Raw genomic sequence first — 134,404 nt, forward strand, 5'->3', positions numbered from 1 at the left:
CAACAAAAGAGAACACAACAGAAGAACACGTCAATAAAATAACAGATGGAGCCTTGAATAAATAAATAAATAAATACATTTTCTGGATATTATTAGGCTACTATGGCCTAAGCATTAAGACAATAGAACAGAACACTACAGAAGAACGCATAAATAAATAACAAATGGAGTCTTGAATAATTAAATAATAAATACATTTTCTGGATATTATTAGCAACAAAACACAACAGAAGAACACATACTGTAGAAGAAGTCCAGAAGCGAGGCCCTTGCCCCGTGCCCCAATTAAATAATAAATACATTTTCTGGATATTATTAGCAACAAAACACAACAGAAGAACACATACTGTAGAAGAAGTCCAGAAGCGAGGCCCTTGCCCCGTGCCCCAAGGATAGCTCGTGGCAAGCTGAAAAAAAATAGAAATGGAATAACATAACTGATATAAATAATTTAATATAAAACTACATTAACCAACTTACTGAAAATGTAACAATTGTCAGAAGAATTAGGCTATTAGGACATGTATACCTATGCATTTAAGTTTACTTCAAATAAATTGTCTACTTGCATAAAGTAGGATTTTCTACATACTATCGTATAGAAACAGGATCCACGGTGGAGGGTTTCAGCATTGTTCTCCTCTGGTCGATGGTCCGGCCTGCCACACTTCCTCTGCACTTAACGTGGCCAGTTGATTCTCCAGTTGTTTCAACAACCAAGTCAAATGACTTCCACACATCTGACTTTTCTTCCCGAGCCACCAGTATACATTCCCCCGTGGCATCCATTTCGCTGTCACATGTGTTATGCTGGTATAATGGAGTTGTTGTAACCAATGTATTGATGTGATATATGATTGGCTATCGTAAGTTCAGACTCTACCCTATTGGTCAGTCACAGGTGCACGCATGTGTCACGTGAAAAAAAGCATTTTTGCAGTCTCAACAAATGAAGGATTTTGGTAACGTAACTTTTCAGTCCGAACCCGGTCCGAATCAATTCTTGAAAACACAGGTCCGCCCGAACCCATCGGGCCCCGTCGGGTTCCACCTGAAATTGAGAATGCTACCGAGAACCACCCGCCAGCTCCAGCTAAATTGCAGTGTGTCTGACAAGGCCCTATTTGACTCCTACTTCAAAAGCTGCACAATGAACAGAAACGTGCACATTAATGTTTACAATGAATAGTGGGTGATTGAAATAAATACATCTGTCCGTCTTATGACTTCAATAATTCCCCTTTATGTAAAATGGTCTGGCAGTAGGATAAAAGTGTAGCATATAGCGTATTTCTGCTTGATGAGCATGATGATTGATGCGCTAAATTAGGACCCATGGACAGTGCTATGACTGTCAGCATCAGCAGAGCCTGCCCTGCATAGCAACCTGCTAATCGAACAGTCGGCTTGGCTGGCAACCCTAGATTTGTGTCGGGACTATATTCTCGTGGGGGGATGAAATAGTACCAATTCATTTATCCCAAAATGTTTTTTTATGACAATATGTCACTCATTGTTTTCATTCGTAACCCCTTGTAGAAAAGTAATTATACACTCAAGGTTGTGTAATATGACTTTTTTAACACTGCTGTGGTGATCTACGGTACCTATGTACAGGGGCACAACTTTCACTGGGGATGGGGGTGGGGGGGGTCAAGTCCCCCCCCAACCCCCACACATTCTGAAAGAATACTGCATTTTTGTCCCCCCCCAGTTTTATAATTGCAATGTGATACAAAAGCACAACTGTGTGTTTTAGGACCATGCAGATGCCTCTGAGCGGTCAGGTAGGCTGTTTTGAGTGTTCAACCGGATTGATTTAGGACAGGGCAGACACCACAGAACGGCTGACAGGCTGTGTGAAGGCAAAGCTTCTGGAAGCAGGGTTGCCATGTCCACGGTTTTCCGTCATTTTCTTTAAAATATATATTTCACTGTGAGCTGCTGCTGCTGACTATCAGGCAGTAAGGCAGCCTGTTTCTGAGTGAGTAAGTGGTGGGGAGGGCCGGAGGGGTATGTGTGTGTTGAGACTGAGCGCTGCAGCAGGCTGCTGAGTCTCATGAGTGAGAGGAGACAGAGCAGCATGCGCGCACGTCTTGACAACTTTTTACCAGTTGTAAGTAGGCTATTTAGATTGTCATTATGGACATTGTAGAATAATAGTGAAGACATCAAAACTATGAAATAACACATATGGAATCATGTAATAACCCAAAAAGTGTTAAACAAATCAAAATATATTTGAGATTTGAGATTCTTCAAAGTAGCCACCCTTTGCCTTGATGACACCTTTGCACAATCTTGGCATTCTCTCAACCAGCTTCATGGGGAATGCTTTTCCAACAGTCTTGAAGGAGTTCCCACATATGCTGAGCACTTGTTGGCTGCTTTTCCTTCACTCTGCGGTCCAACTCATCCAAAACCATCTCAATTGCGCTTTATTTGGATAGTAGGCAAATAGGCCTACATTAGGGTATAATGACTGTATGGGGACATCTTCTGAGGCTGAGGGGTGCTTTTCTGAAGGCGCATGGTGCTGTGATGCTACATGGAGATCACAAGCTCTTCAACTGGGAAGCAGTGTCGCAATGGAGGGAATAGCCTATACGGAAACTACCTAAGACCGCTGCAACAGAGTCATTGTAAAGTGTGGCAATAAGCTTATGCCAGACTTAGCCTACATTTAACCTCTCCCTTGTTCATTTCAAAGTCCATATGTTCATGACCCGATTCATATAAATCATGTCAAATCATTAGAAATTCATATTAACCCCTCCTACAGAATATGCTTTGGCAAGATTTTGAGTGATGAAATAAATATCCAAATATTCGCTAAAAAAATTTTTTGAGTGGCAAAGACTCCAGTAGTCATACATAATTCATAGATTCACCAAACATCTATTATTATTATTCTAGATGTCATTATTCCTGGTAGATATTACTGGTTATGATTGCAGACAGAGATGGGATGGTGCAATATTGAATTAGTTATATTTTGATAATGTACATGCATGGGGATGTCCACGTCACCCAGAGATATGCCCATGCTGTAGAGTTAAACCTAGCTGACTGAAACTTCACTGCAAACAAATCCGTTACATTTGCTACCTAAATGTGAAGTAAACTCAACTGAGGAGTAATAGAGAATGGAGAATTTTAACTTGAAAATGTGCAGTATACCTCTTTCCGGTTTCCCTGACTTCCGTTTTTTTTCATACTGTGTTATGTTTGTTCGCGTAGCACTCCTCACAGGCCGTTTGGTATACGTTTTTTTGTAGGTGAGATGAAAGTGCCAAAACTCTGAAAGGGAAAGGTATTATTGTACATCAGAATTGCAACACAAGATTTGTTCAAGCCTAAAATGTTAGTCCCGTAATCGTAACATGGTGTTTGTATGTTCACAGATGAAATTTTGTGGATGTAGCAGTATGTCTCTGTGTGAATACAGAGCTCTTGTATGCTGATTGTATGACCTTTTGACTGTAGCCTCTTTCCGTAAACCTGACTTTCATGTCATTGGCTTTTACAATGTACTAATTTCTGTCCGAGCACAGTCTTCTGAACTTTCGTTCTATATTTTACTTATGTTGCCTTTATATACCGTCTTGTTAACGTTCTACATATTTTGTATACAGTGCATTCGGAAAGTATTCAGACCACTTGACTTTTTCCACATTTTGTTACGTTACAGTCTTATTCTAAAAATTATTCAATTAATTGTTTTCCTTATCAATCTACACACAATAGCCCATAATAACAAAGTGAAAACAGGTTTTTAGAAATAACCCTTTGCTATGAGACTAGAAATTGAGACTCAGGTGCATCCTGTTTCCATTGATCATCCTTGAGATGTTTCTACAACTTGATTTGAGTCCACCTGTGGTAAATTCAATTGATTGGACAGGATTTGGATAGGCACACACCTGTCTATATAAGGTACCACAGTTGTCAGTGCACGTCAGAGCAAAAACCAAGCCATGAGGTTGAAGGAATTGTCTGTAGAGCGCCGAGACAGGATTGTGTCGAGGCACAGATCTGGGGAAGGGTACCAAAACATTTCTGCAGCATTGAAAGTCCCCAAGAACACAATGGCCTCCATCATTCTTAAATGGAAGTTTGTAACCACCAAGACACTTCCTAGAGCTGGCCGCCCGGCCAAACTGAGCAGTCGGGGGAGAAGGGCCTTGGTCAGGGAGGTGACCAAGAACCTGATGGTCACTCTGACAGAGCTCCAGAGTTCCTCTGTGGAGATGGAAGACCCTTTCAGAAGGACAATCATCTCTGCAGCACTCCACCAATCAGGCCTTTATGGTAGGGTGGCCAGACGGAAGCCACTCCTCAGTAAAAGGTACATGACAGCCCGCTTGGAGTTTGCCAAAAGGCACCTAAAGACTCTCAGACCATGAGAAACAAGATTCTCTGGTCTGATGAAACCAAGATTGAACTCTTTGGCCAGAATGCCAAGCGTCACATCTGGAGTAAACTTGGCACCATCCCTAAGGTGAAGCATGATGGTGGCAGCATCATGCTGTGGGGATGTTTTTCAGCGGCAGGGACTGGGAGACTAGTCAGGATCGAGGGAAAGATGAACGGAGCAAAGTACAGAGAGATACTTGATGAAAACCTGCTCCAGAGCGGACCTCAGACTGGGGCGAAGGTTCACCTTCCAACAGGACAACGACCCTAAGCACACAGCCAAGACAACGCAGGAGTGGCTTCGGGACAAGTCTCTGAATGTCCTCGAACATCTCTGGAGAGACCTGAAAATAGCTGTGCAGCAACGCTCCCCATCATACCTTACAGAGCTTGAGAGGATCTGCAGAGAAGAATGGGAGAAACTCCCCAAATACAGGTGTGCCAAGCTTGTAGCGTCATACCCAAGAAAGTGCTTCAACAAAGTACTGAGTAAAGGGTCTGAATACTTATGTAAACGTGATATTTCTGTTTTATTTCATTTGATAAATTAGCAAAATGTCTTCAATCGTGTTTTGATTTGTCATTATGGGGTATTGTGTGCAGATTGATGAGATTATTTTTTTTAAAAGAATAAGGCTGTAGCGTAACAAAATATGGAAAAAGTCAAGGGGTCTGAATACTTTCCGAATGCACTGTAGATGTTTTTTGTTCCCATTGTAGCGACGTGTGATTTTAATGTCATATGTTGAACAATGTTGAACATTCTTGTACTGTCTGTCTATAATGCTGAACTGTTGTGGACTACTGAGTTCCTCCAAGCTCTCTCTCTCTCTCTCCACGACAAAGGGTCATAAACGTTGCCCTTCACACCTAGGTGTGATACACTACATTACCAAAAGTATGTGGACACCTGCCTGTCGAACATCTTATTCCCAAATCATGGGCATTAATATGGAGTTGGTCCCCCCTTTGCTGCTATTACAGCCACCACTCTTCTGGGAAGGCTTTCCACTAGATGTTGGAACATTGCTGCAGGGACTTGCTTCCATTCAGCCACAAGAGCACTAGTGAGGCCAGGCACTGATGTTGGGCGATTACGCATTTTTTTACATACCTACAGGGGTCCTACAATTCTAAAACAAATGGCTAAATGATACATTTTATACGTTAGCTTAGTAGATATTGCGATCTAACGGCTTACAGCACTGGTGCGTCAATCTAAGTAACATAATAGACAAATCTGTCAGTTTAAGCTAGAGATATCTGCACAGGCTGCATCTCAATCTGCCTATGTCACCCATCCGCCTATGTTGACTTTCTGTTTTGCCATTTATGAATGTGTTATTTAATGCGTTCCTATGGGCTATAGTAGTAAAGGCCAAATTCAATATTTTACCGAATATATTTATTTATTTTATAACTAAAGGGGTCCTAAAATTTTCTTTTTCATTACAGATATGAAATCAGATGAAACACCCCACCAGAGTCAATCAACAACACAGATTCAGTTCCAGAATTGTGTAAAATAAAATATTTACAGAATAATATATAATGCCAAGTTTTTATTTTATGTTACATTTAAATACATTGAACATATATATTTTTTTTTCTCAGGACATATGAGAAATATTTCAAATTGGACATATTAATACATTTCAAATACCCATGGGGCGGCGCACAATTGGCCCAGCGTCATCCAGGGTAGGGGAGGGAATGGTCGGCAGGGATGTAGCTCAGTTGGTAGAGCATGGCATTTGCAACGCCAGGGTTTTGGGTTTGATTCCCACGGGGGGCCAGTATGAAAAATAAAAAAATAAAAAATGTATGCACTCACTAACTGTAAGTCGCTCTGGATAAGAGCGTCTGCTAAATGACTAAAATGTAAATGTAAATGCATTTTAAAATACATATTAAAAGAACATTGACAGCAGTTTTTTGGATTGTGATAAGGCTAGAAAGCATCACTAAGCTATTTCAGGCATTTCTAAGCCGTGTCCTTCATAAACCATGAGGACATTTTATATGTTGATCATATCAGTGTTACTAACAGCCAGCACATTTCCCACCGTTTTCCTACCTTTGCATGACCTTACGGCTGTTTACACAGCCACCCTAAGAAACCAATTCAGATTTTTTTCAATATCCAATAATTTTTTCGGACTTCTCATTGTTTTACACAGCCACCCCATTATGATCTTTTTTTCAGTAATTGGTCTTTTGACCGATTAGATCAGCTCTGAAAAATAAGGTTGGTTTGATTCAGGACGGTCACACTGTGAAGTGAAATGGTTTTAGCTATAGCTTGATTAGAAAATATATGTCTATACTAAAGAGTAGTTCCATTGTTTTTGGGACGACTCGTTTTACAATGTAAGAGTGAATTACTTAGGGTATGACATTTATTTTGTATGATCTTCAAAACTAAATCTCAATACTGTATTATCCTTTTTGTATATCAATAAAAACATGTTTTACCTAAACCAAATTTGACACCTTCACTGCTTACATAATGTTCTTCATCAACACAGGTCTGATGTGATTGGTCAAAAGACCAATTAGTGGAAAATATATCAGAATTGGGTTGCCTGTGTAAACACATCTTATGTGACCATTTTAGATTTGCGCATTCACGCTGATGTAGCCTCTTATGTAGCACACAGATGCAATGCTCATTTCCTGTCACTGTTCCTTTAAATGTTTTGGTGGTTGCGATAACAGCAGGTCATGTTCATTAAAACCACTTCAGATTGTCCAGACTGAGGTCGCATATGAAACATCGGAATTGTATCAGGATTGAGATCCACACATGGATGTGATATAAATCAGAACTCAAAAGATCAGATTCCATGTGGTTTTTGCTGTTTGCACATTATGGAAACGATCAGATAGGTATCAGATATGCCAAATAATTGGCATAAGATCTGAATTGGGCTGCCTGTGTAAACACAGCCTATGTGTATATTTTATGACTACAAATAAAGCCTAGATACCAAGCACACTCCTTTCGCTCTCATTACTTCTAAATTAATTAGCTTTCTAGAGATAATTTAATAAAGAAAGTAGGAGAATGGAAGGTGAGGATTGGCTAATTAAAATAATTAGAGAGAAAGGGTGGTGCTTGTGTTTCAAAATAAACAATGAGTACTACAAAAATATATAATAAAGGAGCAAACCAATGAAAAGTACTACTTCATCAAATTAAAAGTATTTTGAAATGCAAGGAGATTCCTTGTTTTCTCAATATGTTTAATAAATGCAAATGAAAGTCATGTTAATTAGTACATGTTGATGAAGAACATGTGTGTTGATGAAGAACATTATGTAAGCAGTGAAGGTGTCACACTTGGCTTAGGTAAAAAATATTCATTGATATACAAAAAGGATAATACAGTATTGATATTTAGTTTTGAAGAGTCATACCCTAAGGAATTCACTCTTACATTGTAAAACGAGTCGTTCCAAAAACAAAAATCAAGCTATAGCTAAAACCATTTCACTTCACAGTGCGACCATCCTGAATCAAACCAACCTTCATTGAAATACACCTCAAAGATCACACAACCTTTATATCAATAACAGACCGCAAAACCATTTGTAAAATCAGACAGAAAAACACGTGTATAAAAACATGAGAAAAATAATAACATTTGGCATACATCTTTATCACAAAGAAGTGGTGATATTGAAATGGTATATAACCAACTGGAAATTGTAATGGTATAATATTTCTCAATAGCCCATATTCAACTTAAGCTTTTAAAGTTAGCTGGATAACCTGTTGATACTGCTTCGTAATACACCCCTCCGGTAGGTTATCGAGAACACATTCTCTTTTACAATCAACACCAGGGGCTAGCATCCCCTCTGCAGTTAAGGCATGATTCTGCCCTCTCTGAGATCAATTGTGCTACAAGTCCCATGATGTGCTCTGCTCAGAGAGCAGTGTTGTCCAAAGCAGTGCTGTCCAGAGCAGTGCTGTCCACTGTAGTGATACCAGCATCCCTTGCCATGGAATAGAAGTGACCCTGTTTGTTGAAGAGAGTGCTGGGAGAGTCAAACTCTACGATCTTTCCAGCATCCAGCACCATCACCCTGAAAGTGTGAGAGAGAAAGGGATGGAGAAAGAGGGAGTGGGAGAAGAGGGAGGAAAGGATGAGTGAGAGTCAACTATTTCAGAGTTTCAGTTGCTATGCAACAAGTTCTGTGGGAAAACTCTTGTCGTAAAGTTTGTGTGCCAGTCTGTGCATCTAAGTACACAGTAAATCAAGGATAGTTGAAATCACAGTGTTAAAAAATGAGGGTTAAATTGACTCTACTGGGAGTTATCTTAGCCCTCAAGAGAGTGATACACTCCCTGGAGTTAGTGTTGATAACTGGAGTTGATTGGGACGGAGTCCTTTTAACGCCATTTAGTGTCATTTTAACTCCAGAAATGTCAACACCATGACCAGAGTAGTTTTAACACAAAATGGGGGTGGGACCATATAAACCCCAACATAGTGTTACATTTGACTCCATAGGAGTGACTTTACTGTGTATGTGCATGTGTGTTACCTGCTACTGTCCAGGATGCTGTGGAGTCTGTGTGCGATGGTGAGTACAGTGCAATGGGAGAACTCTCGTCGTATGGTTTTCTGGATCAGGTTGTCTGTCTCTAGGTCCACAGCAGCTGTAGCCTCATCCAGAATCAGAATACGAGACTTCCTCAGCAGGGCACGGGCCAGACACAACAACTGTCTCTGACCAATACTGTAATGGAAACATGTGCAACCTGTCAAAATACACTACATGGTCATCTCACTCCATAATCATGGGCAATAATGCATTCGGGCAGGTAGCGTTCACTTGGCATCCGCCAAACCCAGATTTGTCCGTCTGACTACCAGATCGTGAAACGTGATTCATCATTCCAGAGAACGCGTTTCCCATGCTCCAGAGTCCAATGGCGGCAAGCTTTACACCACTCCAGCTGACGCTTGGCATTGCGCATGTTGATCTTAGGCTTGTGTGCGACTACTCGGCCATGAAAACCCATTTCATGAAGCTCCCGACGAACAGTTCTTGTGCTGACGTTGCTTCCAGATGCAGTTTGGAACTCGGTAGTGAGTGTTGCAACCGAGGACAGACGATTTTTAGGCGTTACGCGCTTCAGCACTCAGTGGTCCCGTTCTGTGAGCTTGTGTGGCCTACCACTTCAAATCAAATCAAATCAAATTGTATTGTATTTGTCACATACACGTGTTTAGCAGATGTTATAGCGGGTGTAGTGAAATGCTTGTGCTTCTAGCTCCGACAGTGAGTAATATCTAACAAGTAATATCTAACAATTTCACAACATATACCCAATATACACAAAACTGGTAAGGAATGGGATTTAAGAACATATACATATATGGACAAGCAATGACAGAGCGGCATGGACTAAGATACAGTAGAATATTATAGAATATAATGCAGCATATACATATGAGATGAGTAGTGCAAGATATGTAAACATTATTAAAGTGACTAGTGTTCCATTTCTTAAAGTGGCCAGTGATTTCAATAGGCAGCAGCAGCCTCTAATGTGCTAGTGATGGCTATTTAACAGTCTGATGGCCTTGAGATAGAAGCTGTTTTTCATTCTCTCGGTCCCAGCTTTGATGCACCTGTACTGACCTCGCCTTCTGGATGATAGCGGGGTGAACAGGCAGTGGCTCGGGTGGTTGATGTCCTAGATTATCTTTTTGGCCTTCCTGTGAAATCGGGTGCTGTATGTGACTTGGAGGGCGGGTAGTTTGCCCGTCTGTAGCGAGACCGCACCACCCTATGGAGAGCCCTGCGGTTGCGGGCGGTGCAGTTGCCGTACCAGACGGTGATACAGCCCGACAGGATGCTCTCAATTGTGCATCTGTAAAAGTTTGTGAGGGTTTTAGGTGCTAAGCCGAATTTCTTCAGCCTCCTGAGGTTGAAGAGGCTCTGTTGCGCCTTCTTCACCACACTGTCTGCGTGGGTGGACCATTTCAGTTTGTCGGTGTTGTGTACGCCAAGGAACTTGAAGCTTCCCACCTTCTCCACTGCGGTCCCGTCGATGTGGATAGAGGGGTGCACCCTCTACTTCGCAGCTGAGCAGTTATTGCTCCTAGACATTTCCACTTCACAATAACAGCACTTACAGTTGACCTAGCAGGCCAGAAATCTGACAAACTGACTTGTTGGAAAGGTGGCATCCTATGACAGTGCAAAAGTTCTCTTCAGTACGGGCCATTCTACTGCCAATGTTTTTACTATGGAGATTGCATGGCTGTGTGCTCGATTTTATACACCTGTCAGCAACGGGTGTGGCTGAAATCGCTGAATCCACTAATTTGACGGGGTGTCCACATACTTTTGTCCATGTAGTGTAGCTTCCAGAATGATCAGATTTGCTTAAAGTTTTCTCATATTTGCCTAGGCTAGGCTATATAATTCACCACCTGAGGAAGTGGGAACTCAAAACACATAAGCTAGATTGTTAACTCTAAATATGCTAGATAGCCATGTTATTGATTGAGCTAACATTATATTTAATGTCCTACAAAAACTTTCCATCGGTAGGCCTAGGCTACTTGATGTATTCACTAGGGGTGTGCCGATCTTGTCATACTCGTATTCGTAATCGTATCTGTTTTATCACACTTGATACTCTAATCGGATTTACTCATGATCGAAGCGGACTTTAAATGTTGGTAAAGCCTATACATCAAGTGTGCATTACTGTGCTATCACTCAGAGTGCGTCATTATGTTCCTTCACTCATTCACACACATTGTTAAACGACCCCGACAGATGAAAATGCACATGATTTACTTACTTAGTCCTATTCAGTTATCAACAAAATAGGCTAATAAATATCCTAATGCATGGCTGGTTACTACTGCCTGCATTCATTCCACACAGATTTAGATGAAGGTAGGCTAATTCATTTGACCCATATATTGTTTCGCTTTCGAGAGGAGCAAAACTTTTCTCTCCCGAAACACTTATGCCACATTTGTCATTTTATTTTCTAATGATCTGTCACACGGCAAACATGCCTGGGCGAGAAGAAATAGCAAGCAAGCATGGGCTTGGATCACGACATAATGAGAAACGTCAGTAATGGAATAATTATACGAACAGACAAAATAGGCCTACTAAACAGCGCCAAGTAGACAACCAGTAAACAACCATTTGCAAAGTCGACAGGAAATAACTTGATTGAACAACAATGACTAGCTATGGATTCTGAGTCATACACAATGTTTGGAGAAGGGTAGAGGTGTGCTTGAGACGAGTGACTGTGAGTGAGTGAAACAGCAGCGCGTATGTCTGTCTGGGGAATTGAGAGCAGAGCGGCTTGTTCTAATCCAATCGTTGCAGCAGGCTCAACCGATACCCCGCCCGTTTTCCTTATAGACAGAAGAACTAGCCAATAGTTGTTTACAGCACACAGCACTTCACACTGTTTGAGTGAAAGAGAGATGCATGCTGGCAGCTGAAAATAACTTTTTCCCGATGACGGATAATTGCAAAAAATACTTGTGTCATAATTCTCCATATCCGTTACGATACTCGTTTTGTCGGAGTACTCGTCACACATAGTATTCACAGCGAATGCTGCACTCTGCTCAGCGTCGCATCATCTCAAAACCACATGACATACTCCGGTTGTAAAGTGGTGCCATTTGCTCAAAATTGAGAGTTGAAAATATGTTTTATACTCAGAGAAAGCTGAAACTCATCTTTAACAATAACAACAGTAATTACTTTAAAAACGGTGTTATTCCCACAATTGCATTTTGAAATGTTGTGCAACAGTCATATGCGTGCGTTTATCAGAATGCATCTCTCCCACTGGCGTACCACACACTCCCGCATTCCCCGCAAGGTGGGGAGGCCAACGGACTCTGGGGGCCCCAGACCCAGGTAGGCCCCTCCACAGAGAGCATATGAACAGGTCATAAGCCTTGGCAAAAATGTTTAGAATAGCAGGAAATTAGCTTTGGAAATGCAAAATTCTCTCAGCCTCATTGCAAAATGTGTAGAATAGCATGAGATAAGCTATGAAACTGAAACATGTTCTCTTTGCCCCATGGCAATATCTGTAGAATTGCAGGAAATGTGCTTTAAAAATTCTACATTCTCTCAGCTTCATAACAAAATGTGTAAAATAGCATGAGATTAGTCATAAAACTGCAATTTTTTCTCTTTGCCCCATGGAATTGTAGGAAGTTAGCTTGAGGGGGAGCCTTGCTCAGACCTTGCGGGGGGGCCCCACGAAACTGCGGTACACCACTGATCTCCCCCTCCATATGCTATCATCTGAATGATAATACGATCCCTGTGCGGATGTCTGTTTGAGCAGAGTTGAGTAATGCCTAAAGGCTGCTTTATAGTCTGTCTAACGACATGTCTGTAGACCATTAGAATGCAACAAGTGTCGTTGGCCAAAATAACATTACATTTTTACTCAGGCCGACTGTCTGTAGATCGTCAACGCGGTTGTCGTTTTCCTTGTCGCAGAGACATTAACATTTTTCTACTTTTACCCTGTTGTTTTGATCGTTGTCATGGTAACCTGACTGTGACAGCGTCAATACGTTTTTGATTTCTCCGACAGAATGCCCTGCTTTTATTTCCTCACATTCATGACCGTACGTTTTTTCTTTTCTTTATTTTTCTAGGGGGTAGATCAGCTTTAATATTGTAGATATATTGTAACTTCCATCAATGTAATTGTCTGCATCACTTCCAATCCCCCATATTTTTTTTTCTCTCGCATATATATATATATACTAACCCAAATTGACAGGTATTTACCTTTCCGTGGTAGCAAGATCTTATCTATTTTTGCTAACTTTCTATTAATTTTTTTGGAGTGAGATAATTTTTTATCATTTGGGATATGTATTCTGAGTATATCCACATCACCATAAGACCATTTTATTGGTAAACTACATGGTAATGTAAAAATTATATTTTTTATTGATCCAATACGTAATATAGTACATTTATCATAATTTGGTTGTAATCCAGAGAGGTTAGAAAATGTATCTAGATCCTCTATGAGGCTGTGGAGGGATTCTAGTTGTGGATAAAAAAGAACATGAATCATCAGCATAAAATGACATCTTTGTTTTTAAGCCCTGGATTTCTACTCCCTTGATATTATTGTTGGATCTGATTTTAATAGCTAACATCTCAATGGCAATAATAAATAGATATGCCGATAGTGGACAACCTTGTTTCACTCCTCTTGACAGTTTAAATCTTTCTGAGAAATAGCCATTATTTACTATTTTACACCTAGGGTCACGACCGTAAGTTAGCTATTTTTAGGTTGCCATTAATAATTATCTCGTAATGTGTAAATGTTGCAATTATAATGAATAAAGGTTGCCTACAGTCAAAAATCTGGTCATCATTTGGGCTGGCTAGCCAGCTAACAAGCTAGCAACAAACCAAAACATATATATATTTTTTGCCTGGCTTGCTAGATTGACATATTCTAAATACATTTTTAAATGGATGGGTTTATTGGTGTTAAAATAGAGCAGGTATTGCCTTGTTTGTTGATCTTTATACAACGGGTGGGTCTAATCCTGAATGCTGATTGGTTAAAACCACATTCCAGCCGGTGTCTATTCCACAAGTTACCACCGGCTAAATCTATGACATTAAAATGCCTATTTACTCTGTTCCATCTGACTGCACAATCCACTGTCTCATCAGCCCAGCCATGCACTTTATGAACTTGATCTCCACTATTAAAAGCATCTAGTCCCCTGTAGCTCAGTTGGTAGAGCATGGTGCTTGCAACGCCAGGGTTGTGGGTTTGTTTCCCACAGGGGGCCAGTATGAAAATGTATGCACTCACTAACTGTAAGTCGCTCTGGATAAGAGCGTCTACTAAAATGTAGATACTATCTCACTTTTCTTTTAGACTAACATTTAGTTTTCAATCGTAGAGATTTGTATAACCCTTTCTGTCTGTCTCGCCGACATTTGCTACATTGTTTCAATATTCAAATTTGATCTCCAGCTCTCCCATAGTAATGAACATGTCGGGAGTCGGGACGAGACAGACAGACAGACAGGCAGGCAGGCAGGCAGGCAGGCAGCGTTTCTCAGCCAGTCGAAATCATGAATCAGCTGGCATCATTTTAATGGATATATACACAGAAATGTAAATGGAAAAAAGCTAGTTTGCAGTCTTTCCAGCTTCAGTTTGAAGTGATTGTGTAAGCTGTGTTGTTGGCTAGCTCCTCTAAACAACAGTGTCCTGACGAGTGAGCACATGTTCTATGCCAGGAAAAATCGTGCCTCATTAGCTTATTGTTATGGATGTCTCCAAATAAATGTCACTAGAAAACAGCTTAAACAAATGCAAATGCAGCTACTTTGCTGTTATTCTGCCTGCACTTTTTGACGTGACTGTAAGTTAGCCGTAGTTGGCTAGCTAGCAAGCAAGGGATAAGAACGTTGCCAGCCAGTATGGCAATGGAACAAAAAGACTGAACGACTGGGTCGCGTCTCTAACAACCGAACCGATAGAACGAACGACCAGCCGGCTTGGGTAGCAACCCTAGATTTGTGTCGGGACTATATCTTGTGGAAGGATGAAATAGTATGAATAGTTTAATCAAAATAACGTTTTTAATGAAAATATGTCAATCATTATTTGAATATTACATATTATTTGAGTAACCCATTGTATAAAAGTGATAATGCCCTCGAAACCGGTGTTTGGAGGATATATTGGCACTAACAACACGGGCTTAACACCCGTGCAGATATATCCTCCAAACACCGGCTTCTCAGGTATTATCACTTAAATAATACTAGCTAGCTATGCAGTTCCAACCTACCTGGCTGCCTATTCAACCAACTAGCAATGGGCAGCTAGCTAGCTAGATATTTCTAGTACAAAGGAGACATTCTTCAAATCGAAGGTGACAGCATTTCAATTTCAACGATGTCCTTGTATCTTGTGTGTGCGTGTGTGCATTCATGTGAGTGTAACCCACCTGAGGTTCTCTCCCCCCTCTGACACCTCGTGGGTCAGTCCTTCCTGTAACCCCCCCACGTACTCCTTCAGATGGGACAGCTCTAGGACGCGCCAGAGATCCTCATCACTGAAGGTCTCAAACGGGTCCAGGTTCATACGCAGCGTCCCTGAGAACAGCACTGGGTCCTACACACCCGCACACACCGAATGGAGAAACAAATGTCATCATGTAAAAATATTATAAAGTTTATGCCATTTATAAAGGTGTGGGTGCGTGTGTAAGTGTGCATACATGTGTAAGCGTGCATACATGCATTTCTGTGTGTGCATTACCTGTGGTATAATAGTGAGTCTGCTCCTGAGGTCGTGTAGGCCCAGAGTAGCGATGTCTGTCCCGTCGATCAAGATCCTTCCCTCTGCTGCCTCGATGATTCTAAACAGGCAGTTGGTCAGACTGGACTTCCCAGCGCCTGTTCGACCCACTATACCGATCTGCACAAGATGTGAGGATGTTCAGTAAGACTTTGAGTAATGCTTAATTCTGGTCGCAGATGGGTCGTGACCATAGAGATGTACTAAAGAACAAGTATTGAGCCAAGGTTGGTGGTTTACTGCCACCTGCAGTTATGTTTGCTTAAAAATGGTGCAAGTCCTTAATGGCGCTGCCGATGCTAAAACAGGCTTTGGACCAAGTGTGCCCTCTGTCCAACTCTGTAGCAGTGACTGATCGTGTCCCTGTGTGGGGTGGCAGGTAGCCTAGCAGTTAAGAGCGTTGGGCCAGTAACCGAAAGTTCGCTGGTTCGAATCGCCGAGCCATGCAAGGTGGAAAGATTTGCCGTTCTGCGCTTGAGCAAGACAGTTACCCAACAACAGCTGTTCCCCGGGCGCCGATGCCAAGTGGCATATTCCTTTGCTATGGCCTGCATAACCTATTTCAATAAATATGTTATAAACTAAAAACAGAATGCACAAGAACAATGTAGACAGAGCTGAGTTTCACCAAAACAACGCAAAATGTCCAGTCAGAAAATATGTTTTTGTTTTCTCTCTCCAATGATCTGGGCCTATTTTTATAGCGGACACTCCGATGTCTAATTGTTATAAATTCCTATTTATTTATAAATTTTTCTCCATTTGATATGAATATGACTTGGCCTATTAAGCTACTCTATTAGTTTTATGCATGCTGAATTTCTCCCGCCGCACTTTCATGATTAAACAATTAATTAATCTAACAGAGTGCTAAGCTATCTCAGAAAGTTTGAAGATGTTTTTGAATCATCTAAAAACATAGTAGGCATAAGGTAATAATGATAGAGAGAACAAACAATAGGAAAATAGAAAAATAGAATTAGGAGTTTGAACAAACCTTACAATTGAGCAAAACTTAGGCTATTATAAGAAAGAAATGATCATGCATGCGAGGACTGAAAGAAATCCCTCCTTGTCGTTGTGACCCAAACGGCCAAATACCTAGGCGAATTCTTATTGAAATATCATAAAAGCATTAAGAAAAGTTAGTTATGAAGAACATTTCCCAAATATTAGAATTAAGTGTTTAATGTCCTATTGCAGCTTTCAAAAGTGAATAATTATGAAGAAGTCTATGGCTTCTCAATCACAGCTTTAATTGGAATGACAAATATTTCAGGCCACAATAAGTGAAATTGAGCAAACAATACCAAGATGGAAAATATTATTATTCATAGTAGCCTAATAAGAAAGGAGGATGAGGCAAACATGCAAATCATTTAATAATTATCCAGTTCTGAGGACAGCAGAGTTGCATGCTCTGCAGCCCATTATTATTTACCACCCATACAGCCCATTATCAGCCTCAAAATGTCATCTTGTGACGTTTTTTGCAAAACGCTATGCATCAACCAATTGGTGCTTATGTCAACTGGCCATGCTCCCAGCAGGCTTTGCTGTGCCAATGGGAAGAGATGAGTGTCAACTAACTGAAGCTTATGTCAATACATTGCATTTAATGAGAAAATAAAAGTGTCACATGGTTGAACCTTATGTCAATACATTGCATTCAATGGGAAATGATGAGTGTCAACCAATTGATGCTTATGTCAATACATTTCAGTCATTGGGAAAAGCGGAGTGTAAACCAATTGAAGCTTTTGTCAATACATTTGTAGTCAATGGGAAAAGATTAGTATCACAGGGTAAAAGCTTATGTCAATACACTGCACTCAATGGGAAAAGATGAGTGTCAACCAATTCATGCTTATGTCAATACAGAGCTAGGGTTTCGCCACGGGGTGACTGGGTGGGTGGAGCAGAAAACATTTGAGGGGGGCCCCCATATTATTCAGAATTGTACAGATAGGGCTAGTAACTTCAAAAGCAGCTGGTTTCATAAATGCATTAATGCATTAATGTCTGAATGGCTGTCAATCATAATTAAGTAGGCTATACCTGTACCCGGATTATCGAGCACACAGATTGACAAGGCAAAGTGCAACGAGCAGACAAGTCAGAACCATGGAGAAATGATTAGGCCTAGGCTACAGCTTCTTCTTTAGAATAGTCGGACAGTAAATAAAATAACCTAGTCATGCAAGATCAGGTTGTCATGACTGTCCACGGGAGTCCAAATAGGTCAGATCAGGTTTGCAATGAATAACTTCAATCAGACCACCTTTCAGTATTGGTATATTGGCCATATACCACACCCCTTCGGGCATTATTGCTTAAGTATATTCTGGACTCAAGTTGAACCTATATCGCTGTGCTGTGTTGACCCTGAATAAATGTTGTGACAGTAGTACGGTGCTCTCTCTCTTGCTATTGTTTTCCTAGATAAAGCATGCACATACAGCACAGTGTATATAATAAGGATTCACCCCCTTGGACTTTCATTGTTCTACAAAGTGGGAATACATTTTATTTTATTTTGTCACTTATATACAAAAAAAGCTTTGTAATGTCAAAAGGGGGATTTTTTTTATTTTTTTTTAATCATTAAGAAAAAGTACAACACGAATATACTGTATCTTGATTCGATAGGTATTCACCCCCCTAAGTCAATACGTAATATTAGAAACACCTTTGGCATCTATTACAGCTTGGATTCTTTTTGGGCACAGTCTCTAAGCTTTGCACACCTGCATTGTGCAATATTTGCAGATTATTCTTGGCAAAATTCTTTAAGCTTTGTCAAGTTGTTGGGGATCATTGCTAAACAGCAAATGTTTTAATGTGCTGTGTTGGATTTGCCCCAAACATAACGCTTTGCATTTAGGCCAAACAGTTGATTCCGTTGATGTGTTCTATTTCAGTATTACTTTGGTGCCTTGCTGCAAACAGGATGCATGTTTTTGAATCTCCTTCTTCTGTAGGCTTCCATCTTTTCACTCTGTAATTTAGGTCCTTATTGTGGAGTAACTACAATAACTACAGTTTTTTTCCCCATCACAGCCATTGAACTCTGTAGCTTTTACAAACTATCACACTCGGCGGGTTGACAGAAACCAGATGCATCCAGTTTTCAGGAGAAATGGATCCCTGAACAGTTTCCTTCCTGTCCTGTAGCTCAGTTAGGAAGGACGACTGTATCTTTGTTGTGTTTCGGTAGTTTGAGCCGCAGCCTAATTATTAACTTGACCATGCTTAAAGGGATATTCAGTGTCTGATTTGTTATTTTTACCCAATTGCTGCCCTTCTTTATGAGGCATTGGAAAGCTGCCTGGTATTTGTAGTTTAATTTGTGCTTGAAATTCACTAATCGAACGAGGGACCTTACAGATGTTGTACGTATAGGGTACAGAGGAAGGAATAGGCATTAAAAAAACGTTAACCCCTATTATGTCATACAGAGTGAGACCATTTAACTTATTTTGTGATTGTTGTAAGCCAATTTTTACTCCTGAACTAATTTAGGCTTGCCATAACAAAGGGGGTGAATAATAAATTTTAGTTATTTATTTTTGTATTAATATGAAAACATTTATAAAATGTTATTTTCACTTTGATAGAGTATTTATTGTAGATCAATGACAAAAACAACAACAATTAATCAATTTCAATACCCTTTTGTAACACAACAAAATGTGAAAAAGTCCTGAGGGTGTGGGGGGGTGAATACTTAATATAGGTCCCATTAGTTATTTGCACGTAGACTGTTATATACATTGTTTGTTTGTCGACAAGGTATGTGAAATATGATACCAGACAGTTGGGTAAAAAATGATTGACACCCTTGATTAAGATGAGCAATAATGCCTGTATATAATACAGTTGAAGTCGGAAGTTTACATACACCTTAGCCAAATACATATAAACTCAGTTTTTCACAATTCCTGACATTTAATCCTAGTAAATATTCCCTGTTTTAGGTCAGTTAGGATCGCCACTTTATTTTAAGAATGTGAAATGTCTGAATAATAGTAAAAATAATGATTTATTTAAGCTTTTATTTATTTCATCACATTCCCAGTAGGTCAGAAGTTTACATACACTCAATTTGTATTTGGTAGCATTGCCTTTAAATTGTTTAACTTGGGTCAAACGTTTTGGGTCGCCTTCCACAAGCTTCACACAATAATTTGGGTGAATTTTGGCCCATTCCTCCTGACAGAGCTGGTGTAACTGAGTCAGGTTTGTAGGCCTCCTTGCTCGCACACGCTTTTTCAGTTCTTCCCACACATTTTCTATAGGATTGAGGTCAGGGCTTTGTGATGGCCACTCCAATACCTTGACTTTGTTGTCCTTAAGCCATTTTCCCACAACTTTGGAAGTATGCTTGGGGTCATTGTCCATTTGGAAGACCCATTTGCCACCAAGCTATAACTTCCTGACTGATGTCTTGAGATGTTGCTTCAATATATCCACATAATTTTCAAGTGCACCAGTCCCTCCTGCAGCAAAGCACCCCCACAGCATGATGCTGCCACCCCCGTGCTTCACAGTTGGGATGGTGTTCTTCGGCTTACTAGCAACCCCCTTTTTCCGGCAAACATAACGATGGTCATTATGGCCAAACAGTTCTATTTTTGTTTCATCAGACCAGAGGACATTTCTCCAAAAAGTATGATCTTTGTCCCCATGTGCAGTTGCAAACCATAGTTAGTCTTTTTTTATGGCGGTTTTGGAGCAGTGGCTTCTTCCTTGCTAAGCGGCCTTTCAGGTTATGTCAATATAGGGCTCGTTTTACTGTGGATATAGATACTTTTGTACCTGTTTCCTCCAGCATCTTCACAAGGTCCGTTGCTGTTGTTCTGGGATTGATTTGCACTTTTCGCATCAAAGTACGTTCATCTCTAGGAGTAAACTTCCGACTTCAACTGTAAATCATTCAAATACGGAGCTTTAAGACATACTAACCTCCCCTGTTATTTGTAATGGTGAGAGGGGTATGATTTTTGACCTTCTGTAACTTTCACACTCATCATTATTCACAATTAATTCAGGATTATTCATAATCACGGTAGCATCCACATTCATGTAGAAGTGTTTAGAAACAAGTGACTCCAAAAGCTTGATGTAGTGATTGCGTGCTAGGAAAACTTTTCACTACTTTATTTATTTAAAAAAGATTAATTGTTACATAAAATCTCTTTCTCTGAGCAATTGTATACGGTGTCCCGTATACGGGACGGTTAAACTAACGTGTGCTAATGTGATTAGCATGACTGTTGCCTACAATATAGCTCAGTATTTGAGTTATTAATTTTATACAGTCATTATTGCTCAACTATATCAAGGGTGTAAATAATTTCGGACCCCACTGTATGTGTAGTGTCTGGCCCTGGTCTCTCTGTCTCTCTCACCCACCTTCTCTGTGCTGTCGATGTCGCAGGTGATCCCGTGCAGCACCAAGTCCAGTTCAGGTCGGTAGCGGACCTTGAAGTTTTCGAACCTCAGCCTCCCAGCCTCAGGCCATTTCTCTAGCGGTCGCTTCTCTGACACCCAGTCTGCCTGTTCAAACACACATACAAGTTTTATATACAACTCCACCAAACAAAACACACACGCTTAGCACACACACCTTTACCAAAACTAGCTTTAGAAAGCTGTCACACGGAAATGATCAGCACACGTGTGTTCTAAAACAGTGTGTCTGAAGCGATGGGCCGAAAGCCAGAAGAGATGTGCAGTTCGCAAACTATTTGTTATTTTTGAACAACTATTTTTACTGACTCCAGTCATGATTTGTTTTTCAGAGTGAGTCGTTCATTTTAGTTGTTCGTTTGACCTGCTGGCCGCAATGAATTCTACAGCAGGATTAACGGCATATATCCACCAGATGCACATGTATTGTTATGATTTAACTGGATAGAACCCAAATGCAGACAAGTACACCAAGCCAGAGAAGGTTTAACAGGTTTATTTACAATGTTCAATAGTCCAGGTTTCCAATAATAGGGGAAGAGCAAGTCCAGGTTACAGGGAGGGTAACAGATCCAGGTCAGGGCAGGTGTGGTACCGTAATGGCCTAGTGTCCGTGGTGTGTCCAAAAGGGAGGTCCGGTAGTGGAGAGCAGGATGGTGGTGGCAGGAGTGAAGCGGAGGCAGGAGTCAGGTTCCTAATATATGGTCGTCTTGACTATGATCTGACGATGAGTGGTAAGTTTGACCGGGTCTTAAAGGCTGAGGTGATTATGGTGAATGAGCTGCAGCTGGAACCCTGACTCCCGCACACCAGACTTCACTCCTGCAATCAAGGACAGACAGAGGGGAGGGAGAGAGCAGAGAGAGAGCTACCTAGCAGCAGTAGGCCTAACATGTATGACTAAAACATAATCATTTCAAACCTTGCTTACATTTGTATACGATCACGTGTCTCTCTATTATGCGTGGGAATACTTGGGAACAGATTTCTTAAATAAAAATCAAAGTGCAGTCGCAAAAAACATCAAGCGCTATGATGAAACTGGCTCTCATGACGACCACCACAGGAATGGAAGACACAGAGTTACCTATGCTGCAGAGGATAAGTTCATTAGAGTTAACTGCACCTCAGATTGCAGCCCAAATAAATGCTTCACAATGTTCAAGTAACAGACACATCTCAACATCAACTGTTCAGAGGAGACTGCATGAATCAGGCCTTCGTGGTCGAATTGCTGCAAAGAAACCACTACTAAAGGACATCAATAATAAGAAGAGACTTGCTTGGGCCAAGAAACACGAGCAATGGATATTAGACGGGTTGAAATCTGTCCTTTGATTACATTTGCGATTTTCGGTTCCAACCGCCATGTCTTGGTGAGACGCAGAGTAGGTGAATGGATGATCTCCGCATGTGTGTTTCCCACTGTGAAGCATGGAGGAGGAGGTGTGATGGTGTGGGGGTGCTTTGCTGGTGACACTGTCTGTGATTTATTTAGAATTCAAGGCACACTTAACCAGTATGGCTACCACAGCATTCTGCAGCGATACGCCATCCCATCTGGTTTGGGCTTAATGGGACTATCATTTATTTTTCAACAGGACAATGACCCAACACACCTCCAGGCTGTGTAAGGGCTATTTGACCAAGAAGGAGAGTGATGGAGTGCTGCATCAGATGACCTGGCCTCCACAATCCCCTGACCTCAACCAAATTGAGATGGTTTGGGACGAGTTGTACCGCAGAGTGAAGGAAATGCAGCCAACAAGTGATCAGCATATGTGGGAACTCCTTCAAGACTGTTGAAAAAGCATTCCAGGTGAAGCTGGTTGAGAGAATGCCAAGAGTGTGCAAAGCTGTCATCAAGGCAAAGGGTGGCTATTTGAAGAATTTCAAATATAAAATATATTTTGATTTGTTTAACACTTTTTTGGTTACTACATGATTCCATATGTGTTATTTCATATTTTTGATGTCTTCATTATTATTCTACAATGTAGAAATTGTACAAATAAAGAAAAACCCTTGAATGAGTAGGTGTTCTAAAACTTTTGACCGGTAATGTATATACAGTACCATTCAAAAGTTTGGACACACCTACTCATTCAAGGATTTTTCTTTATTTTTACTATTTTTTACATTGTGTTCCGTAACCTCCCAATTTACAAATTAAGCACTGGTTTAAACCCATCAGTCCGTCATGGATGTGCAGAATGACTTACTATAGATTTATTTTATTCATTTTTATTATTTACACTACTAGTTCTGTTGCTAGGATGCCGTGTTGACAAGAACTAGAGTTCATGGCTTGTTTTGTCATAGAATAAATTAAAACTTTGTTCTGAAGAGTTGAGATACAGAAGAGAGAATATATTACACATATTACCCCTGGGTGAAAAATCTGTTGATGTGCCCTTAAGCAAGACACTTAACCCTAATTGCTCATGTAAGTCGCTCTGGATAAGAGCGTCTGCTAAATGACTAAAATGTAAATATTACACCTAAAATGTTTTCAATATAAATAAGGCTTATTTGGCTTGTAATGATAGGGGAACCTTTTTGGTGTTATATATAACCCTTTTGGAAAGGTTATTTTAAAATCATGCTCATATGGTTCTAAATGGAACCTTTAGGGTGCTATAAGGAACCCTTTCTTCAAGTTCTATAAAGAACCATTAACCTCCACGGGATCTGTGTCCCGTATACGGGACGGTTGAGCTAACGTGCGCTAATGTGATTAGCATGACTGTTGTAAGTAACAGCAAACTTTCCAGGACATAGACATGTCATAAATGGGCAGAAAGCTTACATTCTTGTTAATCTAACTGCACTGTCCAATTTACAGTAGCTATTACAGTGAAAAAATACCATGCTATTGTTTGAGAAGAATGCACAACAACAAAAAACGTATCACTGCAACTGATTTGATACATTCACCTCTGAAGGTAAATAATGTACTTACATTCAGTAATCTTGCTCTGATTTGTCATCCTAAGGATCCCAGAGATAAAATGTAGCATAGTTTTGTTTGATAAAATCAATTTTTATATTCAAATGTAGGATTTGGGTTTCACAGTTTGAACCCCTGCTGACTCTGGCGCCACACCCACCCCGCCCGGCCATCTAGATGTGTGAAAGTTAGTGTATAAACTAATGATCCATCATGTATAACATTCCTGGGAGTGTGTAAACTTACATTTTGTATTACCATATAATTTTTGTATGTTTTCTATAGCTATGTACTTGAAAATGTATCAATTGACCAATTCGGCACATTTGGAGCAGACTTAGTCCAGTATTGCAACGCTTCTCTGGATCAATCTGAAACTTTGCACACACACTGCTGCCGTCTAGTGGCAAACATCTAAATTGCGCCTAAACTGCAATATTATATTGTGGCCTTTGTCTTTTTTTTATTTTTTTTGAAAATGCATGTTTTTTTATTTGTATAATCTTTTACCATATCTAATGTGTTATATTCTCCTATATTAATTTCACATTTCCACAAACTTCAAAGTGTTTCCTTTCAAATGGTATCAAGAATATGCATATCCTTGCTTCAGGTCCTGAGCTACAGGCAGTTAGATTTGGGTATGTCATTTTAGGCGAACATTTAAAAAAAGGGTCCGATCCTTAAGAGGTTAAAAAAGTTTCTATATAGCACCAAAAAGGTTTCAGCTATCGTACAACCCCTTTTTGTTCTTTAAAGAACAAATCTAAAAGGTTCTACAAATAACCTTTTGAAAAACTATACAGGGCTCTTTACTGTTGTTAGCCATATTTTATTTTGTGTTGAATAAAAATTCCATAGGTGTTATTATTGTGTTAGTTGACAAGTTGAATCAGGTGTGCTAGCTCTGGAATAGATGGAACGGTTGGGGGTCTCCGAGGAGAGGTTTAAGAACCACTGATTTAGTCAATATATTTAACTTTTTCTTAACTTACACAAGGCCTTACGAGACACTTTAACAAGACACCGTCACTGGCTGTAGTCCTGTTCAACATTTAATGGCATAACACAACAGATTAAATCAACTGACACTCTCACTCATGGTTGCACAAAAAGAGCTGTGAGCAAACCATGCCCCAAAATATTCGAATGAGCTGCTGCCCCTAAGTTTTAACTATCCCTAAAAGAGGAAAGAACCCTTTTCTTAAAGCTGCAATATGTAACTTTTTTGGGCGAACCGACCAGATTCACATAGAAATGTGAGTTATACTGTATATCTGTCATTCTCATTGAACACACACAGACCTCATTCTCTATCTCCGTGTACTCGCTGACTCTCTCCACAGCTACGATGTTGGTCTCCAGTTCTGATGTCATCCTCACCAGCCAGTTCAGGGTCTGAGTCACCTACATGTCAGAGGTTAGGGGTCAGGGGTCACTACCACCAAGTCATCATCACCTTATTATCATTCCATCATTCATAAAATCCATTAAGTGCTTTTTACAAATACATATTTGTCAGGGAGTACTCAACAGTAACCCAGGCCTTAACCCTGATTCATCTCCTTACATAATAATAATAATAATAATAATAATAATAATAATAATAATAATAATAATAATAATAATAATAATAATAATTAATTATTATAATTATAATTAATTAATTACATTTGTAAAGTATTTTTCATCAAAAGATCAAAGTGCATACAAAGTAAAGTAATAATAATAACAATAATAATATTATATTCAGTATGTATAACCATTCAAGTACTGTGCAGAGGGTTTTGACCATGGGGGCTTCAGTTTAACAGAACTGAATCAGAGTTCAGGTTGGTTAGATGTTAATACAATGGCACTTCAATTTGAGAGCATCTACTCTTGACATTTACAGTATACTGTATGTGACTTCTGCTATCAGAATTTGATGAGTGCATGGAAAAGACAGGTCTAGATGCACAAAAGTCACATTGGCTGCGTTTACACAGGCAGCCCAATTCTGATCTATTTTTTATAATTTGGCAAAAGATCAGAATTGGGCTGCCTGTGTAAATGCAGCCAGAGTGTTGTGAAGGGTCATGGCACTGTAACAGGACATCTAATTGCTCCCAATTACCCCAGGCCACGCCCCTTGCCTCCACACCTGTTTCCTACTCCCTAATCACCTCTTCTCTTCTGTCACCCCTCTCAGTTCCCTATATAAGCAGAATATACAGTACATGTTAAGCCCATATTTTCCCCATAGTCACCTGGCACCACCTTGTCATTCACCATTTATGTTTATGTTCCTAATGTTTCCCTTTTTGTATCTCATCCAACCTTCCTACCTACCACACTACCGGCCCTACAAGCCCTACCAAACCTCCATTCCAAACCCTCCCCCATGTGCCTCTGTGTTCGTGTTCAACTCTAAACCTGGATCCCTTATCTCCTCATTCTGCATTCTGACCGATACCATGGTGGCAGCTCAAATCCTAAACCAGTTAGTCCTTTGAAACACCTCATACAGTCCTTCCTTCATTTTACTGAGATTTGACCATTGAAAGCACAGATTAACCATCCTCAACAAAACACTTCTCTCTCTGGTATAGTACAGTGAATTGAGAGATAAATAATCGGTTCCCCAAGGTCGTATTCAGTAGGCACAACACAGAAGAATACTGTTTGTGTGTGTGTGTGTGTGCGTGCATGTGTGTGTGCGTGCCTGTGGTGTACTCACGTTGAGGGCATAGGAGATGGAAAGGCCGACCAGGCCACTTTCCAGAGAGTCCCGGGAGATGACAGCAAGCAGAGCTGAGAAAAACACTACCAGGTTACCAAGGAACTCTAGACGGATGGCCAGCCACCTGCAGGACAGAAAGACAGGCATTACAGACAGATGGACAGACAGACAGACGATGCAGGCAGACAAACAAGACAGACCACAGACGGCTGCAGGCACCTTAATTGGGGAGGATGGGCTCAATCTTCACTAACGACATGTCACTGGCTTTGAGTAAAGCCAGTGTGTCTATGTATGCGGATGACTCAACACTATACACGTCAGCTACTACAGCGACTCAAATGACTACAACACTTAAGAAAGAGCTGCAGTTAGTTTCAGAATGTGTGGCAAAGAATAAGTTAGTCCTAGATATTTCAAAAACTAAAAGCATTGTATTTGGTACAAATCATTCACTAAACCCTAAATCTCAACTGAATCTTGTAATGAATAATGTAGAAATTGAGCAAGTTGAGGTGACTAAACTGCTTGAAGTAACCCTGGATTGTAAACTGTCATGGTCAAAACATATTGATATAACAGTAGCTAAGATGGGGAGAAGTCTGTCTACAATAAAGCGCTGCTCTGCCTTCTTAACAACACTATCAAGGCAGGTCCTACAGACCCTAGTTTTGTCGCACCTGGACTACTGTTCAGTCGTGTGGTCAGGTGCCACAAAGAGGGACTTAGGAAATTGCAATTGGCTCAGAACAGGGCAGCACGGCTGGCCCTTAGATGTACACAGAGAGCTAACATTAATAATATGCATGTCAATCTCTCCTGGCGCAAAGTGGAGGAGAGATTGACTTCATCACTACTTGTATTTGTGAGAGGTATTGACATGTTGAATGCACGAGCTGTCTGTTTGAACTACTGGCACACAGCTCAGACACCCATGCATACCCCACAAGACATGCCACCAGAGGTCTCTTCACAGTCCCCAAATCCAGAACAGACTATGGGAGGCGCACAGTACTACATAGAGCCATGACTACATGGAACTCATGCAAGCAGTAAAATTTGATTTAAAAAAATGATACAAATACACCTTATGGAACAGCGGGGACTGTGAAGCAACACAAGCATAGGCACAGACACATGCATACAACCACACGACAACATACGCACTATACACACACGTACACATTGATGTTGTGTTATAGATATGTGGAGATATAATAAGGGCCTGAGGGCACACACTTAATGTGTTGTGAAATCTGTTGTGAATATATTGTAATGTTTTTAAAATGGTATAACTGCCTTAATTTTGCTGGACCCCAGCTGCCTTGGCAGCAGCTAATGGGGATCCATAATAAATACAAATACAAATAGTAATGGCTGGAACGGAATAAATTGAATGGTATCGAACACGTCAAACACATAGTTTCCATGTGGTTGAAACCATTCCATTCACTCCCTTCCAGACATTATTATGAGCCATCCTCCCCTCAGCAACTTCATGTGAGACTGAGAGACAAGACTGACAAGACTGACAGACATTTAGTCAAACATTAGACATCACAGATACACCGTAACATTTCAGACAGAAAGGAACTGCACATTATAGAGTGCTGTTTTGATATGAAGAAAACTGAGTGTGTTCCTGACCTGTTGGAGACTATCCACGGGTAGACCGACTTGAGGTTTTCATCAATGACTTTCTCGTTGTGTTTGAGGAAGCGTTCCTGGTGTCCATAGGCCCGGATGACCGACAGACCAGACACTGTCTCTCCGAAGTGAGAGTAGATGGGAGACCGAGACACCGAGTCCAGACGACGCAGCTGCCGTGAGGTCGCCACGTAGAAACGCTGAGGGGAGAGAGAGAAGATGGAGGAATGGAGTGAAGGAGAGAGAGAATACTGATGTGGCACTGACCACGTTTACATGCACACCAATATCCTGTTATTATTCGGGATACTCAAGTATTCTGTTTTTGAGTTGACACATATAAACATCATATCCCGTTTACAATAACCCGAATAAGCTCCTATCCCGGTTTTGAGAAACCCAAATAAGATGCCTGGGATATGCATGTAAACATCTTATCCCGTTTACTGTCGTTTTTTTGCGGTCTGCGCAGACTCCGTTTTGCATAGTATCACCTTTGAAGTTCAGATAGGAACAGTAATAGTTGGAATAGTAACTGAAGTCTGGACACTGACTGTAGGCCTCACATGTAGCCTATTATAGTATTAACTCCTGCAGAATTAAGTGTTTCTTGGAGTAAAACTATAGACCATCTTGAGAAAATGTGAATGAATGCCCACGTGTTATATAGACTAAAAAGTGATAAAAATGTCATAACACATGATAAAAATGTCATAACACATGGACTCGAGTGTAGTATTGCTTTAATACAATGGGTTACCATTAAAAATCAAGATTATTTCCCAAACCATAAATATTTCAACAAAAAGTGATGCTACATTCACTAACACTGGTTGTCAAGTGACATTTTAGGCGTTCTCTGGTCGTTAGTTCTATTCGTATTGACTGCCATGTAAAGCAAAACTACCCAAGCGCTGGTTGATAGTTCCAGAACCTTGGTTTCTAGAGACGCTGTCCATGGTTCTGAAAACAGCACACGTCTGGTCTACGCATAGGAAAATTGAATGCCAGATTGAAACATTGTTTAAAGGCGCTGTCCGTAGATCTGAAAACAGCGCTGAAACATTGTAGCAAAGACATTGACACAGTTAAGAATAGAAACCACAATAACAATTTTTTTCAGAAGGTCACAGCATCGACAGCTATTGATTTATACTGAATTGCACATTTCCACGGGGCAGAGCTCATTGCCTAGGTTCTCATACATGTAGCCAGGACGATTCTCTCTGTCTCTTAATTGCATTTTTGTTTCTTCATTGAAACTCAGTGTTCCATATCTCAAACCATTTTTGTCTTCTTTTATTACGAATGAGTCTGGCTTCAGTTTGCGATTTCCTTCATTGCCTCTTCGGCCAAAGTGCAACTGCAAATCAAACCACACCGTATTCAGTAGGTGGCATAGAAATTCCGGTGTCACGGTATACTACGCCAGAACCCAGAAGCAGACCAGGACAAGGTACTTAGAGGAAAAGGTGAGTGTTTATTAATTGACTCCCGAGTGAGGCTGAATAATCCAGGGACAGAGCGGGTGGCGTGGATGGGTTGTTGAGGGTGCAGGGGTAGGTCCAGACATGGCTCGGCAGCCGCCGACCATCAGGCAGAGGTTGGGTGAAGGTTCCGGGTGAGAGACTGCAGACAGAACAAAACGGAGGTGAGTACACAGCAATTCAACAAGGTGCAAAACAACAAAAACTAACGCTAGAACTCAAGGCTGATACGCTGACAAACATACTGTTCATGGCTAACGATCCGGCAGGAACTGGATGTTTGGCCAGAGCCTAAGAAGGGTGATGATCAGGACCAGGTGTGCAGATTGCTGATGGGATGCAGGTGCGGAAAACAAGAGAGCTCCCCGGAGCGTTCCCGAACCCTCGGGAAACTGGAGATCACGAACAGGAAAAACTAGTCACCAGACAGGACCCGACTCAGACTGCCGGGATCGTTACAGTACCCCCTCCGACGAACGCCACCGGGCGGACCTCCCGGAGCGCCAGGATGGAGGCGGTAGGAAATCACTGATGAGGTCAGCATCTAGGACCTGTCGCCGCGGAATCCAACTCCTCTCTTCAGGACCATACCCCTCCCAGTCCACGAGATACTGGAAACCCCGGCCCCGCCGTCTGGAATCCATGATGCGACGCACCGTGTAGGCAGGACCACCTCCGATCATCCGAGGAGGAGGAGGAGGAGGCGGAGGAGGCAACAGAGGACTGAGGAAGACAGGCTTGAGGCAGGAGACATGAAAGGTGGGATGGACTCTGAGCGTCCTCGGTAGTTTGAGTCGAACTGCCACTGGATTGATCACCTTCTCCACCACAAACGGACCAATGAACTTCGGTAACAACTTCCTAGACTCAGTCCGTAAAGGAAGATCCCGTGTGGCCAACCAGACCCTATCTCCGATGGTGTAGGTGGGAGCGGGGATCCGGCGACGATTCGCCTGGAGCTGATACCGGTCCGAAACTCTAAGGAGTGCCTTTCTGGCCCGATGCCAGGTCCGGTGGCAACGACGAATATGGGCCTGAACAGAAGGCACTGAGAGCTCCTTCTCCTGAGAAGGGAACAAGGGAGGTTGGTAGCCATACAGGCACTGGAAGGGAGACATCCCAGTGGCAGATGTAGGGAGAGTATTGTGGGCATACTCAACCCAAGGCAACTGAGAGACCCAGGAGGTGGGGTTGGAAGAGACCAGACAGCGTAGCGTGGATTCCATCTTCTGGTTGGCTCTCTCCGCCTGACCATTGGATTGGGGGTGAAAACCAGATGTGAGACTGACTGTAGCTCCAATGGCCAAACAGAAGGACTTCCAGACAGCAGAGGTAAACTGAGGGCCACGGTCGGAAACGATATCACTGGGCAACCCGTGGACCCTGAAAACCTCCCTAACCAGGATCTCGGACGTCTCCGAGGCAGAGGGAAGCTTGGCAATAGGCACAAAGTGGGCGAACTTGCTGAATCTGTCCACGATCGTCAGAACGACCGTGTTCCCCTCAGAAGCGGGCAACCCAGTGACGAAGTCCAGGGGCCAGATGCGACCATGGTCGCCGGGGAATAGGAAGGGGGGTGAAGTAGTCCAGAGCTGGGCCGATTGGTACTCTTATTCTGCGCACACACTGGACAGGCAGCAACAAAACCCCGAGTATCCTCGGCCATGGCAGGCCACCAAAAACGTCTGCGAAGAAACGCCATTGTCCGAGCCACGCCAGGGTGACAAGCCATCTTGCTGGCGTGGGACCATTTGAGGACAGCAGGACGAACCGACTCAGGCACAAACAACCGACCGGGTGGACCGTTACCGGACCGGGCTGAGTCCGAAGGGCCGCCAGCACCTCCTCCTCAATCTTCCACATAACTGCTCCCACGACGCAGTTCCGGGGGAGGATTGTCTCGGTCTTGGACCCACTCTCCTCCGTCTTGGAGAACATCCGGGACAAGGCGTCCGCCTTGCCGTTCTTAGATCCAGGTCGGAACGTCAGGGCAAACTTGAATCGTCCGAAAAACAACGCCCACCTGGCCTGACGGGAGTTGAGACGTTTAGCCGATTGCACGTAAGCAAGATTCTTGTGGTCAGTCCAGACAATAAACGGTTGCTCCGCCCCCTCCAGCCAGTGGCGCCACTCCTCCAAGGCAAGTTTCACCGCGAGAAGCTCCCGGTTACCCACATCGTAATTCCTCTCCGCAGGCGAAAGGCGACGAGAGTAGTAGGCGCAGGGATGGAGTTTACTGTCCGTGGAGCATCGCTGCGACAGGATGGCGCCAACTCCCACATCAGACGCGTCCACTTCAACGACGAACTGACGGGCCGTGTCCGGTTGAGAGAGAATCGGTGCGTTGGTGAATCGCCTCTTCAAATCCAGAAACGCTCGATCCGCCTCCGGATTCCACTTGAAGGTCCTGATACTGGAAGTCAAGGCAGTTAACGGAGCGGCCACACGGCTGTAATCCCGGATGAATCTGCGGTAGAAATTCGCAAACCCCAAAAATCTCTGGAGCTGCAATCTCGTACCGGGCTGGACCCATTCCAGAACCGCTCTAACCTTCTCCTGGTCCATCCTAATCTCTCCCCTGGAGATGATGTACCCGAGAAAGGATGTCGTGTGGGCGTGAAACTCGCACTTCTCGGCCTTCACGAACAGGCGATTCTCCAACAATCGCTGCAGAACCTGCCGGACATGCTGGACGTGGTCGGAAGGTTCCTTCGAGAAGATCAGAATGTCATCCAGGTAAACAAACACAAAGAGACCGATCATATCTCTCAGGACGTCGTTCACCATACTCTGGAATACCGCTGGAGCATTGGTCAGTCCAAACGGCATCACCTGATACTCGAAGTGACCCATCGGTGTATTGAAACCCGTCAACCACTCGTCCCCCTCTCTGATCCGGACCAGGTGATACGCATTGCGTAGGTCTAGCTTGGTGAACACCGTAGCACCCTGTAAGGAGTCGAAGGCAGAACTCATCAAGGGCAGGGGATACTTGTTCTTGATCGTGATGTCATTCAACCCCCGATAATCAATACACGGTCGAAGAGAGCCATCCTTCTTACCCACAAAGAAGAATCCTGCCCCCAGGGGTGATGACGAGGGGCTAACGAGACCAGCAGCTAGGGACTCCTTGATGTAGGTCTCCAACGCCTCACGTTCAGGTCGGGAGATACTGTATAACCTTCCCTTGGGGTAGACAGCTCCAGGGACCAGGTTGATGGCACAATCATATGGTCGGTGGGGAGGGAGTGACAGAGCCTTCTGCTTACTGAAAACTTCCCCCAAATCGTGATATGTCTCGGGAACCAGGGACAAATCTGGGGGTTTAGCCTCAATCACCTGACTGGGAACCGAATGGGGGCAGGCAGTCTTGAGACAGTTAGCATGACAATCAAGGCTCCAACTCGTTACCTTGCCCGTCACCCAATCGAACGTGGGATTGTGTTCCTTCAGCCAGGGGTATCCAAGGACCAGAGGAACATGGGAAGACGGCAGAATGAAGAATGAAATCATCTCAGAATGATTCCCCGACAACCGCATCTTAACCGGTTCAGTCCTCATCGTGATACGTGCCAGACTACTGCCGTTCAGAGTGGTCGCTTCAATGGCTTCGGCAATTGCTCCTTGGAAAGCCCCAGCTGTTCCACCAACTCGGCATCAAGAAAGCTTCCATCGGCACCTGAATCGATAAAAGCGTTAAGCGCTAAGCTCTGATTCCTGTTCACAAGGGTAGCCGGGAAACGGGGTCTGACAGAGGTACTGAGAGGTTGAAACTGGCTCGCTAAAAGTCCTCCCAACTTTAGCGAGCCGGGCAGTTTGACGACCGCCGGGAACAGGTGGAGATGTAATGTCCCGAGCTACCACAGTAGAGGCAGCAGTTGGTCTGACGTCTATGTTGACGCTCCTCCTTGGTTAACCCGTGCCGCCCCACTTGCATGGGTTCAGAATCGGGAGAGAGGACCTCTCCACTAATCCATTGTGGAGGAGAATGATCGACGTGTTCTGGTCCACCACCCGACCCGACTGGGAACTGAGAAGCTGATCGATTGGACGGACCCCATTGCTTCTCCCTCCTTCGGCTCTCGGACTCGATTATCCACCCGAATAGACAAGGCTACCAAGCTGTCCAGGTCACTAGGCTCCGGATAGGAGATCAACTCATCCTTGAGCTGCTCCGACAGACCCTGGTAAAAGGCCGCTTGCAGAGACTCCTCGTTCCACCCACTCTCCACAGCCAACGTCTTGAACTCGATCACGAAGTCGGCCACGCTGCGAGTTCCTTGGTGAAGCGAAAACAGGCGCCTAGCTGCGTCCCTCCCTCGGACGGAATGGTCGAAGAGCTTCCTCATCTCGGCCGTGAACCCCTGGTATGAAGCCATGCAGGGGTCTTGTCGTTCCCAAACGGCTGAAGCCCACTCCAGCGCTCGACCACGCAGCAACGCAATCACAAAGGCTATCCTAGCCTTGTCTGTGGCATAAGAGTAGGGCTGTAGATCGAACACTAATCCACACTGCATAAGGAAGGAACGGCATCTTCCCAGCTCCCCTCATATCTATCCGGCGGCCGGAACCTCGGGCTCACGGAAGGACACAGCTCCCGAAGCGGCAGGCGAGATGGGGGAAACCGGTAGTGGATCCTCCACCGGAAACTTGCGTTGGTTCTGGACCTCCGTCAGACCGGTAGAAAGGTTCCGAACTGACAACGCGATCTCCTGTAGTACCGTGCTATGATGGCCCAACATCTTCTCCTGATGGGTAATGGCATGGCGAACAGAGTCCAGGTCCGCTGGGTTCATTACTGGCCGGATCGTTCTGTCACGGTATACTACGCCAGAACCCAGAAGCAGACCAGGACAAGGTACTTAGAGGAAAAGGTGAGTGTTTATTAATTGACTCCCGAGTGAGGCTGAATAATCCAGGGACAGAGCGGGTGGCGTGGATGGGTTGTTGAGGGTGCAGGGGTAGGTCCAGACATGGCTCGGCAGCCGCCGACCATCAGGCAGAGGTTGGGTGAAGGTTCCGGGTGAGAGACTGCAGACAGAACAAAACGGAGGTGAGTACACAGCAATTCAACAAGGTGCAAAACAACAAAAACTAACGCTAGAACTCAAGGCTGATACGCTGACAAACATACTGTTCATGGCTAACGATCCGGCAGGAACTGGATGTTTGGCCAGAGCCTAAGAAGGGTGATGATCAGGACCAGGTGTGCAGATTGCTGATGGGATGCAGGTGCGGAAAACAAGAGAGCTCCCCGGAGCGTTCCCGAACCCTCGGGAAACTGGAGATCACGAACAGGAAAAACTAGTCACCAGACAGGACCCGACTCAGACTGCCGGGATCGTTACATCCGGAGAATATTACCCATCTCCTGTTTTGAAACAGTTGCCAGATCAATGTTTATCCCCTTTTCTGACAGTCATTCCAGAAAGCACTTCACTGCCCAGTTGGTTTGTCTTGATGTAGCTTCTTCATTTCTCTCCTTTTCTATGTCGTCTATAGCAGCGCTAACGTTACTGATTTCTGCATGTCTAACGTTAACACTAGGCTCAGGTTGATGGTCCGCTTGCTCTTCTTCTTGTTTTATTTCTTTCATATCCTCCTCCTCTTCTTGTTGGCACCATTCTTCAAACGTTAGTGGATAAAACAAATCAAAAGTAACTTTAAAATCATCCATGACGACTTACAGGTGCTAATGCTAGTAGTTGTAAAAGTAGTAGTGGCAGTGCATTGCTAGCTAACGACGTAAACGATGCCACTTCATATGAACGTGGCCATGTGTATGTTGTCTCATAGCTACTGTAGCATGGGCAGGAGAGGCTTTAATAATGGGAATTCCAAACCACCCATTGTATAATTAGTATTCTAGAGCATCAAGTAATGACAGAAGAGAAGCTGCATGTATCTAATTATAGACAAGATGACTAACAAATAGCCTATTATAAGCAGACAAATACTATATCAAAAACTCCATGTCAAAAAAATTGTTATGCCGTCCCTGGGCAAATTAGGAATATTCTGTTTATTCGTGGATATAGGGATACTCGTAAGCGGGTATCAAAGGTGCATATAAACATCTTATCCTGAATAAGATCTTAACCGGGATATGAGCTATTATCCGGAATACTGTACGCATGTAAACCTGGTCAGCGACAGGACCATCTTTATCTGCCCCCACTCTCTCCCTCTCTCGCTCTTTTCCACCCTCTCCCTCCGTCTCTCTCCCCCATTCCTTTCAGTCCCAATGATGTAGGCCTCCTGTAGCTCAGTTGGTAGAGCATGTATGTAAAAATGTTAAAAAATAAAACAATAAAAAGTACTGTATACCCTAGATTGCTGGTGCTACACTACATGACCAAAAGGTATGTGGACACCTGCTCGTCGAACATCTCATTCTAAAATTATGGGCATTAATATGGAGTTGGTCCCCCCTTTGCAGCTATAACAGCCTCCACTCTTCTGGGAAGGCTTTCCACTAGATGTTGGAACATTGCTGCGGGGACTTGCTTCCATTCAAACCATTTCTGTATGGACCACGCTTTGTACACGGGGGCACTGTCATGCTGAAACAGGAAAGGGCCTTCCCCAAACTGTTGCCACAAAGTTGGAAGCACAGAATCATCTAGAATGTCATTGTATGCTGTAGCGTTAAGATGTCCCTTTACTGGAACTAAGGGGCCTAGCCCGAACCATGAAAAACAGACCCAGACCATTATTCCTCCTCCACCAAACTTTAAGGTTGCACTATGCATTGGGGCAGGTAGCGTTCTCCTGGCATCCGCCAAACCCTGATTTGTCCGCTGGACTGCCAAATGGTGAAGCGTGATTCATCACTCCAGAGAATGCATCTTCACTGCTCCAGAGTCCAATGGCAGCAAGCTTCACACCACTCCAGCCGAAGCTTGGCATTGCACATGGTGATCTTAGGCTTGTGTGCGGCTGCTCGACCATAGAAACCCATTTCATGAAGCTCCTTCGTTAGTGAGCGTTGCAACCGAAGACAGACGGTTTTGATGCGCTACGAGCTTCAGCACTCAGTGGTCCCGTTCTGTGAGCTTGTGTGGCCCACCACTTCGCAGCTGAGCCGTTGTTGCTGCTAGACGTTTCCACTTCACAATAACAGCCCTTACAGTTGACCGGGGCATCTCTAGTAGGGCAGAAATTTGACGAACTGACTTGTTGGAAAGGTGGCATCCTAAGACGGTGCCATGTTGAAAGTCACTGAGCTCTTCAGTAAGGCCATTCTACTGCCAATGTTTGTCTATGGAGATTGCATGGCTGTATGCTCGATTTGATACACCTGTCAGCAACAGGTGTTGCTGAAATAGCCAAATCCACTAATTTGAAGGGGTAACCACATTCTTTTGTATATATAGTGTCTTTATTGGCCAATAAGAAGCTTTGAAGCCACCATCCTCCATATTGGTACTCAGAAGGAGCAGTCCTCCATAGGAATTAATGGAATTCTACAGTATTTCAAGAAACATTTTCAAGGCCCAAATTACTGTATTTGTTGTAGTGGGGACAGTAACAGTAGTACTCTCTTAAAATTCTACTTTTAAGGATTTATAGTTTTTAATATAGTTATATATTTGTTTAAATTATGGATTCCGAAGGTCGTGGGCGCCCCCGTGCCACCCCACTTCTTTGTGTTGTAATTTCACTTTGAACGAAAACAAGGGGGTTGAGCGCTGAGCCGTCTTGGGCTGGCCTTCTGGGCAAGGTGTGTTTGTCTTTGCGCTAAATCCCGCCTACTCGAATGACCCTGCTGCCATGGTACCCAGAGCAGGAGAGGAAGTGAAAGTCACATGCAAGTTACAGCCGCCAGAAACAAACACAGAGCAGACAAAGCCAACAAACTAGCTAGCTAGCTAAGTTGTTTGCAGATAAACTGTCCTGGTAGCAGGGACAACGTTTTCTGATAATGTCGACACCAACAAGCATCATTCTCGGTTCTTGGATCTGAATCAACTCAACCCCAAAATTGAAAAAGAAGCGAGAAAAAGACTGTTCATCATAACCAATCCAGAAACCGGATAAACATTGGAATTAATTTTGAAAGATGGAAGAGTGATGCCGAAATGGCCACCGTTCTCATGGACTGGTAGGTAAGTGTTGTTTTTCAACCACTCCACAAATGTCTTGTTAACAAACTATAGTTTTGGCAAGTCGGTGTATGACACAAGTAATTTTTCCAACAATTGTTTACAGACAGATTATTTCACTTATAATTCACTATATCACAATTCCAGTGGGTCAGAAGTTTACATACACTAAATTGACTGTGCCTTTAAACAGCTTGGAAAATTCCAGAAAATGATGTCATGGCTTTAGAAGCTTCTGAGAGGCTAATTGACATCATTTGAGTCAATTGGAGGTGTACCTGTGGATGTATTTCAAGGCCTACCTTCAAACTCAGTGCCTCTTTGCTTGACATCATGGGAAAATCAAAAGAAATCAGCCAAGACCTCAGAAGAAAAAGGTAAACCTCCACAAGTCTGGTTCATCCTTGGGAGCAATTTCCAAATGCCTGAAGGTACCACGTTCATCTGTACAAACAATAGTACGCAAGTATAAACACCATGGGACCACGCAGCCGTCATACCACTCAGGAAGGAGACGCGTTCTGTCTCCTAGAGATGAACGTACTTTGGTGCGAAAAGTGCAAATCAATCACAGAACAACAGCAAAGGACCTTGTGAAGATGCTGGAGGAAACAGGTACAAAAGTATCTATATCCACAGTAAAACGAGTCCTATATCGACATAACCTGAAAGGCTGCTCAGCAAGGAAGAAGCCACTGCTCCAAAACCGCCATAAAAAAGCCAGACTACAGTTTGCAATTGCACATGGGGACAAAGATCGTACTTTTTGGAGAAATGTCCTCTGGTCTGATGAAACAAAAATAGAACTGTTTAGCCATAATGACCATCGTTATGTTTGGAGGAAAAAGGGGGGTGGCTTGCAAGCCGAAGAACACCATCTCAACCGTGAAGCACGGGGGTGGCAGCATCATGCTGTGGGGGTGCTTTGCTGCAGGAGGGACTGGTGCACTTCACAAAATAGATGGCATCATGAGGAAGGACAATTATGTGGATAAATTGAAGCAACATCTCAAGACATCAATCAGGAAGTTAACGCTTGGTCGCAAATGGGTCTTCCAAATGGACAATGACCCCAAGCATACCTCCAAAGTTGTGGCAAAATGGCTTAAGTACAACAAAGTCAATGTATTGGAGTGGCCATCACAAAGCCCTGACCTCATTCTTATAGAAAGCATGTGGAAGGCTTCCCAAAACGTTTGACCCAAGTTAAACAATTTAAAGGCAATGCTACCAAATACTAATTGAGTGTATGTAAACGTCTGACCGACTGGGAATGTGATGAAAGAAATAAAAGCTGAAATAAATCATTCTCTCTACTATTATTCTGACATTTCACATTCTTAAAATAAAGTGGTGATCCTAACTGACCTAACACAGGGAATTTTTACTAGGATTAAATATCAGGAATTATGAAAAACAGTTTAAATGTATTTGGCTAAGGTGTATGTAAACTTCCGACTTCAACTGTACATACCTGTATACTTGGCAAAAATGTATGTTGACATTAATAAATGTATTTCTATAGCTTCCCAAATATTGGTGGAGGAGTACAGAAATGGCTGTGCAGTGGCTTCAAAACAGCACCCCCGTATGTCATCTAGGATTTATATACATCATTGCTCAGTCCCTTTCCCTCCCTCTCTCCTCCAACCACACACTCCTTTCTCTGTTTCTCTCTCTCTCTACCTGAACGAAGTAGTAGACCACAGCCAGAGGGACGATGATGGCGGTGAAAATGGGCGTGGCCAGGCAGATGACAAACAGCGTTCCAAGCACACCCAGGAAACACATGATCCAGGAGCGAAACGATTGGGGGATGGCCTCGTCCACTGTGAATATGTCCTACAACAGGAAACAGGTGGTGACATCATCAAACAATAATATGGCATCACCAACAAGGATAAAGCGAACGCAGGGGTAATGGAATATTCAAATAAGCCAGAGCTACGTTCATTAGGGCACGCAACGGAAAGCGGTTTAAAACGTTTTGCGAAAGAAAACATTTGTGACCGAAGTCCAGATAGTTCCTCTGTGTTTCAGTCCGTTTTTTTTTTTTTTCATTTGGTGCCTAATGAACACAGCACAGTTGCAGGTTTAGCCCCTATACCTTGGCAAAGCGGTTGACAACCCTGCCGGATGGCGTAGTGTCAAAGAACATCATGGGAACACGAAGAATGTTGTTGAGCAGCCGGGAGTGGAGGATACGAGACGCATTGATAGAGCCGTTAGCCAGGAGTAGGGTGCCCATGAATACAAATAAACCTGTTGTGAGGAGAGGAGACCATTTTAATAAAACAGGTGTGTGTGTGTGTCTACAAATGGACAATACAGTCTTATTCTTCTCTCACGCTCACCTACTTCATAAGGTGTATTTAACATGGACAATGAAGCAACCTTTCTCTTTCTCTTCTTCTCCTCTTACCTTGAGCCACGCCCAGCGCACCGAATACACCAATCCGAGTGTCCCTCTTCCAGGTGGGGTAGGTTATGTTGTAGTAATCCTCTGCATCATTGGTCCAGTCACTCAGCCACAGGTTCTGACCAATGAAAGCCACGTTCTGGATGAAGTACACCAGGAAGAACATGATGGAGTAGCCCCAGCCCATTGCACGTAGGTACTGGAGATACACCGAGAACTTCACCTGGAGAGAGAGAAAGAGAGAGACGGAGAGAGAGGGAGAAAGATAGAGAGAGACAGAAGAAGAAAAATAATCATGCCAATAAAGCACCTCAAATTGAAATGAATTGAGAGAGAGACAACAAAGAGAGAACGATGGATGTCTTTTAACTACATACACTTCAAAGAGAGAATCTTTACTGTTAGATGTTTTTTTCTCTGAATGCTTTTTAGCTTTTAATATTAAACAAATTATAGTTTCAACAGGATGTATTGGGGTTATTATTACTATTATTACCACTAGAAGGACTCTTTTGAGTGCATATGATTTCTCATACAATGCGCGCCCCATGCCTTGAATGACCAGTTGCCATTGAGTTTGTAGACTAGTGCATTTGATTTCTGGGTTCTTGCAGGGTTCTACAAACAGTAAGTGGTCTTGCTTTTTCCACCTCCATACCAAGGCTCTAAGTCAATACAGCCCACAATTTACTGCCCACAATATACCTGTCCCGTCTCCATGGTTTCCTTCTCGATCAGCCTCTGGCCTTTCTTGGTCTCGTCGTCAGCAGGTGGCTTCGGTTTCTTTAGGGAACTGTTCTTTCTCAACCTGACACTGGGAAACACACACAGATTGGGAGAAGAGGTGAGGGGATGGAGGAGAAAAGGAGGGGAAAGTGTGAGTGTATGTTCGATAATAAACACAAATACTTAAATGTCAGCGGTATTGGAGGAGAAAAATGTTTTGAAGGTGGAGTGAAATAATGTCGATTCTCACTGTAGAAGATGGAAGGATGAAGGGCAAGGACGAGAGAGAGAGAAGATGGAGTCATTCACAAATGATGTACTAAAGTGACAATGGTAGTAGGCCTATATAAGGACTCTCTCTTTCTCCCTCTCTCTCTCTCTCTCTCTCTCTCTCTCTAGTTCGTTCTCTCTGTTTGCAGAGGGGTCATACCCATAGGGGGCACAGGGGCACGTGACCCCTCAGCTTTGTTCTGTAAAAAAATATATACAATTAAAATAAACAATTGGGGGGTAATTTTAGTTGTTGTTGTTTCTCTGTAATACTACTAGCCACCATTTTTATGAGGGTACAATTCAAGGTTATTCTGGCTGGAAAAGGAGGAAACGACTTGAAAAAGAAACTGAGTTGGAAAGGAAAATTAAAGTCCTAGAATTACGTAATTACAGTGCATTTGGAAAGTATTCAGACCCCTTAACTTTTTCCACATTTTGTTACGTTACAGCCTTATTCTAAAATTGATTTTTTTTTTAAGCCCTCAATCTACACACAATACCCCATAATGACAAAGTGAAAACAGGTTTGTTGTAAAAAATAAAATAAAACAAATACCTTATTTACATAAGTATTCAGACTCTTTGCTATGAGATTTGAAATTGAGCTCAGATGCATCCTGTTTCCATTGATCATCCTTGCGATATTTCTACAACTTGATTGGAGTCCACCTGTGGTAAAGGCTCACACCTGTCTAGCAAAAACCAAGCCATGAGGTCGAAGGAATTGTCCATAGAGATCCGAAACAGGATTGTGTCGAGGAACCGATCTGGGGAAGCATTGAAGGTCCCCAAGAACACAGTGGCCTCCATCATTATTAAATGGAATCATTTTGGAACCACCAAGACTCTTCCTAGAGCCAAACTGAGCAATCGGGGGAGAAGGGCCTTGGTCAGGGAGGTGACCAAGAACCCAATGGTCACTCTGACAGAGCTCCAGAGTTCCTCTGTGGAGATGGGAGAACCTTCCAGAAGGACAACCATCTCTGCAGCACTCCACGAATCAGTGGCCAGACGGAAGCCACTCCTCAGTAAAAGGCACATGACAGCCCGCTTGGCATTTGCAAAAGGCCCCTAAAGTCTCTCAGACCATGAGAAACAAGATTCTCTGGTCTGATGAAACCAAGATTGAACTCTTTGGCCTGAATGCTAAGCGTCACGTCTGGAGGAAACCTGTCACCATCTCTACGGTGAAGCATGGTGGTGGCAGCATCATGCTGTGGGGATGTTTTTCAGCGACAGGGACTGGGAGACAAGTCAAGATCAAGGGAAAGATGAAAGGAGCAAAGTGCAGAGATATCCTTGATGAAAACCTGCTCCAGAGCGCTCAGGACCTGAGACTGGTGTGAAGGTTCACCTTCCAACAGGACAACGACCCTAAGCACTTAGCCAAGACCATGCAGGAATGGCTTCTGGACAAGACTCTAAATGTCCATGAGTGGCCCAGCCAGAGCCCGGACTTGAACCTGATCGAACACCTCTGGAGGGACCTGAAAATAGATGTGCAGTGACGCTCCCCATCCAACCTGATAGAGCTTGAGAGGATCTCCAGAGAAGAATGGGAGAAACTCCCCAAATACAGGTGTGCCAAGCTTGTAGCGTCATACTCAAGAAGACTCGAGGCTGTAATCATTACTAAAGGTGCTTCAACAAAGTATTGAGTAAAGGGTCTGAATACTTATGTAAGTATTTCTACAACTCAAAAACGTATTGTACTGAGAAAGACCTTTAGACTTTTTTTGATTGCATTAATTTACCAAAGTTGCACATGTGCTTAAGTCCCAACTGGATGAACCAATCTCAATACAGGAAATCCACAATGCCATTGTAGAGCTCCCAAAATTAGAGGCACCGGGAAGTGATGGTTATACCTCAGAATTTTATAAGCAGTTTGCAACTATACTTTCACCAATACTGCTTAGACGGTATACATTTTTTTTGGATCATGGTATTGTAAATGGAACTACTGCTGAGGCAATTATCACACTCATTGCTAAAGGGGGAAAATACCTGTCCCAATGCTCTAACCATACACCAATCGCTTTACTGAATGTTGATTTTTAAGATACTTTCTAAATTATTAGCAAACAGACTTAGGAAAGTTATTCACCCTTTGATTTCAACTGACCAGGTTGGTTTCATTTCAAATCAATGTAGCTCAGATAATGCAGGGGCATTTTGGTGTATAAAGCTATGATGTTGAAGGTACCAGCTGTAGCATTATCACTTGACGCTGAAAAAGCGTTTAATCAAGTAGAGTGGACATTTTTATTCTATACAATGGAAAGATTTGGGTTTGGTCCTTTAATTATAAGATGGGTTTCCGGTATATACAATAGCCCTAGAGCAGCAGTTATAACAAATGGTATTATATATTATTTATTTCCGTTGGAGAGGGGCACAAGGCAGGGATGTCCGATGTCTCCCTTGCCCTTTGTTTTAGCGTTAGAACCATTAGCAGAAGCCATAAGATGATAACTGATATTGAAGGTATTGTGGTGGGAAAGCATGAGCATAAACTGGCAGTAAATGCAGATGACATATTATTGTTTGTTAGGAATCCAAAAACGTCAATTACGGGGCTACTTAAGTTGGTCAGAGATTGCTGGCTTCAAAATAAACTGGAAATAGTCAGAGGTTACTCCGATAAATGATCTATGTACTGAAGACCAAATTTCAGATACAAATTTTGTTTGGGCTCCGGAAGGTCTGAAATATCTTGGTATTTTCCTATCATCAAATATTAAGTTAATGGTTGAAGAGAACTTGGAAGCTATTGTGAATTCCTTGAAAGCAGACTTTGTAAGATGGTCCTCCCTCTTTTTAACGTTCCGAGCAAGAATTGAAATAATAAAAATGACAGTGGCTCCAACAATCAATTACAAACTAAGCATGTTACCTCTCAATCTACCGCAATCCCTTCTTTAAGAAGATCAATGAAATTATCACTAAATGTATATGGAATTCAAAGCAACACCGCATCGGCTTATAGAAACTAATGATGCCAAAATATAAAGGTGGCATGGCACTTCCTGATATTAAAACATATTACATGTCATACAGTGAGGGAAAAAAGTATTTGATCCCCTGCTGATTTTGTACGTTTGCCCACTGACAAAGACATGATCAGTCTATAATTTTAATGGTAGGTTTATTTGAACAGTGAGAGACAGAATAACAACAAAAAAATCCAGAAAAACGCATGTCAAAAATGTTATGAATTGATTTGCATTTTAATGAAGGAAATAAGTATTTGACCCCTCTGCAAAACATGACTTAGTACTTTGTGGCAAAACCCTTGTTGGCAATCACAGAGGTCAGACGTTTCTTGTAGCCACTAGGTTTGCACACATCTCAGGAGGGATTTTGTCCCACTCCTCTTTGCAGATCTTGTCCAAGTCATTAAAGTTTTGAGGCTGACGTTTGGCAAATCGAACCTTCAGCTCCCTCCACAGATTTTCTATGGGATTAAGGTCTGGAGACTGGCTAGGCCACTCCAGGACCTTAATGTGCTTCTTCTTGAGCCACTCCTTTGTTGCCTTGGCCGTGTGTTTTGGGTCATTGTCATGCTGGAATACACATCCACGACCCATTTTCAATGCCCTGGCTGAGGGAAGGAGGTTCTCCCTTTGATGCGGTGAAGTTGTCCTGTCCCCTTAGCAGAAAAACACCCCCAAAGCATAATGTTTTCACCTCCATGTTTGACGGTGGGGATGGTGTTCTTGGGGTCATAGGCAGCATTTCTCCTCCTCCAAACACGGCGAGTTGAGTTGATGCCAAAGAGCTCGATTTTGGTCTGATCTGACCACAACACTTTCACCCAGTTCTCCTCTGAATCATTCAGATGTTCATTGGCAAACTTCAGACGGGCATGTATATGTGCTTTCTTGAGCAGGGGGAACTTGCGGGCGCTGCAGGATTTCAGTCCTTCATGGCGTAGTGTGAAAACCAATTGTTTTCTTGGTGACTATGGTCCCAGCTGCCTTGAGATCATTGACAAGATCCTCCCGTGTAGTTCTGGGCTGATTCCTCACCGTTCTCATGATCATTGCAACTCCACGAGGTGAGTCTTGCATGGAGCCCCAGGCTGAGGGAGATTGACAGTTATTTTGTGTTTCTTCCATTTGCGAATAATCGCACCAACTGTTGTCACCTTCTCACCAAGCTGCTTGGTGATGGTCTTGTAGCCCATTCCAGCCTTGTGTATGTCAACAATCTTGTCCCTGACATCCTTGGAGAGCTCTTTGGTCTTGGCCATGGTGGAGAGTTTGGCATCTGATTGATTGATTGATTGCTTCTGTGGACAGGTGTCTTTTATACAGGTAACAAGCTGAGATTAGGAGCACTCCCTTCAAGAGTGTGCTCCTAATCTCAGCTCGTTACCTGTATAAAAGACACCTGGGAGCCAGAAATCTTTCTGATTGAGAGGGGGTCAGATATTTATTTCCCCTCATTCAAATGCAAATCAATTTATAACATTTTTGACATGCGTTTTTCTGGATTTTGTTGTTGTTATTCTGTCTCTCACTGTTCAAATAAACCTATCATTAAAATTATAGACTGATCATGTCTTTGTCAGTGGGCAAACGTACAAAATCAGCAGGGGATCAAATACTTTTTTCCATCACTGTATGTAGCCAGACCAATTATATACTGGCTCTACCCACCAAAATAACCCCCCTCTTGGGTAGCAATTGAAGAAGAAATGTTCCACCCCATGCCACTTAGATTGATAGCATACGGAATGCTACCTGAATACTGAAAGAACATTCCAACAATATCTGCTTCTTGGAACGTTCTTAAAATTGTTGGAAATAAATGTGCAGTCTCCTTATGTACCTCTTTTTAAGCAACCATCTGGAGCAATCCGCACATATTAATCAATCACAGACCGTTATTGTGGAGAGATTGGCTACAGATGGAGTTTGGACCGTGTCTGATTTGTATAAAGATGGTAAAATTATGGATCTGAATGAATTGAAGGATAAGACCGGCTCTACCAACCATTTTACAATCATTCAGATTGTACAGGCAGTCAAGTCTGCCGATAGAACAACACATTTAAACATGATTTGAACGAATTGGAAAGTTTCATAAAGGGTGTCCATTCCAAAGACCACCTGGCATCCAGGGTGTATAAATTCTTAAACAAAAAAGCAAGGGGACTAAACCTTCCCTTAAGAGAAAAATGGGGTAAAGATTTGAAGATGAATATACAATAAATTGAATAGAAAAAAGGTGTGGAAAAACTTTTTTTAAACGCGCAGAGAGTCTAAAGCACAAATGGTTCAGTATAATATAATTAATAGAAGTTACTGGACTCCCTCTAAAATGTACAAGGCAAAAATGACAACCGACCGCAAATGTTGGAGATGTAAATCAGATGCTTGTAAATCTTGGTCAAGTGTCCTAAGTTGGAAACATATTGGAAAATGATGTTATCTCTATTTCAAGGCGCAATAGAAAATAGACTACACACAAATGCAGGCTTTATCTTGCTGGGAATTAACCTCCCAGAAAATACACCAAATGCTTCCATGCTCAGGACCCCAACTCGCATTGCTAAAAGGGTAATTTTAAGGCATTGGGAGAGGAACAGCCGCCCTCATTTGCAGAATGGCTCAAACTGTCAATGAACACTGTCAAATTTGATAAAACTATTGCAAATGGATAATGCAAAGTCAAAAGAATATGAAGAAATATGGGCCAAGTTTGAAGTTACTGTCTTGGAGTGAATGAAAACATGGGGAAATGTATGTTATTTATAATATGTAATTAATACCAATCATGTGTATTGATACAAAATCATTATACCAATCAATAATATGTAATTCATACAAATCATGTATATAATGAGAAACTTTATAATTATTCATAATATTAAGTACCTATTTATTTATTGTTTTTGAAATTTCGTTGCAGCCCTCCCATATATCCTTATTTTGATGTATTGTTAGGATGAAATTGTGATACGCAAAGAAAATAAAGGAGAGTATAGAAATGTGCCTTTATGAGTCAAAATTATTTGTACCAGGATGAGCGAGAACAATGTGTCGTGTTTACATGTGTTGTGTTTTGTTGTTTGGTTAGTGTGATATGTTGTATGTGTTGTAAATAATAATATATATATATTTTTTTTTAATAGCAATTTTATGAAGTTGGCTTTAGCTAGTCCAAATAGGTTCCCAATTTCCCAACCTCATAACTAGCTGCCAATAAGCCATTTCAGGCTATCAATCAAGTTATAGTAGCTAGCTTGTCTAATTGTCTTAGCTGGCATGCCTGCTGGCAAGATTTTTTGACTTTGGAAAAGTTAGCAATTACTAGATGTACTGAATAAGACTCACGTTTCTTTCCATCTTTTACCCAGATTTTAGCATACTGTAGATGCAGAGAAGCATATTTATTTTCTTAAAAAAATAACCACCAGGCATCCCGAGTGGCGCAGCGGTCTAAGGCACTGCATCGCAGCGCTTGAGGCGTCACTACAGACCCGGGTTCGATCCCAAGCTGTGTCACAACCGGCTGTGACCGGGAGTTCCCTAGGGTAGCGCACAATTGGCCCAGCATCGTCTGGGTTAGGGGAGGGTTTGGCCGGGGGGGCTTTACTTGGCTCATTGCGCTCCTTGTTGTGGGCCGGGCGCCTGGATTCTGTGTCCTCCAACACATTGGTGCAGCTGGCTTCTGTGTTAAGTGGGTGGGTGTTAAGAAGCGCGGTTTGGTGGGTCATGTTTCGGAGGACGCATGACTCAACCCTTTGCCTCTCCCGAGCCCATTGGGGAGTTGCAGCGATGAGACTGGATCGCAAATTGGGGTAAAGTATATATATATTTTAATACAAAAATAAACACCAGTCAGGAGGATACAGGCAGCTCAAGATGTATGCTTAGATATGCAGAAAAATAAACTTATTTTTATTTATTTTTTTTACATAGAATTAAGTATAATCATTATGGCTCTAGATTCCAGGAAAAGGCTGTTTCAGGTGTTTGAAAAATGCTAAATTCTCCAACCCTCAGCCATCCTCAGACCACCCCCCCAGCCATCATCGGACCACTCCCCAGCCATCCTCGGACCACCCCCCAGCCATCCTCGGACCACCCCCCAGCCATCCTCAGACCACCCCCCCCAGCCATCCTCGGACCAACCCCCAGCCATCCTCACGTTCTTTGTGTGCCCTCAGATTTTTGTCTGTGTGTGTGTGTGTGTGTGTGTGTGTGAATGTGTGCATGCGCATGCATGCATTTGTGTACAGGCTTTGTATGGTTTATTGAAAATGGCTGTTGCTTTGTGTACCTTTTAACCACCCGGGAATCTGGCTCTGAACTAAAGAGCCATTTCAGACTCTCTCTCCTTCTTTCTCTCTCGCTCTCTCCTACCTTCCATTGCGTTGGCTGCGTCGGATGCTGCTCTCTCTCTTCAGGGTGATAGAGACAATGTCTTCAGGAGGGGCGTCTGCCTGAGGATCCTGTAAATCTGGGACTAGCTCCACCTCCTCACCGTCAGAGATTGGGTCTGTTGATAAACACACACACACAACCAGTTACACACACACACAGCCAGTTACACACACACAGACAACAAAGACAGTTATACACACACACACACACACTCACCAGTGTGTTTCTTGCCCTCCTCTTTAGCATAGGTGTCCAGGAACTCAGAGAAAGCCCCCTTGCTGTCCTTGAGACTTTGGTATGACCCGACCTCAGAAACACATCCGTCTTTCAATACAACGATCTCATCCACATAGGGCAGGAAGCTCACTCCATGGGTCACCAAGATACGGGTCTACAGAGGGAGAAGGTGTAAGAGAGGAGGACGATGAGGAAGAGGAGGAAGAGAAGAGGGAAGGGATGAGAGGAGGTTGGGCAGGAGAGGAGAGGAGAGAAAGGAGAAGGAGGTGGAGGAGAGGAGAGGAGAGAAACTGTACTCCATGGGTCACAAGTCCACGGAGGGATCAGAGAGATAGGACATATGTGCGTCCGTCCATTCATCCATCTGTCTGTTGATCTAATTTAGCTAATTTATTTGGTTAGTCATTCCACTCACCTTATCCTTGAGTATTCCTGTAGGTCCCACCACCTCCTCAAACAGATGTTTGCCCACATGAGAGTCTACGGCTGAGAGAGGGTCATCCAGTAGGTAAACGTCAGCCTGGCTGTAGGCTGCCCTGGCCAGGCTCACACGCTGCTTCTGACCCCCGGACAGGTTAATACCCTGGGGGAGGAAAGGAGAGGGGAAGGGAGGAGAGGAGAAGAGAGCGGAGGAGAGGGGAGGGGAGGGAAACGGGGACATAGGTCAATACCTGGACACGAGAGATGGAATTAGCTATAGAGAAATAATATAGTTGAATCTCTATGGCATTAGAATTTAAATTAGCTGTACAGTTTACTTCTTGAATTGACTGAATTGAAATGAAATTGACCCCACCATGGTCATTAGCTGGATACGAGAGATGGCATTATCCATAGAGATAGAACATAGTTTTTGCATTTAAATGAGCTGTGTTGATGGAAAAACAGGGTCCATCAAAAACACGGTCCATCATCACTGACACGTGAATTTGTTGTTTTTAGTGTACACACTGACTGACTATGATTCAAAGGCCCATTTGGGACTCAGACCCAATCTCAATGAGTTCTCCCCAGCCTCTCTCCCCTAACCACCTCCAGACCACCCAGTCCTCTCTCACCTTCTCCCCGATCTCAGTCTGGTCTCCCCCAGGCAACAACTCCAGGTCGGGCCCTAGGGCGCAGGCCTCCAGCGTAGCCTGGAAACGAGAGTCCTCCAGTGGGGAGCCAAACAGGATGTTGTCCCTGAGAGTGGCGTTCTGGATCCAGGCCTGCTGGGGCACAAAGGCTATCGACCCCTGAAGAGAGCAGAGACGGAAGGGGAGACAGAAGAGGGAAGAGGTGGGAGGAAGGAGTGTGGGCGACAGAGAGGGAGTGGGTGGGAAAGAGGGAGGGGAGGGAGTGCAGGAGGAGAGAGAGAAAGGGAGTGGGTGGGTGGGTAGAGAGGCAGGGGAGGGAGTGAAGAAGGAGGAGAGAGGGAAAAGGAGTGGGTGGGAAGAAAGGGAGGGGAGAGAGTGCAAGAGGAGAGAGAGAGTTTTAGCAATGACATTTACACTCTCCTCTATATGTATTTGGACAACAACGCTGAATTTTTCAATTTGGCTCTATACTCCAGCATTTTGGATTTGAAATCAAATGTTTCATATCAGGCAACAGTACATCATTTCACCTTTTATTTGAGGGTATTTTCATACTTATCTGTTTTACAGTTTAGAAATTAAATCACTTTATGTATCTAGTCCCCCCCATTTGAAGAAGTCATAAGTATTTGGACAAATTCACTTAAAGGGCTCTATTTTCGGCTGGTGGTAAGGAGGCGGAAGTGTCAAATGCACGTCAGTTTTGCAATTTAAGGGGTGGAAATATTTGAGGTGTGCCAATAGGCGCAACTAGGGATATTTAAGACCGACCAAAAGCTAGTGTTAGCGGTAACGCATTTGGTTATAGCATTGATTTAGCCAGCGGAGTCACACACAGTAGCCTCATGTACATCACCAACGTTTTATTAAAATATCACGAGCTTCAAAACAGTCCACAGACATTCCCTTTTTTTATTTCAATTGGACATAATTTTTGTACAGCTTCTGTGAAACATTTGGACTCATTATGTGCAATGCCCATTGCATGAAAGGTGTCAGTGACTGTAGTACGCCTGTTTAGGAACATCAAGTAATTTAAAAAGACTGCTTATTGTTTTTCATTATTATTCTGTCAAAAAATGCATCTTCCACTTTCCTCTGTTGGACCTAACTGTCAAATCGAGGGTATTCCGATCGCTGTCTGTGGTTCTGAATCCACTTGTAGGCTATATTTGCCTGTTTGTTTGTTTGTTTACTTTTCACGTGGCAAACCTCACTACTGGCCATTTCAACAGCAATAGTAAGCTTAGCTATATATATATATATATATATATATATATATATATATATATATATATATATATATATATATATATATATATATATATAGTGGACATTCCCCCTTTCTCTTTATATTGGATCATTTTCCAGCTCCTGTGAAAAGTTCCACAGTCTACGTTGTCTTAGGCCTAATAAAATGTGATTTGATTTGAATATTATATGCCCATGGGGTGCAATTAGGGTGTCTGTAACTGTAATTAGACATAGCCTATTTAAAACAAGTTGTTGTTTCTTTTTTTTAGAATTTGATTGGAATTATTCACTGTCTTTTTACGTCTTATCAATAGTGAATTTAATCTTGCTTATTGACAACATTTGGCATGTCCATAGCTCAGACATAATGCATTTTACAGTAGGCCTATATCAGTGCGAATGCCCCCCCAAAATGCTAACCTCCCCTGTTATTGGTAATGGTGAGATGTTAGCATGTTTTTTTTTGAGGCCTCTGTAACTTTCTCGCTCATTATTATTCATGGCATATCGGATTGATTTAGAAGTATTCAGAAACATCTAATCACTTACAAAGAAAATTACTCCAGTCATCATTCACCATTCAGCTCCTATTGGACAGAACATAACCCCAAACAGCCAAATCCAACTGCAAATGCATCCAACGAGTTTGCAGAGGAACAACCCTGATAGAGTCATTGCGTGCTAGGTATGTGGAACCAAATACTAAACTTTTGACTACTTTAATACACTATAAGTGAATTTGTCCAAATACTTATGACTTCTTGAAATGGGGGACTAGATACATAAAGAGCTTTCATTTCTAAATGGTAAAACAGATATGTATGAAAATACTCTCAAATAAAAGGTGACATTCTGTCCTGTCGCCTCATAAAACACTTGATCTCAAATCCAAAACGCTGGATAATAGAGCCACATTTAAAATGTAAGCTTCACTGTCCAAATATGGAGGTGCAGCCAATCACTGGGAAACGGTTCCATCGACCTGCAGTGTGTGCAATCATGCTTTTTTCAGCGTTCTTATATTGGAAAGGTTAACTGTGAGGCTGCATACGTTCAAATTGGACCAGAGCTGTGAGTTTTGTCAAGAACTGAATCTAATTAGAAGCAGGTAGCCTAGCGGTTAGAGCGTTGAGACAGTAACCAAAAGGTTCCTGGTTTGAAATACCTGAGCCGAGAAGGTGATAAAACTGTCGATTTGTCATTCAGCAAGGCACATAACCCTAATTTGCTTCAGGGGCACCATACTACTATGGCTGACCATGTAAAAACAACACATTTCACTGCACTTATCAGGTGTGTGTGACCAAAAAAAATGGGGTCTAATGGTCTAAGCCGCTGCCTCGGGAACACATTCTGCTGCAGCATGGGTTCGAATCCAGCACACTGCTATTCCAGCACGCTCTCTCCTCTCACTATCCTATCCAATAAAAAATAGGAGAGGAGTGGGACTGCCCCACTCCTGGAAAAAAAAAGGGACCGTATCTAAGTGTATATCTGTCTTCTGTATTGTTTGTTTATTTATTACCCCTCCCCCACATACACACATACTCTCTTTGAAATTGTTGAATGTGTCAGTGTCATTTTGTGATGTTTGTGTTTTTGTCAAATCAATACATTATTTTAAAATAGGTCATATTGACTAATTTGAGTATTTAATGCGAGTATTAAAACAGTAAAAACAATTATTATTAACTGTATGACGTGTGTGTGTGTTACCTGTACATTGATGAAGCCCTTTGCACTGTGCATCTCTCCCAGCATTGCTGATATCAGAGAAGATTTCCCAGAACCCACCACTCCCACCACTGCTACCAGCCTGCCGGGCTTAATTTCCAATGACACACTGACACATACACAAACACACACGCACACAACACATTTAACAAAGCAGAGGTGATGATTGCAAAAGCCACACCTCTCAAGGCATATCTGAGTATTTATTGAACCATTTTTTTACACTTTTAATAGCTGCTGTACTGACAGGAGAGGTTAAACTGAAAGTTAGCAATCCGTTGTACTGTGTACACTACCCTGTATCCAGTGCATATGACAATAAACTTTGATTTGATATTTGACTTCTCTGTTAAAACACACACACACCCACACAACCACAGAGGAGGGAAACTCACTTTTTGAGAACAGGTTCAGCATCTTTCTCCCAAGCGAAGGTTCCATTACAGACACTCACGGCTGTGTCTGGGAACAGACATAGACACACGTTTGAGGCACAGGAGGTTGGTGGCACTTTAATTGGGGAGGACAGGCTCATGGTAATGGCTGGAGCGGAATTGGTGGAATGGCATCAAATACGTCAAACACAAGGTTTCCATGTGTCTGATGCCATTCCAGTCGCTCCGTTCCGGCCACTATTATGAGCAGTGCTCCCCTCAGCAGCTTCCTGTGGTTTGAGGGGTGCTTGATTTAACTTGGCCATTTGCACTATTGACCACTATGCCACTGGTTTCATTGTACCGGCAAACTAAATGCAACTAATGCAACTAAAGTATTGACATAAAGGGACGGTTTCCTGGACACAGATTAAGACTAGTCCTTGACTAAATGGAGATTCTCAATTGAAAATGCTTCTTAGTCCATGGGACTAGGCTTAATCTGTGTCTGGGAAACCGTCTCAAAGTGTTTTGCTTTCTGGGGTTAAAGAGCAAGTAGCTCAGTGACCTACTGAAGCTGGGGTCGTGACGCACGGTGTTGGTGTCCAGGTCGTCTCCTCCCAGGAACTTCTCCAGACGCGTCTTAGAAACGCTGGTCTGGAGGGACAAACACACATTTAGTGTATTTAGTGTGTGTGTGTATGTGTGTGTGTCTTACCAAGCTAAATGATATTACTGCACTGCTTATTTTAACCCAAAAATAGTTTGATACAAGTCAGAATATCTTGATACAAGACAAATTATCTTAAAGTAAATGCATTTTTGGGGTAAGCGAAATTAACTAAAAACAAGTCATTTAGACTTAATTTTGTCAATACAATAATAAAAATGTAAGATGTGCATGCAGTGTGTGTGCATGTGTGTGGACGTATGTGTGTGTGTGTGCGTGCGTGCGTGTGTGTTGTCCTACCTGCACCATTGCAGCTATGAGCATGGGTAGGAATGCCAGAGGGAAGCGGAGGATGTTGAACAGAGAGATGGAGGTGAAGGCTTTCCCTGCATCCAGAACGTTCTCTGAGTCCACTGCTACAAACACTGCAAAGGTTGCCAAGGAGACCTGGAGAGATACACAGGTTAGTTAGAGTGTGTGTGTGTGTGTGTGTGTGTGTGTGTGTGTGTGTGTGTGTATGTATGTGTGTGTGTGTATGTGTGTCTCTCGCTCGCAGTACTCACCAGGGCGGGGGCACAGGAGAAGATGAAGGTGGAGACGGAGGAGAGGTAGGCAAACTTCCTCATGACCCCCAGCTCTTGTTCTCTGATCCCCATCACCTGGTTCTGGAATGATGGTTCCCATGCATATAGCTTCAGGATCTAGAGAGTGGGAGGGGAGGGAGAGAGTGAGAGGTTGGAGGGAGGGGGGTGGGGGATGGAGAAAATAAGAGAGGGAATGAGGGAAGAGAGGGAGGGAAGAGAGGGAAGGGGGAGAGGGAAGGAGAGAAGAAGAGGGAGAGAGGTAGGGAAATGAGAAAAGGAGAGGGGGAGGTGGAGGTGGAGGTGGAACAGGTAGGAATAAGAGTAACGGCAGGTGAGAAAGTCTGAAGTGGCTCTTTAGTTCAGAGCAATATCCCCGGGTGGTTAAAATGTGCACAAAGCAGCAGCACAAAGCAGCAGCACTTCACAGCCATTTTCATTTTCAATAAACTGGGCCTGTACACAAATGCATGCATGCACGCACACACACACACAAAGTCACACACACACACAGTCACACACACACATATGCACACACACAGGCCTGCTCAGAGGGAGTTAGCTCTTCTTACAGTAGAGCCCGAAAGCTTAATAAATATTACAATATTATAATATTACAATACTAAAAATGTATAGTAAATAATATTACAGTACTAAATATTACAAAACTATTATAATTCAACACAAAAACTATGTTTTAAATAAGAAATAGGCAAGTCTGAAGCCAACATTTTTTAAAACATTCACATGAGCACCACAAGGCCTACTTCACCCATGCTCTACCAAGGTTTTCCAGCACACAACTTTGGCCTACTACAGTAGCTATGTTGGTCTATTGTACATCAAACAACTTGTAGGCAGGTTGCTTTGGATTCAAACCTCCTCAAACAGCAAAGTTTAATTTAAATTGGTGTCATATTGGCTTAGCTGTGATGGTAGAACATTTTGATTTTACCATTGAGCACTATAATACCTTGACTACCTGCACTTAGCTCCAACAGCGAACTTATTAATGCCATGACATTTCAGATTGGCCTCTTACTCAAGTACTCTCAATAATGTACTGTTGATAGAATATTTCTAAGATACAGTGGGGGAAAAAAGTATTTAGTCAGCCACCAATTGTGCAAGTTCTCCCACTTAAAAAGATGAGAGTGGCCTATAATTTTAATCATAGGTACACGTCAACTATGACAGACAAAATGAGAGAAAAAAAATCCAGAAAATCACATTGTAGGATTTTTGATGAATTTATTTGCAAATTATGGTGGAAAATAAGTATTTGGTCAATAACAAAAGTTTCTCAATACTTTGTTATATACCCTTTGTTGGCAATGACACAGGTCAAACGTTTTCTGTAAGTCTTCACAAGGTTTTCACACACTGTTGCTGGTATTTTGGCCCATTCCTCCATGCAGATCTCCTCTAGAGCAGTGATGTTTTGGGGCTGTCGCTGGGCAACACGGACTTTCAACTCCCTCCAAAGATTTTCTATGGGGTTGAGATCTGGAGACTGGCTAGGCCACTCCAGGACCTTGAAATGCTTCTTACGAAGCCACTCCTTCGTTGCTCGGGCGGTGTGTTTGGGATCATTGTCATGCTGAAAGACCCAGCCACGTTTAATCTTCAATGCCCTTGCTGATGGAAGGAGGTTTTCACTCAAAATCTCACGATACATGGCCCCATTCATTCTTTCCTTTACACGGATCAGTCGTCCTGGTTCCTTTGCAGAAAAACAGCCCCAAATCATGATGTTTCCACCCCCATATTTCACAGTAGGTATGGTGTTCTTTGGATGCAACTCAGCATTCTTTGTCCTCCAAACACGACGAGTTGAGTTTTTACCAAAAAGTTCTATTTTGGTTTCATCTGACCATATGACATTCTCCCAATCCTCTTCTGGATCATCCAAATGCACTCTAGCAAACTTCAGACGGGCGTGGACATGTACTGGCTTAAGCAGGGGGACACGTCTGGAACTGCAGGATTTGAGTCCCTGGCAGCGTAGTGTGTTACTGATGGTAGGCTTGTTACTTTGGTCCCAGCTCTCTGCAGGTCATTCACTAGGTCCCCCCCGTGTGGTTCTGGGATTTTTGCTCACCGTTCTTGTGATCATTTTGACCCCACGGGCTGAGATCTTGCGTGGAGCCCCAGATCGAGGGAGATTATCAGTGGTCTTGTATGTCTTCCATTTCCTAATAATTGCTCCCACAGTTGATTTCTTCAAACCAAGCTGCTTACCTATTGCAGATTCAGTCTTCCCAGCCTGGTGCAGGTCTACAATTTTGTTTCTGGTGTCCTTTGACAGCTCTTTGGTCTTGGCCATAGTGGAGTTTAGAGTGTGACTGTTTGAGGTTGTGGACAGGTGTCTTTTATACTGATAACAAGTTCAAACAGGTTCCATTAATACAGGTAACGAGTGGAGGACAGAGGAGCCTCTTAAAGAAGAAGTTACAGGTCTGTGAGAGCCAGAAATCTTGCTTGTTTGTAGGTGACCAAATACTTATTTTCCACCATAATTTGCAAATAAATTCATTAAAAATCCTACAATGTGATTTTCTAAAAAGAAAATCTCAATTTGTCTGTCATAGTTGACGTGTACCTATGATGAAAATTACAGGCCTCTCTCATCTTTTTTAGTGGGAGAACTTGCACAATTGGTGGCTGACTAAATACTTTTTTCCCCCACTGTATATAGTCAAATGCACTGTTTAGTGCTGGGACAAAGAAAACTGTAGGACAAGCACACACCATTGCTCTAACATACTTTTAATTAGGTATATTGAGCCTTTAATCAGTTATATTAAGCCTATTAAACCTAATTCAATGTTATTATTCAAGCTAATACCTTGATGCCGTTCAGCATCTCGTTCACGATTTTCATCCGTTTGTCTTTGTACTTCATGTTCTCGATCTGAAAATAGAGACAGACAGAAATAGAAATGTGAGGTAAGAAGGTTTTGCACTAACTGCTGTTGATGACAGTAAATGTATTAACTCATGCACCCAATAACCCCAGAAACAGATAAGTTAATGTAGAATACTGTTGTTGAAGCTTCACCATTTAGATGTAACACAGTGGAGAACAATACAAGTATGTACAGTGAGGGAAAAAATTATTTGATCCCCTGCTGATTTTGTACGTTTGCCCACTGACAAAGACATGATCAGTCTATAATTTTAATGGTAGGTTTATTTGAACAGTGAGAAACAGAATAACAACAAAAAAATCCAGAAAAAACGCATGTCATTTTAATGAGGGAAATAAGTATTTGACCCCTCTGCAAAACATGATTTAGTACTTGGTGGCAAAACCCTTGTTGGCAATCACAGAGGTCAGACGTTTCTTGTAGTTGGCCACCAGGTTTGCACACATCTCAGGAGGGATTTTGTCCCACTCCTCTTTGCAGTCCCTTTGATGCGGTGAAGTTGTCCTGTCCCCTTAGCAGAAAAACACCCCCAAAGCATAATGTTTCCACCTCCATGTTTGACGGTGGGGATGGTGTTCTTGGGGTCATAGGCAGCATTCCTCCTCCTCCAAACACGACGAGTTGAGTTGATGCCAAAGAGCTCGATTTTGGTCTTATCTGACCACAACACTTCCACCCAGTTCTCCTCTGAATCATTCAGATGTTCATTGGCAAACTTCAGACGGGCCTGTATGTGTGCTTTCTTGAGCAGGGGGACCTTGCAGGCGCTGCAGGATTTCAGTCCTTCACGGCGTAGTGTGTTACCAATAGTTTTCTTGGTAACTATGGTCCCAGCTGCCTTGAGATCATTGACAAGATCCTCCCGTGTAGTTCTGGGCTGATTCCTTACCGTTTTCATGATCATTGCAACTCCACGAGGTGAGATCTTGCATGGAGCCCCAGGCCGAGGGAGATTGACAGTTCTTTTGTGTTTCTTCCATTTGCGAATAATCGCACCAACTGTTGTCACCTTCTCACCAAGCTGCTTGGCGATGGTCTTGTAGCACATTCCAGCCTTGTGTAGGTCTACAATCTTGTCCCTGACATCCTTGGAGAGCTCTTTGGTCCTGGCCATGGTGGAGAGTTTGGAATCTGATTGATTGATTGCTTCTGTGGACATGTGTCTTTTATACAGGTAACAAGCTGAGATTAGGAGCACTCCCTTTAAGAGTGTGCTCCTAATCTCAGCTCGTTACCTGTATAAAAGACACCTGGGAGCCAGAAATCTTTCTGATTGAGAGGGGGTCAAATACTTATTTCCCTCATTAAAATGCAAATCAATTTATAACATTTTTGACATGCGTTTTTCTCTATTTTTTTGTTGTTATTCTGTCTCTTACTGTTCACATAAACCTACCATTAAAATTATAGACTGATCATTTCTTTGTCAGTGGGCAAACATACAAAATCAGCAGGGGATCAAATACTTTTTTCCCTCACTGTACAGTATGATAATATTGTAGCAAATTCCAGGGGCTGGCCCGACCAGAACTCAAACTGAGGTCAATGAGTCCAACACATCAGCCTCTCCCTTCACGTTCCCCATCCTCCCCTCACTCTTGTTATTCCTCCTCCAGACCATTGATGGGCACCATGGATGAGAACCATGACAGCCAGTATTGCAGGTTCCACCTCCCTCTTCCCTACCTTCTCCCTCCCCCTTTTCCCTCCTTCTCTTCCCCCTCTCCCCTTCCTAACCTGAAAGGTCCTGGACTTGGTGGCCAGCAGACCGTTGATGGGCACCATGAGGACCATGACAGCCAATCCAGCCAGTACAGCAGGCCCCAGCTCTATCCACAGGAAGACGATAGCGAGTGCTATCTGCAGTGGGCACGACCACAGCAGGTGGATGAAGTTAACAACGTCATTGAATCGCTGAGCGTCGGCCGACATCAGGTTCACCGTCTCCCCGACCGTCGACTCCTTACGGGCATCGTTCGATACAACCAGAGCCTGGGGGAGAGAGGGGAGGAGGGGAGGGGGATGAGGAAAGAGGGGAGAGACAGGGATGAGGGGATATGAGGGAGAGAGGGGAGGAGAGGGAGGAGAGAGTGGAAGAGGAGAGAGGAGGGAAGGAGATAGAAATGGAAGAGGATAGAGGATAGAGAGCAGGATGGAGGGGGGGAGTTGAACGAAAGGTTACTAAAGAGAAATAACACTTCTTTGAGCAGATACTGAAAGAGCTCCACAACACGTTGAAGGGCCACCTAACACTAAGTCAACAGTTATACCACACACAGGGTCGGCTCCAGGCATAAGCAGTCGCGTAAGGCCCCCTGCCGCTAGTTCTTTTGGGGGAACTCAGTCGGGGTCTCAATTTACTGTTGAGAGTTAGAATAGTAGAATACACAAGGTGCAAGTAAAAAATGTGGCTGTGCATCAGCTGTTTTTCTCTTGTTTTGTCAGTCACTGACAGTCACTCAATTAGCCATCTAACGATTCGTAAGTTAGTCTAGCCAGTTATCTAAACTTGTAGTAATCATGGCCAATACCGACCGGGCACGCAGGGCATATGCCCAGGGCCCCTGACCTCCAGGGAGCCCCCATTGATATTGTTAGTCACTCTCAATCAGATATCAGTAAAATGGCGTAAGTCATGGCAAAATTGGTAGAATTGCAGGAAATTTGCTTTAAAACTGCAAACATTTCTCTCTGCCCCATGGCAAAATGAGTAGAATTGCATGAAATTTGTTATAAAATTCCTAAATGTTCTCTCTGCCCCATGGCAAAATGTGTAGAACTGCAGAAAACTTGCTTTTAAACCACAAAAATGTATCTCTGCCCCATGGCAAAATGAGTAGAATTGCATAACATTTCATATAACATTGCACCATTTTCTCTCTGCCCAATGGCAAAATGCGCAAAACTGCAGAAAACGTGCATTAAAACTGCAACATTTTCTCTACGCCCCATGGCAAAATGTGTAGAATTGCAGGAAATAAACTTTAAAACGTACATTTTTCTCCCCACCATCAAGAGGGGCGCCACTAAAACACCGTGCTTAGGGCCCCCAAAAGGCTAGATCACACACACAATCCCACACTCCCTCCCTCCCGCCCTATCCCATAAGCACCCATAAGCACTCATCAACTCATTGATTGTTTTAGAGAGAAAGCCAGTATATTGGAACGCAGATTGTTTTGCTCCTATATGAGATGGTACAAAATAGTTTTATCTCTGTTCTGTATCTATCCAATCTCTGGCCCTTAAATGTACATGGAGCGCTAACATCAATAACATGCATGTCAATCTCTCCTGGCTCAAAGAAGAGAAGAGATTGACTGCATCACTACTTGTCTTAGTGAGTGGTATTGACATGTTGATAGCACCGAGCTGTCTGTTTAAACGACTAGCACACAGCTCAGACACACATGCTTTACCTACAAGACATGCCACTAGAGTTCTCTTCACAGTCCACAAGTCCAGAACAGACTATGGGAAATGCACAGTACTACATAGAGCCATGTCTACATGTAATTCTATTCCACATCAAGTAACTCATGCAAGCAGTAAAATCAGATTTAAAAAACAGATAAAACTACACCTTATGGTACAGACTATGGGGAGACACACACACACAGGCACACACACACACACACACACACGCATACGCACTCTACACATGCTAACACGTATGTACATTGTAATATCGTTATATTACTGTATTAAGGATTTTGTATTGTAGATAAATTATGTTGTGGTAGTGTGTAGTAATGTGATGTCCTGCTTTATTTTGTATGCAATTGCTTTAATCTTATTTGGACCCCAGGAAGAGTAGCTTCTGCCTTGGCAGCAGCTAATGGAGATCCGTAATAAATACAAATACAAAATCTCTGTCAAATCTCCGTCAGTGTTAGATCAAGGAAGTCAGGGGGGTTGAATCCCGGTCCTCAACGAACACAAGTGCAAGACAATGACACGTACCTTCTTATACACAGCAGCCATGATGGCTGTTCTGACTTTCATCCCCAGAACAAAGCAGCGTTGGAAGTACTGCTGCAGGAACAGAGACTGAAAGAGGGCCACCAGGATAAGCAGCACTGCGTACACGTATCCTGTCCACGTGTAGATGGATTTGTCCGTAGTGAAGGATATCATCAACCTGGGATATACCAAAACCACAAGTTAAACCATTACATTTTGGGCGAAAACACTATGCATACTGGTATATGCACAATACATACCATTCGTTTAACTACAAAATTACAACAAAGTTTTGAACTTGCAATGTAGTATTTGGGCAGTTAAGAACAGTTAAGGTAAATACATTTGAATTCAGTCACTTTTTGACAGCATCCCTATTGATTTAGACAAAACTTTCTATACATGTTTGTCCATGGAAGAAGTAGTCAGAAAGTGACTTTTTCAACCTGAATGCCGACATTCAGGAGATATAGGTGCTACATGTTGACCCATTTTACATACTCCACCATACCATGAGACATCCATGTCTTCATCTCCGGAAAAGGTAAACAGTTGAGTTTGATATCGTTTAAAAGCTTACAAACAGGGTTGTCAAACTTAATTTTTATATTTTCTTGACATTCTTTCTTTTTTAACTGAAATACCCAGTTCAAAGGCACTTAAATATTTTGTCTTGCCCTTACAACCTCTGAGTGGCACATACAGTATACACAATCCATGTCTCAATTGTCTCAAGGCTTAAAAATCCTTCTTTAACCTGTCTCCTCCCCTTCATCTACACTGATTGACATCAATAAGGAATGACATCAATAAGGTGACATCAATAAGGAATCATAGATTTCACCTGGATTCACCTGGTAAGTCTGTGTCATGGAAAGAGCAGGTGTTCTTAATGTTTTGTACACTGAATGTATAACCCCACCCACATCGAAATATACAACAACAAAAAACTGTCCGTTTTCACGTTGTCTAATTAAAAAAGAATTAACCACACATACACAGACACTTTAGAAATTCCAAACATTATCAACCTACTTTAGTATTTGATCCTAATTTGATCCTAATTCTGAGAGCAAGAATACATCTTACTTCATAAAAACATTTTTGATTACCATCTTGTGGACAGGAAAAAGCGCAATGCTAGCTCACCACAAATTTTTTTTTAGTTTTATTAGTCAAGTTTAAAAGATGACCTTTTAAACTTGACTAATAAAACTACACATTGTTTATGGTGAGCGAGCATTGCACTTTTTCCTGTCCAATGACGTCTACACATTTTTAGATTACACCTCTACTCACATTGGTTGATTACCATCTCATACTATTTACTATTTTTCATAGCAAAAGTTGGTCTATTGATGGTTAGCTGCTTTTGTAACATGTATTTTTATTTAAGTTGTGATGGTGTTAGTTCGTTTTGCTAAATAAATATTCTCATTATATAACAAATTCAAGTGTTTAGATTAAGTTATTTAATTTTGTGACTGGTATTTTAAGTTTTCATAGTGTAAAGGTTGAAAAACACCACAATTTTTGCTCGGTCTACTTCTCACATTTAACGATTCAGTCAATCGTAGTGAACTAATTGGTATAGGACATACATCTGGAGGCACCTCCACAGTACGATTGGTCAATCGGGCCAGAATCCGGCTATATAGGTTTGCGCAAGTGTAGCGGGTTTCATGGCCGGAGGGAGCTGTCCATTGATTTAGTGCTGAAATGAAGAAAACCCGCCCGGAGTTCAGGTTTACAGTTTATTTGTTAAATAATTTAAATTGGTCATTATTAGGCCACGTATGGGTGAGATTGGAACAGGAGATTGGAACAGGGAAATAAAGGGTTTATCATAGTGGTATTTAAATTAGTCTGAATTTTACTGCACCTTCACCTATCAGCCTGATTAAACCTATCCGTAATAACCATATCTAGGCTTTATTTGACACGGCCACAGGGAATACATGTGGCCCTATTCAATGTTCTGTAGGCCCTACATGTCTGAATTCTGGCTACAGAAAAGGCATATTGAACTAAAATGTAATGTGCATGAACTGATGTTTATAATATAGGCCTGTATTGAATTCTAAATATATTGGATACCTGAAAGTAAAAGAAAATCGTTCCAGATAGTTTATTGCTAATAATTCGATCGTGCAGCTTTTCTTTTGGACTGTTGACTTAAATCGACAGAAGATTCTCTCATCAATAATTATTTCATGTCTGATAATTTGTAATAAAGATATCGGGTTATTGTCAAACTGCTATGATCATTCAGGTTCTATATTTATAGTTTTGAGTAGCTTATTGGCTGACAGTTGGACATGCCTTGCATCTGCTCTGAGCACTGCTCACACTTGGCGATAATGGCTGATTTGAGACCGAATATATTCAACAGGTTTGAAAATGATTGGGACTCTCTGTAAGTGCCCGGGAACCTGTGAGAGCCATCAACTGCAAATCGGGTATGTGCTTACACTTTACGGGCTGCGGCATTACGTTTTACTCCGGGTTTGCTTCGATTTCCTCTGATTTGGAATAATGCGCCGGGAGCTAAAAACGTGTAGTGTTCACCTGGCTTAAGTGCAAGAGAAATGTGTTATTTTGGCAAACACACTTGCTGTTTAGTGAGCGTTAACTGTTTTGCAAAAAGGATCCCTTTTTCGATGAAAGTATTCAAGAAATCAAGAAAAAGAAAAAAATCTGTAACTTTACAAACATCCTGTACTGGCCTAGTTTAGGCAAGGTATTTGTATTCATTATGGATCCCCATTACTCTTCCTGGGGCACAGCAAAAATTAAGGCAGTGATATACATTATAATACAATTTTTTAACATTAAAATACATTGTGTGTGCCCTCTGTCCACTACTCTACTACAACACACAATCCAGGTATGTGTGTGTTTGTACCTGTGTGTGTGACTCTTCACAGTCCTCGCTGTTTCATAAAGTGTATTTTAATCCGGTTTTCAAATCTGATTTTACTGCTTGCGTGAGTTACTTGATGTGGAATAGAGTTCCATGTAGCCATGGCTCTATGTTGTACTGTGCACCTCCCATAGTCTATTCTGGAATTGGGGACCGTGAAGAGACCTCTGGTGGCATGTAAAAATATGTACCTTCACAGAGCTAAGGATCCTGGGACTAAACACCTCCCTCTGCAACTGGATCCTGGACTTCCTGACGGGCCGCCCCCAGGTGGTAAGGGTAGGTAACAACACATCTGCCACACTGATCCTCAACACGGGGGCCCCTCAGGGGTGCGTGCTCAGTCCCCTCCTGTACTCTCTGTTCACCCATGACTGCATGGCCAGGCACGACTCAAACACCATAATTAAGTTTGCCGACGACACAACAGTGGTAGGCCTAATCACCGACAACCATGAGACAGCCTATAGGGAGGAGGTCAGAGACCTGGCCGTGTGGTGCCAGGACAACAACCTCTCCCTCAACGTGACCAAGACAAAGGAGATGATTGTGGACTACAGGAAAAAAAAGAGGACTGAGCACGCCCCCATTCTCATCGACGGGGCTGTAGTGGAACAGGTTGAGAGCTTCAAGTTCCTTGGTGTCCACATCACCAACGAACTATCATGGTCCAAACACACCAAGACAGTCGTGAAGAGGGCACGACAAAGCCTATTCCCCCTCAGGAGACTGAAAAGATTTGGCATGGGTCCTCAGATCCTCAAAAAAATTCTACAGCTGCACCATCGAGAGCATCCTGACTGGTTGCATCACCGCCTGGTATGGCAACTGCTTGGCCTCCGACCGCAAGGCACTACAGAGGGTAGTGCGTACGGCCCAGTACATCACTGGGGCCAAGCTTCCTGCCATCCAGGACCTCTATACCAGGCGGTGTCAGAGGAAGGCCCTCAAAATTGTCAAAGACTCCAGCCACCCTAGTCATAGACTGTTCTCTCTGCTACCGCACGGCAAGCGGTACCGGAGTGCCAAGTCTAGGTCCAAAAGACTTCTCAACAGCTTCTACCCCCAAGCCATAAGACTCCTGAACAGCTAATCATGGCTACCCGGACTATTTGCACAGTTCAAGTCACCCTATCCTTTTTACGCTGCTGCTACTCTGTTAATTATTTATGCATAGTCACTTTAACTCTACCCACATGTACATATTACCTCAACTACCTCAACTAGCCGGTGCCCCCGCACATTGACTCTGCACCGGTACCCCCCTGTATATATAGCCTCCCTACTGTCACTTTATTTTACTTCTGCTCTTTTTTCTCTCAACACTTTTTTTGTTGTTGTTTTATTTTTACTTTTTTTGTAAAAAATAAATGCACTGTTGGTTAAGGGCTGTAAGTAAGCATTTCACTGTGATGTCTGCACCTGTTGTATTCGGCGCATGTGACCAATAAAATTTGATTTGATTTGATTTGATTTGACATACTGTACTGGCCTAGTTTAGGCAAGGTTCCCACAAACAAGGTCTGTTATCTGTCGTCAGGATAGTAAGCCAGTTTAAAAAAGGAAGGCACATAAAACTTGTGGATAACCATTGAGCAATTATGTCATATTTATGAGACAAATCATTGATTAAGGTGAGTAAGATGAAGTAATAAACAAAGCTTTATTTTCCCCTTAAGGTCACCTTTATTTTCCCCTTAAGGTCACCTTTATTTTCCCCTTAAGGTCACCTTTATTCCCCCCTTAAGGGCACCTTTATTTTCCCCTTAAGGTCACCTTTATTTTCCCCTTAAGGTCACCTTTATTTCCCCCTTAAGGTCACCTTTATTTTCCCCTTAAGGTCACCTTTATTTTCCCCTTAAGGTCACCTTTATTTTCCCCTTAAGGTCACCTTTATTTTCCCCTTAAGGGTTGAGGTCAAGATTTTGGAATGGGTTCATTTATGCTAGATTTGTGGACAACTTCTACCCAGAGCAGGATTGCACTATAAACCACTTAAAGGTGCACTATGCAGAAATCGCTCCGCCATTTCCTGGTTTCTAAAGTTCGAATAGTTCACCTAATTTCAGTTAGGTGTAAAATATATATTCCATAACCCAAAATATTGTATTTTCAGCTGTTTGAAGCTGATATACAAAACCGAGAGTAAAAGACCCAAAAACTAAACTTAAGAACAGGAAGCATAGAAATGGTGCACAGGTCTACAGCTGCTTAGATTTGCTTTCAATGAGAATTTGCTTTCACATTTCTATGTGAATTTGGTCGGGTCGCCCAAAAAGCTTCATATGGCAGCTTAGATGTAAGGTCCCCTTTTTAGGGGACTTGCGTGTTTCTGGTACCGGTTCTGACCAACATTTTCACGTATAAATCGATCTGTGGATACCATAGATCGAAATGGCTTGCTTTGAGCGATAGCCCTGGTTCGCACGGACACAGTATTATTTTTTCTGTGCCTGTGTGACATAGAATGTAAAATCTAAAACCACTTGAAGCTGGGATGTACCTCCTACCATTTCATTTGCTTTTCCAACTGTCCATCAACTCCTGGCTAAACCCTACATCACAGCCACTGACAAAGCACATGCCTGCTATCGTTACATCGTAGCGCAGCAGGAGCGAGTGGTTTCATCACAGTAGCACATTCAGAGATAATTTTATTTCCATTAATTTTACAAAAGCATAGATTTTAAACAAAAACAATGTATGTTTGTCATAGACGGACATGATTAATATGAGAGGAAAGGCGAGATCCTAACGAGCTAGAGCTCTGTGAGACGTTTACAGCGATGGGGGCAGATGTTTTGGTAAAAAGATACCTTTAGAAAATATGCAAATTTTCTCTAACACTAAACATACAAATACTGTATGTATTGTACAGTTATAAGGAAGGTGATATCTTATAGTTAGTTGTTTTATAATTTAATTATGCTATATTTGCAAAGCATGTACGTCATTTCAAGCCTTATTCATACAGTTTTGTTGAATAGGAAATACATCATAAAATATTTCATATTTTCACATCAACAATTTATAACTATTTTTACCAGAAAGGTGAGATTTTAAGTTTTGTTTGAGTATGCAGCATTACTAGTTATTGTTTATGGCCCTCTCATGATAAATAATCACTTTTGGGGATTATGTAGATTACATTTTCGATTACATTTAGTTACATTTAAGTGGTTAGAAAGGAGTCCACATAAAAGATGGGATAATCATTGAGTGATGATGTCAAATTCACATGACAGACACCACAATAAACAGTAAAAGTCCAGCTTTGATGAGGTTGATTCATTATTACTTTGCAGGATCAGCACCAATTGCAGCACCACCAACATAAAAAAATACTGTAGTATTCTGTAGTAAACTGTAGTATACTGTAGAATACTGTACTACACAGGTTAACTTTACAGTAATATTATTGGTCAACAATTGAGGTTTTGAATCCAAACAACTCAGATTTTTATAAAAGGGTCTAAGATTCACTGTTCTTTCTCTTATTTGTTCCTGACCTGCTGTGGTGAGATTATCTCTCTCTCTCTCTCTCTCTCTCTCTCTCTCTCTCTCTCTCTCTCTCTCTCTCTCTCTCTCTCTCTCTCTCTCTCTCTCTCTCTCTCTCTCTCTCTCTCTCTCTCTCTCTCTCTCTCTCTCTCTCTCTCACTCTCACTCACCATGATTAGAATAATGCCTTGTAATGCTTGTTAATGCTTTGCAACTTAAGTTAATGGCTTGTATGTGAATCCATTCATTTTACAATGTAATTAAATACACTGTATTATTTATATTACAGCATATTGAATGGCTGTCATAAATATTCCATTCACCCAGCTCAATGTACCATCGATAGGTTTAGACTACTACATGATACTCACATTTTCCCTGTACCAATCATGAGGTTGCTACAACCTAGCCTATGAATGAAAGTTTACACCGTAGGTGCACAGGTTGAGAGAATTTTGATTAATCAAGGTGACAGACAGTGACGCATTCAACACCGCCTTGCACACTCTATCCAGCATCTAGCTGATCTACAACCAGTGAATACTATAGTAAAACCCACAAAAAAACTACAGTGAATACTATAGTACACAATATATACAAAAGTATGTGGACGCCCCTTCAAATTAGTGGATTCGGCTATTTCAGCCACACCCGTTTCTGACAGGTGTATAAAATCCAGCACACAGCCATGCAATCTCCATAGAGAAACATTGGCAGGAGAATGGCCATAATGCAGAGCTCAGTGTCTTTCAACGTGGCACCGTCATAGGCTGCCACCTTTCCAACAAGTCAGTTCATCAAATTTCTGCCCTGCTAGAGCTGCCCCGGTCAACTGTAAGTCCTGTTATTTTGAAGTGGAAACATCTAGGAGCAACAACTGCTCAGCCACGAAGTGTCCACACAAAGGGGACGGCCGAGTGCTGAAGCGCATAGTGCGTAAAAATTGTCTGTCCTCAGTTGCAACACTCACTACCGAGTTCCAAACTGCCTCTGGAAGCAACGTCAGCATAAGAACTGTTCGTTGGGAGCTTCATGAAATGGGTTTCATGGCCGAGCAGCCACACACAAGCCTAAGATCACCACGCACAATGCCAAGCGTCGGCTGGAGTGATGTAAAGCTCGCCGCCATTGGACTATGGAGCAGTGGAAACACGTTCTCTGGAGTGATGAATCACACTTCACCATCTGGCAGTGCGACGGGCGAATCTGGGTTTGGTGGATGCCAGGAGAACGCTACCTGCCCGAATGCATAGTGCCAACTTTAACGTTTGGTGGAGGAGGAATAATTGTCTGGGGCTGTTTTTCATGGTTTAGGCTAGGCCCCTTAGCTCCAGTGAAGGGAAATCTTAATGCTACAGCACACAATGACATTCTAGACAATTCTGTGCTTCCAACTTTGTGGCAACAGCATGACAATGCCCCCGTGCACAAAGTGAGGTCCATACAGAAATGGTTTGTCGAGATCAATGTGGAAGAACTTGACTGGCCACAGAGTCCTGACCTCAACCCCGTCCAACACCTTTGGGATGAATTGGAACGCCAACTGCGAGCCAGGCCTAATCACCCAACATCAGTGCCCGACCATCAGTGCCCGACCTTACCCAACATCACCCAATATCACCCAACATCAGTCCCCGCAGCAATGTTCCAACAGCTAGTGGAAAGCCTTCCCATAAGAGTGGACGCTGTTATAGCAGCAAAGGGGGAACCAACTCCATATTAATGGCCATGATTTTGGACTGAGATGTACGACGAGCAGGTGTCCACATACTTTTGGTCATGTAGTGTATATATTTATAGTAACACTACAGTATACTATAGTATTTTTTAATGTGGGCATAACGGGAGCTGAGAATGTTTTTATAAAACTGCTACTGTTATATCTTTCTCACATACTCTAGTTTTATTTTGTTTGTACTGTAACATCCCACATAGCCTTTGTGCCCCAGCAGGCCTGGATCCAGAACGCCACTCTCAGGAACAACATCCTGTTTGGCTCCCCACTGGAGGACACTGGTTTCCAGGCTACGCTGGAGGCCTGCGCCCTAGGGCCCGACCTGGAGCTGCTGCCTGGGGGAGACAAGACTGAGATCGGGGAGAAGCTAAGAGAAAACTGGGTGGTCTGGAGGTGGTTAGGGGAGAGGGGCTGGAGCTGGGGAGATGGGCCCTTGAATCATAGTTGGTCAGTGTGTACACTGAAAACAACATATCCACGTGCCAGTGATGATGGACCCTGTTTTTGTGCCTGTCCCTCAACACAGCTCATTTAAATGCAAAAGCTATATTCTATCTTTATGGATACATGCCAAGTATAGACCATACACTAAGTGTAAAAAACATTAGGAACACCTGCTCTTTCCTTGACATTGACTGAGCAGGTGAATCTAGGTGTAAGCTATGATCCCGTCTTTATGTCACCTATTACATACACTTCAATCAGTGTAGATGAAGGGGAGGGGAGAGGTTAAAGAAGGATTTTCGTCTTGTCTCGTCAAGCCTACCAGCATGTTTTTCCTGTTCTCTCTCTGGTTTCTAGTTCTCCCGGTTCCGACCTATTCTGCCTGTCTTGACCCTGAGCCTGCCTGCCGCCCTGTACCTATCAGACTCAGACCTGGTTACGAACCTCTGCCTGTCCTCGACCTGCCCTTTGACTGCCTCCTGTGGTTTTAATAAACTACTCTGTATATTGAACCTTCCGTCTCCTGTGTCTGCATCTGAGTCATATCCTGAGTCGTGTTAGTACGAACTGGCCATGACTGACCCAGCAGACTCGGACCAGCTTCGCAACGGCGTCTCCTCCCAAGGAGCCACCATTGGGAGACACGAGGAGTTGCTTCGAGGTCTTATGGAAGGATTCCAGACCTTGGCGGAACACCATGGCCATGCCTATAATACATTGCTGGAGCAATTCCACGGATTGTCTGTTAGGCAGCCAGCCTCGACAGTAACCTCCCAGCCCCTCAGTAACCCTGCTGTCAGCAGCGCGTCTCTCCAGCCCACACCGGCTTCCCGAGAACCCCGCTTATCTCCTCCAGAATGCTTCGCTGGAGAGTCAGGAACCTGTCGGGCGTTTCTCTCCCAGTGCTCCCTCATCTTCGAGCTGCAGCCCTTGGCCTTTCCCTTAGACCGCTCGAAGATAGCGTACCTCATAACTCTGATGTCCGGGAGGGCTCTCGCCTGGGTTACGGCAGTGTGGGAACAACAATCTGCCATGTGCTTCAGTCTCGAGGTTCGTGGCTGAGGTGAAAAAGGTTTTTGATTCTCCATTGTCCGGGAGAGAGGCTGCCCGGAAGCTACTCCAGCTTCGTCAAGACTCTCGCAGTGTGGCAGACTATGCGGTTGATTTCCGCATGTTGGCTGCCGAGAGTGCCTGGAACCCGGAATCCCTGTTCGACACGTTCCTTCACAGATTATCGGAGGAGGTTAAAGATGAGTTCGCAGCCCGGGAGCTGCCTACGGATCTCGATTCACTCATCGCCTTGACCCTCCGGATCGATAGGCAGCTACGGGAAAGTAGAAGGGAGAGGAGGTCTGATTCCAGTCCCACTCTCTGTGGGGGCTGTCCTGTCCCAGCATTCTACCCTGGACCTAAAGCTGCATCCCTGCGCCTTCTTATCCCATCGTCTTAACGCCACGGAGAGGAATTATGATGTGGGAATCGAAAACTACTCGCGGTGAAGATGCCGTTGGAGGAGTGAAGGCACTGGTTAGAGGGGGCGGAACATCCATTCATTGTGTGGACGGATCACAAGAACCTGGAATATCTCCGCACAGCCAAGCGTCTCAACTCCAGGCAAGCTCGATGGGCCCTGCTTTTCACTCGGTTCAACTTTACCAACTCCTACCGCCCGGGGTCCAAGAATGTTAAGCCGGATGCGCTTTCACGCCGCTATAGCCCCGCTGCTACACCCTCGGACCCTGAGACCATCCTTCCTACCTCGTGTCTGGCAGCTGCACTCATCTGGGGAATAGAGAACCAGGTCCCAGACGCTGCCCGCTCACTGGTCCTGGAATGGGCTCATTCCTCCAGGCTTGCCTGCCACCCTGGCTCCCATCGGACCCTGGTCTTTGTGCGACAACACTTTTGGTGGCCCACCATTGTTCCTGACGTCTCCACGTTCATCGTCGCCTGCACTGTCTGTGCTCAGAATAAGACTCCTCAGCAAGCTCCGACTGGCCTTCTTCAACCACTTTCTGTCCCTCACTGCCCCTGGTCACATATATCCCTGTATATCAGCCCTTCGTCACTGGTCTCCCTCCATCTGATGGCAACACCACTATCCTTACGTGGTGGACAAGTTTTCCAAAGCCGCCCATTTCATTCCCCTCCCCAAGCTACCCTCAGCCAAGGAGTCTGCCCAGCTCACAGTGCAGCACGTTTTCCGGATCCATGGACTTCCGGTGGACATGGTCTCAGACAGTGGTCCTCAGTTCTCGTCCCAGTTCTGGAAGGCGTTCTGCACAGTCATTGGGTCATTGGCCAGCCTGTACTCCGGGTTTCAGCCCCAGTCTAACGGCCAGTCGGAGCAAGCCAATCAGGACCTGGAGACAACTCTTCGTTGCCTCGTCTCTGCCAACCCCACCACCTGGAGCCAGCAACTTGTGTGGGTGTAATACACCCGCAACACCCTTCCCTGCTCAGCCACTGGTCTATCCTTTCGAGTGTTCGATGGGATATCAGCCCCCGCTCTTCCCTGAGCAAGAGGAAGAGGTCAGCATACCCTCGGCCCAGATGTTCGTCCGCCACTGTCGCCATACCTGGAAGAGAGTCTGCTCTTCTAAAGACCACCTCCAGGTATCGACGACAGGCGGACCGCCAGCGGACCCCGGCTCCCCGTTATCATGTTGGGCAGAGGGTATGGCTGTCCACTCGGGATCTGCCGCTCCGGGTGGAGTCCTGCAAACTTTCCCCCTGTTTTATTGGCCCTTTCCTCATCTCTAAGATTCTTAACCCCTCTGCTGTTTGTCTTCTGTTGCCCCGCACCCTCTGTATACATCCCACTTTTTATGTATCAACGATTAAACCTCTGTCTCCCCACCAACTCACCAGGTGGACCTTTCCACATGGATAGTCCTCCACCCTGGACTTCCTAACCGTGTGTTAGTGCATGGATTACAATGTAAGTGGACTTTGTTGGGGTTCATGTGTGTAATAATACAGGCTCTCTATTTCTGTCCTATGACAGAGACCACTTCCACTAGTTCCCTCCTACTTCCTGTTTGCTGTGTGTGTGTGCCTGTCTTGAGTGTGGCAATAAACGTGTGTTCTGTATATCTGTCTCCTACTGGTCATTACCACGCCTAATAACTGAGGCGCCGGGACAGTTGTACCTATATCTAAACTGGCACCTCTTTTGAGACCACTACCAGTTGGTGGGGCTCTATTTTATTTTTTCTAAATTTACTATAAAACGTTATATTTTCGCACACCCAAAATGCCTACTATTTGGAACGCAAGTGCGGGTATTCGGACACGGCCAAAGTCCATAGGCCTAGAACTGGTTGACTCACTTGAGGATCTGTGGACTGGCAAAGGACAGCAGGTCCGTTAGGAGCTTGAAGAAAGCTGATTCCCACAGGACCCCTTTAAAAGTAGTGGCGATGGTGGGGATGAGCCACGACTCGGGGTAGTCCTCCTTCTCTTCTTCTTTCTTCTTCTTCTTCTCCTTCTTCTTGTCTTTTTTATCCCCCTTTTCCTCCTAGTACAGGGAAATAGATGAATCAATACTATTTCAGAGAAAGTTGAGATATTCAGGTAACTCAGTCTATTAAAACAGTTATGACAACCTTTTTTACATTAAAAAAAATCAAGGTCGTGGTCCATAATTGTCGGTTACATGATTATACAATGAACGTGCCAACCCGATTCAGAGCTGGAAAGAAGTGAAAATAAATCAATTTATGTGGTATAAAATATGAATATAGAGAACATTTATTGAAATTAACATATACACACCATCTTACGTAATGAAATAGGTCTAAGGTAAGATATATTTCTACCATGGTAGTTTGAGTCCATGGAGCCCATAGAAATGTTCTCCTTTTTGTAAGCATAACAGCTGATCATTTTTCATAAAGCTTGAGTGTTTGGGTGAAAACATTTCTTTTGTACTGATACTGCTCACCTTGCACAATATTAGTCAAATAGAAAGTGACTGACTGTGTGGGAGACAAAACAAAATACATTTAAATAATAAACCTTTCTGTGTGTTTTTTGTGTTTTTTTGTGTGTTATTTATTTTGTGTGTGTTTGTGTGTGTGCGCACGCGCACACGCATGTGTGCATCTTTGTGCTTCTTTGTACGAGTGTGGGTTGCTCTCACCATCATCAGCACATCCTGGCTGACCCCCTTCCCCAGGCTGTTCTGATGCCCGTTTTGGAGGCCCTCTCCCAGACCTTTGCTTGCCTTCTCCCCTCTCTTCCTAATTTTTGTCAGAAGCCTGGTCCTGGCTGCTTTCAGCTCTGTCTGCATGGTCTGCTGGAAGCGCTGGCTGATCTGGAGGGTACTCTCTGCCTCACTTAGCTCCCACATGTCCTCCTGGACCAGAGGGCGCTTGAAACCATTTAGCACCATGCTGAAGGAGGTAGGGAGGGAGAGAGCGTTAAAGAGAGAAAGAGTCAAAACCAGATCCTTAAATACCCAGACCAAGACCAGAACCCTTGAGATCCAGATCTACATCCAGACCCAATCTCTTGTGAGCCAAACTTACAGACTGAGAGCCATGTTTTGAAGACAGTGAGGAGAATAAGCTACTATACCTGTTGAACCAGTTGAAAGTGATTCTGCTGAGAAATGCGGCTCCAACCTCTGGGTTCTAAAACACACACAACAAAACAGAATGATCAACTTCTTAGGTAAAACAATATCTTTAGAATACCTTTATAATAATAATATGTCATTTAGCAGACGCTTTTATCCAAAGCGACTTACAAGTCATGTGCGCATACATTTTTACGTATGGGTGGTCCCGGGGATCGAACCCACTACGCTGGCGTTACAAGCGCCATGCTCTACCAATTGAGCTACAGAGGACCACTATAGGTTGTTGAGATGCTCTTTTCCAAAACAGCTACCTGATTAATCAGTATATGTGAACAATGAAAAACAATTGACAATAATATCTGACAACTGCTCAGCACGTAGATAGGTACCTTTTTGACCAGGTCCTCTGCTTCCCGGGGGACATCTGCGAAGGCGGACAGGACGAGGGCGATCAACTCCAGCCCAAAGGAGATGTAGAAGAGGCAGAAACGAGGGAGGTCTGGGATCTCTCCCTGGAGAGAGAGGGGGAGAGAGTGCATATATAGAAGGAGTCAGAGGCTGCGGTCCAAACGCGCCTACAGACATGGCAGCTCCTAAGCAACTTTGCAGTATTTTGTTTTGAATTGTTAGATACTACTGTACTGTTGGAGCTAGGAACACAAGCATTTCGCTACACCCGCAATAACATCTGCTACAAAAAATGTCCATTGCTCGTGTTTCTTGGCCCAAGCAGGTCTCTTCTTATTATTGGTGTCCTTTAGTAGTGGTTTCTTTGCAGCAATTCGACCATGAAGGCCTGATTCACACAGTCCCCTCTGAACAGATGATGTTGAGATGTGTCTGTTACTTGAACTCTGTGAAGCGTTTATTTGGGCTGTAATTTCTGAGGCTGGTAACTCTAATGAACTTATCCTCTGCAGCAAAGGTAACTATGGGTCTTCCATTCCTGTGCGGTCCTCAAAGTTCTTGAACTTTTCCGTATTGACTGACCTTTATGTCTTAAAGTAATGATGGACTGTCGTTTCTCTTTGCTTATTTGAGCTGTTCTTGCCTTAATATGGACTTGGTCTTTTACCAAATAGGGCTATCTTCTGTAAACCCCCCCTACCTTGTCACGACACAACTGATTGGCTCAAATGCATTAAGGAAAGTTATTCCACAAATTAACTTAAGAAGGCACACCTGTTAATTGAAATGCATTCCAAGTGACTACCTCATGAAGCTGGTTGAGAGAATGCCAAGAGTGTGCAAAGCTGTCATCAAGGCAAAGGGTGGCTATTTGAAGAATCTCAAATATAAAATATATTTGTGTAACACTTTTTTGGTTACTACATGATTCCATATGTGTTATTTCATAGTTTTGATGTCTTCACTATTATTCTACAACGTGACAAAATATTTAAAATAAAGAAAAACCTTTGAATGAGTAGGTGTGTCGGAACGTTTTACTGGTAGTGTATTCTTTGCTAGCTAGCAAGCAAGCGTAGTAATGTTCTCTCAGATGCCGACAGATGTGTTGATTAAATTTGACACTTCGCAGCCACTGGAGTTTGACATGTGATTACAGTTTTCATTGAATTGTGGGCCATAACAACACCCCAAGTGATTAAAGTTGTTCACTTTTTCCCTGAAGCTAAATCGAGGGCCAAGGGGGTAACTTTTGTGAAATGGACCACCACTTAAGATGGCAATCAAACTGCATTCGGTTTCGATGTGGATTCCTCCGAGGGAAAGTGTCTAGGACGAGAGCTGAGGGGGTAAAAATTACGCTATTGGACCGCCGCCAGAGAGAAAGAAAGTGAGCATTAAACACCCTGACTGTACTTAAGTGATCTTTTCTGTATCAGATAAAGTAAACATAAGTATAGTAATTTGTTAATAATTTGTTCAGCGGGTTGATATAGAGGGAGTCAAAGAGAACGAAAGAGAGCATGACTCATCCTGACTGTACTAAGTGACCATTTATGTACCACAGAAAGTAAACACAAGTATAATCATACAAAATAAAATAAATTTAAAAAACACTCACTTGTCTTCTCGTACTAGCACTGACTTTTCTGATAACTACTTAATTGAGGAAAAAATGTACTATATGACTGTGATATGTGGTTGTCTGACCTGGCTATCTTAAGGTGAATAAACTAACTGTGAGTCGCTCTGGATAAGAGTGTCTGCTAAATGACTCAAGTGTAAATGTAATCATCTGTCATTGCTTCCTCTTTCCCTCCTTCCCACCAGCTCTCCCTTCCTCCCTCTGTACCATTCTGAGGGCCTCTCGTAGCAGGGTCTGGAAGGGGAAGATATCACAGACCAACAGGATCAGCCAGAAGAGGAACAGAGTAGCAGAGTCCACCGCTCCCTCTTTCCTCCTCACTCCCTCCTGACACAGCAGCAGCAGGATCTAAAAGGGACATACAATAATACAGTGTTTTATTTAGCAGACAACCACAGTGATAAAAAGTCACAAGGAAAACCACAACGAATCACAACCAAATAGAAACGAGATACACTGTGGCACAACTATACACTGTGGGGTGAACATTTGTGTCAAAGTGTTTGCGTCGGTCCCTGTTTTTAATTCAACACCAATTAATACATAAATAGATCAATGAAAAGGTTTACCCATGAGACAGCGAACAGAATGGGGTTGGCATAGAAAACCCCAGGATTTGTCTCTGTCGCAGTGGTGTCTCTGGTTGGACCATAATCCTCTCCTAACGTCACAGCTAGACCTGCTATGGCAGTCAGCAACAACAGGCCAACCACAATCTGAGGAGGAGGGAGAGGTGGGAAGGAGAGAGAGAGAGAGATAGTGACAGATGGAGCGATGCAGAGATCATCTCTGTTACTTGCTTGAAGAAAGATTCAGCGTCGATATCACAGAGATTTTTATTTTTTTATCACACTTGAAGGTGCTTAATTTGAGTTTGTAAACGGTCAATAGTTAACCTGTTTACAGAGGTCAGAGCGTGCAACGTTGTAATGAAGTCATGGCAATGATGTCATTACAACATTTATGACATCATGGTCAGGTTCTATACTGCTTGTGTAAGGATGTTTTCTTAACGTAAAAATACGTCTTTATCAGGTTGTAATCTGAGTATCTGACCAAAAAACGACCACAATATGACATATTTCCAATGATGTCTGTATGCCTTTACCTGGTTGTAACAGAAACCAGTTAGTTGCAATCTGGTTGTATATCTTCTCAACCAGAAAAGTACAGGTTACAAACAGAAAATGACATAATGTACCAAATGTTGCCCACTGGGGTATATCTTGGACAGGGGTTTAGTTTACCTGTTTACAGAGGTATAGTTTGGAAAGGTGTTTAGTGGGGATGCCCTTCCTGCAGAGGACTGCTAGGTGCCAGGGGGCACAGAGCCACAGGAAGCCCAGCGGAACCCACACCAACACGGTCTGCTCCACACACACTGGCAGGTCTGGGTCCTCACGCTGCAGGAACGACGAGTTCTAGCAGATAGAAACACATTTTACATAGTATCACACACACACATGCACAAATACGCACACACTCAAACACACACGGTCCAAACTCACCTACTGTATGTATTGACCCAGAAGGACTCAGCCTTTCCTCCAACTCCCTGATTAGCAATTTAATCAAATATGACTCACAGGCGATTAAATCTGAAGGCCAAAGTGGCATGAAACCCACCTGGAGGGAATACGTGTGTGTGTGTGTGTGTGTGTGTGTGTGTGTGTGTGTGTGTGTGTGTGTGTGTGTGTGTGTGTGTGTGTGTGTGTGTGTGTGTGTGTGTGTGTGTGTGTGTGTGTGTGTGTGTGTGTGTGTGTGTGTGTGTGTGTGTGTGTGTGTGTGTGTGTGTGTGTGTGTGTGCTAGCTGTAAGATTCCCACTAGCCCCTCTGGTTTAATAACTCCGGATATGGTCCAGAGCAGGTCATAGTGTCAGACAGCTCGACACACACACACACACACATAACGGAGTAAAAATGTTTTACTTTAAAATTAATTATATATAGCCATTGATTCTTAAAGAATTGGGGGGGGATGGACCAGCTTAATATTGCAGATAGATTGTAACTTCTATCAATGTAATTGTCTGCATCACTTCCAATCCCCCATGTTTTTTTATATATATACTCCCCTTTATTACTTTTCAACCCCGCCATCCTTTCCCTACTTGGAGTAAATTAGTGAACAACAATGCCCAGGCCTCTACTTCCGGCCTATACTTACTATCTACCCCTTATGGACACAGTCAATTTTACAATAATTCTATTATATTTGTTTTTTGTTTTTGTTTTTGCTCCTGAACTTCTATTACTCTCAACCTCTCCGATCATTTTCACGATGTCCATCCGGTTTGCTTCTATATGCCATATCTTTCTAACTGTGCTCTTTCCCAAAAGCTCCCAACATACAACCTATATACTTATTATGGACACAGTATTTTTACATTATTAGCTATCTTTGTTATTATTTGTTGTTATTTGTTATTAGTCCCATCCTTCAACTCCATTCAATACCTCCCATCTATCTCTTAACACCATCCATATAGGATTTCTATTTGCCATATATATTTCAACCATACTGTGATGTTTTACAAAAGTTCTGAACCTTTCTATTCTCATTGCTTCTACAGATTGTGAATTAAAAATAAACATTTTTGCTAAAAGTATTATTATATTATTGATCGATTGACTATGACTTTTCAGATCACCCAGTAATGCTATCTGCAAGGTTAGCTCAAAGTAAATATTGCAATCCTTTAGCCATTCCTGGACCTGTTTCCAAAAACAAGCTACAAATGGACAGAACCAAAACAAATGATCTAATGATTCTGTCTCTTCACAGCTAAATCTGCAGAGCTGGGAAGATTGTATCCCCCATATAAATAACATTCTATTGGTAGCAAGAATTTTATATAATAATTTAAATTGAAAGATTCTAATTTTTTAATCCGGTGTCGTTTTGCGTGTCAGTTCATAAACACTATTCCATGGGATCGGTACGTCAAAAATCTCTTCCCAACTATTTTGCAATCTATATGGGACGGCTGTCAATCCTTTGGTCCTTAAGTGAAACTGATATACTTTTTTATTTATCACAGTTTTCCTTAACCAATTATGTTCTTTAATGCAAGGCCGACAGACAAGTTCCTTACTTTCTCCCCCTTCCACTTTCCTCTTCCACTTTTGCGGTAAGTCTGCAATTATTTGGTTGTAATTTTGGGTAGAGCAAACATTTCCATATGTTTTTGTTAGCTGTATGTCTCCACCAGTCCTACCGATGATATCATTTACGAAGATTATACCTTTTTTAAACATTCTGTCAAAAAATAAAGGTTTTTTGTCAATTAGTATATTTGAATTTAACCACAATATTTGTTGCATTATTTGTTCTGTCGTTTCTGGAGGATTAAATTGATATTGCAACCAACTTTCTATGGCTTGTTTTAGAAATAGTGATATTTGGGAGATAATTTCCTTTTCAAATAACTGCAAATGAGTTGTTGTAATCTGAATAAAGGGAAAAAGGCCTTTCTTGAACATTGGGTGAGACAATCTTGCTAATTTGCTTGAGAACCAGTTCGGATTTAAGTATAACTTTTGTATGACTGAAGCTTTTAGTGATAGGTCTAATGCTTTAATATTTAATAATTTCTGTCCTCCGAATTCATATTCATTATATAAATATGCCCTTTTAATTTTGTCTGGCTTGCCGTTCCAAATAAAATTTAATATATTTTTCTCATATAATTTTAAAAACTGTTCGCTAGGCGTAGGCACTGTTTGTAAACAATGTAATTGTAAATTGTAGAATTTGACAGTACGTCCAACCGGCCTCACAACCGCAGACCACGTGTAACCACGCAAGCCCAGGACCTTCACATCCGGCTTCTACACCTGCGGGATCATCTGAAACCAGCCACCCAGACAGCTGATGACACTGTGGGTTTGCACAACAAAATAATTTCTACACATACTGTCAGATACCATCTCAGGGAAGCTCATTTGCATGCTCGTCGTCCTCACCAGGGTCTTGACCTGACTGCAGTTCGGCGTCATAACCGACTTCAGTAGGCAAATACTCACCTTCGATGGCCACTGGCACACTTGAGAAGTGTGCTCTTCACAGATGAATCCCAGTTTCAACTGTACCGGGCAGATGGCAGACATTGTGTATGGCGTTGTGTAGGCGAGCGGTTTGCTGATGTCAATGTTGTGAACAGAGTGCCCAATGGTAGTGGTGGGGTTATGGTATGGGCAGGCATAAGCTATGGATAATGAACACAATTGCATTTTATTGATGGCAATTTGAATGCACAGAGATACCGTGACGAGATCCTGAGGCCCATTGTCATGCCATCACCTCATGTTTCAGCATGATAATGCACGGCCCCATGTCGCAAGAATCTGTACACAATACCTGGAAGCTGAAAATATCCCAGTTCTTCCATGGCTTGCATACTCACCAGACATGTCACCCATTGAGCATGTTTGGAATGCTCTGTATCGAAGTGTACGACAGCGTGTTCCAGTTGCCGCCAATATCCAGCAACTTCGCACAGCCATTGAAGAGTGGGACAACATTCCACAGGCCACAATCAACAGCCTGATCCAACTCTATGCAAAGGAGCTGTGTTGCGCTGTATGAGGCAAATGGTGGTCACACCAGATACTGACTCGTTTTCTGATCCACGCCCCTACTGTGACCAACAGATGCATAACTGTATTCCCAGTCATGTGAAATCCACAGATTAGAGCCTAATTTATTTATTTCAATTGACTGATGTCCTTATAAGAACTGTAACTCAGTAAAACTTTGAAATTGCTGCATGTTGCGTTTATATTTTTGTTCAGTGGTAGTACTTTTTTGTGTGGTTTCAATGGGTACTTTCTGGTACTACTTCAAATAATTCATCACTATTGGGAAGTTGTTTATGGTGAGAGAAAGAGAGTGCACTCTGACTTACTAGATGTAGCATGCACCACGTCTAAAGAGCTGAGTCAAGATTACTTAACAGAGTCATAACAACCAAGTCACATTTTCTCTCTCTGAGCTCTCTCTCTCCCTGCCCTGACCATGTCCACGGTGAGATAAGAACATTAGAGTAATCTAAACAAAGAAAAAAATTATGACAAAGCCACAATTACTAAAGGATACACTAAAGAACACATTTAGAGCTAAATTAACTTCACATTAGAATCCTTTATATCAGAAAGTGATAATACATTTAGAGTGAAAAAATGCAAGAAGCCTCTAATTAACTTATCAATGTCTTGAAAATACTCTGCGATTCATTTTGCGATTAATCTTGGAATAACTTTTAAATGTGGTCTTTACATAAACTATTGGTTTTGTAAACGTTTTTTTCTGCAGTAACCTACCAAATGGCTTTGAAAATGTTTTAGTGACCTACTAAACAAACAGAGGCCAATGTCCTCCTGAAACAGACCAAACAATCATCCCAGTAAGTTCTCTGAAGGTTAACTGGAAGTTATTCAAGATTGAAAGATAATTAAATATTTTTAGGACAATGGATGTTTTGAAGCAAACTTTCACTGCGCAACCAAGAGTCTTTTCATCTTCAGTCTGCACTAGCTTGAAAGCAAGGTTATGACAGCATTTTTCTCTGGTAGTTCTACTCACCCAGAAGGTGGATCCACAATACTCCTCCAGAGCTTCAGCCGGCATTGTGTCCCAAGAGTCAGCTCTGGTCAGGAAGACACGACAAGACAATAACACACACACTCCTCACACTCCACAGGCTCAGCTCTGATCAAGGCTAGTCTCTCTGGCCTTTCTTCTCCAACAACAGCAGAAAACACGCACACACTCCAGAGGTTCACCTCCAAGCAGAAGATGGGACACTGCTGGGCGAGTCTTCTCGGTTTCCCCACTCCGCCAAAAGCGGTACACACACACTCCGCAGCACACGCTCACAGACACTGAGACAATCGCAGGACGTGACTCGGCAAGACTTTGAGCTATGAAGCTCTTTAATGGATTGCGGTCTCCTCACACACACACACACACACACACACACAACCAGGCACAGGCCAGTGGTGTATTGGTAGTCTGTAGAGAGAGGTTAATGCTTAACTCCGACCCTGACTGAAGAGATAATGCCGTTTTTAGGGCTTCTCCCCCTACTGCATCTGTAATAAAGTAATTAGCAACGTATCTGAACCTTCACACACAGAACACACACACACACATACACACACGTCTCCCAAGGGTTGTGTGAGCACGCCCCGGTCCTGAAACACAACCAGTCCAACTTCTTCCTGTGAAGATCCAGCCCGCTACCGCTTCTCTTCATTCATAACAGACCTGACTAAAGTCCAGAGTTTGTGTTTGTGAGTAAAGAGAGAGAGAGAGAGAGAGAGGGAGAGAGAGAGAGAGAGAGAGAGAGAGAGAGAGAGAGAGAGAGAGAGAGAGAGAGAGAGAGAGAGAGAGAGAGAGAGAAAGAGAAAGGGAGAGAGAAGACCCAAGCTTGTATAAAGGCCTCCCACTCTTCCTCTCTCAGTGTTTGGGGCTGAGTTTTGTATACACAAACATTTTTCCCTCAGAAGAGGAAGTGGGGAGGGAGGGAGGGTAAGAGGAGAGGATGGGCCTCATTAAGCCAAACATAGCCCCTCTCTTTCTTGTTTTATCCTCTGCCAAACATAGCCTCTCGCTCTTCTTTGTTTTACTTACTTTCCTTCTGCTCAGACCTATTCCTCAGTGTTTAAGTAATGTCCGATAAACGTTACAGGATAAGTGATTTGCATGAGTAGATGGGAGGGGAGCTAACTGAGTGTTGCCTGAAAAACATGTTTCAGATACAATTTGCTTTGACAGTTTGTGGCTGAAAGAAAGCCAGAGAGAGGGAGGATTGGGGGGAACTGTGAAGAGCTTGAGTGTTGTCCAACTGGGTACCATTGTGCCCAGTCAAACCCAGCGAGACAAAAACCCATGCACACACATGCACGTGCACACACAACACACACACACACACACACACACATCCTAACACACAAACACACACACACACACACACACACACACACACACATACGAACACACACACGAACATACACACATGAACACATGCACTGGCTACATCTGGTTTCCATTCTGACCGCATTCTCCTGGGTTGGACTCCACTCACATGAGACTACAATGTGGCCTGTTCAAATACTCTAAAATCTTTCTTTCTTTCCTCTCTTCCTTCCTTCCCTTCCTTTCTTCCTTCATGAATAATCACTGATCTGACATGGATGGATTGTCAACAGTGAGGGCTTCTTTGATGAGCAGTGAGCATTTAGTTGATATATATAATACCTGAACATTTACATTATTTGTCACACCTTATGTTGACCTACTGTATGTTTGAAAATAAACTAATGAGCTAAATAAATATTGAACATGATTATTTGGTCTGTATAAACATACAGGTAACTGACAAAATAATGGAAACACTTGAGTGTCATGAATCCCGCTTCCTGAGTCTGTTTCTGCCTGTGTTGCCTGTTTTCTGTTCTGGAGTCTGTTTCCTGAGGTTCCTGAACGCACCCTGTCTGGTTGCCAGGCGACGAAGCGAGGCGGGAGATCTCTCTATTACCCGCACCTGCATCTCATCAGCTATCTGCACACCTGGTCCTGATCATCACCTCTCCACTTCATAAGCTCTGACCTGACATCCATTCCCTGCTGGATCGTTAGCCATGAACAGTATGTTGTGTCAGCGTGTCAGCCTCAAGTTTACTAGAGTTAGTTTTGTTGTTCTGTACTTTTTGCTTGCCGTGTACTCACCTCCGTTTACTCTGTCTACAGTCATTCTCCCTGAACATTCACCCCACCCCTGCCTGGTCGTCGGTGGCTTCTGTGACATCATTGGTTCTGCCTATTCACTCCCACCAACTCACCTCCGCTGCCCGCTCCGTCTCCTGGATAATTCTGCTTCCACATTTGAGTCTGTAAATAAATACTCACCTTCGTTCTACTCACCTTGTCCTGGTCTGCTTCTGGGTTCTGCTTTAGAGAATCGTGACATTGAGTAAATGAGGGATACAAAGTATATTGAAAGCAGGTGCTTCCACAGAGGTGTGGTTCCTGAGTTAATTAAGCAATGAACATCCCATCATGCTTAGGGTTAATGTATAAAAATGCTGGGCAGGCCATTCTTTTGTCAACCATGTCCATGGCTATACCCCTATAGGATGATAATGCCCCGATCCACAGGGTACGAGCGGTCACGCAATGGTTTGATGAGCATGAAAACAATGTAAACTATATGCCATTGCCATCTCAGTCACCAGATCTCAACCCAATTGAACACTTACTAGAGATTCTGGAGCGGCGCCTGAGACAGCGTTTTCCACCACCATCAACGAAACAACAAACGATGCAATTTCCCATGGAATAATGGTGTCACGTCCCTCCAATAGAGTTCCAGAACACTTGTAGAATCTATGCCAAGGTGCATTGAAGCTATTCTGGCTCGTGGTGGCACAACGCCTTATTAAGACACTTTATGTTGGTGTTTCCTTTATTTTGTCAGTTACCTGTACCTGGTAAATAGAAAACAATAAAAGCTCATTGTGCAGCTGTCTAGTGCTTCTTAGAGGTATCATTATACACAAGTTTGTTACTTTATGAATTTGACTATAAAGTAACTATTAACCTGTAACAATAATGATAATGTATCTCTACCCGTGATAATGAGTTTTTCGGGGTGAGGTCACATGGCAGTGTTATTGATAATGGGTATTAGCCTAATCATATTTATAAGTGGGTCAATCCATATGAATTAAATAGCTTTGTAAACACACCCCTTTTGATTTGACAGTGAATTTCCATACACATTTGACCATGGTATAAGTGGTCAGAGAGTTACTTTGTCAAGGTGACGTTTATGCGGTGAGCGAAGTCAAGCACAGGACACCGAGCTACTGGCAGACGTACTTTACTACACAGTATAGGAACATACAAAACAAAACCTCCTAACAGGGAGGAAACAATACTCGCATACAAACAGCAATGCCGACCTTACGGAAAACAATCACACACAACAAACAATGAGAGACAGGGGTACTTAAAGGGAATACAATGTAACATAATGGGAAACAGGTGTAAACAATAAAGACCAAAAAGATGACCACCGAAACATAGATCAGTAGCAGCTAGTACTCCGGAGACGACGAACGCCGAAGCCTGCCCGAGCAAGGAGGAGGAGCAGCCTCGGCTGAATCCGTGACATACTTTTTGAACCTGTATTCCAAAACATTCAGGAGATAGGTGTTCAAAGACTCATTTTGCATATCCCACCATACCATGAGAAATCCATATTTTCGTCACTGAAAAGATAAACAGTTGAGCTTGATATTATTTGAAAGCTTACAAATAGGATTGTCAAACAAATGTATAATTTTTTTTATTTATTTTTTTATAAAGAATTATATGCCCTGACGAAGGCACTGCATTGCTGAAACATTGGTTATTACGTTCTCCCATTAACCTGTTGGGAGCATAAATAGAGTGTGTGACTTACTTTCTTTCTTTTTATACAATTTATAAAGAATTACAAAACGTGAAAATGTAGATAATTAATGTTAAAGGTTAAGGTTAAAGGTTAAAACAATTTAATTATATTTACAATTAAAAAATGACAAAACTTGTTTTCAATAAATCATACAAAAATGTAGCTTGACTACCCTGTTTGTAAGCTTCCAAATTATATCAAACTATATTTTTCAGTGATGAAGGTACGGATGTCCTCTGTAGCTCAGCTGGTAGAGCACGGCGCTTGTAACGCCAAGGTAGTGGGTTCGATCCCCGGGACCACCCATACACAAAAATGTATGCACGCACGACTGTAAGTCGTTTTGGATAAAAGCGTCTGCTAAATGGCATATTATTATTATTATGTCTCACGTATGCTAAATGGGTCAACTTTGAGCACCTCTATCTCGTGAGTGTTTTTACATTCAGGTCCAAAAAGTATCTTTCTGAACACTTATACCAAGGGCAAAACTTATGAAAAGTTTTGTTTAAATCAAAAGGGGTGACGTCAAAAAGTGATTGAATTCATATGGATCGACCCCAAGTAATGTTCCCTCCAAATGTTTGGGGCAATGAGCAAATTGAGCAAATAGGTTTTGTGAGCGGAAACTTGAACATTGTGAGAATTGTGCAACTTCTGGTGCGCGTTTACAGTGAACACTGAGGCTGTACCCTTACAGTTTTAGACAGTAGCCAATAGGCTATTGTGGCTATTTGAGCATAATGTAGGCCTACCAACAAAACCAATGGAGCGAATCCCATAACATTTTCACATGGAAATAGCTTTAGATTTCTATGATATAGCCTAAAGTAGCCTATATGTGGTGTTCAATGTAGGCCTACATTGCATGAGACTTTTAAAAACGTTTTTACATTATGAAGGGCTTGACATTAATTAATGATTTTTTAGTTGGTCTGTAACACCATGGACCAAATAGGTGACTGTAAATTGCATTGTACTGTGTTGTATGATACAAGAAACCACTTTACAAAATTACATAAATTATTACCATACAGAGAATTAGACAATGTAGGCTACCCCTCTGCCTATTGGCTTATTTGCATATTCAAGCCTGTCTCAAAATACAACACTGCTCCTTTAATTAAGACATAAGCTTTTTACCTGACCGGCTTTTTGAAGAGAGTTTGAAATGTAGCCTACACGTTTTGTGCTCTTGTAGGAAGCAGTAACTCCCCATTGCTGACCTATACTTATCTATAACAGGGCTAATAACTTGCTAACAACAAAGAATATCAACAAATGTTCACACGAGCGGCTCTGCCCTATGATCTGAACTGATCTGAAAAGCACATTCACTCGCGGGTGATTGAAAGACTGCTCGTGGGCCACTCCCGCCAATAGAATTCTACTCCGTTGCGCTCTGGCTCTGCCTACAACACAATCACAGACTCAATCTTGCAAAGTTAGATTTGTTTTGATTTGTTGCATTGAAAAAGGACTGATATAATGTTGATTCGATCCCAGAAAAAAACGTTGATCTATACAGTGCGAACTCAGTGAAGTTCAATCTCTTCAGTCTCTGTGTGACATGGCATTTCTTCTGCACAGAAGTCATGGAGGAAGTGCGCACGCGCGCAGTTTAGAGGGATCATTGACCCCAAGTGTGTATAAGCCATACTCATAGAGTCTGACTGACAATCCGCCCATACATGACCCTCTCCCCAGAAGCAGTGCATGATGGTTAATGATTACGGTGTGTTTGACAACATCACATTACCCCTAGTCACACTGACTCAGTAAGTCAGTCACACATACACACACATAAGCATGCACACACACACAAAATAGGGCCTATCTCACTGGCAGAGGGAGTGGCTAGGAGTGAAGAGACAGATCAGTGACATCTCTTGGATAAGACACTCCCCTCCACCCACCTTACTCTTACTGGGTACAAGGGACACACCGCACGCACGCATACACACACACACACACTCTCTCTCTCTCTCTCTCTCTCTGTACAAGGCACAGGTCACAGGATATATCTCGCTCTCTCTCTCACACACACACACACACACACACACACACACACACACTCATGGTCGCTCGCTCACATTAAAGTTACGCAGTTGTGTAACTGAAAATATGTTAAATTCAGAGGACACATAACTACTTAGAAAACACAAAAACTGTCACAGCAGTTCAGAGGAGGAGAATCAGAAGAGGATTCTGATAGTAAAATATCTGCAATAAGCTATGGAACATGTAGGCGCATTGCTTACTAGCTGTCAGTTCCCTAGCCTCTGACAGACAAACTACTCGTAGGAGAACTGACTCAGCAAACCACTGAAGGCTGAACACATGACAAAGACCTCGCCTCTAAAGTTCTTACTTTTTCAGAAGTATGATGTTGTGAATCCTTGTAAATAATAATCATACAGTCCAACTGGGCACTCCACGTCATTTCAACATGGAAATGTGGCTAATATTTGGTTGAGATGTTGATCAATGAGATTTCAACCTTTATTCAACCACTCAAAAAGACAACCAGAAGTTTGTTGAATTTCCGATGTGCTATCACTATGGTTGTAACCATCTAAAAGCACAACCAAATTCCATTGGAAAAACAATGCAGAATGCTGTGGTAGCCATGCTGGTTAAGTGTGCCTTGAATTCTAAATAAATCACAGATAGTGTCAACAGCTAACCACACCCACACCATAACACCTCCACCTCCGTGCTTTACGGTGGGAACTACACACGCAGAGATCATCCGTTCACCCACACCGCGTCTCACAAAGACACGGCTGTTGGAACCAAAAATCTCCTATTTGGACTCCAGACCAAAGGACAAATGTCCACCTATCTAATGTCCATTGCTCGTGTTTCTTGGCCCAAGCAGGTCTCTTCTTCTTATTGGTGTCCTTTAGTAGTGGTTTCTATGCAGCAATTCGATCATGAAGGCCTGATTCACACAGTCCCCTCTGAACAGTTGATGTTGAGATGTGTCTATGACTTGAACTCTGTAAAGCGTTTATTTGGGCAGCAATTTCTGAGGCTGATAAATCTAATGAACTTATCCTCTGCAGCAGAGGTAACTCTGGGTCTTCCATTCCTGTGATGGTCCTCATGAGAGCCAGTTTCATCATAGCGCTTGATGGTTTTTGCGACTGCACTTGAAGAAACTTTCAAAGTTCTGGAAATGTTCTGTATTGATTGACCTTCATGTCTTAAAGTAATGGTGGACTGTGTTTCTCTTTGCTTATTTGAGCTGTTCTTGCCATAATATGGACTTAGTCTTTTACCAAATAGGGCTGTCTTCTGTATACCCCCCTACCTTGTCACAACAGAACTGATTGGCTCAAACGCATTAAGAAATTCCACAAATTAACTTTTAAGAAGGCACACCTGTTCATTGAAATGCATTCTAGGTGACTACCTCATGAAGCTGGTTGAGAGAATGCCAAAAGTGTGCAAAGCTGTCATCAAGGCAAAGGGTGGCTATTTGAAGAATCTCAAATATAAAATATATTTTGATTTGTTGAGCACTTTTTTGGTTACTACATGATTCCATATGTGTTATTTCATAGTTTTGATGTCTTCACTATTATTCTACAATGTAGAAAATAGTAAAAATAAAGAAAAACTCTTGAATGAGTAGGTGTTTCCAAACTTTTGACTGATACTGTAACAAAACTGTTTGACATAGAAACACCAGATTTTCGGCTGGTTTCTTAAATCATGTTAATTAATTATGAAACTCTGAAAGATATTAATAACATTCCACCCATGCGGCCACTTTGGTCATGAGACTACAGAAAAGGGCTACAAGTACATAGTGCAAGTGATCAATGCTGTTCGAGATTCTGAAAAGATTATTATAGCAATTGTGAAGATCTCCACAGACCTGCGACCTTTGCGTGCCATTTTGAACATGCACGCTTTTTATGATTACATAACAACACAGTAACTGACATGTATTATTAATGTAGGCTAACCTCAAAATGTAGCCATGGATGTGTTACTCATTTTAAGGTTGAATAAATACTGTTACATTAGTTTGTAAAATAGCCTTAACGTTAGGCTATTTACTGTGTTATAAAAGTAATATTGAATTGTGTTTGGTTGGCAACGAAACCAAATATCAACAATTAAAGGATATCTAATGCTCTGATAGTTTCATCTGAACCACTGGCTTAATCCTATTCTTTAAGATTTATTTTTGGTTTAGTTGGAGACACATACAGTGCATTCGGAAAGTATTCAGACTCCTTCACTTTTTCCACTTTGTTACGTTAAAGCCTTATTCTAAAATTGATATATATTTTTTATCCTCATCAATCTACACACAATGCCCCATAATGACAAAGCGAAAACAGGCAAAAACCAAGCCATGAGGTCGAAGGAATTGTCCGTAGAGCTCCGAGACAGGATTGTGTCGAGGAACAGATCTGGGGAAGGGTACCAAAACATTTCTGCAGCATTGAAGGTCCCCAAGAACACAGTGGCCACCATCATTCTTAAATGGAAGAAGTTTGGAACCACCAAGACTCTTCCTAGAGCTGGCCGCCCAGCCAAACTGAGCAGTTGGGGGAGAAGGGCCTTGGTCAGTGAGGTGACCAAGAACCCGATGGTCGCTCTGACGGAGCTCCAGAGTTCCTCTGTCGAGATGGGAAAACCTTCCAGAAGGACAACCATCTCTGCAGCACTGCAACAATCAGGCTTTTATGGTAGAGTAGCCAGACTGAAGCCACTCTCAGTAAAAGGCACATGACAGCCCGCTTGGAGTTTGCCAAAAGGCACCTAAAGCTTAGTCTGAATACTTTCCGAATGCGCTGTATAATTTGTTAACTTGTGGAATAGTTAATAGGCTATATATTGTATTGCAAAGGTGATATTGAATTGTTTTTTGTTGTCAACGCAACCAAATATCAACATTTGAAGGAGATGTATCTTTTGTGCCACTGACTTAGTCTGGCTTCAATTCCAATTTGTCTACAAATTAATAGTTGATATGTTGACTAAATCAAAACTTTATGTAATGTTCATTTAAAGTTTGATTTGATTGAGTCCTATTCTTTAACTCATATTTTTGGTTGAGATGGAGACGTGAACTGGAATTAAAGCCAGACTAAGTCAGTGCCACAGATGGAACTATCCAAGCAGAAGATATATCTCCTGCAAATGTTGATTTTTGGTTACGTTGACAACCAAACACAATTTGATATCCAGTTAGTTTACAAATTAATAATTGATATGTTGGATTCATGTCTAAGTTAAAGAATAGGACTAAATCTAATCTAATCAAACTTTAAATGCGCTTTAAAAAAGTTTGATTTGATTTAGTCCTATTCTTTAACTCTGATTATTGGTTGAGATGGAGATGTGAATCCAATATTTTAATTATTAACTTTGAATTACATTTGAAATCAACCAAAGCTTGAAACCCAAAGCCTACAAAGTGCAAAAACTGTTTTTTATACATTTTTGCAAATGTATTAGAAATAGAAAAATGAAATATGACATTTACATAATTATTCAGACAATTTACTCAATACTTTGTTGAAGGACCTTTGGCAGCAATTACAGCCTTGAGTCTTCTTGGGTATGACGCTACAAGATTGGCACACCTGTATTTGGAGAGTTTCTCCCATTCTTCTCTGCAGATGCTCTCAAGCTCTGTCAGGTTGGATGGGCAGCGTCGCTGCACAGCTATTTTCAGGTCTCTCCAGAGATGTTTGATCGGGTTCAAGTCCGGGATCTGGCTGGGCCACTCAAGGACATTCAGAGACTTGTCCCGAAGCCACTCCTGTATTGTCTTGGCTGTGTGCTCCGTTAATCTTTCCCTCGATCCAGACTAGTTTCCCAGTCCCTGCCTCTGAAAAACATCCCCACAGGATGATGCTGACACCACCATGATTTACCGTAGGGATGGTGCCAGGTATTCTCCAGACGTGACGCTTGTCATTCAGGCCAAAGAGTTCAATCTTGGTTTCATCAGACCAGAGAATGTTGTTTCTCATGGTCTGAGAGTCTTTAGGTGACTTTTGGCAAATTCGGGCTGTCAGGTGCCTATTAGTGAGGAGTGGCTTCCGTCTGGCCACTATCCCTGATTGGTGGAATGCTGCAGAGATGGTTGTCCTTCTGCAAGTTTCTCCCGTCTCCACAGAGGACTCTGGAGCTCTGTCAGAGTGACCATCTGGTTCTTGCTCACCTCCCTAACCAATTCCCTTCTCCCCCGATTACTCAATTTGGCCGGAACCCGAGCTTTGGGAAGAGTCTTGGTGGTTCAAAACTTCTTCCATTTAAGAATTATGGAGGCCACTGTGTTCTTGGGGACCTTCAATGCTGCAGAAAAGTGTTGGTGCCCTTCCCCAGGTCTGTGCCTCGACACAATCCTGTCTCGGAGCTCTACGGACAATTCCTTCGACCTCATGGCTTGGTTTTTGCTCTGACATGCACTGTCAACTGTGGGACCTTACAGTGGCTTGCGAAAGTATTCACCCCCTTGACATTTTTCCTGTTTTGTTGCCTTACAACCTGGAATTAAAATGGATTTTGGGGGGGGTTGTATCATTTGATTTACACAACATGCCTACCACTTTGAAGATGCAAAATATTTTTTTATTGTGAAACAAACAAGAAATAAGACAAAAAAACTGAAAACTTGAGCGTGCATAACTATTCACCCCCCCAAAGTCAATAGTTTGTAGAGCCACCTTTTACAGCAATTACAGCTGCAAGTCCTTTGAGGTATGTCTCTATAAGCTTGGCACATCTAGCCACTGGGATCTTTGCCCATTCTTCAAGGCAAAACTGCTCCAGCTCCTTCAAGTTGGATGGGTTCCGCTGGTGTACAGCAATCTTTAAGTCATACAACAGATTCTCAGTTGGATTGAGGTCTGGGCTTTGACTAGGCCATTCCAAGACATTTAAATGTTTCCCCTTAAACCTGGAAGGTGAACCTCCGTCCCAATCTCAAATCTCTGGATGACTGAAAAAGGATTCCCTCAAGAATTTCCCTGTATTTAGCGCCATCCATCATTCCTTCAATTCTGACCAGTTTCCCAGTCCCTGCCAATTAAAAACATCCCCACAGAATGATGCTGCCACCACCATGCTTCACTCTGGGGATGGTGATCTTGGGGTGATGAGAGGTGATGGGTTTGCGCCAGACATAGCGTTTTCCTTGATGGACAAAAAGCTCAATTTTAGTCTCATCTGACCAGAATATATGTTTGGGGAGTCTCCCACATGACGTTTGGCGAACACCAAATGTGTTTGCTTATTTTTTTCTTTAAGCAATGGCTTTTTTCTGGCCACTCTTCCGTTAAGCCCAGCCTTGTGGAGTGTATGGCTTAAAGTGGTCCTATGGACAGATACTCCAATCTCCGCTGTGGAGCTTTGCAGCTCCTTCAGGGTTATCTTTGGTCTCTTTGTTGCCTCTCTGATTAATGCCTTCCTTGCCTGGTCTGTGAGTTTTGGTGGGCGGCCCTCTCTTGGCAGGTTTGATGTGGTGCCATATTCTTTCCATTTCCGACTCTGGGGCCTTTCAGAACAGGTGTTATATACTGAGATCATGTGACAGATCATGTGACACTTAGATTGCACACAGGTGGACTTTATTTAACTAATTGAGTGACTTCTGAACGTAATTGGTTGCACCAGATCTTATTTAGGGGCTTCATAGCAAAGGGGGTGAATACATACAGTTGAAGTCAGAAGTTTATATACACTTAGGTTGGAGTCATTAAAACTAGTTTTTCAACCACTCCACAAATTTCTTGTTAACAAACTATAGTTTTGTCAAGTCGGTTAGGACATCTACTTTGTGCATGACACAAGTAATTCTTCCAACAATTGTTTACAGACTGATTATTTCACTTATAATTCACTGTATCACAATTCCAGTGGGTCAGAAGTTTACATACACTAAGTTGAAAGTGCCTTTAAACAGCTTGGAAAATTCCAGAAAATGATGTCATGGCTTTAGAAGCTTCTGATAGGCTAATTCACATAATTTGAGTCAATTGGAGGTGTACCTGTGGATGTATTTCAAGGCCTACCTTCAAACTCAGTGCCTCTTTGCTTGACATCATGGGAATATCAAAATAAATCATTCAAGACCTCAGAAAAAGAATTGTAGACCTCCACAAGTCTGGTTCATCCTTGGGAGCAATTTCCAAACGCCTGAAGGTACCACGTTCATCTGTGCAAACAATAGTACGCAAGTATAAACACCATGGGACCACGCAGCCGTCATACCGCTCAGGAAGGAGACGCGTTCTGTCTCCTAGAGATGAACGTACTTTGGTGCGAAAAATGCAAATCAATCCCAGAACAACGGCAAAGGACATTGTGAAGATGCTGGAGGAAACAGGTACAAAATAATCTATATCCACAGTAAAAACAAGTCCTATATCGACATAACCTGAAAGGCCGCTCAGCAAGGAAGAAGCCACTGCTCCAAAACCGCCATAAAAAAACAGACGACGGTTTGCAACTGCACATGGGGACAAAGATCGTACTTTTTGGAGAAATGTCCTCTGGTCTGATGAAACAACAATAGAACTGTTTGGCCATAATGACCATCGTTATGTTTGGAGGAAAAAGGGGGTTGCTTGCAAGCCGAAGAACACCATCCCAACCATGAAGCACATGGGGTGGCACCATCATGCTGTGGGGGTGCTTTGCTGCAGGAGGGACTGGTGCACTTCACAAAATAGATGGCATCATGAGGAAGGACAATTATGTGGATATATTGAAGCAACATCTCAAGACATCAGTCAGGAAGTTAAAGCTTGGTCGCAAATGGGTCTTCCAATTGGACAATGACCCCAAGCATACTTCCAAAGTTGTGGCAAAATAGCGTAAGGACAACAAAGTCAAGGTATTGGAGTGGCCATCACAAAGCCCTGACCTCAATCCTATAGAAAATGTATGGGCAGAACTGAAAAGCGTGTGCGAGCAAGGAGGCCTACAAACCTGACTCAGTTACACCAGCTCTGTCAGGAGGAATGGGCCAAAATTCACCCAACATATTGTGGGAAGCTTGTGGAAGGCTACTCGAAATGTTTGACCCAAGTTAAACAATTTTAAAGGCAATGCTGCCAAATACTAATTGAGTGTATGTAAACTTCTGACCCAATGGGAATGTGATGAAAGAAATAAAAGCTGAAATAAATAATTCTCTCTACTATTATTCTGACATTTCACAAACTGAGTTTAAATGTATTTGGCTAAGGTGTACAGTTGAAGTCGGAAGTTTACATACACCTTAGCCAAATACATTTAAACTCAGTTTTTCACAATTCCTGACATTTAATCCTAGAAAAAATTCCCTGTCTTAGGGTCAGTTAGGATCACCAATTTATTTTAAGAATGTGAAATGTCAGAATAATAGTAGAGAGAATGATTTATTTCAGCTTTTATTTCTTTCATCACATTCCCAGTGGGTCAGAAGTTTACATACACTGTTGCGCCTTCTTCACCACACTGTCTGTGTGGGTGGACCATTTCAGATTGTCAGTGATGTGTACGCCGAGGAACTTGAAACTTTTCACCTTCCTCACTGTGGTCCCGTCGATGTGGATAGGGGCGTGCTCCCTCTGCTGTTTCCTTTAGTCCTTCGTTTTGTTGACGTTATCAAAGCTAAGCAGGGCTTGGTTAAAACCCTGGATGGGAGACCAAATGAATAGCTATAGATATATTAACTCTCCAGTAGGAGGTGCTACTCTATAGATTTTTTTTCTGATAGTGGTTTAACGCTGAAGATCTGACGTTGTTTCAAATATCAACATATTTTATAAAAAGTTTGTCAATTGGTTACAATGATGACATATCCTGTGGTTAAGATTCCACCCTCAAAACAACAGTTTAGGTTGATAACCTTTTGTCAATTCCAATTGAAATAACATTGACTCAACCAGTTTGTGCCCAGTGGGGTATACCGTGCCTTCAGAAAGTATTCACACCTCTGGGCCACATTATGTTGTGTTACAGCCTGAATTTAAAATAGATTAAATTGAGATTTTGTGTCACTGGCCTTCACACAATAACCCATAATGTCAAAGTGGCTCAGCGGTCTAAGGCACTGCATCGCAGTGTTTGAGGCGTCACTACAGATCCGGGTTCGATCCCAGGCTGTGTCACAGCCGGCCGTGACTGGGAGACTCATGAGGCAGCGCACAATTGGCCCAGCGTCGTCCAGGTTAGGGGAGGGTTTGGCCGGCAGGGATTTCCTTGTCCCATCGCGTTCTAGCGACTCCTTGTGGCGGGCCGGGCGCCTGCAAACTGACTTTGGTTGCCAGCTGGACGGTGTTTCCTCTGACACATTGGTGCGGCTGGCTTCCGGGTTAAGTAAGCAGTGCGGCTTGGCAGGGTCATGTTTCAGAGGACGCATGGCTCTCGACCTTCGCCTCTCCCGAGTCCGTAGGGGAGTTGCAGCGATGGGACAAGACTGTAACTACCAATTGGATATCACTAAAAAGTTCAACAACTAAAAGCTGAAAGGTCTTGAGTCAATAAGTATTCAGCCTAAATAAGTTCAGGAGTAAAAATATGCTTAGAAGTCACATAATAAGTTGTATGAACTCACTCTGTGTGCAGTAATAGTGTTTAATATGATTTTTGAATGACTACCTCATCTCTGTACCCTACACATACAATTATCTGTAAGGTCCCTCAGTCAAGCAGTGAATTTCAAACACATATTAAACCACAAGACCAGGGAAGTTTTCCAATGCCTCGCAAAGAAGTGCACCTATTGGTAGATGGGTAAAAATATTTTAAAAAATGACATTGAATATCGCTTTGAGCATGGTGAAGTTGTTAATTACACTTTGGATGGTGTATCAATACACCCAGTCACTACAAAGATACAGTCGTCCTCCCTAACTCAGTTGCCGGAGAGGAAGGAAACCGCTCAGGGATTTCACTATGAGGCCAATGGCGACTTTAAAACAGTACATGCTGTCAAAAGGCTGCATTCTGCAATAGGGACTGAAGTAACAGCAACATAATTTTGTAGACAACATTGTACATAAAACAGCGCTACCGTGCTACTCTTTTTACAATTTTATAAACTCAGCAGAGAACTTTCTCTCTCTCTCTCCATTCAGCTCCACTCTATTCTTGAGGGGCGTTTCTTTAAAACATGCATCCAATCCCCTTGAGCCCTTGCATAACTAGACCAATCATATGCTTCAATGTGCTGTGGTTCACCATGCTGTGGCAAGACAGGACAATGATAGAGGTTCCGCTCGTGATGTTAAATTGCAGGCGCAGATGCTCCAATTTCAAAACGATTTGGAGTAGAGATGAAAATCTAACACGCTGACTATATAATGGACTAATTAGAAAAATGAAAGCATTCTCTGTAAAGAGCAGAGGTGGAAGTAATGAATTACAAATAGTCTCATTACTGTAATTGAGTAGCTTTTCCGAGTACTTGTACTTTTTAAAGTCAGTCATTTTTATTTTACTTAAGCATGTTTTGATTGAAGTATTGTACTTCGCTCCCTCTTTAAAACCATCCATTACAGACTAAAATTTTGCAAGCGATCCATACGGGAGTGGTCGAAATGTACGGAATTGTTACCTGGAGGAAAATGGGGAAGGGTCATGATTTTTCAATTTCAGTCAGGGGGAGGGTTTAGTCTTTTTTTATTTAGTCCAGGGGAGGGTCATGTAATTTGTAATCGATTAAATGTCAGTATTTGTCAGCATTTTGGAATTTACGTATTGAATTAGACTACAGTGAGGGAAAACATTATTTTTCCCCTGCTGATTTTGTACGTTTGCCCACTGACAAAGACATGATCAGTCTATAATTTTAATGGTAGGTTTATTTGTACAGTGAGACACAGAATAACAACAAAATCCAGAAAAACGCATGTCAAAAATGTTATAAATTGATTTGCATTATAATGAGGGAAATAAGTATTTGACCCCTCTGCAAAACATGATTTAGTACTTGGTGGCAAAACCCTTGTTGGCAATCACAGAGGTCAGACGTTTCTTGTAGTTGGCCACCAGGTTTGCACACATCTCAGTAGGGATTTTGTTCCACTCCTCTTTGCAGATCTTCTCCAAGTCATTAAGGTTTCGAGGCTGACGTTTGGCAACTCGAACCTTCAGCTCCCTCCACAGATTTTCTATGGGATTAAGGTCTGGAGACTGGCTAGGCCACTCCAGGACCTTAATGTGCTTCTTCTTGAGCCACTCCTTTGTTGCCTTAGCCGTGTGCTTTGGGTCATTGTCATGCTGGAATACCCATCCACGACCCATTTTCAATGCCCTGGCTGAGGAAGGAGGTTCTCACCCAAGATTTGACGGTACATGGCCCCGTCCATCGTCCCTTTGATGTGGTGAAGTTGTCCTGTCCCCTTAGCAGAAAAACACCCCCAAAGCATAATGTTTCCACCTCCATGTTTGACGGTGGGGATGGTGTTCTTGGGGTCATAGGCAGCAATCCTCCTTCTACAAACACAGTGAGTTGAGTTGATGCCAAAGATCTCGATTTTGGTCTCATCTGACCACAATACTTTCACCCAGTTCTCCTCTGAATCATTCAGATGTTCATTGGCAAACTTCAGACGGCCCTGTATATGTGCTTTCTTGAGCAGGGTGACCTTGCGGGCGCTGCAGGATTTCAGTCCTTCACGGCATAGTGTGTTACCAATTGTTTTCTTGGTGACTATGGTCCCAGCTGCCTTGAGATCATTGACAAGATCCTCCCGTGTAGTTCTGGGCTGATTCCTCACCGTTCTCATGATCATTGCAACTCCACAAGGTGAGATCTTGCATGGAGCCCCAGGCCGAGGGAGATTGACAGTACTTTTGTGTTTCTTCCATTTGTGAATAATCGCACTAACTGTTGTCACCTTCTCACCAAGCTGCTTGGCGATGGTCTTGTAGCCCATTCCAGCCTTGTGTAGGCCTACAATCTTGTCCCTGACATCCTTGGAGAGCTCTTTGGTCTTGGCCATGGTGGAGAGTTTGGAATCTGATTGATTGATTGCTTCTGTGGACAGGTGTCTTTTATACAGGTAACAAGCTGAGATTAGGAGCACTCCCTTTAAGAGTGTGCTCCTAATCACAGCTCGTTACCTGTATAAAAGACACCTGGGAGCCAGAAATCTTTCTGATTGAGAGGGGGTCAAATACTTATTTGCAAATCAATTTATAACATTTTTGACATGCGTTTTCTGGATTTTGTTGTTGTTATTCTGTCTCAAATTTTTCAAATAAACCTACCATTAAAATTAAAGACTGATCATTTCTTTGTCAGTGGGCAAACATACAAAATCAGCAGGGTATCAAATACTTTTTTCCCTCACTGTATGTGTAACTTTGGTGTACAACCCTGCTCTCTCTCTCTCATTCTCCTCGCTGAGCCCCGGCTGGGTGGGCATTTCACTTTAACCTTTTGATCAGTCTCTCTTTATAATAATAATAATATAATAATATGCCATTTAGCGGACGCTTTTATCCAAAGCGACTTACAGTCATGCGTGCATACATTTTTGTGTATGGGTGGTCCCGGGGATCGAACCCACTACCTTGGCGTTACAAGCGCCGTGCTCTACCAGCTGAGCACGGCGCGTATCCAGAACGTGACCGTGTAAAGTATCTGGCGAATCAAACAGGCTTGTAATGATGATGTAGGGAGCTAGTGCGCAACAGTAGAAATGCCACAATTCAAAACAACTGGGAATTCGGAAAGCATGGCGTCGCACAATTACGCAAGGACCACAGTTCGTGAAAAAAGTTATCTTCACAATCATTTAAGGGTTTCTTTGCAGCCTCTGTCTGCTGAAGCGAGTCTAGAAAAGTTCAATGGAATTGGGGAGGACAACAGTCCATGTGGATGGCTGAACTATCTGTATGCCTACGAGTTGTTCGTATTCCAGTGATATGTTTATCCTAGGCTGCCTGTCAAATCAGAATGTTTTTTTTTTGTATTCACTGTGTAAATTCATTGTGTAGGCCTATAGGATATTCACGGCAGTATTATTTCTAACTTTTGGGAGTCCCAGGAAAAGCTAGACTAGGCCTACAAGCTTGTTGTACACTTATTTTTAGCATTTTATTTACTACTACAGCCTGCTCTTGCTTGCTGAATGTAAAATACAGAAACCAAAATAACTGGTTTCATTAAGCCGATTCAGTTGGGAAAACATTTCTTAAACGGAAGCAAATGGAATGAAATGGGAGGGACCTACCTGAATTTGTCCAATAGAAACTCTTTTTTTGCTCTGTTTGCATCCGTTTGGTTATAAACGGTAAACCGTTTCCGTAATGAATACGCCCCTGGCTGGGAATTTGAAAGGAGGGAGAGAGAGAGAGCGCATAAGGGTGTTATCAAAATACACCATATGAGTAGTCTGCTAATGTACCTTTCTGGACCTTGTAAACTGTCGAGAATATACCCATAACTGATCCAAATGGTTGTATAATCAGGCCTAGGCTAAATGGGACTCCCTGTATATACACTACATGACCAAAAGTATATGGACACCTGCTTGTCGAACATCTCATTCTAAAATCATGGGCATTAATATGGAGTTGGTCCCCCCTTTGCTGCTATAACAGCCTCCACTCTTCTGGGAAGGCTTTCCACTAGATGTTGGAACATTGCCACAAGAGCATTAGTGAGGTCGGACACTGATGTTTGGAGATTAGGCCTGGCTCGCAGTCGGCGTTCCAATTCATCCAAAAAGGTGTTCGATGGGTTGAGGTTAGGGCTCTGTGCGGGCCAGTCAATTTCTTCCACACTGATCTCGACAAACCATTTCTGTATGGACCTCGCTTTGTGCACGGGACATTGTCATGCTGAAACAGGAAAAGGCCTTCCCCAAACTGTTGCCACAAAGCACAGAATCGTCTAGCATGTCATTGTATGCTGTAACGTTAAGATTTCCCTTAACTGGAACTAAGGTGCCTAGCCCAAATTTGTGTGGCATACCACTTAGCTGCTGAGCCGTTGTTGCTTCTAGACATTTCACAATAACAGCACTCACAGTTGACTGTGGCAGCTCTAGCAGGGCAGAAATTTGACGAACTGACTTGTTGGAAAGGTGGCATCCTATGACGGTGCCACACTGAAAGTAACTGAGTTCTTCAGTAAGGCCATTCTACTGCCAATGTTTGTCTATGGAGATTGCATGGCTGTGTGCTCGATTTTATACACCTGTCAGCAATGGGTGTGGCTGAAATAGCCGAATCCAGTTATTTGAAGGGGTGTCCACATACTTTTGTATATATTGTGTAGCTCCATTTTTGTGTATTTTGTTACTATTTTTTAGTATTATTATTTTTAAACTGCATCGTTGGGAAGGGCTTGTGAGCAAGCATTTCACGGTCTACACCAGTTGTATTCGATGCATGTGACAAATACAATTTAATTTGATTTTATGCACTTATTTTGGCATGAAGCATTTAAAACAGGACGTTTGAATGGTCTTGCTCTTCACTGTAATCAGACTAATACTATGCATGCCAGTCTCTTGGCTAAAAGTAAAGGAGAGACTGACTGCATATCTTTTTGTTCTTAGAAGCATTAATGTGTTGAAAATTCCTAATTATTTGCATAGTCAATTTGCACACAGCACTGACACACACACACTTACCACACCAGCTACAGTATGTGTGGCATTTTAAATGTATGCAGTTCTGTCCTTAAGCTGTTCTTGTCTATAATGTTCTGTATTATGTCATGTTTCATGTTTTGTGTGGACCCCAGGAAGAGTAGCTGCTGCAATCACCACAGCTTATGGGGATCCTAATAAAATACAATACAAATTACCTAATTAGTCTACATCCCTGCAGGTTACAGCCCTAGCCAATAATTCTGTACTCACTTGATAACAATAATAAATTCCTCGTTGCACTGTGTTGTTGTAGCCTAGGTAGAATATTGTTATTGTCTGAAAACATAGGCCTAATCAATAGTGGAGCTTTGCGTGCCTGACTGCTGCAGCGTCCAGCCTGGAGGAACGCACAGATCTCCCAGTTCATAATCTGTTAACTTTTTTTCTTGCACTTTGACAGGTAAATATTTATAGCCCTAATATTTAGTTAATGAGTGGCCTAATATCTAGCTAATATTTAGCTTCTTCGGCTACTCAACTCTAGCCTCTATCTTCCAGCTATTCCTGTGCGCAATAGCTCAGCTAGCACAGAACGTTCCTGTAATGTTCCCTAAAGAACGTTCTGTGAAAGTTAATTTTCTAAGAACCAAAGGAGAACCTTTAGGGAACATTGCTATTTTGGTAGAAACACATTGTTCTGAGAATGTTCAAATAACCTTATAAAATAAAGTAATTTTTTGGTGAATTAGAACTTTTGCGTAACGTTCCCCTGTGGTTCCCATTTGGTTGTTGGTAAAAGAAAGTTCTGGGAACGTTGCATATCTAAAGGCCATATTGGATAGTCGAAATGCTGAACGAGGAGATAAAGTGTGTGTGTGAAGGTGAGTGCAGATTATTTTGTAAATAGCTATTTATTTGTATTCCCCTCCCCCAACAACATGTTTTGAACTCTCCTTGGTCACAATTGAATAAAAAAAGTTTAATTTATATAGGAATTGACTATTTTAACATCACTTTCTGTTTTCCTTTTAGCTTGCTTGGACAGTTTCACCACCTGCACCTATCACGAATTCAGCCAAGGCTGCCCCTCCTCCTTGCTCGGGTAGGCTTCGGCGTTCGTCGTCACCGGAGTACTAGCTGCCACCGATCTATGTTTCTGTGTTACACTTGTTTTGTCTTGATTGCACACACCTGATTCCCATCACGTTAAATTGTTTCCCTGTTTTACCCTCTGGTTTCCTCATGGTGTTGTTCGTTGTTTTGCTGTCTTTCTTGTGAGCTGGTATTTTTCTTCCCTGCATGGAAGATATGCTCTGATACTTTTGTTAAGTAAAGTACGTTGTTTACTAAATTCTCCATCCTACCGTTTCACACTGACGCATGACAGAATCACGCACCCATAATGGAGTCAGCAGGCACATTCATTTCTCCAGTATCAGTGGAGGAACGCATCCAGCAGCACTCGACCATGCTACAGACTCTCGGCACAGTCATGGATCGAGTACTACAGTCGATGGAGCGATGGGAGAGAGGGGGTTTGCCTACACCTCCTCCCACTACAAATCCCCCCACATCGCTGTCTACTTCTTCACCAGCTGGGTCCAGTGGGATTCGGCTCTCGCTCCCGAGGGCATATGATGGAACAGCTGCCGGGTGCCAGGGGTTTCTGCTCCAGGTGGAGCTTTACCTGGCAACCATCCACCTGGCTCCCTCGGGGAAAGCGCTCGAGTGGGCCAACGCTGAGTGGGGAGGTATAGATGCAGCATCGGTGCGCTATGAGGATTTCACCCACCGCTTCCGGGCGGTATTTGATCATCCACCGGAGGGGAGAGTGGCGGGGGAACGGTTGTTCCACCTCAGATAGGGGAGGAGGAGCGCACAGGACTTCACACTGGACTTCAGGACCTTGGCAGCCAGCGCGGGATGGAATGAGAGGGCCCTGATCGACCATTACAGATGCAGCCTACGGGAGGACGTTCGTCGAGAGCTGGCCTGCAGGGACAGCACCCTCAACCTGGACCAGCTGGTGGACTTATCTATACGGCTGGATAACCTGTTGGCCACCCGCGGACGTTCAGATCAGGGTCCGTCCAGTCCATCTCCCAGCACTTCCGACCCTACACCGATGGAGCTCGGAGGTGCTGATTTAAGGTTTACCGGAAGGGGGGCAGGTTTCCTGCACCAACTGTGGCCGCAGAGGACACACTGCTGGTCGGTGCTGGAGAAGGTCCTCAGGGAATCAAGGCAGCAGGCAGGGCACTGGAGGACCATCCCAGGTGAGTAGGCACCCAACTCAACCAGAGCTTCCTGTTGCTCACATGTGTGTTCACGTCGAGTTTTCCCCGCATTCCCAGCATAAGGCGCTCGTAGATTCAGACGCAGCTGGGATTTTATAGACTGTCTATTTGCACATAGATTAGGGATTTCTATTTGTCCTGTTGATGTGCCCTTCCCTATACATGCCTTAGATAATCGCCCTTTAGGGTCAGGCCTGATTAGGGAGGTCACAGCTCCACTCTGGATGAAAACGCAGGACGGTCATGAGGAGAGAATCAGTCTCTTCCTGATCGATTCTCCTGCGTTTCCCGTGGTGTTGGGGCTTCCCTGGATAGCCTCTTATGACCCCAATATTTCGTGGCAACAGAGGGCTCTCAAGGGATGGTCACGTCAGTGCTCGGGAAGGTGTGTAGGTGTTTCCGTAGGTGCAACGACGGTGGAGAGTCCAAACCAGGTCTCCACTATGCACATTCCCCCCGAATATGCCGATTTGGCTCTCGCCTTCTGTAAAAGGAAGGCGACTCAATTACCACACCATCGACAGGGGGATTGTGCGATAGATCTCCGGGAGGGCGCTGCACTCCTCGGAGTCACGTGTATCCTCTGTCACAGGAGGAAACGGCGGCTATGGAGACATATGTGTCCGAATCTCTGGGACAGGGATACATTTGGCCTTCCACTTCCCCTGCTTCCTCTAGTTAATTTTTTGTGAAGAAGAAGGATGGAGGGTTACGCCCGTGCATTGACTATCGAGGTCTCAATCAGATAACTGTTAAGTACAGTTATCCACTACCGCTCATTGCGAGTATGACGGAGTCATTGCACGGGGCGCACTTCTTCACCAAATTGGATCTCAGGAGCGCGTACAATCTGGTGCGTATCTGGGAGGGGGGTGAGTGGAAGACGGCATTTAGTACCACCTCTGGGCACTATGAGTACCTCGTCATGCCGTACGGGTTGATGAATGCTCCCTCAGTCTTCCAATCCTTTGTCGATGAGATTTTCAGGGACCTGCACGGACAGGGTGTAGTGGTGTATATAGATGATATTCTCATCTACTCCGCTACACGGGCCGAGCATGTGACCCTGGTGCGCAGGGTGCTTGGTCGACTGTTGGAACATGACCTGTACGTCAAGGCTGAGAAATGTCTGTTCTTTCAACAGTCCGTCTCCTTCTTAGGATACCGCCTGTCCGCGTCAGGGGTGGAGATGGTTAATGACCGCATTTCAGCCGTGTGTAATTGGCCGACTCCAACCACGGTAAAGGAAGTGCAGCGATTCTTAGGGTTTGCCAACTACTACTGGAGGTTTATCCGGAGCTTTGGTCAGGTAGCGGCTCCCATTACCTCCTTGCTGAAGTGGGGACCAGTTCGCCTGCAGTGGTCAGCTTATGCGGACAGGGCTTTTGGTCACCTGAAGGCTCTGTTCACCTCGGCTCCCGTGCTGGCTCATCCGGATCCTTCCTTGGCGTTCATAGTCGAGGTGGACGCGTCCGAGGCTGGGATAGGAGCTGTACTGTCTCAGCGCTCGGGTACGCCATCAAAGCTCCGCCCCTGTGCTTTTTTTTCGAAGAAGCTCAGCCCGGCGGAGCGAAACTATGATGTGGGGGACCGGGAGCTGTTAGCTGTTGTTAAGGCTCTGAAGGCATGGAGACATTGGCTTGAGGGGGCAAAACACCCTTTTCTCATTTGGACTGACCACCGCAATCTGGAGTACATCCCGGGCGGCGAGGAGACTGAACCCTCGCCAGGCAAGGTGGGCCATGTTTTTCACACGTTTTGTTTTCACCCTCTCGTACAGACCAGGTTCCCAGAATGCTAAGGCAGACGCTCTTTCCCGACTGTATGACACAGAGGAGCGGTCCAGGGAGCCCACTCCCATACTTCCGGCTTCTTGTCTGGTGGCACCGGTGGTATGGGATGTTGACGTGGACATCGAGCGGGCGTTACGCATGGAGCCCACTCCCCCCAGTGTCCAGTGGGTCGTGTGTACGTTCCGTCTGATGTCCGCGATTGATTGATCTATTGGGCTCATACGTCACCCTCTTCTGGTCATCCTGGCATCGGTCAGACAGTGCGCTGTCTTAGTGGGAAGTACTGGTGGCCTACTTTAGCTAAGGACGTGAGGGTTTATGTTACCTCCCGCTCGGTGTGTGCCCAGTGCAAGGCACCTAGACACCTGCCCAGAGGGAAATTACAACCTCTACCCATTCCACAACGGCCGTTGTCACACCTATTGGTGGATTTTGTTACGGACCTCTCCCCGTCACAGGGGAATACCACGATCTTAGTCGCTGTGGATCGATTTTCTAAGTCCTGCCGTCTCATTCCTTTGCCCGGTCTCCCTACGGCCCTACAGACTGCTGAGGCCCTGTTTACACATGTCTTCCAGCACTACAGGGTACCTGAGGATATAGTGTCTGATCGGGGTCCCCAGTTCACATCAAGGGTCTGGAGGGCGTTCATGGACCATCTGGGGGTCTCGATCAGCCTGACCTCAGGGTTTCACCCCGAGAGTAATGGGCAGGTGGAGAGAGTAAACCAGGATGTGGGTAGGTTTCTGAGGTCATATTGCCAGGACCGGCCGGGGGAGTGGGCGGCATTCATCCCCTGGGCAGAGATGGCCCAAAACTCCCTCCGCCACTCCTCCACTAACCTGTCTCCATTTCAGTGTGTACTAGGTTATCAGCCGGTCCTGGCACCGTGGCATCAGAGCCAGATCGAGGCACCTGTGGTGGATGAATGGTTTCGGCGCTCGGAGGAGACCTGGAACGCTGCCCATGTACGCCTGCAACGAGCTATCAGGTGACAGAAGGTGAGTGCCGACCGCCACCGCAGTGAGGCCCCGGTGTATGCACCGGGAGACCGGGTCTGGCTCTCGACCCGAAACCTGCCCCTTCGCCTGCCCTGCCAGAAGCTGGGTCGGCGGTTTGTGGGGCCATTTAAAGTCCTGAGGAGATTGAACAAGGTATGTTATAGGTTACAGCTCCCTCCTGATTACCGTATTAACCCCTCGTTCCATGTGTCTCTCATCAGGCCGGTGGTAGCTGGTCCGCTCCAGGAGTCTGAGGTGAGGTACTCGGTCCGGGCCATCCTGGATTCGAGGCGTCGAGTGGGGGGCCTGCAGTATCTCGTGGAGTGGGAGGGGTACGGTCCGGAGGAACGGTGCTGGGTTCCTAGGAGGGACATCCTCGATCCCTCCCTGCTGAGGTGTTTCCACCGTCGTCATCCGACTCGCCCTGCTCCGCGTCCTCCTGGCCGTCCCCGAGGCCGGTGTCGGCGCACGGCTGGAGCCGCGCGTCAAGGGGGTGGTACTGTCACGAATTCAGCCGAGGCTGCCCCTCCTCCTTGCAGGGTAGGCTTCGGCGTTCGTCGTCACCGGAGTACTAGCTGCCACCGATCTATGTTTCTGTGTTCCTCTTGTTTTGTCTTACATTTACATTTACATTTTAGTCATTTAGCAGACGCTCTTATCCAGAGCGACTTACAGGAGCAATTAGGGTTAAGTGCCTTGCTCAAGGGCACATCGACAGATTTTTCACCTAGTCGGCTCGGGGATTAGAACCAGCGACCTTTCGGTTACTGGCACAACGCTCTTAACCACTAAGCTACCTGCCGCACACACCTGATTCCCATCAAGTTAATTTGTTTCCCTATTTTACCTTCTGGTTTCCTCATGGTGTTGTGCGTGATTGTTCGTTGTTTTGCTGTCTTCTTGTGAGCTGGTATTTTTCTTCCCTGCGTGGAAGATATGCTCTGTTACTTTTGTTAAGTAAAGTACGTTGTTTACTAAGTTCTGTGTCCTGCGCCTGATTCCGTCCTACCGCTTCACACTGACGCATGACAGCACCATGTGAGTTATCTTCTAGTCACTGTAATTCTCTACCTTGTATTTGAAGCAGTTTAGCAGGAAGGCCACCACAGAGTTGATAAGTGCATGAGAAAACAATATTTACTATGTGATTCATCGGTTTCTGATTCTTTGTCTCATTTGCAGCTCCATTTTGTCCAGAAGCCTACTAGTTAAAGGTGAGCATGTTTACTTTACTACTATAATGTACACTCATCGGACAGTTTATTAGGTACACCACCCGTTCACGGAAATTGATTGCTCCTACAGCTACTAGTCCGCTTATCTAGTCTCTTGGCTACCATTTTTCCTTTTTTACAGATGGAGCAATTGTGGGACACCACCACTTGTGAACACCTACTCAACCACTAAAGTAAATGGCTTACAGTAACTTGATAGCATTGAAGCATTCGCATTGAAAACAATGACCTTATTTTGTTGTCATAGGCCCAATCCCAAATGGACCCCTATACCTTATGCACTTGTGGAGATCTGAGATGATTTGATGGGTCTAAACAATATGGTGAAACTTCCACCTAGCCTTTCAGAGAGCTAATTGGAATTATTACCAAATTGCGTACACCTGTCCAATCCTCTCAGATCTCCACAACAGCATAGGGAGGAGGGTCTAGGTCAGGGGTATTCAACTCTTACCCAACGAGGGTCGGAGCCTGCTGGTGTTCTGCTCTACCTGATAATGAATTGTACATACCTTGTTTCTTAGGTCTAAATCAGTCCCTGATTAGAGGGGAACCATTTTTAAAATGCAGTGGAACTGGCTTCGAGGTCCAGAGTTGAGTTTGAGGGGTCTAGGGGTTGATTTGGGATTGGGTCATACTTTTGGAATCAGAACTTTCAAATGAAGCGTGACATACATGTTATTGTTAACATGTGATTCATTTTGTCTCACAGATGTTTCTGCAACTACCTCACCTGGAAGTGTCACAGATCAGAGGTAAATGGCCTACAGTAACATTATAGTATTTCAAAACGTTGAAGCATTCACATCAAAACAGTGGACCTTATTTTGTAGTGTCATACTTTAGAGCCTCAACTTTCAAATGAAGTCTGACACAAGTATGTGGACACCGACAATTTCTGCCCTGCTAGAGCTGCCATGGTCAACTGTAAGTGCTGTTATTGTGAAGTGGAAACGTCTAGGAGCAACAACGGCTCAGCCCCAAAGTGGTAGGCCACACAAGCTCACAGAATGGGAGTGCTGAAGCGTGTAAAAATCATCTGTCCTCGGTTGCAATACTCACTACTGAGTTCCAAACTGCCTCTGGAAGCAACGTCAGCACAAGAACTGTTCGTCGGGAGCTTCATAAAATGGGTTTCCATGGTTGAGCAGCCACACACAAGCCTAAGATCACCATGCGCAATACCAAGCGTCAGCTGGAGTGGTGTAAAGCTCGCCGCCATTGGACTCTGGAGCAGTGGAAACGCGTTCTCTGGAGTGATTAATCACATTTCACCATATGGGAGTCCGAGGGATGAATCTGGGTTTGGCGGATGGCAGGAGAATGCTACCTGACCCAATGCTTAGTGCCAATTGTAAAGTTTGGTGGAGGATTAATAATTGTCTGGGGCTGTTTTTCATGGTTCGGGCTAGGCCCCTTAGTTCCAGTGAAGGGAAATCTTAACGTTACAGCATGCAGTGACATTCTAGACGATTCTGTGCTTCCAAATTTGTGGCAACAGTTTGGCCGTTCTTGTTTCAGCATGACAATGACCCCGTGCACAAAGCGGGGTCTATATATAAATTGTTTGTCAAGATTGGTGTGGAAGAACCTGACTGGCCCGCACAGAGCCCTGACCTCAACCACATCAAACACCTTTGGGATGAATTGGAACGCCGACTGCGAGCCAGGCCTAATCGCCTAACATCAGTGCCCGACCTCACTAATGCTCTTGTGGCTGAATGAAAGCAAGTCTCCGCAGCAATGTTACAACATCTAGTGGAAAGCCTTCCCAGAAGAGTGGAGGCTGTTATAGCAAAGGAGGGACCAACTCCATATTAATGCCCATGATTTTGGAATGAGATGTTCGACGAGCAGGTGTGCACATAGTTTTGGTCATGTAGTGTTAATGTTAACATGTGATTCATTTTGTCTCCACTCAACCGTATTGCAAGACAGGAGAAGTAAATAGCTTACAGTAACTTCATATATTTAAAAACATTGAAGCATTCACATCAAAACAATAGACCTTATTTTGTTCTACATTTACATTTACATTTAAGTCATTTAGCAGACGCTCTTATCCAGAGCGACTTACAGGAGCAATTAGGGTTAAGTGCCTTGCTCAAGGGCACATTTACGTCATTTAGCAGACGCTCTAGTCCAGAGCGACTCACAAATTGATGCATTCACCCTATAGCCAGTGGGATAACCACTTTACAAATTTTTTTTTGGGGGGTTCTGTCATAGGTCCAATCCAAATGGACCCCTGGAACCTTGTGGAGATCTGAGATGATTTGATGTGTCTAAACAACATGGTGAAACTTCCACCTAGCCTATCAAAAGACCCAAAAAATATAGAATGTTCCTTGTTAGATGAATGCTAGAATCCTTAATAGAAAGAATAAAAAAGCGGTCTTCCCGCCTGCGTTTCAGTAAAAAGCTGAGGGATGGGCCTTTCATAGACAGATTATATTTTCTGTTGTATTTCTCTTATTTGTTCCTACAATCCTGTCTCTATAACTCCCCTTATGTATGTTGTTAGTATAGAAGCATGCTCATTTAACTTTAAAAAAGTTAATACAGGCCTCCCGAGTGGCACAGCGGTCTAAGGCACCGATCAGTGCTAGAGGTGTCACTACAGATCCGGGTTCGATCCCAGGCTGTGTTGCAGCCGGCCGCGACCGGGAAACCCATGAGGCGGCGCACAATTGGCCAGAGTCGTCCGGATTAGGGGAGGGTTTGGCCGGCTGGGATGTCCTTGTGCCATCGCGCTCTAGCGACACCATGTGGCGGCCGGGCGCATGCACGCTGGCTTTGGTCGCCAGCTGGACGGTGTTTCCTCCGACACATTGGTGCGGCTGGCTTCCGGGTTAAGCGAGCAGTGTGTCAAGAAGCAGTGCGGCTTGGCGGGGTCATGTTTCGGAGGACGTAAGGCTCTCGACCTTCGCCTCTCCCGAGTCCCATCGCTGCAACTCCCGTGTGGACAAGACTGTAACTACCAATTACATACATACACAGTACCAGTCAAACATTTGGACACACCTACTCATTCAAGAGTTTTTCTTTATTTTTACTATTTTCTACATTGTAGAAAGTAGGGAAGACATCAATACTATGAAATAACACATATGGAATCATGTAGTAACCAAGAAAGTGTTCAACAAATCAAATTATATTTTAGATTCTTCAAAGTAGCCACCCTGTGCTTTGATGACAGCTTTGCACACTCTTGGCATTCTCTCAACCAGCTTCACCTGGAATGCTTTTCCAACAGTCTTGAAGAAGTTCCCACATATGCTGAGCACTTGTTGGCTGCTTTTCCTTCACTCTGTGGTCCAACTCATCCCAAACCATCTCAATTGAGTTGAGGTTGGGTGATTGTGGAGGCCAGATCAGCTTATGCAGCACTCCATCACTCTCCTTCTTGGTCAAATAGCCCTTACACAGCCTGGAGGTGTGTTGGACATATATATATATATATATATATAGATATACACTGCTCAAAAAAATAAAGGGAACACTGAAACAACACAATGTAACTCCAAGTCAATCACAATTCTGTAAAATCAAACTGTCCACTTAGGAAGCAACACTGATTGACAATAAATTGCACATGCTGTTGTGCAAATGGAATAGACAACAGGTAGAAATTATAGGCAATTAGCAAGACACCCCCAATAAAGAAGTGGTTCTGCAGGTGGTGACCACAGACCACTTCTCAGTTCCTATGCTTCCTGGCTGATGTTTTGGTCACTTTGAATGCTGGCGGTGCTTTCACTCTAGTGGTAGCATGAGACGGAGTCTACAACCCACACAAGTGGCTCAGGTAGTGCAGCTCATCCAGGATGGCACATCAATGCGAGCTGTGGCAAGAAGGTTTGCTGTGTCTGTCAGCGTAGTGTCCAGAGCATGGAGGCGCTACCAGGAGACAGGCCAGTACATCAGGAGACGTGGAGGAGGCCGTAGGAGGGCAACAACCCAGCAGCAGGACCGCTACCTCCGCCTTTGTTCAAGGAGGAGCAGGAGGAGCACTGCCAGAGCCCTGCAAAATGACCTCCAGCAGGCCACAAATGTGCATGTGTCTGCTCAAACGGTCAGAAACAGACTCCATGAGGGTGGTATGAGGGCCCGACGTCCACAGGTGGGGGTTGTGCTTACAGCCCAACACCGTGCAGGACGTTTGGCATTTGCCAGAGAACACCAAGATTGGCAAATTCGCCACTGGCGCCCTGTGCTCTTCACAGATGAAAGCAGGTTCACACTGAGCACATGTGACAGACGTGACAGAGTCTGGAGATGCCGTGGAGAACGTTCTGCTGCCTGCAACATCCTCCAGCATGACCGGTTTGGCGGTGGGTCAGTCATGGTGTGGGGTGGCATTTCTTTGGGGGGCCGCACAGCCCTCCATGTGCTCGCCAGAGGTAGCCTGACTGCCATTAGGTACCGAGATGAGATCCTCAGACCCCTTGTGAGACCATATGCTGGTGCGGTTGGCCCTGGGTTCCTCCTAATGCAAGACAATGCTAGACCTCATGTGGCTGGAGTGTGTCAGCAGTTCCTGCAAGAGGAAGGCATTGATGCTATGGACTGGCCCGCCCGTTCCCCAGACCTGAATCCAATTGAGCACATCTGGGACATCATGTCTCGCTCCATCCACCAACGCCACGTTGCACCACAGACTGTCCAGGAGTTGGCGGATGCTTTTGTCCAGGTCTGGGAGGAGATCCCTCAGGAGACTGCCACCTCATCAGGAGCATGCCCAGGCGTTGTAGGGAGGTCATACAGGCACGTGGAGGCCACACACACTACTGAGCTTCATTTTGACTTGTTTTAAGGACATTACATCAAAGTTGGATCAGCCTGTAGTGTGGTTTTCCACTTTAATTTTGAGGGTGACTCCAAATCTAGACCTCCATGGGTTGATACATTTGATTTCCATTGATAATTTTTGTGTGATTTTGTTGTCAGCACACCATGTAAAGAAAAAACTATTTAATACGATTATTTCATTCATTCAGATCTAGGTTGTGTTGTTTAAGTGTTCCCTTTATTTGTTTGAGCAGTGTATGTTTAGTTAATACAAATCAAATGTATTAGTCACATGCGCTGAATACAACAAGTGTGTAGAGTTTACCATGAAATGCTTACTTAAGCCATTTAACAATTAACAATAGATAAAAAGGAAAAATAGTAACACAATAAAATAACAATAATGAGGCTATATACAGGCTATATACAAGGAGTACCAGTACCGAGTTAATGTACAGGGGTACGACATAGTTGGGTTGATTGATTGAGATAATATGCACATATAGGAAAGCAGAAAGTCTGTGTAGCCGTTTGATTAACTGTTCAGCAGTCTTATGGCTTATAGCCCCCTGTGTAGCTCAGTTGGTAGAGCATGGTGTTTGCAACGTGAGAGTTGTGGGTTTGATTCCCACGGGGGGCCAGTATGAAAATGTATGCACTCACTAACTGTAAGTCGCTCTGGATAAGAGTGTCTGCTAAATGACTAAAATGTTAATGAATAGAAGCTGTTCAGGAGCCTTTTGGTCCCGGACTTGGCGTTCCGGTAGCACTTGCCATGCGGTACAAGAGAGAACAGACTGTGACTTGGGTGGCTGGAGTCTTTAACCATTTTTAGGGCCTTCCTCTGACACCGCCTGGTATAGAGGTCCTGGATGACAGGGAGCTCTGCCGCAGTGATGTACTGGGCCGTACGCACTACCCTCTGTAGCGCCTTGCGGTCGCATGCTAGCAGTTACCATATCAAGCGGTGATGCAGCCACTCAAGATGCTCTCAATGGTGCCGACAGGGCAGGAGATGCTATGCAGATACAGATGAAGTCAGGTCAGAGGAAGGGAGGGCATTGGTGAATCAAACACAACCGGGTGGGCTCGAGCACATCTCTGACCCTTAGGTAATAGTTAAATTGTGGCAGCATATCCAAGATTACAAAGTACACCAGCTACAGTGTTCTAACCCTGCTACTTAAATTTAAAAAACGTGTTGATAGTCATGAGTCCGGGTCGACTCCAAAACGCCTCGGTCTTTGTCCCATTAATCTGTCCATTCTCCTGAAGTGTGCATTTGTTCACTTCCCTTCATGGATTTGTAACGAAGTTATTGAATACGGTGGTAAAACACACTCAAGCTTATGCCTCTAATTGTGCAATGATTTGGATCATCCATCCACATGGCGTCTCATAAAAATGCAATTCCACATCTAATCTTTGGATAAGTGGGATACCACGATTCACATCCCAACAGTTGCACATTTCACTCACTCATCTACACTTTTTTAATTAACATGCACATTTCAATCACATAATGCTGAGACATATGCCAATTGCTTAAAATAAATCAAACGTTTCAATAAAAAACAGTACATTAAGACAGTCTGCTGGAAATTGTTTTATCAGAGATGGTTGGGTTCCCTATCCCTATGCTTGATAGAGTGAAAAATGTCCATAGAAAAATGCGGGGAGTGGACTAGGATCAAGCACGCAAAACTACCTGGATCAAAGCAAGCACGAGAACATTGACAAGGCCAAGAACTATTCGAATGTCGGTTTACTAACTCGTTGAAAGTTTCCTCAAACGTTTCCGCAAATTTGCCAAAAGAATCCCTCACCTATTATAATTGTAAAATCGTGTATATATATATATATATATATATATATATATATATACAGTGGGGAAAAAAAGTATTTAGTCAGCCACCAATTGTGCAAGTTCTCCCACTTAAAAAGATGAGAGAGGCCTGTAATTTTCATCATAGGTACACGTCAACTATGACAGACAAAATGAGAAATAAAAATCCAGAAAATCACATTGTAGGATTTTTTATGAATTTATTTGCAAATTATGGTGGAAAATAAGTATTTGGTCAATAACAAAAGTTTCTCAATACTTTGTTATATACCCTTTGTTGGCAATGACACAGGTCAAACGTTTTCTGTAAGTCTTCACAAGGTTTTCACACACTGTTGCTGGTATTTTGGCCCATTCCTCCATGCAGATCTCCTCTAGAGCAGTGATGTTTTGGGGCTGTCGCTGGGCAATACGGACTTTCAACTCCCTCCAAAGATTTTCTATGGGGTTGAGATCTGTAGACTGGCTAGGCCACTCCAGGACATTGAAATGCTTCTTACGAAGCCACTCCTTCGTTGCCCGGGCGATGTGTTTGGGATCATTGTCATGCTGAAAGACCCAGCCACGTTTCATCTTCAATGCCCTTGCTGATGGAAGGAGGTTTTGACTCAAAATCTCACGATACATGCCCCATTCATTCTTTCTTTTACACGGATCAGTCGTCCTGGTCCCTTTGCTGAAAAACAGCCCCAAAGCATGATGTTTCCACCCCCATGCTTCACAGTAGGTATGGTGTTCTTTGGATGCAACTCAGCATTCTTTGTCCTCCAAACACGACGAGTTGAGTTTTTACCAAAAAGTTATATTTTGGTTTCATCTGACCATATGACATTCTCCCAATCCTCTTCTGGATCATCCAAATGCACTCTAGCAAACTTCAGATGGGCCTGGACATGTACTGGCTTAAGCAGGGGGACACGTCTGGCACTGCAGGATTTGAATCCCTGGCAGCGTAGTGTGTTACTGATGGTAGGCTTTGTTACTTTGGTCCCAGCTCTCTGCAGGTCATTCACTAGGTCCCCCCGTCTGGTTCTGGGATTTTTTCTCACCGTTCTTGTGATCATTTTGACCCCACGGGGTGAGATCTTGCGTGGAGCCCCAGATCGAGGGAGATTATCAGTGGTCTTGTATGTCTTCCATTTCCTAATATTTGCTCCCACAGTTGATTACCTATTGCAGATTCAGTCTTCCCAGCCTGGTGCAGGTCTACCATTTTGTTTCTGGTGTCCTTTGACAGCTCTTTGGTCTTGGCCATAGTGGAGTTTGGAGTGTGACTGTTTGAGGTTGTGGACAGGTGTCTTTTATACTGATAACAAGTTCAAACAGGTGCCATTAATACAGGTAACGAGTGGAGGACAGAGGAGCCTCTTAAAGAAGAAGTTACAGGTCTGTGAGAGCCAGAAATCTTGCTTGTTTGTAGGTGACCAAATACTTATTTTCCACCATAATTTGCAAATAAATTCATTAAAAATCCTACAATGTGATTTTATGTTGTTTTTTTTCTCAATTTGTCTGTCATAGTTGACGTGTACCTATGATGAAAATTACAGGCCTCTCTCATCTTTTTAAGTGGGAGAACTTGCACAATTGGTGGCTGACTAAATACTTTTTTCCCCCACTGTAACTACTATACTAACATTACAAAGCACAAGGTTAGCTACAAAATGCTACCTACATACAGTGCATTTGGAAAGTATTCAGACCCCTTGACTCTTTCCACATATTGTTACGTTACAGCCTTATTCTAAAATTTATAAAATAAATGTTTTCCCCTCAATCTACACCCTACCCATAATGACAAAGTGAATACAGGTTTTTAGAAATGTTTGCAAATGTATTAAAAATAAAAAACAGAAATACCTTATTTACATAAGTATTCAGACCCTTTGCTATGAGACTCGACATTGAGCTCAGGTGCATCCTGTTTCCATTAATCATCCTTGAGATGTTTCTACAACTTGATTGGAGTCCACCTGTAGTAAATTCAATTGATTGGACATGAGTTGGAAAGGCACACACCTGTCTATATAAAAAGGTCCCACAGTTGACAGTGCATGTCAGAGCAAAAACCAATACATGAGGTCGAAGGAATTGTCTGTAGAGCTCCGAGACAGGATTGTGTCGAGGCACAGATCTGGAGAAGGGTATCAAGAACACAGTGGCCGCCATCTATCTTAAATGGAAGAAGTTTGGAACCACCAAGACTCTTCCTAGAGCTGGCCGCCCAGCCAAACTGAGCAAACATTGCTAGCAAACATTATATTCATTTTATACTGCTGTACAACAATGTAGAGAAAAACGGGGCAATTCAAGAGGGTGCTATGAAATGAATGTCAAAATGTAGTTTTCTTTGCCCTATGTCATTATAAATTAAATATAATTAATTAGCTAGATTGTTCTCCACAATATTATAATCGTAATATACTTGCCTACTACTGTAAGGTCATATTTTATAACTTAGCTAGTCGTGTTGGCAAGAGAATAAGCTTTCAACTGATGCCCTCCTGACCCAGATTGCAATTTATAATGGACCGTTTTTGGATTATGTAAACAACGACAGTGTGATGGTAGGGATGCAGGGCTGTGTTCCAAAAACAAAAACAAAAAATACAAGCAGGGGATAAAATTGGCGGGTAAGAATGTCTATTTCACCAGCCACGTATAACATAACAAAATGTGGAAAAAGGGAAGAGGTCTGAATACTTTCCAATTGCACTTTAATTAATCTCATAGGACTAATAGTAGTGTAGAGCTCTTTTTACTTGCACACAATATAGCTGGGTCGCTCCGTCCTGTCCCTAGGGGTCCACCACCCTGCAGCGCCCCAATCCAACACACCCCACTCAGCTTCAGGATCTTAGTGAAACATTCATTATTAGTTTTGGGTGTGTTAGGCCAAGGCCAAAGTGACAACCCACAGGACGGCAGACCCCCAGGGCCAGGACTGAGCAGCCCAGCAGCTAGGGATTGCAAAATAGGCATCTCCCCTGACGTGGGCATGTTTTCAATACAGACTCCTTTAGTCGTACGGTATTCCATATAAGGCATCCAGACCTTATGAAATTTGCCCAGTATACCCCTGATCTTGTAATAAATCAAATCTAGTGATACATAACTTGACATTGTGGGAGGATAACCAACCTTCCAATTAATGTAAATGCATTTCTTAGCCGCTATAAATGCTTGGTTACACAGTTTCTTCAGATAACAGTCTTCAGTATCAACATTTCCAAGCAAACAAAAACAGGGAGAAAGGAGAATCTGTAGACATGCTGAGATATAAGAACATACTCTTTGCCAGAATTCAGCCAGCCTTCACAAGACCATAACATATGCAAATATGTACCCTTTTGTGTTTTACACCTCCAGCAGAAGAAAGACATTTCTGAGCACATGATAATCCGTTTCATTGGCATATAGTATGTTCTATGGATGGTCTTAAACTGCAATGATTTATGTCTGAGATGAACATGACTGGGCATTCAAACATAGAGTTGAAGTCGGAAGTTTACATACACCTTAGCCAAATACATTTAAACTCAGTTTTTCTCAATTCCTGACATTTAATCCTAGTAAATATTCCCTGTGTTAGGTCAGTTAGGATCACAACTTTATTTTAAGAATGTGAAATGTCAAAATAATAGTAGAAAGAATTATCAATTTAAGCTTTTATTTCTTTCATCACATTACCAGTGGGTCAGAAGTTTACATACACTCAATTAGTATTTGGTAGCATTGCCTTTAAATTGTTTAACTTGGGTCAAACGTTTCGGGTAGCCTTCCACAAGCTTCCCACAATAAGTTGGGTGAATTTTGGCCCATTCCTCCTGACAGAGCTGGTGTAACTGAGTCAGGTTTGTAGGCCTCCTTGCTCACACACGCTTTTTCAGTTCTGCCCACACATTTTCTATAGGATTGAGGTCAGGGCTTTGTGATGGCCACTCCAATACCTTGACTTTGTTGTCCTTAAGCCATTTTGCCACAACTTTGGAAGTATGCTTGGGGTCATTGTCCATTTGGAAGACCCATTTGCGACCAAGCTTTAACTTCCTGACTGATGTCTTGAGATGTTGCTTCAATATATCCACATCATTTTCCTTCCTCATGATGCCATCTATTTTGTGAAGTGCACCAGTCCCTCCTGCAGCAAAGCACCACCACAGCATGATGCTGCCACCCCCGTGCTTGCGGTTGGGATGGTGTTCTTCGGCTTGCAAGTTACCCCCTTTTTCCTCCAAACATAACTATGGTCATTATAGCCAAACAGTTCTATTTTTGTTTCATCAGACCAGAGGACAATTCTCCAAAAAGTACGATCTTTGTGCCCATGTGCAATCAACAGGGATACTAGTCAGACTCTCAATCTCACAGGCACAAACATGACTAGAGTCACGTTACCATGGTAACCTCCCACCCTTAAGGGGCAGGTGAAAATGTTTTCTCATTTGTGATATTTTGGTTAAAAATGAAATGTAATTAAACAAAATACCACATTACTTCTTACTAGAAATACATTTTGTTTTAGAAACATTACATGGTCATCTGACCCTATTTTGTAGTGTCATACTTTGGAGCCTGAAGTTTCAATTGAAGTGTGACAGACTGCATTCGGAAAGTATTCAGACCCCTTGACTTTTTCCACATTTTGTTACGTTACAGCCTTATTCTAAAATGGATTACATAGTTTTATTTCGTCAGCAATCTACACACAATACCCCATAATGACAAAGCAAAAACAGGTTTGTAGAAATGTTTGCAAAAAAGTAATTAAATTAAATAAATATCACATTTACATAAGTATTCAGACCCTTTAATCAGTACTTTGTTGAAGCACCTTTGGCAGCGATTACAGCCTCGAGTCTCCTAGAGTATGACGCTACAAGCTTGGCACACCTGTATTTGGGGAGTTTCTCCCATTCTTCTCTGCAGATCCTCTCAAGCTCTGTCAGGTTGAATGGGGAGCGTCGCTGCACAGCTATTGTTATGTCTCTCCAGAGATGTTCAGTCGGGTTCAAGTCTGAGCTCTGGCTGGGCCACTCAAGGACATTCAGAAACTTGTCCCAAAGTCACTCCTGCGTTGTCTTGGCTGTTTGTTTAGGGTTGTTGTCCTGTTGGAAGGTGAACCTTCACCCCAGTCTGAGTTCCTGAGCACTCTGGAGCAGGTTTTCATCAAGGATCTCTCTGTACTTTGCTCCGTTCATCTTTCCCTCGATCATGACTAGTCTCCCAGTCCCTGCCTCTGAAAAACATCCCCACAGCATGATGCTGCCACCACCATGTTTCACCGTAGGGATGGTGCCAGGTTTCCTCCAGACAAGACGCTTGGCAATCAGGCCAATCTTGGTTTCATCAGACCAGAGAATCTTGTTTCTCATGGTCTGAGATTCTTTAGGTGCCTTTTGGCAAACTCCAAGCGGGCTGTCGTGTGCCTTTTACTGAGGAGTGGCTTCCGTCTGCCCACTCTACCATAAAGGCCTGATTGGTGGAGTGCTGCAGAGATGGTTGTCCTTCTGGAAGGTTCTCCCATCTCCACAGAGGACTCTGGAGCTCTGTTAGAGTGACCATCGGGTTCTTGGTCACCTCCCTGACCAAGGCTTTTCTCCCCCGATTGCTCAGTTTGGCCGGTCGGCCAGCTCTAGGAAGAGTCTTGGGGGTTCCAAACTTCTTCCATTTAAGAATGATGGAGGCCACTTTGTTCTTGGGGACCTTCAATACTGCAGAAATGTTTTTGTACCCTTCCCCAGATCTGTGCTTTGACACAATCCTGTCTCGGAGCTCTACGGACAATTCCTTTGACCTCATGGCTTGTTTGTTTTTTTGACACGCACTGTCAACTGTGGGACCTTATATAGACAGGTGTGTGCCTTTCCAAAACATATCCAATCAATTGAATTTACCACAGGTGGACTCCAATCAAGTTGTAGAAACATCTCAAGGATGATCAATGGAAACAGGATGCACCTGAGCTCAATTTCGAGTCTCTTAGCAAAGGGTCTGAATAAGGTATGTCTGTTTTTTATTATGTAAAATAAGGTTATGTTTTGGGTTCTGATGGGGTACGACAGTTGAACTAAGATCATGAGGCATTTATAAGGTGTATTCTTTTAAGAATCAATGGGTATACATCCTTAATTTATAAGTCCAAAAATGGATGTAGTAACTAAGGATTCTAGCTTTAATCTTAAGAGTTGCCAGGTGTTTTTAGGTTAAGACATACTGCATAAAAGTATCATGGACGCTATTTAACTTGGATAATCACAGCCAACTTTCTTAGTGTATTTTGACAAGGGTGTAAGGACGTTATGGTGAGATTATTATTCACTAAGCATAGAAAAACATTCAAATGAATTTGACTATTAACTATACCTTTTGTACTCGACTTAAAACACTATTGCAGGATTCCAAACAGCCGTGCTGATGAAGCTGGAAACAATTATCGAGAACCAGGTGGAACTCCTGGCAATTCAGCAACAGCTACTGGAGCGTAGGACCTGCCAGACGAAGTCCTGCATAGACCTTGTAGGACCAAGGAGGAGTTGGAGGACCTCTGCAAGAGTCTTGAGGAGGCTACCACAAGATGGAAAGAGATGGTATGTATCTTAATCTTTGAAAATGTTCCCAGAACTTCCCACAACAATCTGTTGTAAATCACAGTATTCAGGATGATGGGATAACCCGGTGAGGCAGGGAGGCGAGCCCCGAGCAGGTGCCGTCTTTCGGATGGGACATTAAACGGGTGTCCTGACTCTGTGGTCACTAAAGACCCCATGGCACTTATCGTAAGAATAGGGGTGTTAACACCAGTGTCCTGGCTAAATTCCCAATCTGGCCCTCATACCATCATGGCCACCTAATTTACATTTTTACATTTTAGTCATTTAGCAGACACGCTCATCCAGAGCGACTTACAGTTAGTGAGTGCATACATTTTCATACTGGCCCCCCCGTGGGAAACGAACCCACAACCCTGGCGTTGCAAGCGCCATGCTCTACCAACTGAGCTACAGGGGACAATCATCCCCAGCTTCCAATTGGCTCATTCATACCCCCTCCTCGCCCCTGTAACTATTCCCCAGGTTGTTGCTGTAAATGATCAAGTGTGCTCAGTCAACTTACCTTGTAAAATCAGGGTAAAATAAAAAATTCAATAAAAACTGCCACTCAATTGTGTCTGTCATTTTAGATTCATTACTTCCCTTCCTTGGGGGGAAGGGACCTCAAAACCATGGTGCGCAAGGTCCTCTGCAAAATTGAGAGGGAGGAGGGTGAAGCGGTCCTTCCAGGACCTGGTGAGTTGCGGGTTAATAACCAGTAGATTCAATACTAACCTACACTGAGTGTACAAAACATTAAGAACACCTTACTAATATTGAGTTGCACAGGGGGGTGGACCCTTTTGCCTACAGAACAGCCTCAATTAGTCGGGGCAGGGACTCTACAAGGTGTCGAAAGCTTTCCACAGGGATGCTGGCCAAGTTGACTCATATGCTTCCCACAGTTGTGTCAAGTTGGCTGGATGTCCTTTGGGTTGTGGGCTATTCTTGATACACACAGGGAAACTGTTGAGCGTGAAAAACCCAGCTGCGTTGCAGTTCTTGACAGAAACCGGTGCGCCTGGATGGGGCTGTGGCGGTCATGAAATTTTGTCAGCCGGTGATTGTCAAGCAAATAACTGGTAATTGAACGTTAATTAACATAAACATGTTTATCATCTCCTGGCTTCCACGCCTACAAGCCACTGATGCAGAACTTTGGAACATCTACACTTTAAAAAGTATAATAAATCCATTTAATATAGCCTACAGTGGCTTGCGAAAGTATTCACCCCCCTTGGCATTTTTCCTATTTTGTTGCCTTACAACCTGGAATTAAAATTGATTTTTGGGGGGTTTGTTTCATTTGATTTACACAACATGCCTACCACTTTGAAGATGCAAAATATTTTTTTATTGTGAAATGAACAAGCAATAAGACAAAAAAAACGGAAAACTTAAGCGTGCATAACTATTCACCCCCCCAAAGTCAATACTTTGTAGAGCCACCTTTTGCAGAAATTGCAGCTGCAAGTCTCTTGGGGTATTTCTCTATAAGCTTGGCACATCTAGTCACTGGGATTTTTTCCCATTCTTCAAGGCAAAACTGCTCCAGCTCCTTCAAGTTGGATGGGTTCATTCATCTTTAAGTCATGCCACAGATTCTCAATTGGATTGAGGTCTGGGTTTTGACTAGGCCATTCCAAGACATTTAAATGTTTCCCCTTAAACCACTCAAGTGTTGCTTTAGCAGTATGCTTAGGGTCATTGTCCTGCTGGAAGGAGAACCTCCGTCCCAGTCTCAAATCTCTGGAAGACTGAAACAGGTTTCCCTCAAGAATTTCCCTGTATTTAGCGCCATCCATCATTCCTTCAATTCTGACCAGTTTCCCAGTCCCTGCCGATGAAACACATCCCCACAGCATGATGCTGCCACCACCATGCTTCACTGTGGGGATGGTGTTCTCGGGATGATGAGAGGTGTTGGGTTTGCGGCAAGTTTTCCTTGATGGCCAAAAAGCTCAATTTTAGTCTCATCTGACCAGAGTACCTTCTTCCATATGTTTGGGGAGTCTCCAACATGCCTTTTGGCGAACACCAAACGTTTGCTTATTTTTTCTTTAAGCAATGGCTTTTTTCTGGCCACTCTTCCGTAAATCCCAGCTCTGTGGAGTGTACGGCTTAAAGTGGTCCTATGCACAGATATTCCAATCTCCGCTGTGGAGCTTTGCAGCTCCTTCAGGGTTATCTTTGGTCTCTTTGTTGCCTCTCTGATTAATGCCCTCCTTGCCTGGTCCGTGAGTTTTGGTGGGTGGCCCTCTCTTGGCAGGTTTGTTGTGGTGCCATATTCTTTCCATTTTTTAATAATGGATTTAATGGTGCTCTGTGGGATGTTCAAAGTTTCGGATATTTTTTTATAACCCAACCCTGAGCTGTACTTCTCCACAACTTTGTCCCTGACCTGTTTGGAGAGCTCCTTGGTCTTCATGGTGCCGCTTGCTTAGTGGTGTTGCAGACTCTGGGGCCTTTCAGAACCGGTGTGTATATATACTGAGCTCATGTGACAGATCATGTGGCACTTAGATCGCACACAGGTGGACTTTATTTAACAAATCATGTGACTTCTGAAGGTCATTGGTTGCACCAGATCTTATTTAGGGGCTTCATAGCAAAGGGGGTGAATACATATGCACTCACCACTTTTCTGTTATTTATTTTTTAGAATGTTTTGAAAAAAGTTTTTTTTTCATTTCACTTCACCAATTTGGACTATTTTGTGTATGTCCATTACATGAAATCCAAATAAAAATCCATTGAAATTACAGGTTGTAATGCAACGAAATAGGAAAAATGCCAAGGGGGATGAACACTTTTGCAAGGCACTGTACATCACAATAAATCCATTTATTTTAGACAGGTCTAAAGAAACATGATATGAAGAAAATGTAGTCTATTTCAGAAGAACAGAATAGCATACTCTGAGTTGTCCTTATATTAGGCCCTGATATGGCTATGCCATATGTGTCACGTTCGTTGTATAAAGGATTGGACCAAGGTGCAGCGTGGTATGCGTACATAGTCGTTTATTATATAAACACTGACAAAATAACAAAATCCAACAGAACGTGAAGTTCAAAAGGCTAAACATCTAACAAGCCAAACTGAAACAAGATCCCACAACATAGGTAGGCAAAATGGCTACCTAAGTATGATCCCCAATCAGAGACAACGATCGACAGCTGCCTCTGATTGGGAACCACACCCGGCCAACATAGATATACACATACTAGAATTTCACATAGATATTCACATTCTAGATAATACCCATACATATTCACACCCTGACCAAACCAACTAGAGATCTCTATGTCAGGGCGTGACAGTACCCCCCCAAAGGTGCGGACTCCGGCCGCAAAATCTGACTCCTTAAGGGAGGGTCCGGGTGGGCATTTAGCCTCGGTGGCGGCTCCGGCTCCGGGCGCGACATCAACCTTACTGTCCTCTCCTTTTCTGGCTCCCCGTTCTGGACCCCGGCGCGATGCTTCCCCTCTTAGTCCTCCCACGATGCACCAAGCCCTGTCTGGACCCTGGTGTGGGAGGCCCCGACCCTGAAGAGGGGTTGACGTCTGGTTATGGCTCTGCAGTCCTCCCGCGATGCACCAAGTCCTGTCTGGACCCTGGTGTGGGAGAGTAGACAACCGGACCCGGACTAGGCACCGGTGGAGCGGACTGCTCTGGCTCTGGACTGGAGCAGCTGACCGGAGCTGGACTTGGCACCGGTGGAGCGGACTGCTCTGGCACTGGATTGGAGCAGCTGACCGGAGCTGGACTGGACACCGGTGGAGAGTACTGCTCTGGCACTGGAGTGGACCGTACTGGGCTGGTGACACGCACCACTGGTTTGGTGCGAGGAGCAGGCACGGACCGTACCGGGCTGGGGACACGCACCACTGGTTTGGTGCGGGGAGCAGGAATGGGGCGCACCGGACTGGAGACACGCACCACTGGTTTGGTGCGAGGAGCAGGTACGGGGCGCGCCGGGCATGAGACACGCAACACTGGTTTGGTGCGAGGAGCAGGTACGGGCCGTACCGGACTGGAGACACGCACCACTGGTTTGGTGCGAGGAGCAGGAACAACCCGTCCTGGCTGAACGCTCATTTTAGCCTGGCAAGAGCGGGGCGCGGGCACCAAGCGCACTGGGCTGTGAATGCGCACTGGAGATACAGTGCGTATCACAGCATAACAGGGTGCCTGTATGGTCCCACGCTCCTTAACACGAGTGCGGGGAGTTGGCTCTACTCTGAAACCTGGCTCCGCCAGCCTCGCTCTAAGGACTGCGTTCTCCTTTTCTCTAGGGTTAATTCCTCTCTCAGCTCCTCCTGTTGCCTAGCCATGTCTCTCCGTGCATCCACTTACTCCTTCTCCCTGTGGGCCTCCTGCAGTGCCTCCTTCTGAAGGGAGAGCTCCTGCTCGCTCTTCTCTATCAGTCCCCGTAAGGTGGTGGTCAACTCTCGCAGAGTGCTGAGCTGCAGGTCTTTCAGGGCCTCCTGCTGCTTCGCCCACCACCCCTGTCGGGCTTCCTTAGTGATCGGGACCTTTTGAGTCACCGTTTTTTCTCCCTCGCTGTCTCCGTGTGCTCCCAAGGAAGGCGATCCATACCTGCCTGGATCTCTTCCGAAGTCCAGGATCCCTTACCGTCCAAAATATCCTCCCATGTCCATGTTGTTTGCTCTTCCTGTTCACGCTGCTTGGTCCGTTGGTGGTGGGATCTTCTGTCACGTTCGTTGTATAAAGGATTGGACCAAGGTGCAGCGTGGTATGCGTACATAGTCGTTTATTATATAAACACCGACAAAATAACAAAATCCAACAGAACGTGAAGTTCAAAAGGCTAAACATCTAACAAGCCAAACTGAAACAAGATCCCACAACATAGGTAGGCAAAATGGCTACCTAAGTATGATCCCCAATCAGAGACAACGAACGACAGCTGCCTCTGATTGGGAGCACACCCGGCCAACATAGATATACACATTCTAGAATTTCACATAGATATTCACATTCTAGATAATACCCATATATATTCACACCCTGACCAAACCAACTAGAGATCTCTATGTCAGGGCGTGACAATATGGCTGTGGGCTACACTAGTTCATTTAGCAGACTAGATTCGCTTAGAATTCCGTGGCATTTTTTATTATTTTATAGTAGGAAGAATACAATTGAACATAGCTGAATAAAATAGAAAGCATATTTTCTCCAAATTATTTCCAAGGAAGTGTGCAAATGTGTATGTTCTGTATTGAGCGGTTAACAAAGAAACAGGTCCTCCTATGTGCTTAATTTAGAGTTCATTATGCAACTTTAGTTGTAATACAAACATTGGGCTATATGTTTTTTTTTTTAAACATTCTAAGGCTGCATGATGCGACTAATGATGATTTTAAAAAAGTTGCATGAAAAGGCTTGAGCTCTGATTTGTTTCTTGTGCAGGCTGCACACGTATCAGTCGCTCATTCACAATTTGACAAGCACTGGATAATATTCTCATGAGGCCTTGAATTTCCTGGCGGCATCCCCTGTGTGGCGTAATGCTCCCTAAAAAAATCCATACCTTTTGCGGCCAAAATGGCTGCTGTGCTCTTGGACTAAATATAGTAATTATAATTTCCTTCTCCCAGCTGCCGTGCTCCGAAGCACCTCTCACTCACATGGCTTTCTCAGATATCTCAATTCTTATTAGCCAATGCCCATCACGTGATCGGATCCTTCTCACAGGCATCTCTGCTAAGAAGTAGGCTACAAGTGAAGAGAGACACATTGAGGACACTACTGTGTGTGTCCCTTTTATTGAATTCCAAGGCGCATATTAAAGATGTTAGAAGAAATGTCCACATTTAGCCTACTTTTCGTCAGCCAACAAGATGAGTAGGCCTTACAAATAGCAAAAGCACTAGCCTATGTCAAGCTACTATCCCCCATAGTAGAAAGTTAAGCTATTCTATTGGTCAACTTGTCCTTCTGTGCAATAAATAAATATTCCAAACATACTCTGAGACAGTTGTGGGATGCGATAGATCCCAAATTAATACAACCACTAGCATCAAAAAAAACTTTTAAAAGCAATGAGGCTGATGCAACAGTTCAGAATGTTTGGCTTAAAATGTTGAGAAACTATTCGGCTATTTTTTCACATTATAAGCTCAGCAATGCGCACACGGCAGTAGGCTATAAGCTCGAATGTTCCTAAATGCAATCAATCAACTGTTCTCAAAAGTGACTGCAAATGTGATTATGCATGTAATGCTTTATTATAAAGGTTCATTTTTATGGTGAAAATTATCCTCCCAAAACGTGAAACTCACGTGCCGCCTATGTATGCCAGTTAGGCTCTACACTGGTTGTAAAGCGGATTAATGTGCTTAATTTTAAGAAGTTATTTGGTCACTTTAGTTGTGATGCAAACCTTATCAAAACAAAGGCCTATGGGCTAGGCTACATGAGGTGTCTGACTATGATTAGAAAAAGTAACCTTACTGCACATGCTGGGCATCATTCACAAGTGATAATACATCATTCTCAAGTGATACGCTAATATTTTCAACCATCAAACTATTCTTAATTTAATGTTGTCTTTATATATACTAAATAATATGTGTGAAATTAGTTTTGATTTAGAATGGACCATTATCATGCACCTGTCTCGGAACAGGGGCATGGGGGGGGAAAAAATACATGTCACATATGCACATAAAGAGCGAATGGAGGATGCTTTCCCGTGGTGCAAGTGCTGGATTATTATTCATATTATTATTTAAGGTACTGTTTGAAGAGGTAGGGTTTCAGATGTTTTCGGAAGATGGGCAGAGACTCTGCTGTCCTAGCTTCAGGGGGAAGCTGGTTCCACCATTGGTGTGCCAGGACAGAGAAGAGCTTGGAGTGGGCTGAGTGGGAGCTGCCCTCCCATAGGGGTGAGAGGGCCAAGAGCCCTGAGGTGGCAGAACGGAGTGCTCGGGTTGGGGTGTAGGGTTTGAGCATAGCCTGAAGGTAGGGAGGGGCAGTTCCTCTTGCTGTTCCGTAGGTAAGCACCATGATCTTGTAGTGGATGCGAGCTTCAACTGGAAGCCAGTGGAGTGTGCGGAGGAGCGGGAAGGTTGAGAGAACTTGGGAAGGTTGAAAACCAGGCGGGCTGCTGCGTTCTGGATAAGTTGCAGGGGTTTGATGGCACAAACGGGGAGCCCAGCCAATTGTTGCAGTAGTCCAGATGGGAGAGGACAAGTGCCTGGATTAGGACCTGCACCGCTTCCTGTGTGAGGTAGGGTCGTACTCTACGGATGTTATAGAGCATGAACCTGCAGGGAACAACAGGGTGTTGTCCAGGGTCACGCCAAGGTTTTTTGCACTCTGGTAGAGTGACACTGTGGAGTTGTAAACCGTGATGGAGAGGTCTTTGAGCGGGCAGACCTTCCCCGGGAGGAAGAGCAGTTCCGTCTTGTCGAGGTTGAGCTTGAGGTGGTGGGCCGACATCCAAGTTGAGATATCTGCCAGGCGTGTCGCCACCTGGGTGTCAGAAGGGGGGGAAGAAGAAAAGTAGTTGAGTGTCATCCGCATAGCAATGATAGGAGAGACCATGTGAGGATATGACGGAGCCAAGTGACTTGGTGTATAGAGAGAAGAGGAGAGGGCCTAGAACTGAGCCCTGGGGGACACCAGTAGTGAGAGTAAGTGGTGCAGACACAGATCCTCTCCACGTCACCTGGTAGGAGTGGCCTGCCAGGTAGGATGCAATCCAAGATTGTGCATAGCCTGAGATGCCCAGCCCTGAGAGGGTGGAGAAGAGGATCTGGTGATTCATGGTGTCAAAGGCAGCGGATAGATCTAGGAGGATGAGAACCGAGGAGAGAGATTCATCTTTGGCAGGGTGGAGAGCCTCCGTGACACAGAGAAGAGAAGTCTCGGTTGAAGCCTGACTGGTTAGGGTCAAGAAGATCATTCTGAGAGACATAACGAGAGAGTTGATCAGAGACAGCACGTTAAGTGTTTTGGAAAGAAAAGAAAGGGATACAGGTCTGTAGTTTTTGACGTCAGATGAGTCGAGTGTTGGTTTCTTGAGGAGAGGAGCGACTCTGGCCATTTTGAAGTCAGAGGGGACACAGCCAGTGGTCAGGGATGTGTTGATGAGGGAAGTGAGGAATGGGAGAATGTCTCCAGAGATAGTCTGGAGAAGGCAGGAGGGGATGGGTTGAGCGGGCAGGCGGCCAGACCTCACTAGTTGCAGGATTTCATCTGGAGAGAGAGGGGAGAAAGAGGTCAAGGCGTAGGGTAGTTCTGTGTGAGTGAGACCAGTGGACTCAATAAGCTGAGTGAATGAGTAGCGGATGTCATCAACCTTTTTTTCAAAGTGGATGACAAAGTCGTCCGCAGAGAGAGAGAAGGGAGGGGGTGGAGGATTAAGGAGGGAGGAGAAGGTGGAAAACAGTTTACTAGGGTTAGAGGCAGAAGCTTGAACTTTAGAGTGGTAGAAAGTGGCTTTAGCAGCGGATACAGAGGAAGAGAAGGTAGAGAGGAGGGAGTGCAAGGATGATAGGTCCTCCGGAAGTTGAGTTTTCCACCATTTTATCTCAGCTGCCCGCAATGAGTCACTCAGCCATGGAGCAGGAGTGGAGGGGAGGGCCGAGCCGGCCTGGAGGAAAGGGGACAGTGTGAGTCATAGGATGCGTAAAGGGAGGAGATTACGGTCGAAGAGGCAGAATTGGAGACAGAAGGGAGAAGGATTTAGCAGAAGGGAGAAATGGTATGATAGAAGAGGAGAGAGTATTGGGTGAGAGAGAGCGAAGATTGCGATGGCGCATGACTGTCTGAGTAGGGGTTGGAGGAAAGGGAGACAGAAAAGGAAACAAAGTAGTGATCAGAGGCTGGGGGGGGGGGGTGAGGTCAAAAGTGTGAGGTCAAAAGAGGCAAGGAGGGGAAAGAAAGAGTTGGAAAGAAATGAATCGAAGGCAGACGTCAGGAGGTTGAAGTCGCCAAGTACAAAGAGCGGTGAGCCATCGTCAGGAAATGAGCTTATTAAGGTGTCAAGCTCATTGAGGAACTCTCCAAGGGCACCTGGTGGGCAATACATGACAATAATGTTAAGCTTGAGTGGACAAGTGACAGCATGGAATTCAAATGAGGAGATGGACAGGTGAGAGAGGGAGAAAAGAGAAAATCTCCACTTAGGAGAAATGAGTAGACCTGTGCCACCACCGCAACAACTAGATGCTCTCGGACTATAAGAGAAAACATAGTCAGATGAAGAAAGACCAGCAGTGTTCTCTGGGGTGATCCATGTCTCCGTCAGGGCCAAAAAGTGAAGGGACTGAAGGGCAGCATAGGCTGAGATGAACTCTGCATTCTTGACCGCAGATCAGCAGTTCCAAATGCTGCCAGAGACCCGGAATTCCACATGGGTTGTGCGCACAGGGTACACTAAATCAGAAGGGTTGCCGTCTGTAAATCCTACAGGGGGAGGTGCAAACAGGTATAGAAAACACACGCATAGTTGACAAAGCTACAAAAGAGCAAAATGAGATAATCTGTAAATAACCAGGTAAGATACTCAAGTGAGAGAGTGGTGTGGAGCCTCCCTCTCTTTCCTTCCTCGAACAACTCGGCAGAACAGTCTTTGTTTCAGCAGCGGAATTAGCTGCTGCTGCGGAACCAGGGGAAACTGAAGAACTAACAATAATTGCTAATTGCCTAGCAGAGGTGGAGAGCACACCTCCCTGTACGAATTGAAAAGACAGTATTCCTGTTGTAAAGCAAAGCAATGTGCTCTTAATATTAGGAAAGATTAATATAGTAGGACTAGCCTATAGAAAGATGATGGGATCCTCCTCTTTTTAATAGAGGCCATCAAAACTCATTCATAGCCTATAGAAATGTTGCGCAAAATGAGCTCATGGGCTCTCATGAAGTGTTTGATTAAATTTTTGAAAACATTTACATTGATGTCAGAGTAATTAGAGGGACAATAGAGTGCTGAGTACCAGGCAGTTAGCATGTTTGTTAGGCTACTAATGACCATCAGCAGCATCCAAGCTTGGAGAAGCCTAGTTACCGTGACTAAACGGTCACGTGGAATTTGACCGCCGGTATGGCGGTAATACGGTAACCGTAACAGCCCTACGCCTGGCACCTACTACCATACCCCGTTAAAAGGCACTTCAATCTTTTGTCTTGCCCATTCACCCTCTGAATGGCACACATACACAATCCATGTCTCAATTGTCTCAAGGCTTTAAAATCCTTCTTTAACCTGTCTCCCCTCCCCACACCTTCTACACTGATTGAAGTGGATTTAACAAGTGACATCAATAAGGGATCATAGCGTTCACCTGGATTCACCTGGTCAGTATATGTCATGGAAAGAGCAGGTGTTCATAATGTTTTGTACACTCAGTGTATATATCTGTCCAGGGTTACAAAATTCCGGGAACTTTCAATAAATTCCCTGGTTTTCCCGAAATCCCAGTTGGAGGGTCCCCAGAGTCAGAAGGGATTAAGCAGGAAATCCGGAACCCTCCAACCAGGATTTCTGGGAAACCAGGGAATACATTTTTTTGCAACCCTATGTCTGTCTGAATCTTTAGTACTCCTTTTTGTAACTTTGACCACATCATAGCCACGTTGAAATCCACATAACCCAAGTTATCTTGACCTATTGCTTTTCTTAAATGATAGGCTACATCACTATATCTTTTTTTTTTACTGAAAGTCATAGAAAGATAATATTTTCTGTTGCTTTTCTCTCATTTGTCCCTACAATCCTGACTCTATAACTCCCCTTCTGTATGTTGTTACTATAGGAGCGTGCCAACTTAACTTCAAAAAAGTTAAGAATACTGAAGTGGAGGAGGTCATTGGAGCCCTACTGAAGATGGCGCCCCACCGAAATGGAGGGAAGAAACAGAAACGGGTTTGGTTTCACAATACAGAACAAAAACTGAGCTAAGCTGTACTGGGCTGGTGTAGTTGCACATTGAACACAGTTGTAACATCAGTCCTAGGGTTCTAATTAGCGACTTGATACCTGGTTTACCAATAGACTGTTTTTGACGCACCTCTCCATCTCCTTCATGACTCCTCCTTTCATCAAACGAGATTTGCCTTTCCTCCTTATCCTGCTGGTCTAGCAAATGGTTTAACTTGTTCAGATAAAAATTAAAGGACCAGCACTCACTTGATAGGATTTGCAGTTAAAGCTTCGTGTTTATTTTCTTAAATTCAAAGTAGCAGGATAAAGACTTCCCCTCCTTGATCCTTTGATTGCAGAATTTGATGCATCACAACCAATGTCACTGCTACACAGAAAGTAATCATCCTCAGTGCGCTTTCTGCGCTGTGCAGTTTTCTTGAATCCCGACCACAGACTGTCAAAATGGCACCAACAGTCAGTGACAATTATTTGGCCCAAGTGGTGACTGTCTTTCCCGTTCAGGGTTCTGCTGAGGTCCTGCTCCCAGTCTGCTTTCTGACCAATACAGCATTTTCTCTCTCATCACCTTTGTGTGTATGTGACATTATTTGTGTTATGTCCTGGTTCTCTACCTCAGGGGTTCAGCTCCAGACCCACATTAGGAATTACAGTGGGGGAAAAAAGTATTTAGTCAGCCACCAATTGTGCAAGTTCTCCCACTTAAAAATATGAGAGAGGCCTGTAATTTTCATCATAGGTACACGTCAACTATGACAGACAAAATGAGGAGGAGAAAAAAAAATCCAGAAAATCACATTGTAGGATTTTTAATGAATTTATTTGCAAATGATGGTGGAAAATAAGTATTTGGTCAATGACAAAAGTTTCTCAATACTTTGTTATATACCCTTTGTTGGCAATGACACAGGTCAAACGTTTTCTGTAAGTCTTCACAAGGTTTTCACACACTGTTGCTGGTATTTTGGCCCATTCCTCCATGCAGATCTCCTCTAGAGCAATGATGTTTTGGGGCTGTCGCTGGGCAACACGGACTTTCAACTCCCCTCCAAAGATTTTCTATGGGGTTGAGATCTGGAGACTGGCTAGGCCACTCCAGGACCTTGAAATGCTTCTTACGAAGCCACTCCTTCGTTGCCCGGGCGGTGTGTTTGGGATCATTGTCATGCTGAAAGACCCAGCCACGTTTCATCTTCAATGCCCTTGCTGATGGAAGGAGGTTTTCACTCAAAATCTCACGATACATGGCCCCATTCATTCTTTCCTTTACACTGATCAATCGTCCTGGTCCCTTTGCAGAAAAACAGCCCCAAAGCATGATGTTTCCACCCCCATGCTTCACAGTAGGTATGGTGTTCTTTTGATGCAACTCAGCATTCTTTGTCCTCCAAACACGACGAGTTGAGTTTTTACCAAAAAGTTATATTTTGGTTTCATCTGACCATATGACATTCTCCCAATCCTCTTCTGGATCATCCAAATGCACTCTAGCAAACTTCAGATGGGCCTGGACATGTACTTGCTTAAGCAGGGGGACACGTCTGGCACTGCAGGATTTGAGTCCCTGGCGGCGTAGTGTGTTACTGATGGTAGGCTTTGTTACTTTGGTCCCAGCTCTCTGCAGGTCATTCACTAGGTCCCCCCGTGTGGTTCTGGGATTTTTGCTCACCGTTCTTGTGATCATTTTGACCCCACGGGGTGAGATCTTGCGTGGAGCCCCAGATCGAGGGAGATTATCAGTGGTCTTGTATGTCTTCCATTTCCTAATAATTGCTCCCACAGTTGATTTCTTCAAACCAAGCTGCTTACCTATTGCAGATTCAGTCTTCCCAGCCTGGTGCAG

The 134,404-nt window shown here is 43.5% G+C and overlaps 1 protein-coding gene and 2 long non-coding RNA genes across 3 annotated transcripts; 2 read left to right on the plus strand and 1 right to left on the minus strand.

Moving 5' to 3' along the window:
• Positions 1 to 7,609: 7,609 nt before the first annotated feature.
• Positions 7,610 to 83,358, minus strand: abcc2 (ATP-binding cassette, sub-family C (CFTR/MRP), member 2). Its single transcript, XM_041866550.2, has 33 exons — positions 83,208 to 83,358; positions 82,636 to 82,699; positions 78,299 to 78,472; positions 77,621 to 77,767; positions 77,259 to 77,399; positions 75,388 to 75,510; positions 74,995 to 75,050; positions 74,558 to 74,810; positions 73,746 to 73,933; positions 61,814 to 61,991; positions 59,588 to 59,842; positions 57,769 to 57,834; positions 54,903 to 55,040; positions 54,640 to 54,786; positions 54,242 to 54,326; positions 53,691 to 53,757; positions 53,278 to 53,404; positions 50,290 to 50,466; positions 49,647 to 49,814; positions 49,211 to 49,385; positions 48,974 to 49,109; positions 41,304 to 41,412; positions 40,602 to 40,821; positions 40,287 to 40,441; positions 39,866 to 40,021; positions 28,588 to 28,787; positions 26,938 to 27,064; positions 25,524 to 25,625; positions 21,212 to 21,355; positions 15,758 to 15,916; positions 15,444 to 15,610; positions 8,971 to 9,165; positions 7,610 to 8,508 (listed from the first exon to the last, which is right to left on the minus strand). The coding sequence occupies exons 1-33, from the start codon at positions 83,306 to 83,308 to the stop codon at positions 8,349 to 8,351; spliced, it is 4,860 nt and encodes a 1,619-aa protein (XP_041722484.2). The 5' UTR covers positions 83,309 to 83,358; the 3' UTR covers positions 7,610 to 8,348.
• A 24,580-nt stretch (positions 83,359 to 107,938) lies between these two features.
• LOC121553210 lies at positions 107,939 to 109,244 on the plus strand. Its single transcript, XR_005997512.2, has 3 exons — positions 107,939 to 108,389; positions 108,532 to 108,583; positions 109,123 to 109,244. It is a non-coding gene; the product is annotated as an uncharacterized LOC121553210 (long non-coding RNA).
• Positions 109,245 to 121,331: 12,087 nt separating this feature from the next.
• On the plus strand, positions 121,332 to 133,204 carry LOC121553740. Its single transcript, XR_005997571.1, has 3 exons — positions 121,332 to 121,637; positions 122,231 to 122,336; positions 132,434 to 133,204. It is a non-coding gene; the product is annotated as an uncharacterized LOC121553740 (long non-coding RNA).
• The last annotated feature ends 1,200 nt before the right edge of the window (positions 133,205 to 134,404 follow it).

The sequence above is a fragment of the Coregonus clupeaformis genome, chromosome 37, assembly GCF_020615455.1.
Source record: "Coregonus clupeaformis isolate EN_2021a chromosome 37, ASM2061545v1, whole genome shotgun sequence".
Lineage (NCBI taxonomy): Eukaryota > Metazoa > Chordata > Actinopteri > Salmoniformes > Salmonidae > Coregonus > Coregonus clupeaformis.

Excerpts from the sequence above, each read along its gene's own strand:
- abcc2 (XM_041866550.2), bottom strand. The coding sequence starts at position 83,308 with ATGAAGAGAAGCGGTAGCGGGCTGGATCTTCACAGGAAGAAGTTGGAC. Across the intron at positions 78,473-82,635 it reads ATTGTGGATCCACCTTCTGG|AACTCGTCGTTCCTGCAGCG; the intron begins GTGAGTAGAACT and ends TCTATCTGCTAG. Across the intron at positions 28,788-39,865 it reads TGGTCTACTACTTCGTTCAG|CGTTTCTACGTGGCGACCTC; the intron begins GTAGAGAGAGAG and ends CTCTCCCCTCAG.